Raw genomic sequence first — 117,078 nt, 5'->3', positions numbered from 1 at the left:
CGTCTGGTGCCTCAGCTGGATCACGCTCAGCTGGTGACACACAACAGTACAACCTATCACACCTGCCACTGCCCAAATGCACGAGAAAATGTACCAGTTTTTACAATATGCTAGATCTAAGGCTCAAATACAAAGTAAATAATATAAATTAGCAATATCAGCCCTTTTTTTTTTTTTTTTTTTTTTTTTTAGTGGCCCTAACTTACGTTACCGGCCTCGCGAGGAGGGCGGCGACCTAACTACGCCGCGCAAAACAAACCGGCCGTCCTAACTAAGACCGGTGGCCACTTTTACAGCAAGACAACATGGGAAAACCCATATCCATGTACTATGCCATGAATATGGGAAAAAACCCATGAATTTACGTTAAGACACATAAATGACAGTGAAACTTACCGGTAAATTGATGTTTGTGAAGGGAGGGAAGGAGGAAGTTTGTGAATGGTAAGGTTACGAGAGTTTGATGACAGGAATGGTTTGAAGAGTGGGGGATATGTCGCTGGGAGGGATGGGGTTTGTGAATGTTTAAGCGTCACGATGAAAGGAATGGTTTGGAGGATGGGGAATCTGTCGCTGCTGCAGTTGGCGGCCGACGGTTGTCTGTGGTCGTTCAACCCGGCCGCCGCCGCTGTTCAGCGGCCGGGGTCCGCTGGTGTAGCTCGCTGGGCCGCTGAGCCTCTAAGCCTGCTCCAGCGGCAGGAGAAAACCCGTCTGCCACCGAAGCTCTGTGTTTCGGCACCAGCGAAAAACCCGACCCATCCCGTATCACAAGTCAGCCTGGTGGTAGCGAAACGGGCGCCTGCTAACAGTCAAGGCCGTTAAAGTAGCTCTGAGTAGGGTGATGTTAGGACGAAATCAAGTACCAGGTTTGTCAATGTTGTGTCGTCCCCGAGAAGCGTCGGGAGGTCGTTTTTAAGGTGTTGTACCGCAAGATAGTTAGTGATGTGTCTTCGTTCGTGATGCAATGCCGTGCATGCGATCAAAATGTGCTCTACGGAGATGCGTGTGTCGCAGGTGTGGCAAATCGGAGGGCCCGTCCTATCAAAAAGGTGGCCATGGGTGAGGCGAGTATGACCACACCTCAATCTGGCCAGGGTCACCTCGCGTATCCTGTCTGGTTGGTTACATGTGACCCATGTTCTAAGTTCTCGTTTGATCGCATACATATGTGCAGCATGATGTTGGTCCCATTTGCGTTGAAGGTACTCGGCGAATTTGATTTTTATCATATGAATAGCGTCCCCTTGGGCCATAGGTTCCACAACTGGATCAGGTCGCATTGCAGCCTCCTTTGCGAGGACATCCGCACGTTCATTTCCTGCAATACCGTAATGACCTGGAACCCAAAGAAGGGTCACATGCTGGCCCTCATTGAGATCTGATGTGATCCTGAGAATATTGTAGATACCGTGGTGGGTAACATTATCGGTCCTTTCCAGTGCTTGAAGAGCGGATTTCGAATCAGTACAGATGGTTGCCCGATCAATCTTTTCTGCCTTGATGTGCTCCATAACTTTTTCGATTGCGTGAACTTCGGCACTAAAGACTGTCGTAAATTCTTGAAGCCGGGTCCCAAACCTAAGCCCAGGGCCGACGGCTGCTGAACCTATCTGATTTTCGTGACATGAGCCATCTGTGAAGAAAAAAGCAGAGTCGCAGTTGAGCTCTACATACTCCTGGAAGAGCATTTGAGCTTCCACCGGAGGTATACTGGTCTTCTTATAATCAAAAAGAAATTCAATGGATAGGTCTTTGAGGAGCCAAAATGGAATCATAGGAGGATTTAGAGTAACTTCAGTGCGCCTAATGTTTAGCAGTTGATGAGCTTGCTCAAGGCACCCGGGTAGAAAGCACGATCTACGCAGTGGGCGTCGGGTTCTTGGTTTCCTCGCCTCCATTGCTGGTACCGCAATGTGATTTCGAACACTTTTTGCTCTGTAGTAATAGCGGAGGAAAAGAAAGACGCGTCGGTCATCAAGTGCTGGAATGCCGGTATCTGCACGAAGCGCAAGAACTGGCGATGTGCGAAAAGCCCCAGTTAGAAGTCTCAAGCACGTTGATTGAACGGCTTCTAGACGTTTGCATAAACTGGGCGACAGTGTGCTAAACAGATAACAATTGTACTCAATCGTAGATCTGATTAGCCCAATATACAACATTTGCAATGTTTTCCTGTCCGCACCCCAAGAAAACCCACATATGCATCTTAGGACATTGATTCGTTTAATACAACGTGCTCTTAGGTGCTCAACGTGTTGACGGAAGGTTAGATTAGTATCCAAAATGATCCCTAGAAATTTGTGTGACGTGGAAAAAGGTATTTTAATCCCATCGATGTGTGGGGATCTTTCAAGCGATGGACGGGGTCCACGTTTGAAGACCATCATGACTGATTTTGGTGCTGACAAAAAGAATCCCCATTTTGTGCACCATTTAACGCAGTGATCAACCACTGTTTGCAATATAGAATAAGCCTGTTTGTAGTTTTTGTGGGATACCCATATTGCTATATCATCAGCAAAAAGCGAATAGCGGACAGAAAATGTTAGAACACGTGGCAGGAGTAGGAGCATATCGTTCAGGGCAATCAAGAACAGCGTAGGTGACAGCACGCTGCCTTGAGGGACGCCATGTTCCATTACAAAGTCGTCAGAAAGTGTCGCTTGGCAACGAACTTTGAAAGTTCGGGGTTTTAGGAAATTTTGAAGAAACGCAGCCAAATGGCCTCTGATTCCGATTGAGTGCAGCTTATAAATTATCGTCGAACTGTGTACCTTGTTGAAGGCTGACATTAGATCTAGGAAAATAGCAACAGTCGGTCGCCTATGTTCCCAGTTTACCTGGATGTCCGAGATAAGGCGAATGATATTGTCTGCCGTACTACGATTTTTCTGAAAACCGCTTTGACATATATCAATGCAATGGTTGCTCTCAAGGTAAAATCGCAGGCGCCTGTTTACCATTCTTTCGAAAATCTTGGAGACACAATTGGTTAGTGAGATTGGGCGATACGAATTTGCGTCGTGCTGGTCTTTGCCGGGTTTGAGGATAGGTATGATTATACTTTTAAGCCATTCATCCGGGAAGTTGTCCTCAGTCCATAGTTTGTTGAATGCTATCAGTAGTGTGGAAAGGTTAAGTTCGTTCAATTTTGTGAAAAAAGAATATGGAATGGAGTCTGGTCCTACCGAAGTTTTAGTGCTTGCCTTTGCTAGGGATAGTTTAAGTTCTCTTAGGGTAAAAGGAGCATTGTATGGTTCAGAGTTTGCAGAAGAAAAATCAAGATTTACTGTTCTATTAACGAGAGCTCGATGCACGCTCAAGGAGTAAATATCTGTAGACGATGTGTTGGCAAAGTGTTGGGCAAATATATTTGTGACGGTAACTGGGTCAGTTACGAATATATTGTTTGAAAGCAATTGCGGAAAGGCACCTAAATTAGTTCGTCGTGAGGCGAAAGCACGAACATGACTCCAGAGTTCGCTGAGCGGGGTAAAACGATTACATTTAGCGGCATAGTTTTGCCATGCCGCCTTCTTTTCTTTGTATATAGTTTCCGCACATTCTTTACGGGCAGCGGTATACAGTTGGGCATGTCTGGGACATATGCATCTCTGGAAGTTTCTGAAGGCTCTTTTTCTTATTGCTTTGGCTCTTTGGCATTTCCAGTTCCACCAGACAAGATTTTTAGATTCATTTGCAGTTCCAATCTTAATAGTTTTTTCTTTTAGCGTTTCACTGGCCGATTTCTTCATAGCCCCCATAAAATTGGAAATGGTCTGAGACAGGCCGTAGGGAGCATGTCTGTTGACCTTTGCGTTAAAGCCCGACCAATCCGCGTTATTTGTTTGCCATACCTTCAGTGTCGGTGCTGGTGACAGCGTGGTTGCACTGGTAAGCATGATGTGAATTGGATAATGGTCTGAAAACAGCGGATCCGATGTTACGGTCCATCTAAAGAGCGGTGCGATCCTCGGGGAAGAAATTGACAAGTCAATTGCAGAGGTTGTGTGGTAGCTACTACTGACAAACGTTGGGTTGCCGTCGTTCATAGCTACAAGGGACTGGCGGTTTAGTGCAGCTTCAATTATCCTGCCTCTCGGCGATAAGTGTCGGCTGCCCCATAGTGGACTATGACCATTGAAATCGCCGAAATATCAGCCCCAATGGCACGTGGAACTCGCGCCACTATTGCCGCAACGAACATAATGTCTACGATATATCAGTTTTCTAGCCACAGTTTATCAGTTTAATATGCACGGCCAACTGCTCATCATTGTCAGTGGCACAATTATCAAAAATACTGACCTTTCACCTTCCATTTCACACAAATAGATCAGTGCCGGCTCATTCTCGGCAACTCCCTCGTGGCAAAATGTCGCTGATACAATCACCGCATCGGGGTTCGCCGCAAACGCCTATTTTTGTGAGATACTCGTCCGATCGCCGCAACTAAATCAACAAGTCACAACAGGTAGTTTTCTGAGAAGAGCTGTGCAATTGTAATGACTAACAGCTCTACCTAGATTCTAGGTAAATCACAAAAAATATTTTGAATCCTCACTCCAGCAGTGGCCTGTTATAACCTAAAAGCACCATCTTTTGGCCCTAATAAACTGATCCTATAGTCTTTTCATTTATACTCTGCATTTTGTCTTGTTGTTACTGGAATTTTGAATTTAGAAGTTGCAGCAAACAAAGGGCCTGTTCCAGCGCCTCCAGAAACCTCCAGAAAGCTCCAGAAAGCTCTAGAATCCTCCAGAGAGCGTTCCAGCGCCTCCAGAAAGCTCCAGAAAGCTCTCGCCAAAGCTCCAGAAACCTCCAGTAGCCTCCAGAAAGTTGGGAGGTCAAAATTTCTCTGGAGGCTCTGGTCTGGTCTTCAATTATAATAGCGCACATGTGACAATCACGAATGTAAACAAAGGACTTTTGACTTATTATTTTATAACTTGAATGTAAAGAAAATTACATTGCTTTAATTTTGTTAATCTTTCTTGATAAAATTGAAAACAAATTTTGCGTTTCAAGAGAGAGCAATCATCATTCTTTTGGTATCTGTGATGCCAATCTCCAGAAATCTCCAGATTGCGTTCGAGCGCCTCCAGTAAAACCTCTGGTAGAGCCTCCAGTCAAGAATTTCTACTGGAGGCGCTGGAATAGGCCCAAAATCCACATCAAAATATGTTTTTATCACCATCATGTAACCTGAAATGATACCTCAATTCACTGATTACTGTTTTAGATGTTAAGGCTAAATGGCTAAATGGGTGGCTACTGGCCAGTAACGTTCCAGGTGGGCTGAAGTTTTCTGTGGAGCACCACACTGATCACAGGCCCACCAGCCAACCACACCGCATGCTCCTGATTCTCCGATGGGTGGGCACACCTGACGTCTTTCAGTTCATAACCTGGTGTCAGTCTCACTTGAAAGTTGAACCCAATGCAAGATTGAAATCCCTCCTTCCAGTAGCAGCAGAACACCTTCAATTAAGGGGCAGCACTGCTGACTTTTGGTCCCATTCTTTCCATGCAATGCCAACCATAGGGGCGGGTTAATGTTAATATGGCAAAATCAAGGGGGTATGGTGCCCCCCATTCCGCCGCCCATACCTCCTTCTTAAGATAATCAGAATCGCTGTGGAACGCACATATGCACGACTACAGGGGGTTGTAGCTTGTACTAAAACCCACAAATTGAAATCAGAGACAAAACCGTTGGGCAAACTAGACCTTTGGAATCAAAATATGGAGGCATCAAAAGATTGATTCCTTATGACCATATTTGGGCATAAATGCAGACCATTTCTAACTTACCAATCACATAAAAATAAGAGAGTGTTTCAAGAAGGAGCATGCCTGATCTGGAACAGAAATGCTGGAACTATCTCCTAAGCAAAATAATATTGCTCCTATCATATCAATTTGAATTCTATAGGTAGTGAAAGGCAATCAAGGAATTGATTCACTTTAAACAGATAATCATAATATTGATTCCCCATCAGCTGGCTAATCATTATTTTGATTCACAGGTAATGTTAAGAGATAGGCAACAATGACTTGCAGGAATACATCATTTATCTTGCTACTATTCTCATTTAGTGGTATCCTCAGCACCACAACAGATACCTATAGCATTGTTGTAGTTAACCTTCACTACATTTGATAACAATTCACAATTTTTAAATGTCAAGAATACAAAAACTGAAGCAACAGGTAAAAACCATATCATAAATATAAAAGCACTACAACAATGTTAATAAGGGGTTTGAAAAATTCATTTTGCCATTTTACACAAATACTGATTGTTTAGTATGCGATTCATGATACAAAAATAACATACAGTGTGATTTCCTCAAAACAGCTTTTACGTGATGGACAGTGGCTCTGTCTTTCTCTCATTCACAAGGCCAAAGGGACAATTTCTTAGTTTTGAGGTAACACTTTTTGGAAAGCTACCACATTTTTCTGCCTTTTTAAAGAAAAAACTCACCGTCATGGGCCTTTTTTCAACCGTAACGATACATTTGAAGTGAAAAGTGTACCCAAATGAATCAAAAAATTGATTCCATGCCCATATTTGGTCATGGCTCCTCCCACCAGAATCAAATTATTGATGCCTCCATATTTTGATTTCAAAAGTCTAGTTTGCCCAACTGATCGACAACAGTCAACAGAATGAACAGACAACCGCTGAAGTGGAAAATATGACAATTTAGAATAACATCCAACACCAACAGCTGAGTGTAAAAAAATAAACAAAATATTCCACGGATCCATTTACCGAAAAATACCGAAATAGCAAAACCAACCCACCTACACACGCCACGACACAGCGCCAAGGCTATATAAACCCACAGCGCGCTCGCTGACGTTCGGTGCGATGTTATTTACCGAAAATACCCGTATTGGTAAAAACATATTCAAAGAGCAGCCGAGTAAGCGATTGTAATGAAAATCAGCCAATTGGCTACGTGCGCGTGAAAAAAACAACGAATCATTTGCGAATCATGGAACCAGTTCTTCAAGGACTCACTAATTGCATACATGAAATGAACAAGAAATTGTTTGCTTCAGAATCTTTTACGAATAATGCGCATCGGTTACATTTACCAACCGGAAGGATATTATTTTTTGAATGACGTTTTAATAATCTTTTTTAGCTATTTTGTTCACGTGTTGTCCTGTTTCAAATAACTAGTTCCAGGGAAAACAACGAAAAGCTGATTGAACTACTGCGGCATCACAATGTCGTGAAGAATAGAAATGTCCTGATAATGGGAGATTTTAATTTTCCGAATATATATTGGGAGGACGGGGTGGTGGATGGCCCTGAGGATTGTGAGGCTGCTCGATTCTTCGATGCCACTCAAAACGCTTTCCTCTACCAACATGTCAATACGGATACCCGATACAGGGAAGGACACACCCCGTCAAGATTAGATTTGGTATTTGCTAGCAGAGAGTACTTGGTTAATGAGCTGGAGCCCTTTCAACCACTAGGAAAAAGTGACCACATTGTGTTGAAGTGGAAGTGCGAGTACAAACAGACAATAGACCACACACATATGAAAGAAAAGGTGGACACCCCATTCAACTACAGGAGGGGCAGGTACAACAAAATGAAAGAAGAATTGCTGAAAATAAACTGGGACTGCTTAGAAGGCATGGCTGTGCAAGAAGCATGGGACTTCATTTTGGAAAAGTTGCAAACAGCTATCCAAAAGTTTGTACCCAAATATAGACAGAAACGAAAATGCAACAAATCACTCTGGTGGAGCAATGAATTGAAGCGTGAAGTGAAAAAGAAACATGAAACCTGGAAAGAGTACTCCAGAACAAAAGGTGAAGAGCAGCATAAAGCATATGTGAAACAACGAAACCGCACAACACGCATGATAAGAAGCGCAAGAAGAAGGTATGAAGCCACGCTATTGGGAAAAATAAAAATTGAACCGAAGACATTGTTCAGATACATAAGGTCTCAGACCAAGGTAAAAGCAATGGTGGGACCACTGGACAAGGGCGCAGGACAATTGACAAAAACGGATGAAGAAACAGCAACGACACTTAACTCATTTTTTCAAACAGTATTTGTGGAAGAGGATCCCAATTTAGAGGTTCCCACCATCCCAGTGGACATAGACACTACGATTCTGACTAATATGATGGTATCCAGACAGGAAGTATTGGAAGAGCTGAGGAGGATGGATGGGGACAAGGCTTCTGGGCCTGATGGGATCCCTTCAATAGTGCTGAAGTCCTGTGCTGAGGCCCTGGCCCAGCCTCTTTCCTCACTGTTTAATAAGTCACTGGAAGCAGGCATGATACCAAAAGTATGGAAGGAAGCCACAGTGATTCCAATATTTAAAGGTGGAAGTAAGAAGAAACCAGGAAACTATAGACCCGTCAGTCTAACAAGCCAAGTATGTAAACTACTAGAGAGATTGATCAGAAGGAATATTACAGAGCACATGGAATCCAACCACATCATATCTGATCACCAACATGGATTTGTCAGAAAAAGGTCCTGTCAATCAAACTTAATGGAGACATTTGAAGACTGGACAAGTTTGATTGATGAAGGAAACGGTGTTGATGTGATCTACTTAGATTATCGCAAGGCCTTTGACACAGTACCGCATGAGAGACTGAAGGCAAAACTACATGGATATGGAATCAGGGGAAACATACTAAAGTGGATCTCTGAGTTCTTGAGAAACAGAACACAACGGGTGTCAGTAAACGGGAAGCTGTCGGACAGCATCAATGTCAGCAGTGGAGTGCCACAGGGATCGGTTTTAGGCCCAGTATTGTTTATACTGTTCGTCAATGAACTGCCAAGCCTTGTCCGCAGCACAATGAAACTATATGCTGATGACACAAAGCTGTATCGACTGGTGTCAAGCAAGAAAGATGCAGAAGTGCTCCAATCTGACCTGGACACACTGGCCTGCTGGTCCGAGAAGTGGCTCTTACAGTTCAATGCGATGAAATGTAAAGTAATGCATTTTGGCACCAGAAATCCCAGAGAAAGGTATCATCTGAAACAACCAAATGGAGATGCATTGGAGCTTATTGAAACAGATGTGGAGAAAGACCTGGGAGTTTGGGTGTCTAGCTCGCTGAAGCCTACCTACCACTGCCTGAAGGCCAGTAACAAAGCCATGTCAGCACTGAAACTTCTTAAAATGACCTTTGACACCCTGACTACAACAAACTTCAAAACCTTGTACACTATATATATACGTCCTCACCTAGAACACTGTATTCAGGCAGTCGGTCCGCATATGGTACAAGACTTCAGGGCATTGGAGAAGGTACAGCGAAGAGCTACCAAGCTAGTACAGGGACTGAAGAACTTGACCTACAAGGAGAGACTGAGAAGACTGGATTTGCCAAGTGTCGAAGATAGAGTGAGGCGAGGAGACTTTATAGAGACATTCAAGCTGCTTTCAGGACACATCAATGTAAACCCAATGCAATTCTTCACCATGAACAATGACTGCCAAACAAGAGGCCACAGCAAGAAGCTGAAAGTCAAAAGATCGAAAACTGTTACAAGAGCAAAGTTCTTCTCAAATCGTATAATCCATGACTGGAACAAACTACCAGAAGATGTTGTACTGGCAAACAGCACTAACACTTTCAAGAACCGGCTTGACCAATTCATGGCGCAAACGGCTATACCCTAGATCCAATCAGTCCAGTATATCTACCTTATACCTGACGTGGGCACCGAATAGACACCCAGTCTACATCAGCCCATCCGATTAAACCTAAACCTAAACCTAAACTATATCACAATTACATATATGATGTATAATTAAATAGTGTTTATGGAAATTGAATTAAATTAGAGCAATTTAAAACATTTTTTTTATCTATGACGTCATAACCCTATAAGTTTCACAATTCACATGCACAGGGTGCACAAGATTCGATACTCCGTAAATGGGCCTTGAATCATTTGCTTATTTTTTATGCATGTAGGCTTGGCGGGAGGTGCAAAAATTAAAGGTCAGTGCTGCAAATGTACGAATTATTTCTCCTTATTTTTTTGCTAAATTGTTTTTGTATATTGTTGTTGATCACTGCCGTGGGCGACCCTGTATCAGTATGTTTTAAGATAGGATTGTGTAAATTGGTGCGGTGTTGTGAAAATCTTTAATTTCATGAATAATTCGCCAGGTATGTTGCACGCATAGGTTGAGTTAGATATGAAGGCATTATACTCCCAGCTGTTGTCTTCAGATATGTCTGTCTGTACCAGCAGATCTGTGAGCAGGAATGGATCGTCAGGAGTACAACGCCATTGTGCGCTGGATCTCGCGGCTCAGCTTCCCAGTGAACAATGAAGAGCTTGTGTTCCGCAACGTGGACCGCAACACCTTGGGGAGCATTGCTTGCCATGAGTATGTCAGGCACACCAAGCGCACCATTTACCAGCACAACAAGCCACACATCATCGCCAAATATTATAAACAGTAAGTCTTAGGCATTAGAGCTGTGAAGAAGTCACATTTTTTTTGTTAACCCTATCCCTGGCGGGGGGCCTCAGGAGCCCCCCCCCCTGAGGTTTTTTGGTTATTTCTCCCAAACGCGTTGAGCTAGGAAGCTCAAATTTTCTGACTTTTCCTAAAAGGCTTCTACGCAACATGTCTGAAAATTTTGAGTTGATCTGACCTCAGGTCAGGTCACCAGAGGCGGTTTGGTGACCCTACCTCAGAAAAGTTTGCAATCACGCCAGAGCTAGAGTTTTTGACCGATCAATTTCTTCTCTTCAGGCTTTAGTTAGGGTACCAGTATGTGCAATTTGTATATCTCGGAATTTTGATATCGGTGACCTAAGGTCAGGTCAGTTTCGCGACCTCCCCATTATAAGTCATGAGATGATGTTTTTCGTACTCCAGCGTAGATGGGTAGCCATACGGCTTCCACGGTTGACAGTGATGACTACAGTCATCTTTTGCAAGCTCGTTAAAGATGGCGGGGGATTAAACAACACCTAACCATTATAAGTCAATGGGGGAAAAATCAACTCCCTGTTTTTACCACTAAAACGGGTCGGAATGGCCCCATATACCATACATGACTTCATATACGATCAACCTTCACTACCTTGAGGTCTGTTTTGCTGTTGGGCAGCTGTGAGGTCATGTGACGTCATCAAAGGTCACCAAAGGTTTTTGGCCAATAACTCCGTACAGGAACAAGATACAGACGCGTGGATGGTCTCATTGTGTTCAGCTCGTCAAGACGCATCGAATGATATACATGATGACCTCGAGGTCACGTGACCTGAGGTCAACCTTTGACCTTGACCTTTCGAGGTCATATATATCATTCGATGCGGATTGACGAGAGGATCACGATGATGCCCTTAGTTTGTTCCTATCTTGACTAATTCGAAAGTTATTCGAGAAAAACTCTCCATATCTAGCGCCGCCATTTTGACTTTTTCGACCCCTGTGACGTCATCTTTGACCTGACCTGAAAATGACCTTAATAAAAATTGTAGATCTTGACCGTGCGTATCCGATGCCGTTTACCGTTTGTCGCTGCGATGTGTAGTTTTTGAGATCTGAAGGGGGGGGGCCGAATCGGCCCCCCCCCCCCGCCAGTTTCTTGTCCCGGCGGAGCCCGCCAGGAATAGGGTTAAGAGTTTTGTGCATCCTTTTTTGTTGTTTGTCTTTATTTTCTGAACAATCTTTTAAAGGTACTGAACTAATATATTTCTGCACATTTTTGCGTAACCGAATTCAGTAGTTTATCTTCATGTTTCCTGTTATATAGTTTTAATATCTATAGGCAAGACTTCCATTCAAGAGTGCTCACACTGTGAATGAATTAAGCCCATTTCAGCTGTGGAGGCTGAACAGTGGCCTGTCTCAGACCAACACCATCTTATTTTTTTTTTTTTACCTTTTAATGGACAGGCATCCCCAATCCATGACCAAAGTTACAGAGGTTATCTTGGCGCCGAGTCAAAATGAAAGATAATAGTAAAGTGGGTAAAATGTGATGTCATGAAATGAAAGTTTGAATTAGCATCCCACCGGCCAGGTTCATGGACAGCCTGTCCGCCGGCGAGCCGGCGGGCGTGCTGCTGCGGATGGCCAGCCGGCTGCAGGTGGCGCCCGCGCTGCTCGCCAAGTTCGTCCTCAACTGCTACGCCAACGACACGGACGGCGAGTACCGAGAGCTGGCCGACCGCGGCAAGCGGCAGCGCCTGGCGCAGCTGGTGCGCGAGCCGGACGGCCTGCGCGACCCGCGCGTCTCGGCCGAGGTGCGGCTCTGCGTGCTCAGTGACAACGGCTACGGACCCATGGCCGAGATGATCAAACTGTGAGTGAGGGGTTGGGGAAATTGATTTGTACTCTCGGCACCGGGGCCAGTGAACCTACTTAATTAAAGACGGTAACGGTACTTGCGGAAGAGATGTCAAGTATAAAATGAAGTCAGTGCTTCACATTTCCCAATGCTCACTTCTGGTAATGTAATCGGTTATTTACCGCTTTTTACCGTGAGGTCGCCGCTTCGTCCGTTCAAAGTCCGCCCGGTCGCGGTACGTGACGCCGCCCTTCCGCCCTCTGTACGCAGCACGGTGGGTCTCGAGTACGAGCTGCGTCTGAAGAAGCAGCTCACTCTGATGGGGGTGCCGTTCCTGGACGAGGAGGATCTGCGGCGGCGCGGCCAGGACAAGACGCCCGACGTGCTGCTTGACGTCCCCATCGGTGAGCTAAGAGGTGGTAGAGAGGAGAAACTGTGTGGAAAGGCAACTGGAGAGTGGAGGGGATGTCAGCTTGGCCAGCTGCTCCAACTAAGGTGCACAAAGTGGATAATTGTAAGATGCGTAAAATGTAAATCAGTCAGAGGTAAGGTTTTGCGTATATTACCGTCACACAAACGACCTTTTAGAAATCAAAGCTATTTCTTAGCAAATAAGAGTGTTGGTGTCAAATGTATATGTGACAATTTGAGTATCTAATTTATCGGTACTCGGGAACTACAACCAAGACAATAAGCTTTGTAACGATGCATATTCGTTGAATATTGCCCGTCTAACCCGTACTGCACGTTACAGCGGTGTCCGGCTGTGTGGTGAACTGGATAGAGAGCAAGGCGTCGTTCGGAGATGACGAGACCCACGAGGGGTACATGCGCGACCAGTACGAGAAGTACTGGAACAGGTGAGTTATAGTTCCTTTGACGACACGTCTGCCGAGTGGCGAGTCACTACCGAAGGCGCTACCGGACGGTGACTACCGTAGTACTAGTGACTGCCGTTTGGTGGGACACAGCGACTACAATGCAGAGCATATCTGCATGCGTTGCAGTGTGAACCCTGTTCTGACAAGTTGTGAATTTGTCAACGCATGGTCGATATTGGAGATGGCAACTGTTAGATCCAACCCTTTAATGTCACATTTCGTTCGGTGTTGCGAATTTCTCCGAGCGCCGCTGACAGACCCGCTCGCGATCCGCCGCAGGTTCGGGCCGGGCATGGTGATCTACTGGTTCGGCTTCATCGAGGACCTGCTGCCGGCGGCGTCGGCGCGGCACGTGCTGCTGCAGGACCACCTGCCCGAGGAGCTGGTCGAGTTCATGGAGCCAGAGCTGGGCGTCACGCCCGTGGACGCGGCCGGAGCCGACTCGGACCTCCAGATGGGGCCTCTGTTCGACTCGGACGATAGCGACTAGTGAAAGTGGGAGAAACTGTGGAAATGTGCCCTCGACCGGGACGCGAGAGCGATGTGAAAGGTGCGTGTGGCTTACCTTAGGGGGAGCGATGAGATGCGATGGGAAATACTTGTCGGCGAGGAGACGCTTGGGTGCCTCACAGTTGCCTCCGGGCCGTCTTTCGGGAGCTGAGCTATCGCGGGCCGATATTCCGAACTCCAAGGCGCCAGAATAAGAAGTGCGGCAAAATGAGCTCATTGTTCACATACATCTTCATCGTTGTTGATTTGTGTCCGTGTTTTGCGCATTGCTATAAGTTATGCCAAATGTCATCTCATGATCATCGAGCCTGTATATGTAGCGTATCTTTTGCAAATGAAGAAGTGTCCATGATTTGTGTGCTTTCTGCCTGTTGTGACGACCTGCGCCCGCAGTGGCTGTATGCAACGGTCAACGATGTCAATGCCAGTGGATTCGGATGAAAATGGTAAACAACCGTCTAGTTCATGTCTAGCTCGATGCCGATGAACGTCAAACTTCCAATGAAGTGATCTGCTTTAGTCCGCGATGAGGCCATTTCACTCTTCAGTGAGATCGAGCCAAGCCAAGCTAAGCCTAGCGGGCACCTTTCGCACCCCAATCGTTCTCACTGAGCTCGGAGACAAAAGACGCTCACAAAAAAAACTGCGTAGAATGAGATCAAGGTAGACGTTCAGTGTTATGACAAAGGCCATTTTGACTGCACTTAGCACAGAAAACCAACATGTTCGTCAACCTAGCAGCAGATTCGCGATCATCAAGCCCAAAGCCCTGAAATTGAAAAGCATCGTTGGATCGAGCAGAGTACCCGGAGCAGAGAGCTGCTGGATGCGCAGAAATTCCATTTGGACGATACTACTAAAAGAATACACATTTGACGCGACAGCGACAAAGGGGTTCTCTTGTTTTTGTTCGATTACACATGTCTCGAGTGCACATCGGCGCTAGTTGCGTAGCAACCAATTCCAACAATCGCAGATAACAGCGCGTTGCTTAGCAAATTGTAAGGTTCTGCGGATGGAAATAGAAGCACTGAACAGACTGAAATGTATTGGGGCAAAGAAATAGGGCTTCTGTGTTGTGGGTTGTGTGTGGAAACTGGAAATGTTTTATTTATTCTCTATTTCTCACCTATCTGACTCGTCGTCATCAGTAGTTTAGGACGATTTTTACCATTTGTCCTATAAGAAGGAGACTTCTAACGGTAAGGGGGCTGCTGTATGAGCAGCATTGGCATGGAGGTATAATTGCCAGTCTGCAAAACGTGGCAGCCAGCATAATTGATGGCCAAGCTGCTGATCAGGGGCATTTTAGCCAGGTAGGTAGGTAATGAATCGATTTTACTAATAATTTAGGAGTAATAAATGCTATGACAATCAATATCTCAGAGTGAATGACCTTTTCAATATTCGAGAAAAAGGTCATTCATTCTGAGATATTATAACAATATGTTCCTTGCGAGAGCACTCAACAAGTCAACACCATATCTATAAAGACAATAATTTCACTTAAAACACAATTTTTTGGACATGTCACTTTAATACACCCAACTGAATTGGTTGTTTCGCTTCCACATTTTTTAGAACTGATAATGGAGTGAGAGTTTACAGTTTACACTTTACATAGCTTAGCTTTCTGAATTGTGGTCATGTGCACCATGGCTTGGAAGATACCTTACTTATCATAGTCTCATATATGCCTTTGTGAAAAATTTTAATACTTAATGGTATGACAGAAGATTTATGATTATCAGCCCTAGCTGGTACTACCTACTGAAAATCAGAGCATTATTTTGGTAAGGAGCTTCTATTGCTTACCACTGCCAATGCTTCCTGTTATCTTGAATTCATCTGCACCCCTGCTATAGAACTAATAACTAGCACCGCTCACCGCTCACTGCCCGGCAACCCCAGCGAAGACGGCGGCGGGACTGGCAGTCAATCTGACGGCAGACCGCTCGGTCTCACCGGTCTCAGGAACACGGGCAACACCTGCTTCCTGAACACAGTCGTCCAGTGCCTGAGCAACACACGCGCTCTCCACGATTACATCCTGCGCGATGGACGCTCCTCAGATGCCAGCATGCCTGCCGCCGCTACGAAAGGGTCCCTCATGAACACATTCTGCGCTCTGATACGCGACATGTGGACATCCTCGGACGAAACGGAGCGGGTGCTCACCACCGCACCACTCAAGTCGATGATCCAACGGCTCGCGCCGCGCTTCATGGGCTCCCAGCAGCAGGACGCGCAGGAATTCCTCAGATATCTGCTGGAGGGACTTCACGAGGACGTGAACCGGGTGACGAGCCGGCCAAAGCCGATCACGACCGACATCGACGACTCAATGAGCGCCAGTCAAAAGTCAATGGAGGCCTGGAAACGTTTCTTGCGCCTGGAAAACTCCAAGTTTGTTGACCTGTTCGTGGGCCAGCTCAAGGCTACCCTGCGGTGCACGGTATGTGGCCACGAATCGGTTACCTTCGACCCGTTCTGGGATCTGAGTCTGCCAATCCCGTCACGAAGTGGCCAGGTGCACCTACAGGCCTGTTTTGACCTGTTCACCAAAGAGGAGGTGCTCGATGGCGACGAAAAACCGACCTGCTCAAAGTGCCAGAAGCACCAAAAGTGCACCAGGAGCCTCTCGATCCAGAAGTTCCCGCGCATCCTCGTGGTGCACCTGAAGCGGTTCTCTACTCAGGAGAGGTTCGGCGGAAAGCTGAACACCACTGTCGACTTTTCGATGAACGGTCTGGACCTGTCGCCCTACTCGGCCGGACAGACGCCCTGCCGGTACAGCCTATACGGCGTGGCGAACCACTCTGGCACGCTGCTCTCAGGACATTACACCGCTTACTGCCGACACCCGTACACGGCAGAGTGGTACGAGTACAACGACTCGCGGGTCCACGTGATGGATCAGAGAAACGTCAACAGTGGAAAGGCATACGTGCTGTTCTTTGAGCTGGCCGGCTCGAAACACCGCTCCGGCTCGACCCACGTCTAGTCATCCAGTCACGGGAGAGGAGCCTGCGATCGTCACCCGCTCGGGCCCTGTGTAGTCGCACCGGCCGGCGCACATTCTGCACGGACAACTCTAGCCAGCGGCCTATCGTGATTTGTGATATTGGGTGTAAGGTGTTGTTAAAAACCAGAACGGTCTTTTTTTATCGTGAACTGTAAACTGTCTCGGACTGCCCGGCTGAGGACTGCTGCCAATCACCGGGCGGTTCGGAGTCCGACGACCGCAGCTGCTGTCCGTTGTTCGGGCTGCACCGTGCAACGTCTAAAAACGTCTGCAACGTCTGCCGTTCACTGTTCACTTCGCACTGTGCACAGTCCATTGTCACCAATAACTAGCATAAGACACAAAGTCTCTATGAATGCATCAGAATGTTTGAACTTTGAGTATCAACCCTAAAGCCATAGAATTCCTTCTGCCACTCCCTGACCTCCTCTGCCCTCTCCCTCAGCCGTGATGGCGTCGTCGCGCGGCCTGCCCACCTGGCAGCGGTCGTGCGCCGGCGGCCGCCGCCAGCGCTGGCCGGCGCGGCACTACTTTGCGCTGGCAGCGCTGACGCTGATCGCGCTGGCGGTGCTGGAGCTGGCGCTGCTGGTGCGGGGGCTGCTGCAGCCGGCCGCGCCGGCCGCCCTGCAGCTGACCGCAGACACCCTGAGCGCGGCCCCCCTGGTGCGTCTCACCGCCTCCGACCCGCCGCCGGCGGCCGGCCAGGCCAACTGCTCCCACTTCACCTGTCTGAACGTGTACCGCTGCGGCGGGCCGCACCGGCGCCGCGTGGCCGTGTACGTGTACCCGTACGCCCGGTACGCCGGGGAGACCCGCCACAGCGAGCTGGCGCCCCTCTCCCGCGAGTACTACGACATGCTGCGCGCGGTGCGGGAGAGCGAGTTCTTCACAGAGGACCCGGAGGAGGCGTGCCTGCTGCTGCCGGCCGTCGACACGCTCTCCAACAGGATCAGTGAGGAGCTGACGGTCAGAGCGCTGGCCTCGCTGCCGCAGTGAGTCTGAACCGGGAGACACGCCCGACCAGCGAGGGGTACGCAACTCCGAGCTCTGTCTCCGGTTTTTCTCGTAACATAACAGTTTCAAAGAGCTAGCAAGCATTGTTATTGTTAGTCGTTAGTCTAAATCAGCCAGTCGATAAATGTATCGTCGAATTCTGTTGAGGCATCCAGTGTCTAAAGTGTCACTATTTGGGCCTTTGAGTCTAATTTCCGACAATTACTTTGGTGGCCTCACACCAATCATACCAACCAACTTCTCACAGTTGACCACCGATATTTTGAAACTACCCTAGCACCTAACACCCTAACCTCAACGTCTCACCCAGCGTGTTTCACTCTCCCCCGCAGCTGGAATGACGGCGAGAATCACCTGGTATTTAGCGTATGGCCGGCCTCTGGCCAGGAGAGGCTGGGACGGGCTCTGCTGGCCGGCGCCGGGCTCTCCAGTCTGGTCCACCGACACAAGTATGACGTATCGCTACCGACACCCAGCGAGCGAGAGGATGAGCCGGACGACGCGCGCACACCGGCTCCGGAGAGACCGCGGTCAGTCGGGGAGGGGAGGGGAGCGCGGGTGGAAGAGAGGGAAGGCACGGGGGAGGGGGGGCAAAGCCGCAAATTAATTGTGCCTGGGAATGTTTGTAACTTTCTTACTTCTGGCTTGGAATCATGCTTCAATTATTTCTGAATCTGATACACTGCAATTTTTACAATTTGCTAGCCCACGCTTGGTTATCATTTTACCTGTTAATTTTTCGTCCGTCCCGTTGGTGCATGTTGTTGTCACTGATGTGCGAGTACCGCCGCTCGCTGTGTATGACCCTGGTACAACCTTCCCCCAGGCGGTACCTACTGGTATCAGCCCAGCCGGATTTGCACCCCGGAGTACCGCTGCTTGCTGTGCCTGACTCTAGTACCTCCTCCCCCAGCCGGTAGCTGCTGGTATCAGCCCAGACGGGCCTGCACCCCAAGTACTGCCGCTCGCGGCACCTGACCCCCCCCCCCCAGCCGGACCTGCACCCCGAGTATCGCCGCTCGCCGTGTATGACCCTGGTACACTCCTCCCCCAGCCGGTACCTGCTGGTATCAGCCCAGCCAGATCTGCACGCCGAGTACCGTCGATCGCTGCGCTCCCTGGCCGCAGCGGACGTCTCCGGGCGAACCCTGGTACTGGAGAGGTGTGCGGAGGAGACGGACCAACTGTGTGACGGAGAGGGACGGCAGCACCAATACTGGGAGACGATGCAGGTATGATTTATGAACGACTACTGCGAGATACCCCAGTACGGGGTGGGGCGACTACTGGGAAATACTTACTGCGGGTACGGGACGGGAAAGTACGGCTACTGGGAGACGATGCAGGTATGAACGACTACTGGATATACTTAAGCTAAAAGACAGGGCAGTATGAGTTGGAATGGTAAGGGATCTGCAGTTTCTTTTGGTTATGTGCGGCGAAACCAAGGTATGTACAGATGGAATGATTCATCGGACGTTTTATAAGCATCCATTCCTTTCCTCTCAGTGTGTCATTTAATGTGGTGTTGCGGTATACGTCGATAATTTTGACAACTCACATCTCTCTTCTCTATCCCCCTCTCTCCCAGTCCGCAGAGTTCTGTATCCTGCTCCGCCGCGCGCAGCTGGGCCCGCCGGAGCTGTTGGACGCGCTGCGGGTCGGCTGTGTGCCCGTGGTGGCGGCCGATCTGTACGTACTCCCCTTCTCCGAGGTCATAGACTGGACCCGGGTCGGGCTGCACGTCTACGAACAGGACCTGACCGAGCTGGCCGGCATTATCAAAGGTGAGACCACCGAAGGATCGGGAAATGGGGAACCGAGCGCGAGCGGAATTTGTTAGGGGAAACTTACTACTTCTGAAGAATAGAAGGAATTGATCTTAAAAAAGATCAATTCCTTCTATAAAAAGCACGAGTGTAAGATTTACATTCATACTTGTTCGTTTTCGCTTGTTTCGTCACTGAGACATTGTCAAAATGGACAGACGCAGGGGGGGGGGACGAATGTTGACAATTTAAAAGTCTTTCGTACATCAAGAACTTTGTCGACATCCCTAACTCTCCTGGCATCAGACGATTGCTTTTTGTTGCCACTTGATCCTTCCCTATTTGGCTGCATGCATGCCTCTGCAAATCTGACGATGACACTCTCACATTGGCTCTTTGCTCCGCTTACTCGTCCCGTCTCTCCCGCAGAGATCTCACCGCAGCGGCGTGCGGAGATGCGCGCCCAGGCCCGCTGGGTGTACGAACAGTACTTCAGCTCCTTCGGACAGATGGCGCTCACTACACTGCAGATCGTCAACGACCGGATCCTGGCGCACGCGGCGCGGTCCTACGAGCAGTGGAACGACCCGCCACACCTGGTGGGTTGGGCGGGTGGGATGATGGGACGGAGGGGCGCGGGTGGGTGGATGTCTTACGGGGGATGATGGGAGAGGGCGTAATGGGTCTGTGAGCTGAGAACTATGCTCGTGTAAAGCGAAAATAATAAAACAGTTTTTGGGCATGGCATCTTGTAGTGTAGATAATGCCACGTCGCCGAATTTTACAGTCGACTGCACTGCCGTGGCGTGTATCCTGTACCTGGTGTAGCGGGTCTGTTATAACAGTTTGTTTTTCCGCCGACAGGTGTCGCCAGGGTACCCGCTGACGGTTCCGTACACCTCGCCACGAATGCAGGGATTCACAGCGGTGATTTTAACGTATGACCGACTGGACAGCCTGTACCAGATCATAGAGAAGGTGGCGCTGGCGCCCTCTCTCACCAAGGTTCTGGTCGTGTGGAACAACCAGAAAAAGGAACCGCCGCCGGGTACGTGCCCAAAACAACTTTCCTATTTCTTTTAATTGAAAACCAGCAACGCATTCATTTCGTTAGATGGTGTGTCAGGATGGCGTCGATCTGTTGCATTTTCCATGGGCCAAAATCACCTTGTTTTGGTGAAGTGAATCTTCGTACTTATCAAATGCTGCACTTGCGTCAAAAAGCATAGCTGGTCATTCATGGTTGGCAAGTGGGAACACCAGCTATCTGGGACTCTGATTAATGATGGTTGATGAATCACATTTATTTGCACTTGCTGATTAAATTATGTTTCGGCTGTCACAGCGTCTCTATGGCCGACCATCACCAAGCCTCTGAAGGTGATCCGGACGGCGGCCAACCGGCTCAGTAACCGCTTCTACCCGTACGCCGAGATCGAGACCGAGTGCGTGCTGGCGCTGGACGACGACATCACTATGCTGACCGTGGACGAGCTCGAGTTCGGCTACCAGGTGAGCCGGCACCCCATGAGCTCTCTGGTCTCCTCCACTCATACTCCCTTGGATACCCTTGGGACACGAACACGTCCCCATTTGGGTAAAATGTGTTATTTCAAACAGAACTGCATCACTGAATGCCTATTGCGTTCTTCGAGCGATTTATTTCTAATGTTTGGTTTGCGACTTGCAGTAGTACCTATGCAGGGCAAATGTGATAACATTGTGCCCATGTATTCCTTTTCACCGTGCAAACAGTGGCTTTTTACGTGTTAGACCGCGCTTCACGCTCAGTTTTGTGCCTTTGTGGCAGGTGTGGCGCGAGTACCCGGACCGGATCGTGGGCTTTCCGTCCCGGAACCACGTGTGGAACAACGTCACCGGCCGTTGGGGGTACGACTCCGAGTGGACCAGCGAGCTCTCCATGGTGCTCACCGGCGCAGCGTTCTACCACAAGGTAGGGGAATCTACCATAAGGAAGGATATTCCACAAGGCTGGGTAAATATCTACCACAAAATACGGTATTCTATCGCTATGTAGGCAAAGTTGGATCACTTCGTTTATCATGCCCCTCCACTGCTGGTTCATTGGTAATAAAATTCAGTTGCGTTGTGTCCTCAGTACTGGAACTACCGGTACACGAGTTCGCTGCCGGTGGGTGTCAAAGACTGGGTGGACGACAACATGAACTGTGAGGACATCGCCATGAACTTCCTGGTGGCCAACATCACCGGAAAGGCGCCCATCAAGGTAACGATGATAGAACGGGGGTCGGGTATCTAAGGCATTAGGCGACTTTATCGGGGATTACCTTCAGGGACTGGCATTAGTTTACTGTTGATTGGGTGGAGCTGCAGTGGAACGTCGGCTGTACTGATCATCGAATTACAAAAGCAAAAGACGTTGAAAACTTTTTGTGCGTCTTTTCAACTTGTCTTCGCCTGTGATCAATAGTTATGTAGGTACCTAAGGATTTGTATACTATTCGTCTTTCTTTCCTCTTTTGCTCACACAGCCTGGCCTGATCAGCCGTCTGACCCCTTCCCCGTCGCGCAGGTGGCTGCCCGTAAGAAGTTCAAGTGCACCTCTGCCGACTGCAGCGGCGGCGACCTGTCGGCCAACCAGAGCCACTTCATCGAGCGCTCCGTCTGCATCCAGCAGTTTGTGTCCGCGTTCGGCGGAATGCCGCTCCGTTCCGCGCAGTTCCGCGCGGACCCCGTACTCTACAGGGATGACTTCCCGGCCAAACTCAAACGCTACAACGACGTGGGAAGTCTGTGAGCCGTGAGCGTGCTACAGGGAATGCTGGAGATTAGCGCATAGTCCGCAGCGAAGCCCGGAGAAGTAAGGCACTAGCGCGGCACCAGGCTGGGTTGAGAGTTGGATAGGTAGGGCTGTACTGTTATCACATGACCGTTTTATGAGATGTTACTTGTGTGTGTTAATAGTTCTGAAGTGGGTGTGACGATCTTTGAAAACGTGTGTGCTAAGTTAATTGAGTGATATTTTGACGACCGGCTTCCAGCGGAAAAAGCGTCTGCTTCTTTGCCCTGTATATACCCAGTAGGATCCCTGTGATCGCTGTGATCGTGGGAGCCTAGTGGCAGATCTCGACGACAGTTGCTGTTTGTATGGAATCACTGCAGTCCGGACGCAATTAAAACCACCTATGTGTGTGGGCTAAGCCAGATTCGCAATCGTGGTCGTGCTTTTGGATGGGCGTTGTATCAACGTATCTGATAACTGGAGATCGCGACTCAAAGGTTGGAGTTTGTAGAAGAGTTTTGCTAACAACTGACCTGTTGCGTGCGTCGACTAGAGTCAACATGAGCTTATGATTGTTTTATATCGCCTATTGATGTTTTATAATTGGTCGGCGTTTTATCAGCACCGTGCGCCATTCTCTGTTGATGTGGCGCCATAACCCTCTGTGATGTAAACTTGACATTGAAATATAATGAGTAATATTATATTCGTTTGTCACATAAGACAATACGGTGTTGAGAAACCGACCAACGTAAACGGCGACAAGGTAACAAAGAGATAGAAAAGAAAAAATGAAACGCGAGGATGCTTCACGTTCTCTAAACACTGATTTTAGCGCATATCGGACGGAGTGGAGACTCTGACTCCAGGACGACAGGCATTTGGTGAAATGGACACCACTCAACATAGAAAACGAACGTCATTCACGGCCAGTATCATGTCACGCTGCATGCTACATGCATAAATGGTCGTCACGGCATCGTAGTTGGTGCTGTCCTCTAGTCTCGGTTCCAGTCATAACATAACTAGCAAAGCTGTCCTCCAGGTGGCGGTAGCAGCACTGCAATATGCAATATATGGCAATATGCATGTCCACAAAGTCGAACCATGGTGGCGGCATCAACGAATGAGAGCGTCGCAAAAACTGATATACTATGCAAAGTTTCTAGCGTAAGGCAATGCCGAAAATCAAGAGCTCATGGAAGTGATTATAAAGTGCCGATGTTTCGATGCCGCTGTGTCTTGCTCCTTAAATGTTTCGAGCGAGTGTCGTTCGGCTCTGAAAAGACTTGATTAGAAGGACGTTGTTTGATTCCTCCAAAGCAGATAAAACAAGCTCGACGGTTTGATAGCTTACCTACTCTGTCCGCCCTCTCCACCCTCGGGACCTACACGTGGCTGGGTGGCGCGTCCCATTAGAACAATCCCGTCCAAATGGTACAAGCTCAGCCACTGCGGCGCAACAACGCCAAACGGTGGTCGACAACTCCCAATCTCGCATCCCATGGTCCTGAAACTGTTAGATTACTGACTACCTGAAATCGATTTAGCATGCATATTCCCATATTACTTCTATGAGAAACAGCATCGTAGTAAAAGTGAAAGCGCAGACGAGCATGCCGAGTCTCGAACCGGATTACTTGTATCGAACCAGCAGCATAGGGCTTCAGGGGACTTTCGGTGGATAACATGTAAATAACTTTTCTTGGTTGAGCTTTGCGGCTTAAAAGTTTTCCAGATAGGGCGTCGCATCCTTACGAGCATTTTGTCTCCAATAGTGTTACGACTGCATCCTCACTAATACGTTGCTGCCTTTGTAAATTCCCGGAGAAGTTTTTTGCCGGGAAAATTTTCGTGCGGCTCTTTTTATTAGTTTGTGCCTAAGTCAATAGTTTTAAGAAGCTAAATTGACAATTTAAACTTATCTGGATACGGCCTTCTGTGACCTGTCAGCCGAGTTACTGATGCTTACATGATGTTATTTATCCGACAATCGAGTTGGTGGCATAGAGGGCTAGGATACCTCATGTGTAATTCGGTTCCTAGGTGCATGAGTGTCACGTAACGTTCAAAAACTACGGGCAGGTTTTTCCATCAGTTTGTAGCGATGGGGTCATACGAATGGTTTTTGTGGCTTGTATTCTGGCTTATTTATTGTCGTGTTTAAGTGTCATCGGTTACAGTAATTGACGTAGAAAAACTGGCTGCTTTGCGTTTGTAATAATGAAACAAGCACGGCAAATGACTTTTCATTAGTGGCGGCGGCACTTAGTCCGATAAGACATGAGTCTAAAAAACTTGCACGATTTATCAAAAATTATTAGGCACTGTATTATTAAGGTTATTTCCAAACTTTAAAAATCAAACAAAGCAGTTTGGAAGTGCTGTAACGTTTGTCATCTCGTGCAAAGAAATCGGTGCTAACTTTAAAAAAGGTGCTCTTAAAAGTGATTGCCGAAGAGGCGGAAGAACCATGTTTCGCAACAGTATCGACTGAACATGACGTCACTCTGACATCATTTACGGCTGACCTACTATATGTATTTAGCTACGACATTCCGTCATAGGCACAAGTTGGGCACAAGGTGTCAAATTGGTGCAGCCGAAATTCCTGAAAGTCCGTGCTGATACGGTCAGAGTTTTAGAAGATATTGAAGAAAATGGGAGGAAGCTTCGCACAGCCGTCTCCCTCAGTTATGCGCGCGTTAGAGCTGATGGCAGAGGAAGGGGTCACTCGAAAAAATATCAAACGTATGGCGTTTTGGATGTAAACTATTATCAAGAGCGTTTCATACTAACGGGGTTAGTCGGGGTTGGCGTGGACTGCTACATTTCCGTGGACTGGAACTGCTTATTTTTATCATGATAAAAGTCTTTTCCTTTTTTCCCTCGATTGACAAATATCAGATTCTAGAAGAGACATGCTTTCATAAAATGGCACGTTATTTATGGTATAAAATGAGGGTATCTACAACGAAAATTGTTTTTTTTAATCATGTTTTACTGACGCTCAACTGACAATCGCAGGCACGTATCGCAAACAAAATTACGGTCATATATTGTCTTCACGATAACTCTTCACACCAGAGCTTAGTGTTTTGGGTGGATTCGCGAGCACGCTTCACGGCTCCGGGCTGTGTTTGGACACATTCAAACCGTGTTCCGGCCCACGCTTCCCGCGCTGCGGTCCCTCAGAGAGGCCTGCGTCCTCCGAGAGGCCATTAGTTGGAGCGTGCGCCGCTCCTGTCCCGGCGAGGACGCCTCTCAGCCGACAGCCAACCGGCCGGACCGGCGCGGCGCCGACATGGACCGGCCCCCGGCCGCCTCCAGTTGCCATGTTTGGTAATTTATCGGCCCTAAACTAAACAAAACGCCTCTCTATCGCGCCACCAGGCAAACATCCGCCATAAAACACAAAACTCACCTGGATTGCCGTCCAATAGGCCGACCGGCCGCGACTCGTTTTACGGTTGGCATTTAGCCGGCGCTGAGGGCGCGGCGCGGTGACTGGTGCGCCAGATTGGTACCGACCGCGCCGTGTGTCGCCGCGCGGACGGACAACACCGGCGCGCCGCAGCCCCGAGTGTCATCAAGTCGTTTGCGGTGGCCACGGGACGCGCCTGCACGTGCCTCGACCCGCGGCGGGACGCAGCCTGGCGGGGCGGCGGATTTGAGCCCAATAGAGACGTGACTGGGATTGGAGGGGCCGACAGGGGATCTAGGGTAACGTGCGAGGAAATGTGGGCTGGTATTGTTATTGTTTTGAACTTGTTTTTGCTGCTTTAATCAAAATAGAGGAAATGTTTTATGCAAAAAAAGCGTTTCAAGTGGAAGAGTATAAAGGGAAAAGAAAGTAGAGATGCTAATTTTATTGTTCTACCTATGAGTACTTGTTCAAACCATTGGGGTAAAATCACCACTTATTGAAGAAGTGTGCTCTAGTGGTGGTCTCGAAATAAGTAGCCCTTTCATCAATTAGGTCTATAGTTAACTAACGCATAGAGTGCGGCAATGCATATACCGTGCACAATATCACTTCACAAAGCGACGTCGAAACCTCATGGACATTGGACAATGGGTGGTGATACCCTGCTGTGAGGCCATGCAGTCTCGTCGTTTTATTACTTTTACGCATACTGTGCCGCAGAACATATCAATCATGCGGCACAGTATACCCATTCAGGCGCGATAAAACAAGGGTTCCCATAACGCACGGAGACTGCATTCTTACATAAGAGCGTAGCACCAATTCGAGCGGAGACTCCATTTACGCACAAAAAAGGAGCACCAGTGACCGTGACAGCGAGTGATGTGTTCTTGTGAGCAGCTGCGGTCTCCAGATCTCGCGGAAACACGGGCGGCGCGGCGGAACTGAGAGTTGCGGCGCCATTCTTTTGATATATCGTATTTGATGATATGCCAGTGTCTCACAGCGACAAGGGCGATGTCGTTGATAGTAACACAATGTTATCACATTGAAAAAGGTTCTGATCAGTGTTCCTCACAGTTGAAGTAGGTATTGGATACAGGGATGGATATTGGATACGGGTGCCATACTTCCCTGCAGTCCTTTACATCGCCCATAGATCGCGATAACGAGGGGCTCCCCTCTGCGATACCAGTATAACGCCTTATGGGGCGACTAACGGAGCGAGCGAGAGGGTGGGCCTTGCACGTGCGAAATTTCGAGAGGGTACCTCCAACTGACTTGTGCACGGCATCCTACTAACCGGTCTCTAGCGATGTGCCAAATTTGAGCACAATCGGCCCAGCCGTTCTCGAGATCTGTAAGCGGCACCCTGCACGTGCGCACGTGCAAAATGGGTCCCAACTGACTTGTGCACGGCACCCTACTAACTGGTCCCTAACCGTGTACCAAATTTGAGCGCCATCGGTCCAGCCGTTCTCGAGATCTGGAAACGACCCCTGCACGTGCGCACGTGCAGCAGCACCCCAACCTTAACACATGCAGATGAATTATCTGATGGAGACCTAACTGTGTACCGAGTTTCAATTCAATCGGCCCAGCCGTTGTGCCGTTATTGAGGTTGCAATTTTGGGGGTTCTTAAAAAATGTCCAACTTTACCACGCGCCACGTGCGGTGGTTGGCAAGAACGCATGGTGGCCATCACACCACAGAACTTTTACGTCCAAGTGACATTCAGTAAAGAAGACCGCTTGTCAATCGGATGTCCCGTTCCTAAGATATTAGCTTTTGAAGAGCGTCCCCACGGCCGGCCGGCCGGCCGGCCGGCCGCTCATACTCAGGATTTTCCCTTAATTCAGTATGAGACTCCGCTCGCTTCGCTCGCTCCGTAATAATTTAGCGGCACTTACCACCGCTCAATGAGCCGGGCAGAACACGCCATCCTCAGATGACGCGATAAGACTGCAGGACTCTGTGCAGCTCGTTTGGAAGTGTTTCAACCGCCATCGAGCTCGTGTCAGCGATATTTGTTTCGGAGTTTGGTTACTGGGGGCAAAAAGAAGATGGCTTTTGATATGGTTGCTGGACATCAGATGTTTCCTACAAATAGCATCCCCATGCTTTGTTAAAATGCGATTTTATATGCTTACACTGCAACTGCATTGATGAAGTAGTTCGGACAGGTCAAAATCGGGCGTGATTACTTAACCCATATCGGTACAGAACGCGATGAAGCAGCATAGAACTTCAAGACTCTTCTCTTTGATAATTTCTCGCATCAATGGCTTGCACCTTAGCATGTCGTCAATACAAAATGATGTGGTAGCTTACTTCAATGATGAAGTTATTCACAGCTAATTGCAGCAGTTATCAGCTAATCGGGAAATCGCAGCAATTTATTTGAATGGAGGTATGAATTGCCGCACAAGTCGCAATACAGTGAACAGAGCGTAGGTCGCGGAAATTCAATGGAAATGATAGGGGCTTCAGTCAGCCTCAGATACCTCAGCAACTTGTCCTTTTTGTACTGAATCCTGATCCTCTCCTCCTTTCCTTCAGATCCTTGTTCAAACTGCCGTGGACAAAATGGCGTCGTTCCTATACGGAAGTCCATGGCGTCTCTTATACCACGTTCTGTGACCTCGGCCGGGCCCGCGCCGTTGTTCATCCGTCGGTCGACGATCGCGTGTCGGTTACACGATATACGACCACCGGTCTGTATAGCGTGGATCTGGTATCGTGTATCCCACTTATCCCGTCCCCGACCGGTCCAACACCTGAGCGGGGTCGGACAATCACAGTCTCTCCGTCGAACGGTCCAACATCGGACCACGGAGTCGGACCAATCAGGGTCTCTCCGTCGAACGGTCCAACATCGGACCGGGGTCGGACCAATCACGGTCTCTCCACCGTCCGGTCCACCGAGCGGCGTGATCCTCAGCCGGCTCTACCTGGGTCTCCATCTGTCCTCCATCGGCTCTTCATCGGTCCCAGTCCGGTGGATCAGGCTCTACCTGTCTTGCCACCGGTTCTCCACCGGCGCTACACAGGTCCAGGGCTCGACTCGTCCCCGGAGTAGGGCCCGCAACCATCCCGCCGCCAGGCTGAACCACGTTTGAAACCCACCGTCATCCCACCGACCCGCACCCATCACCTCCCTTCACCCACCAACCCGGAGTCGACCCCACGTGTCAGCGGTGGACCCGACCCGACCCACCTCGGCCCAATCAACCAGCTATCACATCCTCCCGTATTGGTAAACGAACCAGGCCGCTGTCTCGATCTGCCTTCATCTGGCGTTTATAGTGCTCCTATCCCAGCTCTAAATCTGTCCACGGTGCCCACCCGGTACCAGGGCGGCTGTCCAGACCTCTCCCCGTGTCAGCCAGCCGGCCAGGCGGTCAGTATGCAAAGGAGGCTCGGCCCGTTCGCGGATGTAATGACTGCCCGCCTAATGATGCCGCGTAATCGCACGGTGGACGGAGGGATGGGAAGGTTTTGAAACGTTAACGAACCGGTCTGATCGGGTTGCTATTTGAGAAAGCCCATGGCTTACCGATTTCCCAGGAATGGTATCGCTTTGAATGAGATATTATGTGCTCTGCTTTGAATAATCGTATAGGTTTTCAGAAAAGATTCTAGCAATGTCCTTCATCAATAGGGAGGCTAAATCGCTAGGTGAGAGGCGCAGGTAAGCATTACGCCGTCCAATTCTTTTAAACGCTCTATTTTTACGAAACTATTAGTACGCTTTGAAATATTTATGCTGCGTCGATATCTACGTGGACGCATTCAGAAAGATGTTCACAAAATTGCCAATTTTAATATTGTGATCACTTTAAATCGCACGCCATGCTTACATCTTATTTTGAAACGTTATCGTAAGACTATATATTACACCTTTCATTCTGATCAGCAGTACGTATTCAAACAAGTTCTGCAGTGTTCCCAGATCGCGTGGATCCCTATTTTCCGTTCAATCTTATCAGCAGCTTCCTCTATTTATCTCCGAAGACGCGCTGCCTGACGACAGGTTCAAGGCTCCTGACTATTCAGGCAGGTATTAGCTCTCTATAACTCCAATCACCTCTCCAAGTGTGACTAATCGTCGCCAAGCCGATTATAGAATGAAACAAAGCTGATAAGATTAGCATGCCGGCACGCCACCGGCGACAGAGAGCCGCGATGGCGGTCCTCGGGCCGCGTCCTCGCGATCGCCGCTCGTTGTTGGCGCACAAAGCGCGGCGGACGAGAAGTGCCCGATCATGCCAGCACTTTGTCTCGGTGCGGTACAGCGCCGGCCGGCCGCCGACCGTCGCCGACCGGCGAGCGGCCCTCACTCGCAGTCCCGCCCTCCGCCGCCGCGCCGGCCGGCCGGCCGCCGAGCAGCGCGCTCATTGGTCGACCGCCCGCTCCCGGTCGGCTCCCATTGGCCGGCGGCTGGCGTGCCTTACACCTGATTAGCCACAGAGCACGGTGATTTATCAAAGACGGCCTTCCGGCGGCGGAGATGTCTCCGCGGGCAACAAGAGCACATCTTACTACCCACCAGCTCCACTCCTAGGCCCTTGTTGTCCGCCGGCGCCGAGATAGCGCGCTGCCCTGATTGCTCCCGTTTGCCCGTAAGCTATTGGCTCTCGGTGACTTCTGTATGCTACCCGCCTTGCCAGTGGTCACGCTCGCCGCGAGGAGGCTGCTGCGTCGCGCCGTCGCTCCGCACGGGACTCGCTGAAGGTTTTCGGAGCGCGCGCGGCGGTCACCGCGATGGAGACGTGTGTGCTGCTGCCCCAGGAGTTCTCCCTGGTGGTAACCGGTCCGTCGGACGGCGACTCCAAGGCGCTGGACTCTCAGGTGCAGGTCTGGAGTAACGCGCGGATACCGCAGGGGGTACGCGTGTACCCGTTCCAGGGGACGGTGAGACTGGACACGCTGGATGTACTCGGCTACCTCAGCCCGACTGATGTGAGTACCCGGGAGAGGGGAAAGATGGGGTGAACTGAGTTGTGGTTGTATGTTGGAGTTTTTGGAGCTTTATCTCATGTAGACTACCAAGCGCTCAATGGTTTGCGGTCAGGGGAGTGTTTGATGAGAAGACGTGGTGATTCTGTGGCCTGAAATAAGACATCAGAGGTGCTGTGATACTGACATATGATGTGTATGAAGTCTGAGTTGCTTGGGAGGACGGCTGGTTGCGGTCCCCTCGTGCAGCTATTCGCGTCTGTCAAAAATTCTGACCCCATGCACGTCTGTCTGGCTTGTAACAGAGTCTGTAAGTGTGATACAGATGTAATGGCAAAGCTGAGTAGTCTGAATATGTGCCACCCTTGTGATTTTATGGGTAGCAGTTCTATTGTGATTTATGAATATGCAGAGCATGTGACCAAGAGGATCGCTCGATTGTTGAGGCAGTGTCACTCACGCCAGCTCAAGATACACTGTTTTTTTTTTCAGAATCGTTCGAAAATTATGTACGTACCTATCACAACAAATAACATGCAGGGTGAAAATATCATAAAGGAAAGATGACTGCCCTGGATGTCACTCGTCCAAAGTTGAATATCTCACGATATGACGATACAATATAAAAATGCTGCTAAGTAATTATTTTAGTTGGTTACATGCAATGTATGAAAGTCCCATATTATGGATATGTACCTATCAAATCAATTTCTTCAAAAACTTGAGCAGCTGAAAGCTAGAACTGATTACATCTTAAGCAATGCGATCTCAGCGTTGTCTTAGCAATGTCTTCGCGTTCACCCAGTCTGTCGATTTTCAGAGGTCAATGGGCAGCTTGCTAAGGTACTGATTGAAATCCAACACCAATATTTGATAGGAAACTAAGCTCATCGATTTGTCATCGAACGTACGTCACTCTGAGCATAGGTCCACATCAAACACTGCGCGTCAATAGTATCTGATGAAGCTTGAAGCAGAAGTGAGACGTTAACAAATGAACTTTCCCTATACTGTATCAGATAATCAAGCCAATCTGTCGTTACAAAAGGTAAAAGTTGGGACACTCCAATATTGCAATACTCATTTGTCTCTCTTGTTGTCTCAATTTGTGTCCAGGTCCGATAGTAAGTTTGCCAATATTTTCTTCGATGACGCTCTTCTCCAGCTATTCTATGGTGTTATCATAATAGATAATAGTTGCGGAAACGGGGGCGCGAGGCCGAATGTCCAGCATGGACAAGCGAACACTGTTGCATGGGTTGCTGTGAGTAATCGACCAAATAAAGAGATGACATAAATCGACACCTTTTTTTTAAAACCCCACATCTGTTCTCCGGTGAATTTCCGGGAAGCACGAAAGATCTCTTTTTAGAAGTGTCCAATCGTCCGATCCTGATCAAATTTGTGTGTTCGTAAGCTTGCTCTGGCATTGCTTGATCCGCCAAGACACACAAACTTGAGAAAAATCGAGTGACTGTACCTTTTTTGAAGGTTTCTAAACAGCTTGTCTGAACTTCACGGGAGAACAAATGTGGGGTTTAAAAAAAGGTGTCGATTAATGTGGTAGGTACATAAGTGCTTCTGCAACTTTGAATAAATATGAAATGTATCAAAATATTACACTTCTTCTTCCAGCAGCCGTATTCATAATCACGGGTTAAGGGTAGGGGTAGGAGTAACGGGTAACGGGTTATTTTTGTGGCCGTATTCACAATCGAAGTTTACGCCTGATGGTCGCCCGGCGCCACGCAAACTGTGGCGACTGCACCTGGCCTGCGTGGTGCAGTTTGCGTGGCGTCGGGCGACCATCAGGGGTAAACTTCGATTGTGAATACGATCACAAAAATAATCCGTTACCCGCTACTCCTACCCCTACCCTTAGCCCGTGATTGTGAATACGGCCACAGGAGTGAAAGGTCAAAATTAAAGCGACAACTGGATATAGAAATGTAAAATCAATCAGGTGCTCTCCAAAGATGATACCTAAGCTTGTTCTGCGCTGCTGCAGCGAAGATAAAATTGAAAATGCGACAATATAGAAGCTTTAGCCTTTGTGAGGAGATCTAAAAATGATGACACAAGTCATAGATTTTCAATATGTCTCTTCATATACCCCTACCCTTTGGGGTATCTGTCACTCCCGCAGCTTCCAAAATAAGCAAAAGTTTTGTCACAGTCCTTGCAAAGAAAGAAACCTCAACAACATCAGCTTTAAAAGCATTAATTCATGCAGCAAAAATAAGCGAAATCCAGAGTTTTTGAATATGGGACTTTTGGGGGAGTACGAGTACCCATTTTATGCCCCAATCAGCGTCGAAAACCATCTTTCTGCTTCCGCTTCCATGTAAATTCGCAAATGATCGACATCACAGCTGAACATATGCACGCATCTCGGTATGTCACATAACATATCGATACAATTACACTAAGGGATGGTAAACACAAGCTCATTGCAAGCTCCTTGTTGGCTGTGTAACTGGAAGCTTTGGGCAAAATTACAGAAAAGAAGACCATACATCTATTCATATTTTATGTGCCTAAGGTTACTTTATCCAGGACCATATCATATTCAGATGTTTTGTATCTATCTACGAGATAACGATAACATAATTTGTGAGGTTTACTCCTCCATCATTCGGTGCAGGCGTCAGGTTCATTGACACTCACCATGGAAGACAAAATATTGTTCTGGCTTGAATTAGCGAAGACTAGAAAAAGAACAAAAAGGGGACTTATTTCACCCATTGACTCTTCAATGCACATGGGCAACGACATCAGGAATCATTTCTTCAGAGTCTCATATAAAGTATTGTCTTCAGACATTTCTCCGACAGCTGACAAGGAAATACTACTATATAGTTTTTAGTTTGCTGTGCATCTGTCGGCCACTCACTTCTATTCTAAAGCAAAAAATCCAGCAACTGAAAGGAGCTCAGTGAGCACTGACAAAGTGACAATGACCAGCTACTCTGTCTCAGTCTCTCAGTAGCCTTACCATAACCATCGCACGTGTAGCTTGTGCTCGGGTAGCAGCGGGATGAATACTTTACTTCCAACTGGTTAGTTACTCTCTGTTTCTCAGAAGCCTTACCACACCTAAGGAACAAGGAACCAGCTCGCGCTCGTGCTCGTCTAACCGTGGGGGCGGGCGTTGGGCGTCTCCGATCGAACCAGCGACGATCGGACGGGCGTCCTCGGGAAAACCGGAGATGGCCGGTCGATTAACGCTCTCCTCTGGCGCGGTGATTAACCGGGTGTGTGACTGATTCCGCGCTGGGCTGCCCCATACTGCTCAGTGTGGGTAGCTGGGCGAAACCCCGCCACGGAACTGCGAACGTTACTCAGTGCTGAGACTGAGAAAAACACGGGAAAGACTCCAAAGAGAGACGCCAAAGTGGACAATTGAAGAGCGTTATCTCTGGTACAGAGCTCACGCAGTGGCTTGGTGAGACTCAGCTCGTCAGTCACATTCGATATGGCGTGATTTCCAATGACAGAGCCGACAACCGGTGGGGTGCCCTTCGCGTGTCACCGCGGCCCTCGCCTCTGGACAGAGCACAGGGCCGACCCCGGCCGGGGGCGGAGGGAGGGATACCCACGCACCGCACCGTCTCACACGGGGGAGGCCCGGGCCGCGCGGCGGACAGAATAGCGTGCGAGGCCAGGGCGGGGCTGCCAGCGCGGCTGTGGGTGACGACAGTCACACCCACCGTGGAGATGGACGGCCGAAAATAAATAGGGCTTTGTTGACGGCGCTCCGGGTGTCAGATTGAGTTATTATACGATGGGAAGTTCGTGAGTTTAGTCAGGTGGCCATGCGAAGGCTGGCTTGGTATAGACTACAGGCGCAGTAGGTATCAAGTAAGGCGGAATATGAGCTCATCGAATAACCCGAAACGTGCAGAATCTGCTCTCAATATCAGTAAACAGTTGAAATTCTTGGCCGCGAAGGGCTGTTCAGGACGCCCACAGCCGATGCGTTGATAGTGTCGCGGTTTCACGGATGATTGGATTGTAGCACATTTGGCTATAATCCGTTGCATGCCTATCGTTCGGGCGATACCTTCCGTGCAGGTTCTGCACTGGATCTGTACCCCATGCGGCTCCTCTGAGCGCTCAGATAGAGTGTTTGTCCGCCGCCACCTGTTTGATAATGGCGGATCAATGAGAGCTGATCTGGTGCTCCGGTCATCTGTCAGGCACAGACGCTCCGGTCACTGACAAACGGGGGCGACCGCCGTCATCCGACCTTCGGCAAAACAAATATTCCACTCGATCGGCTGATGACCTCTATGAGCGATAAGCCCTCAGTCCAGCGTTATTAATCGAACGCTACATATCACCAATCACAATCACAGCGGAAAGATCATTTCGATTTCAAACAAGACGCGCCGCCGACAGTCGCTGATACCGTTAGCGATTAACTAACGAACTTGGAGAGCAATTTTCTACCGACAGATACGGGCCACAAACAGCATTCAGCCGGCATTAACAACCTTCACGCGTCGGGCGCGCCTAGCACTCCAGAGGCAGTGGCCTCTTTACACCTGGTGCGGCGGTCACCACTCACGAGGCGGACGCCCACGCAGCAGGGCTGTCGCCGCCGACCGGTGACGTCACGGTGCGACCTTGCGGCCGCGCGCCGGGCCGGGGCGGCGCCCGCGCCGGCCGGTCAGCAAAACACACCGCTAATAGAGCCCGATTTCACGGCAGATGCCCGGGCCAGATGGATCGGAGCGGCCGGACGGCATCGGGCGCCGATCGCCGGCCCCGCCCTGACGCCCCGGCGCCCCGGGATGACGCCCCGGGATGACGCCCCGGGATGACGCCCCGGGATGACGCCCTAACGCCCCGGTACTGGGGCGCCCTCGAGCTGACGCCCCAAAACACTAGAGATACCGTGCTCTAAACTGACGCTCGAAGCTAGCATCTTGGAGGGATAACGCCTCACCAAGTGACTTTACGCCATGGTTCCACTAAAATGTCATCTCAGTGTCTTCACTGCGACTTCTCGGTTTGTCTTGTTCCTTCCGGTCACTCCGCGGCTCCACCTTCAGGCACCCGTTTCCACTGCATCGTCCTGTTCCGTCCACCAGCTCCAACCCCACCACCCACCTGCCATCACTAGGGCAACTCGTGCGGAACCCCAAATTGCCACGCATCAAACGCCTCTCCGTCGCGATTTGATCGGATCGCGCCCGCAGGTGGACATTGAGCCGGGCTGCCGGCGCACGCGCGATCCCCACCGCGGCCACACACGGCGCCAGGACGGCCGACCGGGGCGGCACGCCGCGGTGCCACCATTGATCTCCCAGCGCATGATCTAATTGGCTCTAATTCTCCCGGGCCGCCGGTGCATTATCGAGCCCGGCCGCGGCGCTCGGCTTTATCGGACCATCCGTTAGCAGTGGGCGGGGAAGTAAACAAACGGAATGAAGCTGTTAATGGCGTGCCGTCAGTGCCACACCTTCACTAATGGCCATTACCGTAAACAATAGCTTATCTCAAACACATTCAAGTGCGTTTACAAACACCTGGGGCTCAATGTTGATATAATACAAATTGTGTAACTCACTTGCTATGCACGATGGAAGTTTCAACACCGCGCACCGATCAGCGTTTCTTAACGCATAAAATCAGTTGCACATCAAATATGATATCACAAATGTCAATGTTAAAACATACAGTGCCATTCCATATTTCAGCGCCACTTTCATGTCTTTTATTTATGACGGCGGGAGCAACAGGTAGAACAGCGAGCAATGAACATAAACCATACTATCTTCCTTTGTATATCATCACAGGCCGATCTTTTCTTCGCTACAGCGAGATGCTTTGAGCGTGTTCCCTCGGCCGCTCGGCATTTCCATCTTCCCCACAAGAAACTATCTCATTTTCCGGGCGCACAAAAGGCACGCTTCCATGTTGTACGCGTCCCGCCCCCATTCCAGGTTCCCACGGTAGCGCAGACCGGCACTCTTTGAACTCCTCACTTGATTCATTCCCCCGAAGCGGGCTAGCCCTTTAAGCGCCGGTGCTATCCAATTACCATGGTCAGTTGAGAGGAGCGTGCGGCCGAGCCGGGGGTCAGGTCGTGGCAGACTGGCTGCCCTTAGCGGGGCTGGGATAATCTCCACAGAGCTCACAGGTCACCAGGAGGATTGGTCGCCATCCTCTGGTCCCAGCGTCGGCAGCCCGAGAGGCACTGCGGCACAGCCTATCCCTCCCGGCGTCGCCACCGCTGCGAGCCGCCCGAGACGCGAGATGGTAGCCGGTTTTTACGATAATCGACACTGGGAATCTATTATGGCGCGCTGTTACAATAAAGGGCCGGCGTCGGCAGCGGCCGGCGCTGTCGGCTTTTTCAGGCCCGGCATTGAGCGGGGGCGCGGCGGCAGCGGCCGACTTCAGACGCGCCGCACCCGATACCATCTGTGCATTATTACGGCCGGCACCGGGACAGTATGGGGCCGAAACGGCCGCGTCACTCGATTAAATCACAGACGGCCGCCGGTTGCAGTGGCGCGGCGGCCGGCGATCGGCCGCCGCCGGCCTCTCCGCTCGGTGGGTGCCATTGTGACCTGCCGGTGGGAAGGTGGCTCCACTGAGGAGCCGTCAAAGGGTGGCGGTGCGGCTGCATTCACGGCACCGGTTATTGTACCGAGATGATTTCATTGGAGTGGTGTGGGAATCGTGTGAGTACCTGGTTGCAAGCTAGCAGCTATAGTGGGGTGTTCATGAATTGAAACAGCCCAATGATCAGATCCCTTGACTAGGCAGCCGCCATTGACAGCTCCAAGCGTGACACACGGTCTCCTTTTCCCACCCCCGCTCAGTCGTGATATTATCGCCCGGTCAAGATTCCTATCCACCATGGACTCACCTTTTCTGAATAAAAGAGGCTATATAATCTACCACGCCACTCCAAGACAACAGCCTATGTCTCACAGCTTCTCACCGTGCCCTCTCAGGCTCTCACATCCAATCATGACCGACGCGTCCCACCACGTCCCAAAGTTTCTCGGTCTCGCATCCAAAGTCCAGTCCTACCCTCAGCCCTACCCCATATCGCCGTCCAGTGGGTATATGCCTGCACAGTGTAGGTATATGGCGGTCAGTGGCTATATGGCACCACTCCCGCTAACCGTCTCCGTCCCATTCACTGTGTAACCGGAGTCGGCCGGCCGGCTATCGGCCCTTCATCGGTCAGCTAATGGCCCTCACTGCCCACCGCTCAGGTCGGCTTACAGAGGTGCTGGTCCGAGCCATCCGTCGCGGAGCTTAGCAGGGCGGTGAGTCTGATCGGCCGCTTTAGGGTGTGATGTATGAGACTGAGCAGTTCAGATACCGCGGTCTATGCCTGGTATGTGAACACGAACATGTTCAGTTGCTGCGCTCTCATGCAACACTAGATCAGTAAGGTCCTACAGTGACCATTGTGCAGAATACCTCAGATCAGCTGAGGTGCCGTGGACTAAAGAACATTTCTGAATCAACTAGATATTTCAATCTGTAATATGTTGCTACTCACACAACCATTCACAATCGCTATGCAGGTTATCAGTCTGTTCGACATCTACATATGCAGTTTGTATCACGCTAAATTAGCATACGTTCGGCCTCCCACCGGCCCAACTGTGCTGTGTTTGCTTTATACACCCACCCCTCTGCTAACATAGCCTGTCAGCTGTGCGATCTGCGGGGACATTATTCAGTCCTAAATCCACTCAGTGTTCCAGTTGGTTTTCCGGGTTCCCAGCGGGCAGCTGAGTTAGGACGACACCCATCACGCGGCGGGTGTCCCCTCTATTAGCGGTGAGGAGGTGAGGGTACCGGTTACGGCACCGCACTGGCTCAATGGGCTCAGGGCTCACTGGCTCAATGGGCTCAGTGGCTCAGTGGCTGTGGCTCAATGGGTTCAGTGGCTCAGTGGCTGTGGCTCAATGGGGTCAGGGTTCAGTAGGGCTCATGGTGATTGGAAACAAGGAGACTCGTAGTGGACCTGGCGATAAGTTTGGCTTGCTTTTCGTAGCCGTCAAACGCGACAGTTTGACTGTCGTAGGGCGACTGCTCCCTGGAAGCCGATCAGTCGCTATCAATGTTTGTATCGACGCGATATTGCGCTGTTCATTCCTGGACTGGACCGAATCGCAACGCTACCTTTCCACTCAGAGCTAGGCTGCGCCACGCCCACGTCCTCTCCTGTCGGACCTAAACCGGCTCACGGCACTACCTCTCCAGTCAAGAGTCTGAACCTGGCCGCGTGGCGATACTGCGCTGCCTCTGACCAGCGCCAGTCGCTGTGTCTCGGCGCCACCTCTGACCAGCGCACCACCGACCGCCGTTGTGTCTCAGCCGCTACCTCTGACCAGGGCAGGGCCGGCCGGCCGGCCGGCCGCCGTGGCACTGCTTGGTATGCCCGACCTGGAGCCGACAGCAATTATCATCGCGCGGCCGTGCGCTAATTGGATGCTATCTGAGCGGTCCGGCCCGGCTCGTGCACGGTACTCGGTCGGGACGCGCCGGGCAGCCGACGGGACGGCGCCGCCCGGCTGCTGCCGCCGGAGGAACTGGCGTCAAAGACAGGAAGCTGGGGTCGGAAACGAAACCACAGTCGAGGCGACATAAGCGCATGCAGCAATCAGAAGGTGTCAATGATCGGTACATAAACTACGCGATAGTCGATACTAATCAGACAGGCGGTTTTTCTTTGACCACCAGTGCCTGAGCAGTGACAACCCTGGCCGGCCCCTGGTCTTTATGGTCCGATACGGTCCACTGTGGTCCGACACGGTCCCATTGTGGTCCGGCGTGGTCCCACCCTCCCCCACCAGCGCGCGCAGCTGTCAGCCCCTCACCTCCGCACTCCGATAGCGAGTTACGAGCGCCGTCCGACTTATGTGGCAGGTATGTCACCGAATAACGGACGCGGCCGCAGCGCCGACCGTAACACCGCTGGTGTTCGACATATATAACAGCGCCGCCGCGATAGTGTTGACATTGATAGCCGAAACGTGCCCGGACGCGGCCGTACATAACGCCCCGGGAGCAGAGCCGATACTGATGTCGCCGGCATGCGGCCGACCGGCGATCAACCACTGACGGCTACTTCAAGGCTGCCGACGACCCGTTACTCGCGGCGAGTTGGCAGAGATCACCTTGATCAACATGTTGGGGCGGCCATCCGGAGTGCGCGGCCGCGCCCCGCCCGTTGACAGCGCGCACAGCCAGGTGGTTGCCGCGCTGGGCTGGGCTGGGCGCAGCTGATTCGGATGTGATGTCTGGGGACTGGTGTGGCTCGTGGTTTGTTGATGTGTGATGTAAGCTGGTTTGTGATTATGTGTGATTACTGGTGATCTTATAGGCGCGGATTGCGGAGGATGTTTGGTAAACCACAGCGTGACCAGTCACAAACGTTGGCATGATGTGTCACCCACATCCAAACAATCTCGTCATACCCCAGTCCATCTCAATCACTCCGAGTGAAGCTATGTCCAATACCTGTCGATCAGTCTTGTGACGCCTTCTGAATCGTTCTGTTTCAGATTCGCCACCGGTTCGGCTGCTATGACGAGATCGCCGAGGTGCAGGGCCGCCGCGTGCGCCACTGCAACTGGGTGCGCTTCATCCGACACACGAGCGTGTGCACGCCCGACGTCAACCTGGTCGGGTCCAGGTTCAGAGGTGAGGACGACAGGGGGTGTGGAGTGAAATTATGCATGTCTTCCTAATCTTGTTTCGTTTTTGTAAACTAGCTCCTATGGCAAGGAAGGAAGTGGGTGGGCTAGCACGGAGATCCTAGCAGAAATGCGCTGTGGCTCAAAGGCTTCAGGGAAATTGAAACGGTTAAAAATATGCAGAAGGGTAGCAGTTAGAAACTAAACACAAGTGAGAGGTGTACTCACTTCTGAATGAAAAACAGAAGAAGACACTATTTAGCATAATGAAAACGGAAACTGCTGTTGCCGAACACTTACAAACAGGAATAAGGAAAATACGATCGCGTTGTGCTGCTACTCAAGATGATATGTTTGATAATGAGAATGATGGGAGCCATAAATTAAACGCGTGCTCACTGTTCAACCACGACGTGGCTGACTGTTCATCACAATTGTGCGCTCCAGTTATCTACCATCTCAATATATCATTCGTCTCGGCGTTCTTCCAACTGTAACAAGTGGAGCATTATTCCTCTAACCAGCTCTTCCAGCCCTGACAGCGCCTTTGACAGCCAATAGCGGCTGCTCGGACAATGCCGACTCGCTGTCGGGCGCGGACAGCCGGGTCTGTCGGGTGCAGTCTTGTCTTCTCGCTGTCACACCGGCCGTTTACGCTGCACCGGTCTCTCTCCGGCCGCCGCGGTTCCGCGTACCGGCCGCTCCGAGGTGCGCAGCAAAAAGGCGCACCGCTCCCGGCCGGCCGTCGGGCGCGGTCCCAGCGTCTTGCCGTCGTATCGGACAGCCTTTGTCGCCGCCGGCCGATCCGACGATAATATTGTCTGGACGCGCCGCTTTTGTTCGCCGCGAGCAGAGTGACCGCGACCGGTAGCCGACTGAGAACTGTACAGAGCTGCAGCCGCGCAACCGATCGCCAATCAAACCATTGAGTCTCGACGGCTGTCAGCGAGCTCCGAGCCTCTGCAAAAATAGCGGCCACAATGGCGGCGATAGGTATCGGAAGCAGAGCCACGCTCGGTGCTCGCGCACAGCTCGAGCAACTCTGGGCACGTGCGCCGAATTGGGCGATCAGTGCACACGCGAATTGATGACGCACTGGGCACGCGTCATCGGTGATTTTTCCTGGTGGAGTCATCGCAGGTGGCGGAAGGCCGCGATAGGCTATCAGGGGTCATCAGGGGTCATCAGGGGTCATCAGGGGTCATCGATGACCAACAGGAGTTCCCAGTGGGAGTCAGTGTTCACCTAAGGTAACATCGGTTCACAGCTGTTACCATTGGCCACCAGTGATCACCAGCACGACTGCCAGCCCTCTAAAAGTCCAGCAGCTTTGTGCAAAGGTCGCGAGTAGAGATTGCAATCCCGGAACGTGTTGCCAATCCTGGGATCCCGAAAGTTTTTATTTCGGGATCCCGGGATCCCGGGATCCCGGTCTAGTGACTAAAGGTCGTAAGAATAATTTCCTACTGTCATATTTTGCGTCTTTTAGCTTACCACAAACAAAGAGGCAACCAAAAGCCATCCTTAGACCATGTCATTTGCATTAAAAACGATTGAATTTGCGAAGGAAACGTTTCGATTTGATTAGCATTTATTCCCAATTGGCCTTTATAAAACTGTGCGTCGACCAGTGCGTTTAGTACCTCATCTCGTCATTATAAGACGGCCGTTCCAGCACATCCACGCCTCACTCACTCTTCGTCTACGCTACTCGTATTTAGGGCGACAGTTTTATGCCATTGCTGGCAGGTCTGTCTATTTTAAAACTCGCGACCAGTGAACGCCAAATTTGGCAGCTCTCTCTTTCACAATGTTTTCAAGACGTCGCTTGGTCACTTCACCTCCTTCCGGTTCTACTTCATCACTAATGTCTCTCAGACTTTGCTCCAAAGTCGCTTTGAGGGCAGAGTCACACTGACTGGGAGAGCTCCACTCTACCGTCTTCAACGTTTAAATCAGTGAGCTCTGCCGTCACCTGCGTAACATATGTGACATCTTTCTGCGACACGAGCTCAAAGACTGTCTTGATGACCTCTTTTGTTCCGGCCGCGCACGGACAAGTCAGAGTCGCTGAACGATTCGTGATCCTGATAAAGATGTTGCAGCACTGATGCTGCAATTTTTTGTTGGCGCTCGGGACCCTTTTTCGTACACATTTGAGCGGCTTAACCGCTGTGGGTGATACCCGGGAGCTACCAACACGGTCGATTGTGGACGGCCGATACGGGGTGCCAGCTACATTGTTTCTCTGCTTTATGTCACGCAGCACCATGAACTGTGTAAACAAGACTCGTGCAGCGGCTACATTATTTTTATGGTGAAAAACTGATTTTTTCGGGATCCCGGGATTGGCGGAATTTCGGGATCGGGATCGGGATTAAAATCCCGCCGGGATCCCGGGTTCCCGATCCCGGGATTGCAATCTCTAGTCGCGAGTGTTGCCCGTCTCGCCAATCATCAGCGGCAAACTGCCCCGCCACCACACCGGTCAGGACCTCACACGCCGGCCGGCTCGGTACCGTCTGCCGTGACTCAGTCGGTCCGGTAATGGTTTCCGCGGCGGAGATTCCTGCGGCGGCGCTGCAGCGGGGCCGTACCGGACCGGAGGCCGACCAAGGCCGTTAGCGGTGTGCCGAGGAGTCACTGCCGCCGCCGCCTCTCTGTGATCGATGGGTGCACGAGAACGTACCGAGAACGGCCGCCGCCGCGGCCCGGTTCGGAGTAGACTGGAGTTATGATGGCTGTGTGGGACGGTTGGTGGTTTGAGAGCAAGCGTTGCTCATTAACACATTCTCAGAAACGACGCCGCTAGGGGAGGGAATCACTCAGTTTAGTAGATAACATGAGCATTGAACAATGGGCGTTCGGGTTATCTATGACTTATAAAAAAAACCGTTCCCAGTGTGCACCCCGCGTCCGGCCCCTCTAGCAGCGGTCACATGGGGAGCTCATTAGTCATATCACCCCGCCCTCTCCCGCTCCGATCACCGATATGACTTTGATCATTTTTAATGACACGGCTAGTCATTGATCCATAGCTAACACGTGCATACATCATGCATGCATAGATAAAGCATATATCTCACCCCGGTTGATGGCCGTTTCAATGAGCCGCACGTTTGTGATTGCCGCGGCGGGCGCCGGCGGAACCGAACGACCGCTGGGCCGCCCGCCCCGGTCCCGGGGGTGCCTCTCGCTGCCTCTGACCGGGGTCCCTCGCGCTGCCTCTGACCGCCCGCGGGGGTCCCTTGCGCTGCCTCTGACGCTCCCCGCCGCCCCGCAGGAGAGCCCATTTACGAGGTGATTCGACCGATCGCCGCGCACTCGGAGATCGTGGTGTTCTACCTTCCGGAGCCGCCACAAGAGGAGTTTGTCCTGCCAGCCGTCGCCTACCTGAGACACTCACTCTACAAGAAGACCATGTATGCCATCCTGGAAGGTAAGTTACTGGGGCAATGGATGGCTGTTTTCGGGGATGTGGATCTTTCAATATGGTCTTATGTCTGAAGTGGCCGGAATCTCACTAACTTTTAAATCGTAACTTTAACCTTTTCTTCCTTTTCCTCTCCACTTGTCTGACACACACAAGCACAACTGTCCCTTCAGTTTCCTAACGCAGTGTTTCCGAATATATAGCTCCAGCTCTGCTCAGAGTCCCTATGTCCCGCGCCCCTTCCAGCGTTTGATCGGTCGGCCGGTCACTCGAACCGTTCTCTCGTTCGTTCAGCCCGGGTACCACCGTCCGCTGAACAGCCTGAGGAGCGGGCGGTACCGTCGCCGGTCGCTCTGACCGATCAGTCTGACCTCTCTGACCGATCTCGGTGACTCGGTGTTGCCACCCTGCCCGGTTACCTCTAGTGAACAGCCCGAGGAACCTGAACAGCCCCTGCGGAGCGGGCGGTACCGTCACTCTGCCCTCCGTGCACCGACCGATCCCGCTGAGTGCCGGCCGCCGCCAGAGCTCGGACAATGGAGCCAATTTGTACCGTTTTGGGCGTGACCCCACGGCGGGTGATGGATGGTCGCTACCAGAGCAGAGCTCATGTTCCAGCGCAGGGCGTCATAAAACACACACACTGGCCGAGTGGGCGGGCCGCCGCGCCATCATCGACTGTGTGATCGGGAGCGGTAGGTGATTTGTTAGACCGAGAAGTTGATGGCTAAGAGATGATACACCAGTCATTCATTGTAATGGAGGAAATATACCGGCGCGAGGCTGATTAATTGCCATCGATATGGACTGTGCAAAGCGTTCGGCGGCGCTCCGATTTTACTTGGGCGAGTTGGGTGGAGAGGACTCGCAATGTTATGCTCGCCTCCTCCTCACTCTTGAGTGGAGAGGACCATAATAACGCGACAAAACATTATGTAAGCTGCATCTGTTTGGCTCATCCAGACACTGAGACTGTTCGACCGTTAGACCCAATTACATATGAGTAATAACACAAGCGCCCACGCAGCACCAGCCGAGTCTCGCCATCATAACTCAGCGGCGAAAACTGCGACCGAGCTCGGCCATCGCATCGTATCCTCCTCTCCATACCGTCCGGCGGTCTCTCTACTGACAGGCAGGCTGCAATGCGAGCTGACGCCGGCCGCTCCTCCGGGCGATACACCCGGGCTCTATGGTACGGCACGGGTCGTAAACTCGAGTGCGCGGTATGCTGGGTGCACTGAGCGGACTGACCAAAGCAATGACCCGAACAGTGATCTGAGTGCGGCAAATCAGAGCACTGTCATTCAGAACACTCTCGAGTACTGGAGGGTAGTTCTAAGAGAAAGAAGGAATGTCGGATTAGAGTCAGCAGAATATGAGTCGCATGGATTTCAATGGAAAATAATAAAATTGGCGAGTCACCGATAGGATCATTTAAGGATGGTTCAGGCCGGCCTCAGATGAGACCCAGACGCCGCGGTTTGCCGTCTACGGATCAAATCCAGCAGTCGAGCAGCGAGAGCTCACCGAGAGTTCGCCGAGAGCACCAACCGTCAGTGAGCGAGCAGCAGCGAGTCCGCGCCGCTTACGCCGCGATTTATCGGTGACGCGAGTTTAATGCGGCGCGATCGGTGACGATAGCGGCGCGGTCCCCGGCGCGCGGCTATAAACCGGCGGGGAGAGAGGTGACGGGCGCTGGGCCGGTGTCCGCCTGCACCGGCGCCCGGCCCACTGCAGCCGTATCGCTGCTCCGATTAATGCGCCGCCGTGACACATGAGCCCCAGGACGAGGTGGTAACACATTCCATTTTGAAATTCATTCATTTATAATCGTGGTTTATGTTCGAGTGGGCTCATTCGTTGGTGAGTGTCGTATAATCACATCGAGAGGTGACATCAATAAGGGCGAGCATGTCACGGACTGCAGGCTGTTTGGAGCCTCGGTCTCGGTCAGTAAACATTTCAACATTATATCAATGCATTATGCATGCATCTTTTATTACACCATCCACAACTTTCAGTGGTCAGCGCCATCAAGTCCCGCTCTCAGAACCTCTTTCATTGGGTGCGCCACTCCCCACCCCTCCTACCAATATTTACATTCCCCCGGTCCCGGCACGGCCGGTGCCCCTCGCGCCGCGGTCCCTCCGTCATTTTTCTGGCCCGTGTGTGGGCGCCCGCGTGCGATACCCGCGCCGCCCGTCGCGCCGCGTCCGCCGCCCTGTCGACGGCCCAGTGTGGAGCGGTCGGCGGCCGACGCTGGCCGTCGGTTTTCTGCCGACTGCCGACGCACCCGTCCGGCACACGGCGCAAAAACACGCTCAGATTCACAGTCGGGTTCAAAGTCGGCACAGAATTAATTGACAATGAGTAAAAAGGTAGATTAATCACGGGTAAAAAGCGGCCCGGTCGGCGCGCTGGCAGTGGCGGTGGCGGCGCCGGCGGCGGCCTGCTGAGGGACCGACTGCCGCCGCCACCGGCTGCTCGCCGGTACCCTCGCACCCAGAGGTCACGGTCGGGTCACCATCGGCGGGCGTCGTCGGCGCAAATCGGCACCAACAGCCGTCCGGAATGCAGGTAACGAGCGACCGGCGCCACTCACAGCCGCCACACAGGAAGCCAGCCACGGAACCCCGAGAGTTATTAGAATTCCACGTCTGCAATACGGCCCCGCAGTGCCAAATGTCAAGGTGGGGGCAGGGGTCGGCGGGCGGACCTGGGCTCAGATGGTTTATCATCGCTTCTCCACTGATACCAGTTATATCCCGGACATCCGAGCTGCATTAGCAGTAGGAAAAGTATACGGTATCCCAACTAACCACCGTTTGTTGTGCAATATGTTTAATTGATAAAAAGGCTCGCTATTCGGCGGGTAGTGCCGTTTCGTTGCCGATGTAATGAGCCCGACCGGAGGTATGCCACGGAGGACTAATCCGCGGCCCGCTTCCCACGTGCTCCCCGGCCGATATCGGCGACCAGTGAACCTAACCGACCCCGAGCTACGACCGGAATATCCCTGTCTTTGACGTACTGACCGATTGGATGTCGTAAGGTAACAATACGCTAGGCAAATGACATTGGATTTTTGTTCATCAGTGACATACCTAAGCGCTTCTTCCTTGAGGTAGCACATCGCAATGCTATTGAATTTGGTGCCTAATCGGAAAACATGTGCTGTAGATATGATTGCACTCGAGATGACTCAGATTCTAGCTTACGTTTTTTGGTAAGGACGGATAAGACCATTATTTGCGTCAGCAAAGGACCTATTGAAGCGAACAGCAACGATAAGTTATCCACACAAGTGCGCAACTTCCGGGAAGTTGCGACAGAGTTTTCTGGCATTTAGTTCTACACAAACCTAAATGTTGGCCTAATTTCCGAAGAAAAATCGAACAGCTTGTCTCTACGTTAATCTCAGGCCACTGGTCAATACCACATCACACATCTCCCAATACATCATTTTTATTTCTCACACCTCACCAAAGTACAGGAAGGGTATTGACATGTTTAGCTTGAATCTTCCGCCGACTTTCTGCCAGCCCGCTGAAGCTGTCACATCTCTCCAAAGCTGTGCAGTTGACTCCCTGTCACTTTAACGTGCCACACCTCCCCTCCAGACAGCCCGATGGACATTGACATCCCCCTCCCCCTCCAGACAGCCCGATGGACACTGGCATCCTCCCTCCCCCTCCAGACAGCCCGTTGCACGTTGACACTCCGACCTCCCCTCCACAGACAGCCCGCTGGACCTGTCCGTCTCTCTGCTCTCCCGGCACCGGCAGCGGGCCGCCAGTCCGCGCCGACCCCCGCCGCCACCTCCCGTCATCGCCGCGCCCGAGGAGCGCAAGTCGGTCGCGTCGCCGACGTCGACGGCATCGACGCTGTCTCTATGCGAGTCGGAGCCGACGCGGCTGGTGGCGGCGCCCCGGCGGCCGCGTGAGCGCACCATGCTGCCGTGCAGCGTGTGCGGCAAGACGTTCGACCGGCCGTCGCTGCTCAAGAGGCACATGAGGACGCACACAGGTGAACCGGGCACCGCAGAGGGGCTGGGGAGAGTTAGCTATCGGACTTCGAAGAAATCCGTAAGATGACTAGATAAACGGGAGCCATGCATGGCTCCCGTTCATCTCTAGGAGAACGAATCTAGGAGAACGAATCTCTAGTAAATGCAAGCCAGCAGTCTCCGCGAGCTCAGCAATGTCCGCAGACCATGACAGTCACCACTGACGCTTATCCCCCGTCTCCGCCCAACAGGCGAGAAGCCGCACGTGTGTGACGTTTGCGGCAAGGGCTTCAGCACCAGCTCCAGCCTCAACACGCACCGGCGCATCCACAGCGGCGAGAAGCCGCACCAGTGCGGCGTCTGCGGCAAGCGCTTCACCGCCTCCAGTAACCTCTACTACCACAAGATGACCCACATCAAGGTGAGGAGACCGGCGCCGCCCGGTCAGCCGGCGCAGCCCGCGGCGGCGCGGGGTTCGCGGAACGCCGTCAGAAAATAACAGCTAACCGGCCCAGTAATGGGGCTCAACTGGCCGGCAATTTCGGCCGGTAAGCCCATCGGGCCGCGGCCCGCGTCGTAAGTGTTGATGGGCTAATGGGTTTTGGCTTCCGATTAGTTGGCGCTGCAGCAGGGAAATATGGTGCGGCGCAGAGCCTCTGGGCGCCGGTGATGCTCGAAGCGGGCGAGACGGAAGGGTTAGAGGACGCGGCCAGCAGGAAAACACAAAATATCGCACGATAGAGGTCACCTTGCTATGTGACACGAAAACAATACTGTGGAAACTGAAGGCGCTTTTAAAACTGAGTTTCCCTTGTAGAAGACCAGTCATCTTAGCAGTATGGAAGCAACGAGTTCGATGGCTGAGCTAATAAATCCGCACTTTTCCCACGTCCCCTATTTGTCCTGTCAATCCAACATTCCCAGCACAACCAACCAGCTCACTTCGCTCCTTCCAACCCACTTCGCTCCATCTGACCTCCCCACTCCTCAACCCGATCAGCCCTCCCCAATCACCCTATGACCGAGTCATGGGTGACTGATGTGCTCCCGGTACTGCACAAGCGCCACCGGCGACCCCACCGGCGCGGCGGCCCGCTCCCAGGAAGCTCCTACACCGCATTCCTGCACCCGGTGCAATATTGCACGTGCAGCGGCGGCGGCGGAGGGTTCACCGGTCGTGAGAGCCGACGACGAGGGCTGAGCCGTGGGAGGAATGGGGTGACGACTCTCAGCAGGGAGCAGGGGCTGTCAGAAGGGGTCTGAATTAACCAGTGGGGACCTCCTCAGCAACAGAAGGGATGCGGTCACTGGGGAGGTGGTTTATCGCGCATGACTGATTTTATTTTATGTCATAAATGTTTATTTATGACTGAGCTAGCCGGGAGGCACAAACTTTCTGGGAGGTGAAATGGTAAAGTCATGAGTAGCAGTTTATCAGGCTGTGTCCAAATAAGCCGCAGCTCCGTGGAGTTCGCCACCGAATTCGCCACTGAATTCGCCACCCGTCAGCCGGCCTGGAGAGCCTGTCTCCAGGCTCTCTCTCGTTTCGTCCGCCACCGCCGGCCGGTCTGTAATTACAGTCGCATGGTGCACGCGCGCACCGATTGCACGTTCGTTTCTCCGTCAGCGCGGCGCATTGTGTCGCCGGGAGACAGCGGACACGTCTCGGCCGTCTGTTGTTGGCCTGTCGGTTTTCTCCGGTGGACGCGCGGCCACGGATGGCTGGAGATAGCCGGTCGCCGGTGTGCAGCGGACCGGCCGGGCGGCACTGACCGGGGGCCGCCGTGCGTGGCGGAGCGAGGGAGCGAAGGGAGGGGCTGAGATGGCAGCGCGACTGGTCGTCACACTAGGATGGTTACGGGTAAACCGGGATGGTGGTGGAGAGATGACTGCGGCAACCGGGCTGACAGAAGGTAAACTGTTGTTGAGAAAGCAGCGAAAATTTGTCAAGCAATCAAGTCAGTCAAGAATTACAGCGAGTCAGCATGCTAGTCATCTAGTGCAATATCCAAAGCACTGCACAAAGAAGCAAACAATGTAATCGGTTTGCAAGCCTCGTAGCAAGTTTTAGGGACAGCAATCAAGGAAGTATATGACGACGCTATTCAGAATTGACCAACAGCCGCCGACTTCAAACAAGCGGACAATTCTGAACTTCGTTTCAGTCCGCTCTTTCCAGCCTGTCTGTGACCGATCCGACAGCACTTTGTTCTCGGGTATGATTGACAGTATCAGACGCGTGGCGAAATCAATCGGGTCGCGTTATCAGATATAGCGCGGTTTATTCACAGCCGGAATGTACGCGGCGATTTTTTTGCACCTTTGTTGTGGCTTTCAGCTTCTGAGAGTAGGTAGCGCTAAGAAGTAGTTTTCGAGGAAGTTCTTTCCCTTGCAGAATTCTTACAGCTCTTACCTATGATAAATGAACTGTGACAATTGTCATAACAGGTCTATGGAGCTTACACAAGTTGCAAAATATTGCTACATTTGTCGAATTTCCTGATTAGACATCGGAGAATCTTTATTTTTCAACCAAACTCAGCCGATGAAATCTTGAAATCCAGTCACCACTAACCACACAGTGACACCGAACAATATTTTTCCACTCAAAGCATGCAATTACAATGTACAATCTGTATAGTTTTCGTGTAACCATTATCGGTCACTTCCCCGTACTGTAATTCCACTAATCACTAAATATCACCTCCGATTCCCCTCACCACTCCCAATATGAACTGCCCAAACCCACGCAATACGTTAACCAGAAGCTGCACAACTGACTTGCAAATGCCACACTGGGCGGCCGGCCGGTCCCATTGCAGCGGAACCGATTGGCGACCAGATGTTACCGTTTGGATGCGGGGCTATTATCGCCTGTCTTGCTGTGGCCGAGTCTGCGCGGTGATTGGGAGCACCTGCGCCGGAACTGACGCGGCCCGATGGACGCAGTGATGCTGCAGTATGTCCACGCTCCGCTGGGTCGGGCCTGCAGAGATAGAAGGATGGCGAGCGCTGCAGACCGGCTGATCGGCCGCTGTCATGAAGTAACGGAGCGGATATACCTCGACGGATATCGTGAGCCGGTGATCTTCGAGTCCGCTGCTGCTCTGCGTCGATGCTCTGGTGATTTACGTAGCTGTGCTGGCGCTGCGATGAGGAGACGCTGCTCCCGTGCAATGCTCCGGTGTTCTGATGAACGGTATTGTGCTCCGGTGCTCTGGGGCCGGTGCTCTGAGCCACGTCTGTGCTCTGTGCTCCGCCGGTCAGCAGCGGGCGGTTCCGCGCGGCGCCGGCCGCCGCTGCAGGCCGTCCGATAGTCGCCTGCCCTCGACTGCTCGCCCTCGACCGCCGCCCTCGGCTGCTCCAGATGTGGCCAATCATTCCCGCTGCTCTCCCGGCGCGGCGGTTTGGCAGCCGCGGGCGGCGACGACAGCACCGCGGAGAGGAGGCCGCAGCCGGCAGTCGGCTGCAGCGCCCTGATGATGCCTGTCGTTCTGTTCCTCATTCTTTCCTACCTCTGTCTGTCTGTCTGTCTGTCTGACTATCCGTCGGTCCTCTGACGGCACCACCACAATGGTGGTGATGATGCCAGCCGTGCCTTTTGCTTCTCATCTCTCTGTCAGTCTGTCATCTATGCATCTGTCTATGTACTTCTCCTCACCTCTCACTCTCCCTCTCTCTCTCTCTCTCTCTCTCTCTCTCTCTCTCTCTCTCTCTCTCTCTCTCTCTCTCTCTCTCCCTCTCTCATCTACCCCCGCGGTAGCTGCAGAGTCAGAATCACTGCCTCCACCCCATCTGCACCACCACCGCTACCCACAGTAGGCCGAACGGCAGCCGGAGGCACGGCACGGCCGACCACCGCATGCCAGACCAGTCACCGCCAATAGAACCTGAAGCGGACCGCGACGGGACGGGACGGGACGGGCCCGGGGCGAGGTGGACACTGGACAGCGCCCGCAGAGCAGGGACGCTTTGTCCGCGACACAACCAATGTTGCGTGTCCGCTCTGCATGCAAGGGGAGGAGAAGAAGAGGACAAAGTGAGCGAGGAGATGAGAAGAGAGAGAGAGAGAAAGACTGAGGATGAGAGAGCGGAGATGTGAAGAAGGGGAAAGTGTAGCTGGGAGATGAGAATGTCATGGAAAAGAGAAGAGAAAGAAAAGACATCAATATAATGTGACTGAAACGTTGCATCACAGTATCATCATCCAACGCCATCTTTTTTTACAATCAGTCTCATTCCCCATGTTTCCTTCAAGGATTTCAGTTCGAATATCTGAGAGATACGAAAAGAAGAGCGAAGACGGGGGAGAGAATAATAGAAAGAGAGGGAAAGAGAGGGAGAGAGAGAGAGGGGACGAGAGAGAGAGAGAGAGAGAGAGAGAGAGAGAGAGAGAGAGAGAGAGAGAGAGAGAACGAGCGATCAGAACAAAAGAAGAAAAGGAGGGTGAGTGAGCACGTGCTATCGAGGAGGAAGACAAAGCGATGAAAACAAGACCCTTGGCCGGAATTCAGTATTACGGTGATAGCACGGTGCTTATGGGACGCCACCCTGTTGTCTCCGGGCTGCGAGAGACACGCCGAGAAATTATTGTCTGGAATTTATTATGGCCTATGGGATCGGGCCAACAGTAGCCGGAATAGGCCCATTGTTTGGCTCTATGATAAATCACGTCCATTTAGGCGTGTTGGGCCGGAGGGCAGTGGGCTGAGCACTGCCGGCGGCGGCTCGCTGAGCCGGTAATGTCAGGACGAGCGGCGGTGCCGGAGCCGGGTCACGACAGAGGGCCGGCCGCAGGGCACGGCTGATGGTTACGGGAGATGACCAGCGACCGGCTACCGGCTCTGCTCGGTGGCAGAGCTCGGCAGCACAGCTTGGCTAGGTATGAAGGGTATCCACTGCACAGTGGCAGCGCCAGATGGCGCGGGAGGTAACTTTGTCAGCGAACTCGTATACCTATCGGTGGATAAAGTTGACGTGGGCGAGGACTCCACTCGCTGATCAAACGTCGCACGCGCGTACAGTTAAAGCTCGTGTCTGAACAATGCCGAAAACGCTCGCAGTTAGTGGCGAGCGCAACAAAGGCCAGATCTACAGATGACGCGCTGCCCTGAGTGATTTCGGAAACAATAGAACCCCTTTCGGCAATTAGTCGCAGTGGAGATCTGCAGATCGCCCGGCGGACAGATCACCGCCTGCCAATATTCTGCCGCTATCGGCTGGTCGTCACCCCTTCTGTTCTGTCCGACGTTTCCATTCCAGTGCAGCAATAAAACGACAATAAAACGTTCAGCGCTGAAAACCGGGGTCGGCTATTGGGGTGGAGGCTATTGATGTGGTCCAGACCAGCGAGCACCATCTGACGCAGCCGAATAATAACCCTTGAACGGACCAGAAAACGAGCAACTTCAAAGGTCGAGATCTAAAGCGGTACTGTTCTTGTTCACGAGTGATGTGTTTAAAACTATACCAAGTACTTGATTGTTGACACTGCATTGCACATCAGATATCATTATCTGATTTATTTGAACGATACATCATCATTTGTTCATAAGGACATCGTCATTCATCATCAGTTTCCGCTCAGGATCTCGCTCCAGTCTCGCCACCCGATCGACATTTCGTAACCGTATCACACACCCAGCTGTAAGCCGCCGCTCCGGCAGCCGCTCCGTATGCGCGCCGGGCACGTATAGCGGCGCACCACAATGGCCTCTCTCGATCTTGTCACCGCGCTGCACGGCTAATCACAGGCGCGCCACTGCCGCCGCGCCGCGCCGCATCTCGGCGCAGCCTCCCGACGCAATCAAACGGTCATTGCGAGCATGACTGGCGTCCGCGCGGCCGCACTGGCCAGCCGCCATATGTCCGAGCGAAAGTGCACGAGCGACGACGGCAAACAGTGGCGTGCGCGCGGCGAAAACGGCGCGGTGGCGACGAGCAGAGACCGCTGCGGTCGGCGTCGGCACCAGCTGTGGTTTAGGTTAGTCACGGTCGACCCCGGACAAACCAGAGGACGGGTCACGGATGTCGGCACAATGCACAGGTTAGGGGCGGTTAGTGGTGCAGAACCAGCAGCCCCGGTAATTTACTGTGAAATGTCCAGCCGAAGTGGCCTATCTGACTTAACCACTACCTGTGGGATTACCTGCATCCGTCATCTCAGCCGACAATCAACAAAATTCAGACACACAAAATATCATAATTCGTCGACAAGCCGTCGACCTCTAATAAACAAACATTAGTTAAGCATTCGTTGTGGAAGAGATGTGTCTACCAGCCATCTCTTAGGGGCTCTACTTCAGCTGTCGTTGGAGAAGCTTGACCAGTGACCACTGCCATACATCCCGAGGAATTTTAGCCACCCGTTATTTAGAGGAGCGCTGGCTCATCGGAGGAGCTCAGTCAGCCTCCTCCAGAGGAGCTCAGTCAGCCTCCCTAGAGGAGCTTTGTCGGCTATCCGTCGATCGGCGGCGGGCGGCCAGCGCCTCGCGGTCTGGCCAGGGCGCTCCGTGAACGGTCGATTGGGATCGGGTGTCGTGCTATCAGCGGTGCGCCCCGCCCGCATATCGCGCCCATGCAGGCGCCCCGGGCCGTCCGGAGCCGACACACACCTGGGTATCGGTACATCACGGTGGCAGCTGCCCCCCCCCCCCTCGCGAGGGAGGCGACAACAGAGCCGGTACGACGTAACGCGCCCGCATCGCCGGCGCCAGGACAGGTGAGGGCGGCGGCGGGTGGCGAAACAATATTAATACCGAGCGGGCACCTTTGTTTTTGTCGGACAGAGTTAGAACGGTGGTGAATCACGCGGGTTTGATACTGGTGACGCAATAAATGCGCTGAAAATGATACACAGCTTCGTAGCTTTGCTGCAAGATAACGGGCTTCAATCTCGCACAGAAATATGGATAATGTCTAATTACTTTTGACAGACGCTGGGATAAATCACATCACCATTTTATCCTGCGCCCCGGCCAGCAGAGGCCGGTGGAAGCCCGTCCGGTGTCGGTGCGTGCGCGGCTCCACTCCGCCGTCGGGTACGGGCCGGGCGGTGGCGCGGCCACTGCCAAAGAGCCTGCAGCCTCCGCCACAATCCATATTCATCGGCCGCTCGGCCGCAGAAAAACTAATGATATCCTATCGGAAGAAGTCTCAATTTGTTCTGGTGCGCGGCCGGGCGGCGCGTGATGCCGCTGCCGATAGGGCCGGCCGTGGTGCGGCTCCGCCCGGCCCATTAATGACCCATATGCTACAGCGGCGCCGCAGTAAAAACCGCAGCGCGCCGATAAACGCCGCACCGCGCCGCACCACGCCGCTCGGTGTCACGCGGCGCAGAGCGGAGGGCAGTGCGGAGCGGCGCGGCAGGGTAGGGCCGGCCGGCGCCGATCAGCCGACCACACTGAGGTCTCAGAACAGGGGCACGCCCTGCAAAACGAGACCAGACGAGCTGTGAGCCAGATTACAAATCCCTACATCATAAATCCCCTTGAATAAGTCAAGAACTATCCAGGCTTATTTCAAACATCGGACCCATAGAGATCCAGCCTTGCAACACGTCCCTCCCCTGCCCTTCCTGTTGTCCTGAATAGTTGCGCAAGACCGGCGGCGGCTGCATAACGGCCGGCTGATTCTTGTTACACATCACCGCCAGTGTAATTACTAGTGTTGTCAGTTTCAGAAAATATATGTCCAATGTCCGTCCAATTTCCAATGCTTACGTCGATTGTCCGTCCAAAAATGTCCAAGCCAGCCATTTGTCCAAAGATGTCCGAAACCTACGCAATAGTTTACACTCAACACTGTTATTTAATTTGTTTTAAATGCACTATTACCAGCTTTAATGTGTTAATCATCTCAAAAGCTGAGCTTTCTATTCGCCAATCAGTGTTCAACACGATTGCTTTATAAAAATGCTGAGGTGTAGCAAGTGATTGTCCAAAGTTGTCCAACGCCTGCCGTCATTGTCCAACCGAATTCCGAATTGGACATTGGACAAAATCGGAATTCCAAAGATTCAAGTTCCGATTGACACCACTAGTAATTACTGCGTGTACCGGGTCCCTCGGGACTGACCGCAGGCAGACGGCGCCGAATGAATGGTAGATCCGGCCCGCCGAGCGCCGCACCCCAGAGCAAGTCATCTCCGGTAAACGGAATACACGCGCGCTACACTCGGTGCTCTATTATCAGAGGAAGAACACTGCAATGACATCGTGTTCGACACTGCGTAAATCATCGGCCGCACCGACAGCTCCTCTCACATGAGCCGCGCGGCGGGGCGATCGTCTCCGATTACCGGTGCCGCTCTCCACTGCACCTGCGTTCGTGCGCTGTCGGCGTTAGGTGGTCTAATGAGTGACCGTCTGACCGCAGTGTCCTGCCGTTCGGTGGAGGCAGCGGCCACCCAGCGGCAGTCTGCCCGCGCCCCCTCCCCTCGGCGGACGGCAGCTAAAGACCAGGTGGCGGGGCCGCCGGCGACAGCGAGCGCCGGTCAATATATCAGCTGACCGGGCTCTGCCTGCCATACTGCACACCTGATGGCCCCACTGCACGCCGCGATGGAATTAGACGGGAGAGGGACGGATAGGATGGGACGGGAAGGAATGGTACGAGGTAAAGCATGAAGGGATGGGACAATATTGGAAATGAACCTCGCACAACCAAAGCACAGGCTTATACACAAGGACAGGCAAAATGCGCAAAATGCGATCATCCGCAGCAGCTGTGGCTACAACATTGTTAGAGATAGCGTACTGGGATGGGCCATCTGACTGCTAGTCGTCTGTCGAATGGACGGCTGAGTCGTACGCTGACCACCGACCGCACTATAACAGCGTGGCAGGTCTCCGGCGGTGACACCGCCTGTCCTCGGCTGAATCACGGACGGGTGGTCGCTGCAGTTCAGCTCAGTCGGCACCGCGACACGCCGCGTTATTCACGGGCCAACCCGCCGAGCCAGTGTCAGCGGCTGCACCGGCGCGCGCAGACTTACACCACACAGCCTGAAATACGATACTGATCTGATTATTGAGAGCACCACGCCGCCTTTTCTGGTTTGGGGCCGTGCTCGTAATGTCTGTAGTGCATTCAGAGCGTGGTTTATATGCTGAATCTGGTGACGTTTGTGTTACAGGAGAAGCCGCACAAGTGCCAGCTGTGCTCCAAGTCCTTCCCGACTCCGGGTGACCTGAAGAGCCACATGTATGTCCATAACGGCTCCTGGCCCTTCAAATGCCACGTCTGCAGCCGCGGCTTCTCCAAGCAGACCAACCTCAAGAACCACCTATTTCTGCACACAGGTGAGCGGGACTTGTCAGAATACTGGCCATAGGGTTATACTGCATGATATTTTCCACAAAATTAATTATTGTGTCCCTATGATCTGTCCATTATGCGTTATAACGACGGGCCATTGTCCATCACTAACTATGAGAAGCTCTGTAGAATGAATGCCAAGCCACCGGCAACATACCACCGCCTAAGCCGACATTTGCCACGAAAACGTCTTAATGTCGCCATCTGCGCTCATAATTGGTGGGACAGCTAAATTAGAGGCCACTTTAGCTTAGTTCTTCTGAGCGTTTAGAACAACTGGAATTGCATGTTTGGCTGGGGGCGGGGCGGTGGACGGCCGCAGTATCTGCCGCCATCGCCACTCCAGTGGCAGTGGCGCGCTGACGATATCATCGCCGGCATAGCTGCACCCGGCCACCGTTTGGGCGGATCAGACCCGCCGTCTGGAGTGTTACGTCAGGGGGCACCTCACTCCGGGTCCCCGCCCCCTCGAACGGCTGGTGGCGTATCGGCGATCGTTGCGGGACACGAAGTTACTCTGAAATTTATTTATAGACAGAACAAGCATGTGAGACGATAAAGATGGCAAGAAATGAAGAATACAATGAAAAATCTAGTTATTACATAACTGTTTTTGTGTGCTGCATTCCAGTGCGCATTGGAAACAACAATCGCTTTTTATATTTACTCAACTGCTGTCTGGCTAACTCAAATTTTTCTATCAATGTATTCACCGTCAAAAAAAAAAAAAAAAACAGAATCGTCTTCCAAAGATCTTTAGAAAGCCGGTCCTTCAGCGACTGTGGCCGATCCGTCCTAATCCCCATCCTTCCACTCAAGCAAGAAGGTCGTCTCATCACCCTTCCCGGCCTCCTCCCCGGCGGCCTCCTAGGATCCTCCCCGGCTGTCCCCCCGGCGGTGGGCCCGGCGGGGGTCGTGTCGGCCTCCTTGGGACCCTCCCCGGCGGTCTCCCCGACCGCCTCCCCGGCGGGTGTCGTGTCGGCCGGCTCCATTAGGCTGGTACGACACGGCCCAGGCGGTGGCGGCGGTCACTACCATTAGGTGACGGGGCGGCCCGGCGGCGGGGCGGCAGTCTTTTTGTACCGTACCGGAGACGGCGGGGGGCGACTGATGAGGGTAGGGTCCGGGAGACGGCTGTCACTACCACGTCATGAGCCGTGGGGTGTGAAGGGATTACTGAGATCTGGTGCGATAGGTGTAATGAATTCAATTAAGGAAAACTAGGAGATAATTGATTCGTAAGCCTTAGAAGAGGAGTTCTCCAAATTGGGAATTATGTCAAGAGAGTCGAACAATGAATATGGATATGATGGCGTGAGAGAGAAAGGAAAACTGGATGATTCCATTCCAGGGCAACTTCTTGAAATCGTATTGTATATTTGAAACGACGCTGCTTGGGATATTTTCGTCTCATCGTATCAGACGACTATGTAAACTTTCCGGCACTAATTATTTCCCAGGCTCGGATGGTGTCGCGAGAGACAATGTTATTACAGGCGTTAGGCATTTGATTCATGAGGCCCACAATGAACAATGGTGCGTATATATCACAAAAAGCGCTCTAAAAACGTGATTGAGAAAAGACCTCGCCGAGTACAATATCAATTTTCTGGCGCCGAAAACAAAAGCGTCGCGGCTGCCGACGGTTCGCTGGAGAACACAATGCTCCAAACTGCGCACTCACCGGGCCGTTTTGTTCTCTCCAATATCACGCGGTGAATATAGATTACTTAGTCACACTCACAGGCAAACAGATGCCGTCGGCAGCCGTGATTAATCGGAGCTGGATATGAGAGAAATGACGGCCCGGTGGCGGCGAGCAAGAGCGGCGTCCGGACGGCAGGGGCCCGCCGAGACGGTCCCGGAGCGCAGCCTCCCGGCCCGCGGCGCTCGAATTGATTCAGCACTCTGTGATGTGGTGGAAAATTGATGTACGGCCCGGCTGAATCGAGACTGGGTGGCGCTCGCCGGCACGGTCAGGGGTAAGACCATAAAACGATTTCGGTACCGTTCAGGGGGCCGGGCGGCGTCATTGAAGAAGATGGGGTGCTTGGGAGACAGTCATTGATCCTTAATCAGTGGATCTGTCGGAGGTGCGAGATGGAATTTCCGCACCGGTAGGTGAAATGAAGCTTTCTTAAGTGGGAAAGAGGTAGGAACGCGATAGACAGAAGAAGATAAGTGCACTTTGCGGAAATGAGGAATCAGTTGCGCCTACAAAGCACTTTTTAGGGATTTGGCTCCAGTGAACGGTGACATCATATAGCTGATAAAGACACATACCTACATCGGTGGCACAGCAACCTATTCGCTGATGATGTGACCTGAGCGACACCCGGTGGTCAGTCCCATCCCCATCAGCTCCCGTCCGATCTCCCGTGACCGATCTCTGACCGCGACATTAACCCGTCTCCCCGGGAGCACCCGCCACCCGCCACCGACAATTATCACACCATCGCCTCCATACATCACCCCACGACAGTCGCCGGCGAAACATGGGATCGCGCCGCCTTCCCGTTACAATGCGGCCAAAAACTAATTACCCTGGTCGGTTCCCACGCTCGGGGGACTGATTTTGTTTGTGCACACGCCCCTATCGCGCCCTGCGCTGTGATAGATGAGCGACTTCTCTCGTGGGAGAGGGCTGCTGAGGGCGCCCGTGGACCATCTCTCGCGGTCGGTCGGTCCGCTGATGGGATGTGACAGGCTGACCGGGGTGATAATGGACGCGGGCACGGGACGGGTGCGGGTCACAGGAGGCGGTGGTGGGGCTCTGAGGGTCAACAGAGGACAGCAGTGGGACTCGGTGGGAAGACTGGTGGGCTGGTGGCGGCCTGCGCCTAAGCCGCTACGGTTTTGAAGAATCATAAATAAATTATTTTCTATTGAGGCCACTAGAAGCAACTGTAATCAGAAATATAATAGAAATCTAGGTGTTTTTAGACCCATATCCAACATCCATTCAACGTCGATATGGCGCGGGCCCTGGGCAGTGGACAGCCACTATTCAGCCGGAGACTGCATTTCAGCACATATAAGTAACTGGAGACTGCGTTTCAGCACATAAGGGTAAATGGAGACTGCAAAACAGCACAGGAACGTAGCACTTGATGTCCAAACCGCCTAGAGCAGGCGCCGCACCGACTAAACCATCCGCACACAATAATTTAAAGCGCTTAGTTCTTCGGATACACTCAAACCACAGCAGTGTAAGAACCACGGAGTTTTCAGCACATAGCCATCCCCTTCAGCACTGGATGAAGTGCAGAGCGCAGCAATCTCCCGCGACCCCATTGATCTCTCCTCTCCATTGATAGCGGCAAGACAGAGTGTGTGAGTGAGGAGAGAGAGCCTCCGTCACCCCCGCGGGGCCGGCCCGCGGCACCGTCCTTCTGAAGTAGGCGTCTGTTTATGAGGACACAGCATGATGCACACTTACGTCGGGAAAACGGGGCGCCCTCCAATTGGCCGGCCAATTACAATCAATCGGAACAAAGCAAATGGGATCGCCGCTGGAGATGATGCATTTGTTTATGCGTCGGCGGCGTGCTGACGGCGGCTCGGGGGCCGAACAGGGCTCCCGTGGTGGTGGACGGTCCGCAGCGGCCGCCGGCGGGGCGGCACATCGGTGAAACGCCCGGCCCCGCGGCGGACTGCGGAACTCCGGAGAGGCCGAACCAGTCAGCAGCAGCACCGCACGGCTGTGCAGTGTGTAAGGACGGAGCCAGGAAAATGATGAGATATATTAGTTCAGTGAATTTGGAATACGCCGAGAAGTGCGTTTCATAGAACCCACCCACGCCAATGCAAGTCAATATACCCATTACGCAGCTGACCATCGAAATGAATGAGCGAATGAATGAATGAAATGCAATGATTTATGGTATGAAAAGGAGCTGAAACATGGCCTCTGGCCACCTCTGCAGGATGTATCAGGAGCATGAGGTCACTTGCCTGTAATTATAGCAGCAAGAAGAGCAGCCTTGCAGCTAATGTTGATTTATGAATGAAAATTCCACAGCAGCGGGCAAACATCCGTCTAATACAAGTGTTTGCACGTTTTAATGAATGACAACACAGCAAGAAAAGTCTATTTGGCTTCAATATTGTACGTGACGATGCGGCAAACACCACAGTTGTTCACTAAAATGTTCCTTGCATCAAATGAAAACCATCAGCGCTTGCTTGAGGCCTGCGCAGCAGCAAGGATCATTACCCGTCTCAATAGCGTATTACCGGCAGCAACATCACTAACAATGGCCAGGATACCTTTAATAGCAGTAGCCTCTACTTGCAGCCTGTGCATTGCTGCCAGCCGCAGCCTCCGCAGAAGCAGCAGTCGCAAAAGCAGCAGCGGGAGCCTCAGCAGCAGCAGCAGCAGCAGCAGCAGCAGCAGCAGCAGCAGCAGCAGCCTCAGCATTTCCGCCGCCATCAGCCGCCGCTCTGCTCGGCTCGGCTCGTCCGCGCAGCACGCGTGGTGCCGCCGGCGGCCGGTCGCTGCCGCCGGCGGCCCTTCCGAGTGTCGTATTCGGCTGCAGTGCGGCCATTCATCAGTGGCCGGCGGGCCGCCGCGCCGGCACGGCAGCCGGCGGCGGCGCCGGCCGCAATCAGAGGCCAGACGGCCCGGACGGGACGGCAGAGCGGGACGGCAGAGCGGGCCGGGGCAGGCCAGGGCAGCCACCGAGCGGACATCGGGCGGGCCCAGCTACTCAGCGGCGTCCATAGCAGAGTCGGACACTGACAGAAAGGCTGGTCAACTGGTCTGTGCATAGCTGCTAAGAGGGCTGAATGAGTTGACACTCAGCCAAGTGTCGTCAACTGTCTTCCCACAGACAGTGAGCTGATGGTTGGACTCCAAGACCCGGTGCCAGTCGAACCCCGGCGGTTCGGACCCACCGCTGATAGCCCCTCTCCGGTCGAACGGTCGAGGGCCGCCCCCAGGGCAGAGGAGACAGAGACGGCCCATAAAGCAGGCAGTTTAATGAATGGACACGTGCAGAAGCGCCGCAGGGTTTCCGCCGACCTGGAGATAAGGCGGTCGGTCGGTCGTATGGGTAGTTTGGTGTCAAGGATGCAAAACAAAAGGTGAAATCACCTGTCGAGGCCATTAACAATGTCCGTTGTCGCCTTTAATTTTCATTCGGTCACGCCAGCCGCAGGTAAATTTCGTTTGCTTTGGGGGACGATTCTGGTTGCAGGTAAATGATGACGCACACAGGCACGCACTATCTCCATTCAGAGAATCACTTGATTAGGTACGTGACTGCCATTCACGAAACATTTCGGTTAAACAAACTGCTCATATCTGTCGGGGCAGACGAGAGAACTTCTCGTTATGTTTCGGTAATTGGGATCACTCCATGACCTCAAATTAGCATCTCTAAGGATGTATGTTTCCGAGAGTAGCGCCAATGCGCGGCCCGCTCGTAAATAGTTTATAATCAAGACAGCTATCCGGCATGCTGTGTGCAGCACGATTTACAGAGTTCATCAGGCCGTGCTCTGAGCCGTATCTGCCCGGCAAATCCCCGCAACTAATAACACCGCCGGCGCAGAGCCAATTAATGAGACCAGTTACCGAGATGTATGGTAATGAATGCGCCGACTCTGTGCCAAATAAGTGCGGATTCTAGCCGCCAATTACGGCCGAGATGCAGACGAGTCGGCACTTTTTAGACGCCGAGTGGTGGCTGACCGGAAACTGCCTCCCACAAATTCCGGGGAGCAAAAACAGAAGCGCACGCGTGCACATACAAACAACAACAGCGCGTTGTTTTCAAACATCATGAAATAACAGCGTTAAGTGTCAAAATAAGACGAATCGACTACCCCGGAGAGTTTGCCAAAATCAGAAACCTAAGTCGGCCAGCCGGCTCTGGTCGCGTCCATGACTTCTGAACATGTTCACCGTCATTACATGTGGCACCACGTCCCCGACAGCGGCCTAATGGAGGACAAAAATGCACGCGCGCCCGACTGCGGTGCTCTCCATAATGAAGGGGTTACACGGCCGGGCGACAGCACAGCGGCACGGCCGGCCGACGGCGAAATAGCCACCGAGGCCGGCCGAATCCCGATCATAGGGGCGGCCCGGCTATCAGAGGGGCGGGCTGGCCCCGCGCGCGGACCGCAGCCGACGCCCGTCCACCAGCCGCGCACCCGCCACTAAACAAACAGCGGCGTTAGCGGATCGTAATCGTATCGTAATCGTATCGTAATCGCACGTGTAGCCCGGGAGGTCCGAGAGCGAGCCAGATCATTACCGAACTATTATCGTTGTCGTTGTTTCCAGCTCTGTGGGGGTAAACAACACTTAGTGCGATTTTACGAGTGCGCCCCAGTCGTTGAGCTATCTCCGATGTTTGGAGAGGAAGGAGAGGAGGAGCTTACACCGCGTAGTGCACCGGTCAGAAGCTAGTGGCACTCATTTATTTGCTCATGAGCCTCTAAAAAAGTTGGATGTTTGCTCTGAGCCATCATTACTGGGAGGAATATTGCTGCTAATCACCACCTAGCCTGAAATGGGCTGGAACCATTCATCAGGAGGCGTTAGCCGACGTAAAAATATCGGCCGGCGCCTCGGACCGGCCGCTTTGGTGCTGTCGGCTTCCATTGCTGCTCTGGGCACTCAATGAGCGTGGCGTGTGAGAGCGCGGAACCTCGCCGGACCGGGCGGCGCCGCTGATAGCCCTCAGTGGAGTGGGCCGCTCAGACCGGAGCGGCGGTCACAGCGGACCGCTGCAGCTGCGCACAACATTGCACTGAGACGAGCGGGGGAACCGGGTGGGCCGTCAACGGCAGAGGGGACAACACGATCATTTCTTAACTGTAACGGAGATACGAAGATGATCCGCGATCTGCAGTAAGAACAGGGATTCAGCTTTACCTGCCTCGGCAGCCGCGGGCCTCCGGCGGACACGGGCAGGGGCGGCGGCCCACCTCCCTCCCCTCCCCGCTCATTGATATGTGCGGGTGCGTGGCGCCCCGCGCCGGCCGACGCCGCAGATAAGCCCTGATTTATCTGACGCAGACGACCGGCGCGAGACGAACGCGCCGCGATCGCCTCACGGCGGTTAATGCGCCGCTTTTGTAGCGGGCGGCACGTTGCTGACTACTGGCTCTCATGTTGGGCGACCATATATCACGGCTGAGAGCTACCAGCCGGCGCGGGGCCGGACCGGTCCGGCAGCTCGAGCGTGCAGATCCAGAGAGAAGTGGCTCGTAATGACCGACGGAGCGGCGGCCGGGCCAGGCCGAGCCATATGGTGGTAATACCGCTTGATAAATCGACCGGCAAATACCAATCATAACAGATGCCGGTGTGGGCGTTCGCGGCAGGGCGGGGCACGGGCGGCGCCACCGAGCTGCATTAGAACTCAGCAGCTGGCGGTTAATTGATTGACCGAGGCCTGCCACCGGCCGGCGCCACTCCCCGCTCAGTGGATATTGGGGGCGACGGGAGGATATGGGCGGACCACGCAGAGCTGATGAGGGCTGCACGGAGCCGACAGCTCAGGTTGCTAGATAGAGCTAGGCAGGAAGCAGCGGCATGTGTGGTTTATGTGTGGTTAGTCGCAGCTGCCTACAATATTTTCAGCATTAAAAGACACACTCAGGCAACAATCTTTTTGCAAACATTTCTTCGGTCCTGCGTTTTCTTAATGACCCAGCCTAAACCGACCCGAGCTGACCTGATATGACCTCAGTCAGTCCTAGCGTTCGCCACTGGGCACTGACCATCTCCGCCGCCGGTGCGCCGAAACGAGGTCTCGTTATGCGGCCATCTCGGCGCGTCGGTGGCGATCGGCGCGGCGCGTCACGTCGCGTCTAATGGCCGGCCGGCCGACTGCGGCCGCCGCTCATAATGGCTGACAAATGAACCGGTAAATTACCACCGTCCCCTCGCTTAATCAGTCGCGCGGCGGCCGGTTAATTGAGCTCGGCCACCGCCCGGCGCGGTGCCGTGGTCTGTGTGCGCGGAGGCCTCGACTAATGGTGACGATTAGCTCGAACACGCGGCAATTTCTATCGCCCGTCAAAGGGCGTCCGACGGCCAAAGTGTCACGGTCACACTCCGCGAGCCAAGGCCGTAATGCAAGTTTATCTAATCCAGGACCGCTGCCAGAGCCTAGTCGGTAAAAATTATGGACGAAATACGATCAGTAAAATGCAGGGTTGAGTAATTGGAAGCAAGCACAAACTGTGATCACGACTCGTTCATTTCCATTCCCCAGACGCTAGATTCATGAGCGTTTGCTAGAGTTAACAGGAAGGGCTAATTGAACACGTTTCGGTTATTTCGATTATGCTGCTTGCAACACTTTGGCGAAATCCTTTGGCCGGACGTCGGTTGCAGATAGATAGTTCATTAATACACCTTCATGCTTCCCGATGATGGCACGACATCAAAGATAATGAACACATGCATCTTGGATATAGTGCTGTTATTCTCAGCCGCTCCGAAGCAGTTCCCTCATTTGCCGCGTGTTGTGCAGCGAAACATGCAGACTATGCATCACTGCAGGCGAATCAATGTCATCGCGTCAATTAACAATAACCCTGCCGTAAATAAACCGCTCCGAGCTGGAACAATGTACCGCGGCGTGGCTGACGGGCTCCAACAGCCAACACGTACTTCAATGCCTCTGGGTGTAGCAAAGTTTTATTAAATTACACACACTTCAGAGGCACCAATGGTGAAATTACTACATACTTCTTCTTAAAACCACTGAACTTCTCTCAATCGCTTGCAATAACGCAGCGTTCTTGGATGCCCGCAATAAGAAATTCTCCTAAAAGACACTAAACAGAGAGGAGGTCAGGTCCTGTGCCGTGCGTTTAGTATCCTGCTTTCAGCAGTCACCCTGTTGTCTCCGACCCGTCTCCCGATTCCAGTACCCACCCTCACCCACCCTGTCCCGTCTCCGTCCTGCCGCTCTGTCCCGTTTCCTAGTACCCTGTCCCACCCCAGTCCCGTCTCTCGGTATCGTCACGTCTCCTCACGTGTCGGTGGCCTATCCGCCGGCCGATCTCCGCTCCGTCCCTGCCCTGATCACCCAGCTAATTGACAAGTGTGTTTTTCTTCTGTTTTGGGCATTCCTGGTCGCCAATTAACGATAGTGGCTCGGCCATAAATCTCGACCGGCCGCTCGAACATGACTGCGGAAGGAGCTCCTGCCGACCGCGTGACGCCACGGACCGTGTGACGTGGCCGGGTGACGCCGTGACGCAGCGACGAATGGTGACGGTCAGTGACGTGTCGTTCGGTCACCACAGAGGCCGGTCGGTGTGACCGACGGTCAACAACTCCTCCCGCATAGCTTGGTAATGGGTCAACATGACCGTCATCAGTGACCATCGGGACTCTGCGGCAGACGGCGGCGGGCACACGGTGAAACTGGAGCAATGCTTCAAACGCCAAACAACTAGAGCACCGATTCAAATGCTACAAGAAACATGGCCGATACATGGCTTCAAACGCCGCAAGAAAACTAATCATGACCTTTCTTTCTTGATGCCACACATTCTAAATAAAAAGCTCAAAAATTCAATTCAAGCGCCACCTTAACAAACCCCTGTGCTTGGTTTATGACGTTTGAAGACATGCGTAACACTCAAAGTCGCGCGCACAAATCGGCATGCCTAGCTAGTACATACATAGCAATAACCGGCTATGACCAAAGCCAATAATAATACCTGAGTCACCATGCGGTATATGAGCGGTCATTACATGCTGAGATTACACAAAAACTGGGGCTGTTTGGGGGGTCAGTGCCGCGCCATCGCAGCCGTTTTGAGACGCACCGTCCGGCGTCCGGCTAGGAGTGTAAGATCTTGCAGATTGAAGACGACATTCATTTACGATGCATGGACCCCGAAACAAAAAAGCATAATCATTAACCAATGCGTCACCAAACCTGTAGTTAAAAGCCGTAAACCCTAAATAGAGCAATATCGTTGTGGGATGATAAGAGCAAAAGAATTTGCTGCACTCAAAGCTAGATTCAATCACTTTAAATATTCATCAGATTAGATAAATTAAACAGACATAATCATTAATCAATCATGCGATTGTGTAACCATATCCTATGTATCTGACGGCGGTTTTCGGAGGGTCTCGGTCTGCCCCCTTTAATGACAGCCGATAGGGGCCGGTCGCCGGTCCTCCGTCCCGCTCCCCAGAGTGACCCGTCTCCCGGTAAGTGCCAGCCGGTGACCGGGCCATCAGATCCCGACCGGGACGCCGGTGGTCGAGACGTCTCATGACCTCCAATCAGGGAGCCCCAGCGACCGATAGCACCCCAATCGTCCAATTTATCACTGCTTCTGCTCCCAATTATAAAGCCCGAACAAACCCTGGAATGTCTTATCAGTCTAGCTGCCACCGAAATACATCAGAAATCCATAACATTCGGCCCAGATAATTATATTCTCGTGTTTTGAGAGTGTGCCGATAAGGTGGTCGGATAGTGGCGTATGGCGGGTCGCCTGACGAGCAGTCTGGGAGCGTCGCACGCAGCTCGCCGGGACCGTTCGGGCACCTCAGTACGCCGAGCACGCACCTCCGCGCCGCTAAATGCACGCGCTGGCGGCGACCGTAGAAGGCCGGCGGATGCACTAATGAATCCGGGGGCAGACGACGGTGGAGCGCTCGGCATCGCGCATCACGGAACTTTAATGAACTGACGGAGCGACCATTAGGGCATGGTAGTTCACAGGCGGCGCGGCCGCTTTGGAATAGTCCGAGGGACAACAACGGCCGACTCGTGGAGCCAGGTCATAGGACAGACAGACTGAAAATGGCGCCACGTACGACATATTCATGATGGGCGGTGGTGATAAGATGCATGGACTTCGAAATGAATGCGAGCTGTCCAAGGTTCATGCACCAAAAGGGTGCAGAATTGTCACGAACAGGCCGTGAGGGAGCGAGAGGCGATTGCACCAATTTTTTGCAAACTGTTTCACTTAATAATTTTCATGAAACCTTCCTACCGTCATATCTTCAGCATTTGTCCGCTGCTCTCGCATCTAACTATCTCACATCCTTGGCTACTGCATCTGGTCCTGTTTCCATATCAGTCCTCTGTCCGAATCTGTCTGGCGTCCGCATCCATCCCGTATCAGTCCGTCGTTGTCCGTCCGTATCTGGCCGTCCGTCCGAAGTGAGCACAGCTTCTCCATTAGATCAGCTGCGGATAATTACCGCGCTACGCACCCGGCCGACTTTTTGTCTCTGTCCACCGACCAGATTCAGAGCCGTCTGTGTCATACTTTAATTGGGAGCCTGGTAGCGCCGAGCGAGCCACCGAGATAAAAAGGCGATCCTCAGGGCAGCGCCCAGTCCGCGCGCTCAGTTCCCATGAGGATTCCAGCTGCTCGAAAATAATTAGGCGAATTCTGGTTGGTGGGACGGGCGCGGTATTTGCTCCATGCGATGGAGATATCTCAATGGGCCGATGGTTCGTTAGGTGTTCAAATCTGCTCGGAGGTATTAGATACGGCCGGCGCATCTGACCCGGGCGCTCCTCCGGCCGTCAGGAGAGAGGCTGGTCATTGGGCCCAACAATAGCTAACAGACTGTTCCCAGCAAGGGTGGCGCAATATGCATCGATTGCTGTAATCGCTATCCTAAGTTCGAGTGGAAATTTATGCATTTGGATATGCCTAAACTTATCACCCATTGATAAAAAATAAGGTCACAGTGAGTGAAATTCCGCCTACTGAACAACCTTTCAACAAAAAGGCGTGTGGTCCAATTATTTTAGAATGATACTTTCCAATTGATTTCTTTCCATTCAAAATCTCACTTGAATGTAGCAGCAACTATAAACCCCAAGCAGCCCACTTTCTAAGTTTGCAGGGATGGCCCACCTCCGTTGAGATACGAGGTTTGAGTTAATGGTCACGCACTTGAGGTTGAGGTTCGTCTTATCGTTGGCAGCTCCATAAAGCCTGCGCCCCCACCTTTACAGACCATAAACAGCGCCGTTAAAGGCCGCTATCGCCGTAACGCGTGAAATAATTCAATAGGGCGTGCAGTAATTGTGATGGGAGTCGCAGTGAACGAGCGTCAACACGCTCCCGAACGGCTTAGGTCGGCTAGTGAGAGGCAGGGACGAATTGAATTAGCCATGTTGTGGTAAGGGTGGATCCCGGATTGAGCAAAACCTGAATCAGAGACGGTGGGTCCCGGCAGCCCTGCAGCTTAGTGCAGACAGGCGCCACTCGTAGACCGCACATCAAAATCGGTAGAAAGTGGCAACTGGCCAGTACAAGTTATAAGAGATGATTCCGTGTTGCGGAAACGGTTATTCTGAGATGCAACAGACATTGTCACTATGCAGTCAAAACAACTTGTAGCATCGACTATCAATACTGACCCAACTTTCCTCTCTTCACAGGAGACAAGCCGCACAGCTGCAACCTCTGCAACAAAAAGTTCGCGCTCGCCTGCAATCTGCGTGCTCATCTGAAAACACACGATGGTAAGTCCTATAAACGACAACTCGGCAGCTATACGCTACTAAGAAAGCCACCCTCGGTATCCCTTGGAAACAGTCGAGCGGGTGGCAGCGTTCATTGCAGACTGTTTAAAATGTTCTGCCGTTCACCACCGGTGGTCGCCCGTGTCGTGAGACGCCGCTCGTGCCATCGTCGACACCTGGGTCGCTGTCGGCCTCCTGACGCCTCCAGCCGGGTGCGTGACGATGGCAGCTCCACCCAGCAGAGGGCGGCAGACGAGGTCCGCTCCCGACTGCTCCCGCTGCTGGCGTGCCCGGCGTTATCGGTCACACGTCCCAGACGGCTGGTCATATTCCGCTAAGCCATTATCAGGCCATCGGCTCTCAGAGTATACGGAACTTTGGGGCGCATTCGGAAGGTCGTGAGACAAACCTAACCATACGAATTAAAACGGGGATGGAAAAACAAGCAATTGTTTTTTTTTTGTCTTCTGAATGTTGCTAGCGGTACCTAACGAAATTTGACTTTAGCTTGGGACAACATTTTCTCTCAAACGTCAAACAAGCTCACAAACGTAGATGATCACCTCACCCAGCGACTCACAACGCAACACCGCGTTTCTCTAACTGATAGACCGTTATGTCTGTTGTTGACCAGAAACATACGTTCCATTGCACAGAGCACATACGACACTATCATGTTCTGCAGCGAGTACCGACCGCTGCCTCTCCGATCTCCATCTTATCGGCAAGGTCACAAGCCGGTGCTCCGAGAGCCACAATAATCACAGACGGGCAGTAAAAGACCCGGCGCCGGCCGGCCGCGGCGGGGCGGGGCGGGTGGCCGGGGGGTAGTACAGTGCAGTGGCACTCTGTCCAACCCCCGGGCGTCGCTACCGATGAGCTGACCGGCGGCGCTCAGCTGATCGACGGCGGCGCGCCGGAACCGCCGCCGGCGGCCAGCGCGGCGCGCCGTGGCGTGGCCGCCGGTCGTTACGGGAGCGCTCGGCAGCGGCCGGCACGGCGCCGGCCAGCCAGTAATTACCCCGAGCACGGCCCGGGCGGCCGGCCGGGCGCCGCTTCACCGACCGCCGATACACCACTGACGGCCATTGGATCTTTAATGATTTAAGTGAATGAATGAAACCGTATTTGAGCGTAATTATGCAACTGGGCTCCGTGAGAAAGCGCCCTGGGCCGGGATCTGGGATCGGTTAAAATCTCAATAAATCAGTGAAGCCAGCAGCGGGAGCGCCGGCGGCGGCGCTGCTGCTGCTGCCGTCGAATATTAAACAGGTCGGCTGATGGCCTGGTAAAATCAGCGCCGGCTCGTGTGCAGCGGCGCTCAATTGGACACGTACCGGGCCGGCCGAGCGGCCTTGGATGACCGCCTGGAATTACCGGGCCGAGCGGGCGGCGCTGCTGAGGAGGCGGCCGGGAGGCGGGCCCTGCCTCTGATGGAGAGGGGAGAGGGAGGGAGGGGGAGAGAGCGGGTAATGAGAGGACGCGGCGGTGCTCTGCGGTCGGCCGGTGTCGCTCGTATGTGGTCGGAAGGGTGCAAGATCACCGGGTGAGGATGATCGTGGTGCAGACTGCAGGGTATGGGGACGGGGCGAAACACGGCTACCGGAGCCGCCGCGGAGAGGGCGGATACAGAATGGTAGCGGTCAACGCAGGGAGCACTTAACAAACTGGGGCATTTACCAAGCCAATCTAAATAGATTTGTTGGTGTCGCGAAGGGAAGCACCTCCCCACAAACTAACAAGCCCAATCGCGTCTCAATTACCTTGCTACTCGCTCTGTTGACCATCACGCGACTGGCGATGGTCGCTCTATGTGTAACCTGCGTTTGTGATCCATGTTTGCCCTGTATTTGACCACGTCTGACTCGTATGTGACCTCGTATGACCTGCGTCTGACCATGTCGTGTTCTCTCTCCGCAGGTGAGACCACCGGCGAGGAATGTCTCCAGTGCGGCGCCGCCTGCGGCCCTCTGACCGGCGGCGGCGTCTGTTCCGGCTGTCTCCAGAGCCCCGCCGGGCCCGCCTCCGCGCCCACCCCCGAACCGGCGCCCTGCGACGACATCAGCGTCGTCTGAGACACCGGGAGACCGCCCCGGGCAGGGACTGACCTCCGTCCGGTCAGACTGGTCGCCAGACTGACACCATTCACACGCCAATAGTGTGCCAAACGCCACTCAAAAGCGACTCTGAACCGCGGAATCTCAAAAGGCCCACAAAAGCTCACTTTGCACGAGGGGTGACAAATGAGCGGGACTCAAGTGGCACGGCGTAGAGCGTCGGGCTGGACTCATATTTGTCCGACGCCAGCGCGGTTCGGCGTTATTTTGTGACGCGTCTTCCACTAGCGTTCCGTCCCGTGACATTCCCGAGATGTTGTGCAATAACAGTTGGCCAAGTTTGGACACCATCCGGGGCGTCACAGTGCTGAAGCTGCTGTAGCTGCTAAAGCTGCTCTGGCTGCTGAAGCTGCTGAAGCTGTTGTACAATTCCACGGCGGCCATAACAGTGATGACATGTTGTTAGTTTGAGGTTCTATTGCGCTGTTGTGTAATTGTAGCGATATTGATGTGCGTGATACTGACATAGTCACTGTTTTAAATCGGATAGCGAGGATAGTTCAATCACTGCGCTGGTTGAAGTTGTGGGAGTAATAATGTGTTTGCCCTGTCTAGTCAATAGGTCGCTTCACGCATGTGTCCGTGTAAATAAATATAAGACAAAGAACAGAGTTTGTCAATAAGTCGGTAGGTCGGTCGAGCTCTTGCAAGAAAAGCACACTCAATATGAGAGAGGCCAGCTGCATTGCGTATGAATGAAAGCGTAATCGAACTAAACAGCTCTTTCACTCCAGCACGCACGTATAAGCCATAATCCCCCATCAGATTTATTACATAGGATCAGCTGATCATTAGCACGTTCCAGTTTCACGTGAGGCTCATTTCGTGTTTCCAATGCTGAATTCGTTGGGCCCGTCATGAACATTTGGCAACCACATCAATCGTCCGTTTACGGTCAAACCGTGAGCCTTCAAACAGGTCGATAGGATAATAAAGAAATCGACAGCAGAACAGGCAGGCGAAAACATGTCGGTAAAATCCATTGCCTAAGTCGAAAGCTCTTGTGTTGTAGGAGCTAAGAAACTCTCGTGTTAGCAGCTGTAGGTACTTACAGTTTACACTGTACTTTGCACACTACGGCAAAAAATAAAAACAAAATGGTAAAAACGTCTGCACTAACGTAGCACAACGAGCTGGGTGAAGTTAGTGATATTTATTGTTTATATTTGGGTTTATTACTGGTGACCGCACATGAAACGCATATTTAAGGGACTCATGGTCTAGTAAGAAAAAAAAACAACGATGTCAATATCATTGTATAGATGACATTGACGTCACTTTTCCATGGTCATCGCGATGTGATCTGTTGCTGGAACCAGGGAACTTCGTGTGATCTTATTTCATGGCTTTTCCAGAATTCTTACAAATACAATGTCGTATTAATTTTACCACCTTTGAGAAGACTATTCCACTTCACTGTATCCATGGCGCTACTCGGAAGCATCTCCTAACCACGACTATCCATTCCGAGTCGCACACCGACTCGACATGCTAATGAGCCCGCCCATAAAGATGCAGGCCGGGGGCTGGTCTGCAGATAGTCCGGCGCTCTATTACAATATGGCAGCAGAGCCACAGCCGGCTGCAGTTGAAGGGCACAGCTCACATAGGAAGTGGGCGGAGCGTGGAGCTGACTCCGCCCCCGCCTCCGTCTGACCCCGCCCACCGGGCAGGCCCGGCGGGGAGCACTCTGTGCGGGTCACAGGTCACCGGACAGGGTCAGGCGATGGGTCAGGGGTCACCACAGAGGAGTCAGGCGACGGACACGGCGCCGAACGCCGCTCATTGTTCACACGGGCATGTTCGGAGACAGACATGTCAGAGGTGTCATGTCATCCGCCCATGGTCATCATACCCATAGCAAACTCATGGGTAAGGTATCAACCGCACTTAATGGATGCATCGAACGAGTGGTGACGTTGAAAGTCGAGGCTATCGCTAATGTTCGCCTCAAAGACATTATTTTCATAAATATATTGAAAGGAGCGCCAGACCAGGCTGCCATGAACATTTGACTGACACTCTGCTAGAGATCGAGGCTTAAGTCAATGATTACGTGCGAGTGTAAAGCGAATTCTGTCATAGATACATAAACGAAAAATTTCAAGTTGGCAAAGATAGTAACATAATGAAGGCACACAGAACTGTCGCTTCGGGTTGTTGCCACCCGATGCAGTTCACCTGTGATCGCCGCGCCACGTGTGGATTGTCCATGATGGTAACACATACATGCATACATTCATACATATACCTTGTTTTCATAGTTATGTACCTATGAAATGAGTGAAGGGCTGAGTGAGGAATGAGTGAAATAAGTTTCGTCATGTTTGAATGAACTGATTGACAGAGCCGGAGCCTTCGCTAAGCACAGCTTGTTGCACAGACCCCGACCTCTACCGTTCGATCGTGCAATTCCAGGTAACGGGAGAATTTAGATGCCAAAGTCTGACATGCCTATCAAAGCCGGACCCGGCCCATCCCAACCAACTGACTTCAACTGCTGCAGCTGCTCTCAACAATCGCAGATCATCCCCACTCCCCATCCTCATATCGAGCGCCGTATAGCTGTTACAGACCGTATGAAAACCCAGTCCGTTTGCAAACGGCCTGGCCCAGTCAGGCCGTTTGAAAACGGCCTGAAAAAGCCGGCCGTTTGCAAACCGCCTGAAATATCAGGCCGTATGAAAACGGCCTAGGCAGTTTGAAACGGCCTAGACAGTTTGAAAACGGCCTAGTCAGTTTTCAAACGGTCTGGCGAAGTACAACAGCCTCTGAAGATTGAACTTAATGGATCCAGGTTGGTCGATGATCAGGTTGCATCCATTTGAATGCTTGCGCATTCCATGCCGAATGACTCGTCTACATACTTTTCTTACTGTGCTGGTGCTCGGCCCGGCCGTTTTTCGACAATATTACTACTGATACAAATTACAAGTCTACGGTCCGCCTGTGTACGGCCATCCAGTTGATGGAGCCTGGTGAAGCCATTACTGGTGAAGTCTGGTGAAACGTATCACTACAAGACTCACCGATTATTTTGCGGTGTAAAACGCAGGAGCGCGCAATGGACATCTGAGTTCACATCAGTGGCGCGGGAACCGGGGGGGGGGGGCTAGCGGGGGATGAGCCCCTTCAACTTTTTCGGCTGGGGGGCTCGTAATGTATTTGAGCCCCCTCAGCTGGAGGAATCGAAATCGGAAATCCACCAACATAATATCATAGATTCATACATAGGCGCGGGAACCGGGGGAGGGGGCAGTGGGGGAAGCTTGCCCCCACAGCTCTGGGGCCGTGGCGGCGGTGCCCCACAACTTTTCATGAGGTCAGGAACCGTCGGGGCAGCTTGTCCTGCCCAAATAAGGAGTTGTGGGTCATTAAGGAAGAAAGCATGTAAGTGAAAAATCGACCTCTTTCACTGGCTCGGCAACTCATTTGGCAGATTAAGACCTTTATTCCAGGTTGTCAAAGTGGTAGTTTCTTCACTCAACTGAGACGGAATACCTGACTTTCTTGCAAATATTTTCGTTTTTTTTTTTGTTGAAAAGGCCAAGGTCTGAAAAATAAGTGGCCTAAAACCGGTGAGAAAACTGGATTTGGAGGTACCCTAGGTTGATCTCTATTATGGTTCAGCCCCCCCCCCCCCCCCCCCAGTCTGGAAGAAGTTCCCCGCGCCACTGGTTCACATTAAGTCCTCACCGCGCCCGGTCGGCCGCCGGCGTACGCCGGCAATACTTGACCATTGCGGTGGAAGGCGAAATTTTGAAGTCCGGGGGAAGCCCGGGTCGACCGGGCGCTATACGGGCCGGGTCTCAGTTCTGCTAATCTCTTCCTGACCAGGCCTGAATTCGTCATCGGGAAAATCAGGGAGAATTTTCAGGAACTAGCGAGAATCATCGGGGATCACGAACGGTATCGCGATAACGAGACATGCTGAAGATAGGCGCTCAACAATAATTTTCCGCCGGCGAATATCCGTGTGACAATATTTTTCCGGATGCCGAATGCACCTCAGGACTTCATGGTGCCATGTAATGTCATGAAACGGTCGTGCTTCAACGAACTCAACATTGTCCAGCTGTAACTTCATGCAGACCAGATTGTTTTCAAAATGCCTAGACCGTTTGCAAACGGCCTGGTGTCTGGAAAGTTGTCATACGGCCTAGACGGTTTGCAAACGGCCTAAAATTCCAGGCGGTTTGCATACAGCCTGGAATTTCAGCCCGTATTCAAACGGCCTGACTTTTCAGTCCGTTTGCATACTGACTGGGCTGTCCAGGCCTGAATCGGGCCAGGCCGTTTGCAAACGGACTGAGTTTTCATACGGCCTGTAACATAGCGACTCAGGCTCGGTCTCTCGTCACCCAGGAAGTCCAATTATCATACGCGCTACGGGACGGGAAAACTTATAAACGCAGACAGTGGCGTAGATGCATTGCTATTCAGTATAAAAGTTTAAATAAGTGGGAGAAAATGTACCAAAGGACCAATTCAAATCCATCGTGAATTGAATGCACTGTGAAAGCAAAAAGCGGTTGCATTAGGTGACACACACTTTTGTTAGAAGCAATGTCCAATTTCCATTCACTTCGAACACATAAATTTCGCACAATTTAATCACATCAGAGATCCATGCATGACCTGAGTTTCGTCAGCGAGGTCCACGCGATGGCTTAAAGTTTTAAGCACGTTCTTGTTTCTTCGTTGCGAGCCGCATTGCTAGATAGGTAGGTACTGATGCCTGATGCTGGGATAAGTGACCAGTGCCTACCGATGATACCGGCGTGACCAACGGCACCGGGACGAGATCGCACTAGAAACATGGATGAAGGAAATATACATATAGCAACGGCACCGAACGCTTAATTATAATGTGCAGTCCTGCTGTTATTCCATCACACAAAGAAGAAAAACGTTCAAACATCTCCGACCTAATTCCAGCTGCCGTTTTTCTGTGCATCCCCAGTGTATCCACCTCGACCCTTCCCAGTCTCCACCGATTGTCGAGTAAACAGAGTGCGTGCCTAGCTTCCGCCGCCGGCCGGCCGCCGCTCGCAGAGGTTAATTCGGGTCGCGCTCGCCCCGGGCGCCGACAGGCCCGCTGGCGTGTGACCTCTGACCCGACCCTAACTGGCGGCGCACGTGACCCGTGACCGGGGGAGGTGACGACAGCGCGGCGCCGCGCCGCACACTGGTCGGAAACGCTCCAGCGAGAGGCCAGCGGCCTTTCCGCAAAAGTTTTTTGCTTGTTATTCCACAACTAGTGAAGCAAACTTCATAAAACTTTGCATACCTTCTCTGTCATATGTAAGCTATCATTTGGATGTCAAGCACTAAATATATGACATGAATCTGTTAAGTTATGACGTCATAATTGAGTATAATACAGGATCTAGCACCACTTTAAGTCAACAAGGGAAATTGGGAGCTGCTATTCGGGCACCGGGAATGGTTTCATGCACTCTTTGCAAGGTCCAGTGCTTGACTTTAGCATTGTTGACTTTGCGTGACGTCATTTATGACGTCACTAAGGCCATGTAAGTTTTTCGTCAATAACTCCTGATCAGATGGAGCTAGAGAGTCGGGAAAGCCACCATTGGACTCAGGAAGACCTGCCGAATCGAATGATATGCGATATAACCTCCTTCAACCATTTTCGTGACCTGAGGAGCTCCGACCTGACCTTGACCCGAGGTTAACACCTTAACCCTCGCCGGCACAGGGGGGTTGATGCAACCCCCCTAAGGTTTTTCGCGAATAACTCGCGTAAAAAGCGGCCGATCGCGACGAAACTTTCAGTACCCTCGCATTGATCAATTTTACACGTTCCCTGAAAATTTCATGACCCTGACCCCAATGACCTTTGATATGTGACCTCTTTTCCGTGACCATGTTTGGCCGAAATCGCGATTCGGCGTATGTCGGCTCGCATTAGCCGCGCGTTTGCAAGCTTTTCGTGGTTTCAAACGTTCGAACATGTGATTTGATGTTGCTCCCATACATTAGGGTGGGTGTCAAGGTCACCTGAAGGTCAGGTCAGGTCATTGACCTTTGGTGACCTCGGGTGACCTCGGTTCACTTTTTCGAGTTTTACATGTTTCTAGGCTAGTTTTTGGAGCCGAATTCGAATTTAGCAACCATTTCAACATTTACGAAGTAGTTTTGGTGCCTTCGTAACATGTTACGAAGTTGTCAGAGGCGGTTGACACGTATTACGAATACCCGTCACAACCCCTACCGGTTGACCTGACCTGGGTTTTCGGGTCATTGACCTGACCTGGAAGGTCAACCGATGACCTAGGACCTTAAAATTGGGTATCATCGGCTTTGTCTCGTGACGGGCAACACGCTCGTTTTTTCCGCGAAGCTCTAGCTCGATCAGGGGCCAAACGCGAGGGGGAGGGGTCGTACCAACCGAGCCCCCCTTTGTGCCGTCGAAGGACGCAAAATGGCCTGTGCCGACGAGGGTTAAGTTGACTTCACCCGAACACCAAGTATAGCATTCAACGCGCCTGAGCCAGACAAACACGATTATGCCAAAATCGCGGCAGTGCGACCATTTTTGGCAAAGTAATTAACCTAAAACCGAGCCCGTGCCTTGTGGCACTTACCTGACCTAAGAGGTCACTGGCTGACCTAAGACCTTAAAATCGGGTAGTACCTAATTTTTGCGTCTTATAACGGCACACAAGCTTGTTTTTTTTTTTCGCGAGGCTCTAGCTCAATTAGAGGCGAAACGGCGAGGGAGTTGTACCAAGTACCAACCCTCCCCGGTCAATGTAGAAAACCAATCGGTCCGGCCAGGGTTAAATACCGGAATTGTGATCTAATGTAAAAAGACGGCCCAAGGTAACCCGACGTCAGTGACAGGTGTCCTATATTTGCAGCGTCTTATATTCACGAAGGTTTCAATTTCCACTTTCTTCAGCCGAGTGATGGTTGTCAATAGCAAGGCTCTCTAAATGCAAGCCGTAATCGCCACGCAATATGTGGAAGGCTTTTGATGTCAATACATACATAAGTGCATACATAAAACGCGCTTTTCACAAAATTCATAAACTCAAGCGCATCTGTTTTTAATGACCAGTCAACTACGCATGAATGCGTGCAGGCCACACAGGTCAGCGACAGCGTAAGCCGGGCGCGGCGGCCGAGCCGAAACTGGGGCGGGGCGGGCGGTAGTTGGGTAGGAAGAGCGGCTCCTGCAAATTTTGCGCAAATATGCGCAATTAGCTTTTATGTTGCCCTGGTGTAAATTTAAATCCTACTTCATCTCACAAAAAATCAGAGTGGAACTAGATGGGACTACCTGTTGTTTCCTTACCTAAACTTTGCAGTTATATTCCAGAATCACTGTAGGAGAGCCTTCATAAAAAAGCTATAGTACATCTTAGTTAGGGAAAAAGTATGCCAAAAATTTTGCACTGACCAGTCGGCAACTTCATAACGAACATTTTTATGCATAATATGTGGGATTTCAATTTGGTGTCTATCAGCAATAAGACTCTGAATATCCGGCTCAAGAAACCTCTTGCTCCGCGTCAGTTTCCGAGTTCTGGGATACCCCATCTTCGGGGGCTGATTGCAGCTATTTTTGGTCACCCGGATTAGTTTTTTTGGCCTAAGTATAATAATTTGATCAATTTCAAATCGATCTATATAAAAAATAATCCGAAACTCCGGAATCGCCCGTGGCCTCTCGTGAGGGCGTTTCCGACCAGTGTGCGCCGGCGCGCTGACCCGGGAACGCGACAGGGCCCGGCGCGCTGACCCGAGATGGACACGTGATGACAGCCACGCCGTTAGAGGGACACGCATACCGCCGGTGGATAATGACGGTAAACACCGGACCGGGAGCGGCGGTCACCGGTGGACAGGAGCGAAAATGACGGGACCGTGACCCGGTGGGTGCATTTGGGGAGCATAGTGCAGCGACTGCGCAGGAACACCGGTAATGGTATGATGATATTAATCAGGGTGATTAAAAGCCAGGACGTCTCTAGTTAAATCATGCAAGTGTAACCACCTTTGAATTTGTTCTCATCGTTAAAAATGATTAATTACAATTTGCAAATCATTCCAAGGATCGAAATTGAGTAGGAAGATAACAAATATGTCAATCTCATTCAACATCCAGCTCGGTTCGATCGAGACCTTTCGAACAAATTGGCTTTTGAAAATCCAGTGCGTGGTAAGGCAGGTCGAACTTCTGGCTTATTCATACACGTGATGCATACAATGGCATTCAAACTGAGAGCGCAACTCAGACCCATCGCGTTATTCTATCAAAATGAAGAGTCGTCACGCTTCAACTTACGAGTATTATCAATGATGATCAGCATTACATAATTGGTTATTTTTAAACTGTACAGTGTACGCCCACTGCCGTTTGTGCGGCGCGTTTTCGCTGCAGCATTATTTGCGGACGCCACTCGGGCTAGTCCCCATTCACTAACTGGTCAAAATCCTCTCTAGCTCCCGCCCCTCTAACTATCCCTCTAACTGGTCCGAGGTCTAAACACCGCCCCTCTCTATCGGTCGCTCCCGTGGAGTCCGTTTTTGGCCCCCGCTGCCGCCGCAGAGCAGCGGGCCGGGCCGGGCCGCGGTCGCACGGGTCCGTCCCGCCTCCCCAGACGAAGCTGCCAGCATCCGGCGCCAGTCTCGGCCGCTCTCCCCCCGGCTGATTATACACATTTGAGTGCGATTATTAACTATTGGCCATTGAGGGCGCGGCGATTACCCCGGGATCGGCGGCGCCTGGCTGTCATACGGTTCACGCTACCCTTTCATTAGGGTCGCTTCTTTACTGTCCGGGTGTTTATAAATTCCCGGCTCCATTACGGAACGGACACAAGTTGGCCGGCTATCGTGTAATGATTGCAGTTGCCATAGAATTTAGGGTGGAAGGAAATCCTGGGAAAAAACTCCGACTGGAATGCTTCTGGTCAGGTAGTAATAAGAATGTCAGAATCTACCACCTTTATGTACCCCCGTCTCTTCGGGATATTAGCACGGCCTGTGTTTATTTGCCAAAATGGACAGGAAGGGTGTATTATTATCGCAACGGTTTCACCCATTCATTCGATCATTATCGGAACAAAAAGGTATTTCTGTGGTTTGTCTAGGACAAGGTTACATTCAGCATTTATAAAACACAATCGACTACTAATCGGCGAAAATACTGAACACCCGTATGTATTATGTATGTACAAATTATGCTTTTCAGACGAAAGATGACAGCGGCGTTTCTTTGAAACGCAATCGGGCATTTATTCCGCAATTGAGCTAAAACTTGTATTATTCCAAGCAAAAACTAAAAAAAAAGCGTGGTGAAGGAGCGCATTAAGCTATAAGTGAGCACGAGTTGTCAAATGGTCTGCTTGGTCCGAGCAGTTCATTTAGTACACAAACTGTTTCATGTGTCCAAACCATAATTCGCATGAAGCCGTCATAATCTTCGTCAATCTATATTTATTATTCACGCAAGGCTGTTTTTTGTAAATTAATTCATCAAATCACATTCAATTGACGACGATGAATGAAATACGACTCATTTTCAGTTCTTGAATTAAATTTGTTGCATAGTTGTGATTTGTATGGCATAAGCTAGGCGCAACGTTCCGGCCTGAAACCCGCGGTCACCATGTCGGGACCTCGGTATAGACAGACGCACCCACCCCAAAAAGTAATATACATAGATGTGGCTTATATTGGCAAACGTTAATTAAAATTAGAATTTTAAAGTAGACTCCGACTAAAAATGTTAATCATAGAAAAAATGTAACCAGTCGAGTGAGTCGGAGGGTTTGTTAACTTAACCATCGCCCGTATTGGTGTTTTTCCAGCCGCGAACGTATGGGGGGGGGGTCCGTTGGACCCCCCTTGCCGTTTCGCCCCTGATCGAGCTAGAGCTTCGCGGAAAAAACGAGCGTGCTGCCCGTGACGAGAGGAAGCCGATGATACCCAATTTTAAGGTCCTAGGTCATCGGTTGACCTTCCAGGTCAGGTCAATGACCCAAAAGTCGGGTAAATCGGGACCTGTTAGAAAGTCGTAAAGCGTGGCTGCTAACGGTTTTTTTTTTTCGGGGTGCTGATCACGAATGTCGAATATCCTGTTAGTTTTGATCACAGATGATGTCTTCATGCATTTAGGCCAGGTTGAGTCAGGTCAGGACAGGTCAACCAGTAAGGGTATTCGTAGTGGGTGGCAATCGCCTCTGACAGCTTCGTAACATGTTACGAAGGCACCAAAACTACAGGGATGTTCACAAAAAAACTGACACATTTTATTTCCGAATAACGAGAGAACACTTGCAATCAAGACGGTGATCATGGTATGGGCAAATAGAGTGGACTTCTAAGTTTGTATTGAGGTATTTTTGGGACTTATCATTTTCGTTTCTAAGAAGTTACAGCGCATTTTGCGGATGACGAGTTTTTGGAACAGTGCACGACTCAGCCCGAAATAGGAAATTATCCCCCGTTTACAGGCACGCGCCTGGAGAATTGCGACACCTCCCACCACACTTGTCAGGAGAGTTTTGAAGTCCTTTGGGTCGCTGATACAGACCATGTCACTCACGTGACCTCACAGGAAAAGACCACGGTGTTGAGGTAGAGAGAAATGGCCGGCTATGGGTGGGAGGTGATGCGCTAGATAATGCCCCCTTCCCCCGTTCTCGAATGAGACCGATGATCGCGGTTACTGAACGTGGGGTGGCCGCGACGTGCCAGAACCACCGAATGGTGTGACCAGTGCTGCCAAATCCTATTTACGGCATTGGTAAGATTGGGCCTAGCATCGGTGCTTAGAAAACAGCACAACATAGTGTTATGATGATACGATTGCTGTCTAAGTCGATATGATAACATTTCGGTGCCTATTCAACGACGATTAAAGTGACCATCCCACCTCAACATTAGTTTTGAGTTTAGATAGCTAAATTTGCTGGTAGTTACCTACCGTTTGCAAATACCTGGCTTGCAATTGCCGTTTTGGGCACTCAAAATTTCGAGAAATGCTTTAACTCGGAGATATTTAATTTCAAAGTCTGCAGTTTTCGGATTCTAAGGGGTTACTACATTTGAATGCCCCATTAGACTTTCTGACGTCAGCGCAGATCAAGCGACTTTTAAATCTTACACTTAAAACTTGGTAAAAGACAATGTTGCTGCAGTGGCGTATACAGCCTGGCGCGCAACATCTGCCGCACTTTTAAAATACAAATATGTAATTGCTTCCAAATGACGCCATAGGAACAGCGGACGCTCCAAAACATTAGCAAAAGAAGTCTAATATCTTAAAAACAGGTGAATATTTTTTTGATAAATTTGGTAGATATTCATTTTCGCTCTTTCTGAACCACGGTAAGTACATGACTTTTAGGCCAATTCATTCCCTTTTGTTAAGGTGCGAGTGTCCCTCTAAAGTAAACATTGCAATATATTTATATGGAAAGTTGCCAGACAGGTTGTTCGACTTTGAAAAAGCAACAAACCACCCACTGATGCAAGTTATGCCATTTTTCGCTCATCTTACCGTATTGAACAGACGTGTGAGAAGGAACCGTAAGATAATGGGTCGCGGATAATTCCTACGCACTATGATGGAAACCCAAAAACTCAAGTGTCTTGCAAGGCAGGCCGACTAAGTTTCCCCCATTCATCCGCATGGCACACTGGTTTGGTTTGTATCGAGCTCGGCGAATACGGCCAATACGGGCCTGTGTTCCGCTAATACGAGTGGCACGTCGGTACCTCGTTCTGGAAGTTTTGTCCACGTCTACAGAGTCCACCTCAGCAGTATGCCTCGAATGATTGTCGTGGATTTTTTCGTTTCGTTTTTACGGTTATCATGCGTTCTCCAAATAGACAGTGGGGTGGGAAGAATACAAGAGCCGAACTTCACCTTCCGTGATAAAACCAACTACAAATGACGGGCAGAACAAAGAACCAACATGTCGCTTCATTATTACTTAGACGACGCCAAGCTATCATCATTTTTCAGGGTGCAAGATTTCATTGCACATTACATACGAATTTGTTACCGCAAGCGCTAAGTGCATTTGCACCAGCATATGTAAGGAGTCACCATACTTCTAGCAAGCTTCACACGACAGAACATAAAATAACTCACTTGAAACCTCCACTACCCACTAGCCAATCCACGTGTCGCAGTCTACTGACCATCACTCTGTACGTGAGAAAAGCATCTACTGTCCCTTCTTGCGCTGTACTTTCCGGCATCCATTCCTGTCTTTCTCTTCACCCTGTCGCCTTCGTACCATCCCTGTCACCATCTCCATCCTCTTACTGTCGCCGTCTCCGTCCACCTCGCCTCCAGCCCTCCTCCCATCTCGCGGTATGCCGAGGTCGGTCAGAGGCCGCTGTTTTTCGGCAGCGCCTCGGTAGCCGGTGCGTGCAGAGGCCGCATTTAACGCCGTTCTCTGCTGGCACACCCTCTGGCAGTGCCGGCGCCCGAGGCCCGGCGACAATCATTCTGCCGGCGGCCCACTCGTAACGGGGATCCCGGCTCCATTCATGCGGCTCTGCAGCGGGCGGAGAGGCGGGCGGACGGCCCGGGAGGTGCGCAGGGGCGGACGGTGGAGGCTGGTGGTGCGGAGGGCGCCACCTGCCACCGGCAAGGACGGGCCACCGGCGACGGAGACGCCGCGGGAGAGACGAGGGAAGGAGAGCGGAAGGAATGGGAAGACGAATGGGAAGACAGAGTGTGAGGGAGAGCGAGGAAAAGGGAGGGAAGAAGCATAGCTGGCAAAACGTAGGAGAGCTGGACAAAGTGAAAAATTAATTACCAAAAGGCATACAAAATTCCAACCAATGCGAAACGCATACAGCGAGCCTCCCGCTGTTTGCCAATAGAAAGTAACTCAGCTGTGACTACTGACTAGTCGGATTTCATCCATAACACTCGTTTGCTATTGCTGCCTTTGACGCTGAGAAACAGATGAGGGTGAACCATTCTATTAACACGATAAGCGTGAGATAAGAACTCTGGTGACACGTAGTTTAAAAGTGAGGGCCGAGGCGCCTCGAAAAGTGGATATGTAGAAGTGAGATGAGTCGACTAACCAACTCAGTTATTAAATAAATAAAAAACTTTCAAATACCATACGACAGGTCTATTTCCTCCCGAAAAAATAATAAATTAGGCATTGTGGACCGGAAAGTGAATCACCTCAAATTTGATGGATGCTTTCAGCTCAGCCTGTCTTCATCAAAGGACTGAAACAGCACAAACATCAAGACAGACTACCGCTGTGCTCATAAATATGGATATTAATAATTCCTGGCTTGACAAGTCTCTTAAATAACACGGCGCAGGTACGTACTTCATCGCTTCTGATATCTCTTACGTTATCTCACCCATTACTCTACAATTATGCTGTTATAAATTACTGTGAACAAGCCGACAATAATGGATAGGGGACAGAAACTTCAGAGGTGTGACACTACATGAATGATTTGACAATAACTTGCTTTCCCGCCTAACCCACGACGCTAAGGTCATATTACATTATATTAGCGGATAGATTTATGGCTGGGCAATCATAAATTACCAGCAGCGGTGGAGTAAATGAAAGAATAAACACATATTCATATTCATATTCATACTTGTATTGAGGTCATCCATGGCAAATTATGGCTATTACAACCTCTTGTCAGATCTTGTAAACTTGTAAAAGGGAATGTCACACATATACACGTATACACTTAGAGTGAGCACACACACAAGCACGCACACACCTGCACACATCACACACATGCCTGGATACTCTGTTCGTCAGTGTGGAGGTAAATAGACGAGATGACGTTTCAGGTGTCGACCGAACGGCGGCACGGGCAGCCGGACTAGGTCGCGCGGCAGATCATTGTAAAGTTTTGGCCCTCGGCAGGTAAAACGGCGGCGGCACATCTCGGTCCTGGACCGGGGCACTGACAGTAACACACACCCAAGGATACACACTATGCAGATGTCATATGTAGTTATTGGAACCGGTGCGAAAACGTATAAAACATTAAAGCAAACCGACATATCTCTTTGATGGTAATCATACGCTTAAAAGCAGCACGGGTATGGAGAATCCATTCACTCATTTATTCATCCAACCCATTCATTTATTAGCTAGTCCCGCGACGGCGGTCAGCACTGACCAAAAAGTGCGATGGGTCCGGTTCCACACCAATCTATTTTCTGTCTGTGTTGGGTCGCAGTAAGATATATTTGGCGATCAGAATTTTGGAAAAAGAAAAAACAACACTTGAGTGGCACTTATTTCTTCATGAAACGTTATTCTGAAGAATAATAATCAGTGAAATACATAGCGATTATAAAGCATGTGTGCTGTCGTGGGTCAAACTCAATTGGAATAAGCAATTTCACCGCAAGAAGCAAGCCGATCAATAACAGCATAAACGTGAATTACTCACAGACAAATTCAAAACATCCATGTTTCACATTTTGATTCTGTTTTAAAGTTCTGCTTTTGTGTTTTGATTTTAATAAAAATGTCGAGCCATAGACCTCTGTATATAAAGGTCTAAGGTTGCGTTATAGAACTTGATTGTCAAAAAAAAAAAACGCGGTTCAATATCAGCACAGCCAGCCGCCAAAACAAAGGGTATTGTAATCGTCTATCGGTCGATTCGTCTTTTTAGGTAAGCTCATCTACACAATTTTATAGCTGAGACGCGTCCCATCCGAAAGACGTTTGCTATGCATTACATAAGACATCATCAACGAAGCGCACAAGTGACCTGAATCAAGAACTCCCGCATGTCAGCAACATCAGAAAATCTGGCTTCAGCAAAGATGAGCGTATATTTCATGCGTATCCATATCATCTCAGCATCATGTCAGGAAGTGGGACGCAGGAGACACCCATCATCGCCTCGAATGAGCCATCAAACCTGCCAAATGAGCTATCGGTCGCGGCCAAATGGGCGTCTCGGCGCTGACGGTGGACTGACCGGCCGGGAGCGATGGACAGCGGCCGGGGGCGGCGGGCAGCGGCCAGGGGCGGCGGACAGCGGCCGGGGGCGGCGGGCAGCGGACGGGAGCGGTGGGCAGCGGCCGGGGGCGGCACCCAACTGTGACCGATCGGAGGCTGCGCTGACCCCGCTGACCCCAGCACGGTCCGCTGACCGCTGACGGACCCGCCGACCGGTCACCGCCGGCCAGTCGAGCGGCACAACCGGCCGTCATCGGACAGGCACCTTCCCACGGGTCGGGCGCGGGCGTCGGTTATCGAAACGTGAGAGTTCGGGATGGCAATCCTTTTAATGGGTTAAACCAATTCGATTCAGTGCCAACTCCGATTTCATATCAAGGTTTCTGCAATGGCTTATTACATTTTCGGCCATCTAAACAAGACAATTACTGAAATGATAGCAATAATTACTTTAGAAAAGAAAACACTCTGACAACACCACATTGAAACAGTGTTCCGCAGCGTTGTTATTCGATGGAAGAAACATGACACCAATCAACAACACCCCGCTACTGAATAAGCTCTGGGAATCACGCACCATTCGGTGGCCGCCCAGTTACGCATTTCCACGGCGCCGGAAACTATCAACACGATAACATCTGTAGTGAGCTGTGTAACATCTCAGTCGGTAGCGCTGCCACCCCGCTGGGTATCGAAACCAATCCCGGCGCGGAGATGTAATCGCGCATCGAACAGCCCGGGGATGGTGTGAGCCGCAGCTGAGGGTGCCCGATGCTGAGAACGGACCGGGCTAGTTTTGACGCCACGTGCAGGGCAGAGTGAATGGAGGGCCCATAGCCACAGCAACCGGTCGTCCATCCGAGGACGCTAGGCTCTATTCCCCAGACTTCAGCTTCATCGAAAAACGAGGCCTTCCTCAAGCGTGTGAGTGGATGGATGTTTTTACCGAATGTCTCATTTCGAGCCAGGTTTTCCCTGTTTCTGTATCACTATTGACTTGATTGCCACACCCACTGTTCATCTGTTACACTCACAGCTCGATGCATTTATGTCTAATGATGCAAGACATTATTAAAATTTTCAAGCACTCGTCAGGCTCAAGATAATTGACAAGATTATTTGACGTATTTCAAAATATATTAATTTCAGGGAACATCATACAAAGATCTAGGAAAATAGAGAGTATGACGAGCCGTACCCGTACACGTTTGACTAGGGAACCTTGAAGCAGCACGTGTCTACACCGGATACTCAATTTACACAATGTTCAAGCAACAAGCAATAGATGTTGATTCGTGACACTTTTATATTAGTTTATTGCCTAAATGTTGAACAAAATTAGCCGTCAGTACACGTATACTTGCTTTGCATATAATTAGATAGCAGTTTGTCTGATATCTCATTTTGTTATACAAACTTGAGGTCAATTAATCCCACTTAAAATGCGGGGGCCAATTTCATCCAGGAAGTCATCGCAATCCATCACAGGGGGCGCCCCAACTCACTCAATAACCGATTCACTTTCGCACCTAAATCTCCTGCGCATAGTTTGATATCACGAAACATGTCTGACCAAAATTGGACCAATTTGGTCTAGCAGCCCCATAAATCCACGAATTAGCCGTGCGTTAGAGGCGGCTGCGCGTTGGACCGTCCGGCGCGTGCTGACCAGCTGTCGGCGCCCCCTCACCCCCTCCGCGGGGGGGGCGTACGTGACCCCTCGTCGGCTGTCTGTCGCCTAACGAGTGTTTCCGACAGCTCTGCAGCGGCGGCCCATGAGGTCGGCGCCGGCGGCCGCGCCTAATTCGCCGGCTGCTGGATCAATCGGTGACCCCGGTGACCCGGCGGGGGCTGTTACCGGCGCGGCAGCAGCAGCCGGCCGGCCCGCTACCGTGGGAGAGGGCCCGGCGACGCTGCAGCGCCGGAATCCGGCGGCGCCTCTCTGCAGCGCCGCGCGGAGAGGTGCCGGCCGCCGCCGCTATCATTCACTATTAGCGCGCCCAATTACGGCGCCGGCCGGCCGCTGAGGCTGGACGCTCGGACCGGGCAGCGCCGACCGACCCGGCGACCCCGCTCCTCAGACCGGCGCGGCGTGCCGCGCAGCAGCGAATGAATGGAGCCCGGGAGCCACTCCCGAACAGGCCGGCGGCGGGCCGCAGGCACCGCGCCTAGATCACCACCGGGCGCGGACATTACACTGATCTCACCACCAGCAGCACCAGCATCACCAACGGCACCACCGGTACCGGCACCGGCACCGGCACCGGCACCGGCCCGGAGCGGCGCCAGCGGCCGGCCCCGGGCTGCCCTGCTCTCGGCCACCGTAATGGGCACGGCGGCGACACCGGCGGGCCGCACATTAGGTGACACGGCCGGTGATTTGTCGCGGGATGTAATGACCACCGGCCGAGAGAGGAGCGTGACCGGGCCGCCGGCGCCGTGACCCGGCGAGGTGGCTGAGCGGTGACGGAGAGACGGACACTTTAGCAGGGCAGGAGACTGGGGACGCAATGGGATGAGGTGAACACTGGACAGTCGGAGATAGTCTGCCGAGTCCACGCAACTCAGTGCTAAAACTACATGCATCGGTGTTACTGGGTTAGTTATTTACAGATTCATGTCCCTATTTTTAGGAACGGAACGTTTACAGTTTATAATTTGGGAGCGTTGTTTGAGAATGCATTTGATTGACAGAGTCATCCATCAGCCTTTTGTCACTCAGAGTTTTCCATGAGTCATGACCAGCCTTTCAGACCCCACGCACGTCCGATCAGCTCAGCATTGCAGCGTTCTGTTCGGATCAATGGCCGCCACCCATGAACCATGACCCCGTATCACCAGCAACGTGGGTGTGCCGCTGCTGAAAAATCCACCTGTCCCGGGCTCAGTGGAGCGTCCCGTGGCCGAATCACGGCGGCAGCGCGCCGCTCCATGCAGAACCGGGCCGCGTTCCGGCCCATTTCCCGGCGCCATTACCGCTGAGCCGCCGCGCCGACCGCCACCAGCGGTCACATTCGCGCGCCTCCCGCGTGAAAGGGTCGGTCCACAGGCTGATTGGCCGTGCCGGCAGAGTGGCCCGACCACCCGGCCGGGGGCGGCGCGCACAAAGCCGCGCTCGTCGCCGCCGCGCCGGGGGGCGGCGCTCTCAATGAAGCTCATGTCGTCGGGAGGCGCGGTCGGACGCGCGCCGTCGCCCGCCCGCGACCGGCAGACGACCGTCATCGGCGCGGCGGCACGTTTCCATTAGACAGGGACCGCCGGCGGTGGTGATACCGTGGCTGCCCAGCAACCGCCGGAGGTGGTGTTACTGGGGTCAGCACGGCGGCGGACGGCACTGGAGGACCCCGGGATGAGACGACGGCTGGACGGAAGGGATGCGGAGCGCTGCAGAGAGCGTAGATCGACCGGATGAAAGGGTTAGAGAGACGGCTAAATAACTATTACTTGCTTCGGATTTTTTAGGAGGAGAATGCACAGAAACTACGCGAAAGCATGCAAACTTCATTGCCAGTTTCAATTGAAACACCCGATAGAGGTTTGTCTGTGATAAAGTGCAGAAACGGACTCCATCCATCTACCTGGATAAGCCATCAATATGATATCATCAAATTCTGATGTTTTTCAAATGCTGATCAAAATTTGAAATATCAGGAAACAGGTCACAGGATGCAAGGACTGCAGAAATAGAAAAACATGGCAGGTAAAAACTATGTTCAGCATGCCATTATCCAGACAAGACCAAATGATAAATGATGTGACTTTAATGCTTCAACAAGAAAAAAGGAACATGAACTTTTTACACGCAAAGGTGTCAGCAAAAACACCGTAACAGCTGACCTCTGCGTTTCTAGTTAAAATGGAATGCGGCATCCAGCTCCATGGCCTCTCGGTCAGACATTCGCAATGTTGAATATCATCAGAAGAAACGGCTTTGTTTAGACTAGGTAGGCACACTCGAAACCACCACCCGTGAAAGTATGGGCTCGCCCCTAACATGTCAAGCATGCCTAACTGCCGAAAAGTGTGCAGTCAAAACTTAATGAAAATGTCCACTGACCTGACCTGTTCATGCACCATATAATCCAATGACCCTACGCATCACTAATTCCTCTCACCAATATGTGCCCAATTTTCCCCACAGTTAGTTCCACTTATCCGGGTTTTCTCTTGTGTGTTGTAACGCTCGCGCACCCGTGAAACCAACCATGAACGGAGCGACCGGCGGACCCGAGCACATCAATTACAGAAACGGCCATTGAGAGCGGCTCGTTGTGAGTTCGGCACTCTGCAATCAGCTGCGGAGAAGGCTCACCCGGGGGCCCGTGCCGGGTACGGCCGACCTGACCCGCCGTGCACCGGAGGAGACGCGGCCGCGGGCGCCCCTCCCCTCCGAGCACGGCTCACTCGTTAATTGGACGGGGATTGGTTCCAATTTCCGAGCACGATTATTCGGCTGCGCCTTTAATGCCAGCTAATTGTGAATAATTGTTTGTGTGGAAGGTATATCGGTTTTCTTGGTGTGCAGAGCTGCGTTGGCGAGGCTCTGAGGTTCGCGGAAGTCCGATGGGCCGGCCGATGGATGTGGGATCGTGACCTTAGAGCCAGCGGTAGCCGAGATGGCCGCCTCATGGTGAGAAGAACGGCGCCCGACCACGAACGGAAACGTCCTGAGATGAATCCTGAATGAAGATGGACGGGTGGGCCGATCGCAGAAATACAGCCTTAGGACTGAGAGGCATCTTTATCTGCATCTTTAGTAATCAGAATTCAAAAAACTTTTTAAAGCCAGTGTTGGTAATATTCAGTAGCGGCGGAACACCTTCAATTAAGGGGGGGGGGGGCACTGCCGACTTTTGGTCCCATTCTTTCCATGCAACGCCCACAGGGCTAATTTTAAAATGCCAAAATCAAAGGGGGCACGGTGCCCCGGTCATTCAGTAAATTCGTTGTCGACGAGCACTAATGTAACTATAAGGAGAGCGACCAGCCATGAAAGTGTGAGGTTGTGTGTCGATTCAAGTCACAATATTCTTGATCCTTTTTCGAATTCGAAAATTGGAAGGCATTGTTAAGCCAGGCTGACACTTGCATGATTTTGTGACACGCGACTCGAGTCGTGACAATGGGCAATGCGTGCCACAAAGTCGTGCAAGTGTCAGGCTGGCTTTACGGCACGCACCCCTGATTACGTCATAAGGCCGATCGGCCGATACCCCCGGTGACGTCATCCAATCGATGCATGCGGCGCCGGACGATTCATGGCGATTGGTTAACAATTGCCTGGTGATGGGTTAATGGCTGCTTTCACTTACCTACGGGCAATGGTTCAATGCGCGCCACCACAAAATAGGGCTGCCGCTTGTTCCTGACAATGTTCCCACCGCGTCAATCTCGAGGGCAGTTTAGAATGGTCTGGGTGTTACCTGTGCATATGGTTATCAGAGAGAACAATACCTCTTGAAAAGGGGTTTTGTTTTACGAGAAAACCGGTGGAGCTGTACTTACTACCGATAAATTATAGTCTATCTTGCAATGATGTGCATGTGAAAAGAATGTAACTTACGATGCTGTAAAACTGGAATAACAAAACCGCAACTCAGCAAGCCGTTCACGTATGCTCATAGTAGGCATATTTAGTTGAATAGATCCCGAAAGAACACGCTTAAAATGCAAATTAGAAGGTGTTGTATCAAACAAATATCAATTGCTTTATTTGTAGCGCATCCATACAAAGGAGAAGCTTGGCTTGCAAAGATGAGCGATCATTTCAAAACAGTGAGCAACATTCGCAATCAACGCTTACCACTATTCAAGATCAAAATAACTCAAACAATTACACTATTAAAATGAGCACTACGCAACTTTTTTTTTAATCTGGCGATTACCGTAACCGTTGGCTTTCAGCTCGTTTGAGAAGGCCAATGAATCTGGATTCTAAACCATCTGTAAGGATCTGAACCATTACAGGTTGAAGCAAGCAAAGTTGCAGGAATCCAGCAATGTCTGTCTGTTCTGTTGTTCGCTAGCACTATTGTTGCTGACTATTGTTTAATGGGAAAATAAACAACCGTTGCGGACGTGTAGCGATTCATTCATTAAGTACCTATAACACAAACAGTTTAAATGCAATTGCTGAGTGTACACGACTTTGCAATCGGGTCCCAGCGCTGTTGCTTTTACACCCCATTAACGGCTGTCCTCGAGGTGTTTTCACACCAGAAGGTATCACCAATAGAACAATGTCCTTAATGCCACGGGGACCGCCCGCAGTCGATGGGCCAGACCCCGTCCGCCTGTCATTCCCGGGTGGGAGAGAATTAAAATCAAACAAAGAAACTCGCTGAACAGCTCTGGAAAATGTGCGTGAATACCATGGCAGTCATGTTCAGCTCTTCTAGCGAATTTCAAATATGTGATTCGAAAAATTACAAACTTTCAGCATCATTCGACGCAGTCTTTTGAGCACAGGAAATGCAGTTTCGTGACCGGATTCATGTGACCCCCTCTCAGGTTGTTGTCGATTTTTTCTCGTATCGAGTGCCGGCCGCGACCGCCGCCTGTTTTGCCGCCTCGCTCCTCTGCATGCTTGAAGAGGGCCACAGCGAGTGTTTGCTCTAATTCGGGCTCATTATAAAACAAGTCACATTACGGGCGGCGGCGCAAAAACAGTGCGTACACGCCGACAACACGCGACTCCACCCGGCCGCGGAGGTCGCCAGACGCCACGCTCGGACGCACGTGAACGAGGGGAGGGAGGTCGGCACCGGTGGAGAGCGGAGAGCTAGGCTGAAACGGAGAGGTCCGGAGGAGAGAAATGGAATGTTAGAATGGCTGGACGGAAAGGACTGTGTGAAGAAAACGACCCGCTTAGCAGGCGGAAATGCAATGCAAAAAATCACCAAAATGCGTTTGCGTAGATTTAGCGTAACACTCAGAAAATCAATACCATCCGTGACACACTGCGGCTGACTGATCACTATAATTCGCTCACAAATAGCCAACGGCTGATAACACAGTGACACCGATATTCGATAGCCAACACACGCGTGAATCTGTAACACCAACGTCGCCACACTCTCAGCTCACCACCACTTTCATCAGGTCCTGCACTGCTGCCTGGTCGACGCCTGAAGTCAGCCAATTACCGCGGGTTTGTCGATAAAAACAGCACGCGCACTACCTGAGAGGAGCCGCCGGAGGGCAAAAACCGACCGACCACCGAGTGGACGGGGTGGGGGGGGGGGAGGGGACGATCGGCGCCTGGCGGGTCGGCGAGACTGTGCGAAATACAAGGCACATGTGAGACAGGACTGGACTGGGAGTGTGAGAAGGGGCTGACTGTAGGAAGTGTTGGCGAATAAAGTATTGGTAAAGATGCAAGGATTTTGGAAAGATAATTCACAGTGCTTTGATGAGAGGAATACAGCGACCTTGTGATGTATGGGTCAAACATGATGAGTTAATTTCTCGCGTTGCATGTTGGCATTAAAGTTAAAACATCTACTTTAATTTTGAGTTTTTAGCGTGGAAGTTACTAAATCTTCATTGTTTTAAATGTTAGGATTAGGTTCTTACAACTTTATGAGCAAACTTCAATCAAATTTCGTTTCGTGAACCGAGAGGGAAACATCGAATTCTTTCTTATTCGAATGTGACACTAGTTGTTTTAAACGGAACAGTGCAGTAGGGGAGGACATTTTTAGCCACACCTCCCAGTTTTTTTTTTCGTTTGTAAAAAACACTGCGGCGCGCAACGCCGCAAAACTTGGTCAAGCTTATGATACATTACCTTCGCATCGTGTAAATTTTTGACCCCTGGTCACATAAGGTCAGGTCACCAGGTCAAGTTAAACGGAAGTGCGATTTGGGACACTGTCATCGGAGTGTTTCTACCTATCCGGATCTCCTCTAAAAATGCCGTGGTAGGGAAGACTTTAATACAGAGCAGCCTGAGCTTTAAACGGTATATGTATATTGCCTTGGGTCAAACTACCAGCGTCTCTCTCTGGCTGTAGCGATATATCTGCTTTTATCTCAGCCCTGGATAAGTACTCGGCCTAGGTTTTATTTGCTTTCACCATCAATACCATTTCCGTGTTATATCCTCGTCAGGCAATTCGTATATTGGGTGTGAAGTTTTTATATGAATCAAACATAAACCCACTTAAGAGGGATGACTAAAAATACACTTGCATCTGAATTTGATGCCACCACTCTGCTCATTGGATTTGGGATCCTAAGAGAGGCTCCAGCTTCGTCGAGAAAAGGGCTTCGCATAATATCTCGAGATGAGTGAGAAAAAAAGGTGAGAAAAAGAGAGCGAGAGAAAGATAGAGAGAGAGAGAGAGAGAGAGAGAGAGAGAGAGAGAGAGAGAGAGAGAGAGAGAGAGAGAGAGAGAGAGAGAGAGAGAGAGAGAGAGAGAGAGCGAGAGCGAGGGGGAGAGAAAGAGAGAGAGAAAGAGAGAGGAGGGGGGCTTTGCGCGAACTCCTCTCTCTCTAATTCGTACATTGTGCACACCGATGCGTGCTCAAATCGCCGTGAACTATGCGTGAACTATGCAAGGATTATGCGTGAACTATGCGTGAGCTTTGCTTGAACGATGCGTGAACTACGCGTAAAATATGTGTGAGCTCTGTGTGAACTATGTGAGGATAAGCGTGAACTAGTCGTGAACGGTGCGGAAGCCTTCCAGTTCGTGCCCCAAAATGGCACGACTCACAGAGACAAAATCGTAGTCAATGATGTTGCAAGTTTCAGGCCGCCATGGATGAGATAACACTATTATCTCATCCATGAGGCTAAACATCGCCCAGGCGCACCGCCCATTTCTTAAAATAAAAACATAAAATATTTACAAATATTGCAGACGGTTTTTGCCACCCTGACCGACCGCTAATGCCGGCACTGGATCTGGACGTGACGCCAATCTGCTCATTTCTGGTTCCAGAAACATCAAGTCGCTTCCAATGAGCCCACGTAGTGCGAATCTGCCGAGAGTTATCGAAACTCTGTATGCGCGCCCGGGGCGGCCCTGGCCCACCATTTCCCGGCAACCCATTCAGGTTTATGTGGGTACGATCGGTCACGCCAGCCGTTCATTCACAACCGGGCCTCATTAAACCAGCTCGGCAGCCATCAGCGAGCGGCGGATGAGTGTAAATGAAATGAGCCAGTAGGATGCATGTGTATGCTTGTGCTGGGAGAGGAACGCTAATGTTCCCAAAGACGGCCTTGAATGTGAGTCCAAAATGGCGGGCGGCTATAGACTTGGAGAAGATTCGCTGACGATAACAATGGCTGATATGATAGTGCATAAGCCAGGACTCGAAAAGACCAAGACTGTAGGTACTTAGACAGTGTCATTCGAAAAGTTTTGCTGAATCGCGTCCTCATTGGATTCTAAAAATAACACATTGGACACGATCCTTTACATAAAGTATAAACATCGATTATGTGGCGAATGTGTCCCGTTCACTGAACGATTTTTTTCCTGTTTTCCGGTTTTAATTCCAGTATGAGCAGCCCAATGTAATTCAACCACGCTGTCGGAAAATGAATTGAGCACGAGCACGTTGGCCACTGTGACTATCGTACAATCGTAGACACCGACCTGTGACAGTGCCTTTGGGCAGCAGTACCTATTGCTTTCTATTAGGCACTGACATTTAGTTGGGTGTTTTTCTTTTCATGTCGCTGTTGATTGAAGAAGATATAATTCCTTTGAGTATAACTTTTAAACCACAAAATGCTAAGAACATCATTGTTTGACAGATAATATGCCCATTTCTTCCTGCATACACAATTCCACTCGTGTTGTACGAATTCCTAATAATGAGCAACAGAGGCATTTGTTTTAACAAAGGTGCAGCCAACCGCACACAAATCTATAGCAAAACGAATAAATAACAGTCGAAGTCAAATCCAGAGTCCCGAACCAGCCGACGCAGGCAACATTCATTCGTCAATTGCCAAGCTATTCTCAGACCATCTCATTAAAACAAAAAACCAACCAGACGGCAACTCTAGAAAGCACTTTGTGATCGCCGTGCCTCCTTTAGTCACCACTTACAGCCACTTAGGTCTTGTCCTCGCCAATGCAGAGACACTGCTGCCATACAACAATAATCGCTTTATCGGAGTGTTATCGCACGGAGCAGCCAATTCAAAGCGCTGTTATCCCGACTGATGCCGTCTTAGACGGCGGACCGCCCACAAAGGCGGTGTACGAACAGGGCTTGGTAGACTACCTACTGAGGTATCCGCGCACTTCTGTTGTGCCCACCGCGCGCCGATGCTGGTCAAACCACCGGCGGAAAAGCTGGAATCGGTCGAACTACCGGGGTGAACTATTGTTCGAGATACTGCCTGCAATGCAGTCTAAATTGCTGGTCAAAATGTCCCCGAAACTATACTGATGGAGCTGCCGGTCGAACTAAGCAGGAGAAGAGCGATGGTGGCCGAGCGAACTGACCTATCTGTTCGACCGGCTAGAGAACATCTCTCCCCGGCCGGAAAGCAGCACGCCCGGCCCGTAAGGCGTTCCGCTGCTGGAGCGGTGGGAGGACGTCTCCACGAGTTACGCCGCTCCCATGCATATTGTGGGCGGTGCCCTCTGATGGGAGCACAGCGCCGACCGCGCGGTCACCGGTGGTATTTCACGCGGGTCTGTAAACAGCGCACCGGCAGCGGCGGGGGCTGCGGGAGCGGCCCCGGAGGAACCCGCCCCCTCCCCGCCCACCGGCCGCCACCCATAATCAGCCGGCAGTTTATCGCGCTCACCCCGGCCCGTCTTTGAGACGCTACCAGCACGCTGATGGGTGTATTATTGGATCAATGATTTATGCTGAATTGGCCGGCCGACAACAGAGAAGGGGTGGTCCGACGGACGTCGCGCCGCGCTCGGCTCGTGATTGGACGCCGGGGGTCGGTGAGGCGGTGGAGCGGCCGGCTGCGGAGGGGCCAAATGGGCAGATCGTGCCGACTCTGTGTGCCGGATGCAAGGTAAGGTCGGCGGCTGCCAGTGGAGGCAATGAACAACAATGGTGACTTCATAGTCGGCCGGAGATGACTGCCGCCGGCCACGGCAGAGGCGACGGAGGGGGCGGGGCGACGGCAGAGAGGGGGAGGGGGTCGCAGAGGCGACCGCGGGAGACGACAGAGACGAAGGAAAGGGAGATCGGATGATGGCGACAGATAAGGCGGAGAACGGCAAAGACTGGGATACCAGCGAGACGAAACGAGAAAGGAGACTCCAGTTCAGATATGGCAGCCTATTCCGCTGCCCTTTCAGTTCCATTGCGGCTGAAGCGATTCCGACATCACCTATTCCAGACTCAGCTGGACGGAAATTCAGAAATGATTCGATCTTATCGCTGGCGTCAGTGTACTGTTAACGGCTCAGCACACTGTTCTCTTTTCTTCCTCAGAAGAGTTTCACATTGCTTTTCTTGTATCACAGACCATGAGACTGTGATGGTTTCCCATCCCAGACATAAAATCAACTCTTGTGTATAGTCGACTACAGAATGATGTTCCACTCCTCAGAAGCTATCAGTTGACCGGAGCGCTAAGTTGTGCCGTTAATCACGCAATTAAGCGTATCGATTGTGAGCATTGGGACAAAGCTATAATTTGTGAACTCAGTCCGTGTGATGCGGCACAGCCTACCACTCCAGGCAAATAATTGCCTGTGAAAAGTGGAACATCATTCTGTAGTCGACTATACTGTGTTTCGAAGTAGATCCATCGAGTGTCCTGCGCAGCTCCAGCTGGTAACTATCTCCCCACTTTTAACGTATGTAACGGGAAATCATAGCTGCGCATATCCGAATGATCACAAAAAGAGAAACTGGTACTTTTCGGCGCGCCCAGTCTCGGTCGAATCCTTCAATGAAGTAGAAAATAAATTCCACTCGCTCACTGATGGGGGATGGCGTCACTACTATTTTAAGCGGGTACGTAAAGACAGGCTATAATTGAACAAATTACCTATAATGATATACTGTCAAACCCAATTACCAGCGCTGTGCTGCTAATTTTCGGCCACAAATACCGCCATGAATTGGGTTAGTTGCAGTCGCCAGAACGTTAACAAGCCGACCGTTTCAGTTGCTCTGCAGTCGGTACATTGCGTATCTACACACCTTAGTATCGTCAGCATATTTGTGGATTATTAAGTAGAGTTATGCGTAAAAGGAAAACAGCAACTCATCATCCGAATTCAGATGAAAGCCTTATACACGCAGTTTTTTGGCGGTAAACAAGCCACACAGGACGTGCTACGGAAAATGGCGATAGGCGCAAATAGTCACTCACATGCGCGTAGATTAGTATACCGTAGACGGTTCCCGGTCGTATCTAAGTACATTTTGGAAATGAGAACGGGCCGACGGCCGTAGCCCCAATACGGTTCGTATCACTGGGAGACGAGTACATATAAACGGTAATATAGGCCGGGAAATGGATGCGATTCGCATGCGACAAGAAATGCACCAGGCACAGGCAACCTGACAATATTCGTATCAAGGTTGTCACATGCAGGTTCCATTCGTCCCGGGGCTTCAATGGCGCCCAAACTTACCTTAGAAGGATCCAGAAGCCGCCACATGGAGGCATCAAGGTGCAGGAGGGGGAGGATCCAACGGTCTGGATATTCACAATTGAGGAAGGAGGAACCCGTCTGGAAGCAAAAAGGGTCTCGATGTTAGTACCTATTCAGGGAACATAATTCATGCAGATATTCACATGAAATGTACATGAGAAGACAAAACTAGGCAATGTATCAATTGAATCATGCAGCAGGCAACATGCGAAAATGCAGTGCCAACACCAAACAAAGCCAACTCGACACGCAAAATTCCTTTGTTTTGTTTCGTCGCGCCCTTTCGGTCTACCGACATTATTTCGGGGCGATGGGATGAGAGGATAAGGGAAGAAATTGAACCTAATTGTCTGGGTCAATCGACGCCTGAAGTGTCACCCCGGCTAACCCAGTCCAGTACGTGGAACGGACACGCAGGCTGTAACTATGTAGAGCTGCTCACACCATTTGTCTGGATGGGGTGAGGATGGATGAGGATGACTGATGCTGGATGAGGATGACTGATCAAGGATGAGGATGACTGATGCTGAGGATAAAAGGACAAATGAACACACAAGACAGGCAACGGCATGCTGGCACTCATCAACAGAACATCACCATTCACCAAACCTTGCACCAACTCACATTAAGGCACGATAAAAAAAAGACAGTACGGTAACAAACGTCGCAGAATCGACACCCAAAGCTCAAAGCAAGCAGTTCTTAAATTAAAGTACACCCATAGCAGAGAATGAAAGATGTCATGCATAGTGAGAGAGCCGAGAGAATAGGCATCTGATTCGTACTCACAGTGTCACCTAGCGGCCGACAACGTAACTGAAGGCTTATGAGGGCGATCACCGCAGATATAACTGAGATGACATGACTGCCAATGATGGTCGAAAACGTGTTCTTTCGCTCAGGAAGGCAGGATACACCAGAAGCATAATGTTGCTGGTATTTACCATTATTGACTTAGTAGATCTGCTTCTTAAATGTACGATGCTATATCGTGTTTCATCTGCTTGTTAAGCACTTCATCTTAACAATGAACTTAGTGTAGTCGATTCGCTGGCACCTGTCATTGTATTTGCCTGTATAATACACATACACGATGGGACATTTCGCATTTGTTACCAACTATACAAAAATGTCGGAACCTTTCGTTTAGTGCTTTCACATACTCTACTGGCCTGAAATGTTCGAACTCTAAAAAATATCTACATAAAGTTTCGTTAACCTATCACAACCCACATCTCAAGACTACACACCATCTCATCAACACAGCCCAACTATTCAGAAACATTGACATCACCATCACCTAAAAATTCACTCGAAACTCCATCAGATACATCACATCACACTACATCACTGAGCCATCACACTCACATGTTGCCATGACAACTATTGCACAATTCGGTAGCCCTGCGCGAGTCACCGTCTGTTCACAGTCTCGCTCACAATATCCGCGGGCACCTCTCGTTCGGCTGGCCCGTTACTAAGTGACGAGGAACGCTGAGATTGCTGTCGGCAGTCAGTCCCGAGGCTTACTTACGGTCGCTGGTGACTGGATAGTGCTTGCCGTACTCCTTCATGTGATCCCGCATGGACTTCATTTGGGCCCTGCAGGAAGCGGGATTTCGGTCAAATACACAAAACGGACGCACTTAATATGTAGATGGTCACATGGGCTTCATCTGGGTCCTGTATAAGGAACGTGTTATCAGTCACATACAGACGCGTACAGAGCGTTCTCGACAATGGTTACATGGACTTTACCTGAGACCTGCACGAAATAAACATAGATAATAGGGAAGGTCCAGAATCATCACACAAAAAGAGTGACGCGTTTAGCATCAGCCTAACACCAGTATGATGCTTCGAAAAACCAGGGTGAGATTTAGCATGTCTGAACTGTCTCAACCGTTTACTCCCGTAAGTCCTGGTAAGCCCGACACAGCCTCGGCGCGGCGGCCCACTCACTCTAGGTGTGGCGGCATCTCGTGGTAGACGTCGGTAAAGACGTTCTCCCAGCTGGCTAGGGGGCGCTTCTCGGCCCGCTGAAACGCCTCCATCACCTGGTGACAGGGGCGGGGGAGGGGGGTCAGAGGGGGCGCTTTTCGGCCCGCTGAAACGCCTCCATCACCTGGTGACCGGGGGTAGGGGAGAGGAGGGTCAGAGGGTTCAGCAGGGGCGGCCTGGAGGTGGTGTCATGGAGATGACGTTAGCAGGACAGACGAATATAACGTTATCGAGGGACTGTAAATTGGCGGTTGGTAGCGTCTCACGACGACGGCACATTTCAATTACTCCATACGTCTATTCATGATCAAGAGTTGGAATGAAGTAAGTCGGTAAAAAAAAAACAAAAAAAAAACATAGAAGACGAATAATGTCACTGCAACAAGACGCAAAAAGCAATAACTACTTGTCCCTATATGAGACAAATATACCGATAACCAAATGTCCTCCATACCGCAGGTATGATAAAATATTTCCGAACGAGCCAAGAACAAGATCGTACTAAGCTTCCATACCACAGCTGCATACCGGACTGCTCCGTTCCCGCACCTGTTTTTTGGCCGAGTTTTTCCACTCCTTCTCCTTCTGTTCGTTCCAGAGTCCCTTGTGTGAGAGGTAGAGCCTCATCCGGGCGATGGGATGGTCCGTGGAGTCCCAGTAGCGGACCTCATCCACCGAGCGGTAGGCCGAGCTGTCGTCCGAGGTACTGTGGTGGCCGATACTGGGGGAACAGAGACGTTACTGGTTAGAAGGTACGCCGAACCGTCGTCAGGTACTGTGGTGGCCGATACTGAGGAATAGAGACGTTACTGGTTAGAAGGTAGGCAGAGCAGAGCTGTCGTCAGACGTACTGTGGTGGCCGATACTGGGGAAATAGAGACGGGACATGGTTAGAAGGTAAGCAGAGCAGAGCTGTCGTCAGACGTACTGTGGTGGCCGATACTGGAGGAATAGAGACGGGATATGGTTAGAAGGTAGGCAGAGCAGAGCTGTCGTCTGAGGTACTGTGGTGGCCGATACTGAGGGACCGAGACGGGGAGGGGAAAGGTTAGATTGTGTGGCGGTCGGCAGCCATCCGTCCGGCGTCAGTGGAGGAGGGAAGGAACGATAAGATAATCAATGGATTATGCCAAGTGAATTGCGACCAGTGCGATGACGCAAAGCAGGGCTGCGGAGTCGGAGTCGGGAGTTGGAGTCGGTCGGAGTCGACAATTCTGCCCGGAGTCGGAGTCGGAGTCGGAGCTGGTTTTTGAAAGCCGGAGTCGGAGTCGGAGTCGGAGTCGCCGAAAATCCGTCGACTCCGCAGCCCTGGCGCAAAGTATCTTATATAAACGGATTGGGTGTCTACAAACATGGTCTTTCATTCGATGGGCCACCCTGTCCCAGAGGCTGTAGCAAGTGAAAAGCTGCAGCTCTAACAACAATACATATCTCTATTGCTGTCCCTCCAAACAAAAGCGTCCTTTCCGCAACATTACCAGTACCGTAATCAGCCGTTCTCTCAGAGAGCGAAAGACAGCTGAGGACTGACTTGTAAGCTTTCAGCACCACTTTCACTAATCTTCAGGAGTCATTCCCCCATTCCCCCCGGCCATTCCCCCCCCCCCCACTCTCAATCAATCCCCTCCCCTCTTCCTCCTGACCCACCGGTATGTCATGGCCTCGATGAGGACGGGCTTGTTCTCGTTGATGGCCATGTTCCTCGCCGCCACCGTGGCGTTGTACACGGCCAACGTGTCGTTACCGTCCACGCGGATGGAGGCGATGCCGTACGCCGGTCCCCGGCCAGCGATACCATCCCCGCGGTACTGCTCGCGCGTCGGAGTCGAGATGGCGTAACCGTTGTTACGGCTGGCGGAGAGATGAAAAGGAGAGGGTGAGAAGGGAAGAGACACGTTTCATTGCCTCATTTTATCAAAGAGAACACAAAGGTGAATAGAGAGCGTCCGCACGAGTTAAGTGCAAGAGGCATCCTAATTCGTCTTCCGGTATGTAAAAACACACATATTTGGTACTCACGAACAGCTTTTGAAAAAAGCAAACGCATGCTAAAATAATATATATCACAGTAACATATCACTGTGATAAATATCACAGTTTTCGATCTAGGCAATATTCTCTCGCTCTCGATTACGAGAAACCCCCCGGCCGCTGCGGCGCGTCTCACCAGAAGAATATGATGGGTGCGTCGAGCACGGCGGCGAAGTTGAAGGCGGCGTGGGCGTCTCCCTCGCTGGAGCTGCCCTCGCCAAAGTAGCAGATGACGCAGCGCTTCTCCGGGCTGCGCTTGAAGGCGTACGCCGTGCCCACCGCTGGTGAGGGGGGGGGAGAGGGTCAGGGGGCCATGGCCATGAGTAAACTGGGAATGAAAAGTATAAAGTGTCCCAATCATGCTTAAACAAAATCATAGGTTTGCAAAAAACGAATCCCCCCCCCCCAAAAAAAAACAGTCGCAAACCTATCTAGCAGCACGTCCCCCACAACGGACGCTTGAGCCCGAAAGGCTATGCACCCTACTCCGAGACAAGACAAGTCCCCCCACGGCCCGCTCCCCGCGGTCCCAATTGTCCCACCTTGCGGCATCTGGGTGGCCAGCGGTGATGAGATGGTACAGAAGTTGTGGGCCGGCGATCCGTAGTGGATGGGCATCTGGCGGCCCTTCCCGGCGTCCATCTCATTGCCGTAGCACTGGTTCATGAACTGGTCCAGCGTGTAACCGCGGTACATCAGCACTCCTGGGGGGGGGGGGCATCAACACTGGTTCATGAACTGGTCCAGCGTGTAGCCGCGGTACATCAGCACTCCTGGGGGGGGGGGGGGCATCAACACTGGTTCATGAACTGGTCCAGCGTGTAGCCGCGGTACATCAGCACTCCTGGGGGGGGGGGGGGCATCAACACTGGTTCATGAACTGGTCCAGCGTGTAGCCGCGGTACATCAGCACTCCTGGGGGGGGGGGGGGGGCATCAACACTGGTTCATGAACTGGTCCAGCGTGTAGCCGCGGTACATCAGCACTCCTGAAGACAGCGAAGATTTAGGAGAAGAGCCAGGGACAGCCTAGTTCCAACATAGGACGAGACGCTAACATACAAAACAGGAGATGCCACTGGTATTGAATGCAATGTGTCAGCAAGCTCACGATATAATAATCCACTCGCTTCAAATATTAACCTTACTGCGTTTCGATCGGTGTGAATGTTACCCGACTGGTGATATTATGAGTCTAAACGACACCTAACCCGAGATAGTTAAGTCCAAGGCCCTAAATACAAAACCTATCTAGTCAAAACCTAGGTTAAGTCGAAACGTTACCTGACTCCCGGTACTGGCCGTAAATGAAGTCCTTGGGGTCCAGCGCCGCCGCCGAGCCCATATGGGTTCCCTCCTCGCCGTAATTGGTCATGTAGAACGATATCCTGTCGATGAAGAACAACACCACGGTAAGCGAGACTCGCGGCAACAAAATAAAAGTACTTTGTCGGATAAGCTAATTCACGGCATGTATAGTCAAAATGTTGAAATGACAGAACTTCCCAACGCATTTTTTTATTCTTAGCTAAGTAACCATCAGTTTCTTGGTGAGCGATGGTTGAAAATGGGACCTTTTACACAGACGTAGTCCTTAAACGCGCCCAAATATCAGTCATCCACATACTGATCGAGTCGCATTACGGCGTGCCTCAGCCGGTCGCAAGATTTACCCACCTGCCCTGTCGCTGCGACTCGTACAGGATCTTGTCCATAGTGTTGAGCAGCGTCATCTTCTGGTACATGTCGATCAGCGTGTCGTCAGGAATCTGCGGAACAGAGAGGGGCGGGGAGGATAAATAAGACGGCATGGTTCCGTCGAGGCACCGCATTATTGCATATTATGATAATTTTGTCGAAGTAGGTACTCATATTTTCGCGATGTGCAAGAACAAAAAGAAGAGGAAAATCCAGACTCTTATGCTATGATCCAAAACTTCGATAAGCACTCACCCATCAATAAATTTTTCATCGATACATATACCGATAACGATCTATCGACAAACATTACATTTTATCAATCCATAAGTAACATCGATAAAAACGTATCCATATATATTCCCACCGGATTACCTGTCAAAATAGGGTATCCATAACAGACCAATTTCGAACAGAGCGGAGCACAACAAACTGTCTAATCACCCGTCAACAGCCATATTTCCGGTATCCGGTGTCGAACCGCTAACTTCCCCACCTCTCCCCTCCAACTTCCCACCTATTGGACGCACCTTGGGCTCGTCCTTGGCCTGGATGACGCGCCCGCTGCGGTCCATCACCCGGTACACGGGGATGCCGTTGTAGCGGTCCGCGTTGACGAACTCCAGGTCGTGTGTCCAGCTGGCCGTGGCGCCCGGAAACTGCGGGCGCACCTCCGAGCCATCGCTGCCGACTGCGTCTGTCGGGGTGTAGCCGCCGACACCCTCACCGTACCACCGTCGCTGTGGGAGGGAGGGGCGAGGTCAGGGGCTGTAGCCGCCGACACCTTCACCGTACCACCGCCGCTGTGGGAGGGAGGGGGAGGTCAGGGGCTGCTGAGATCCTCACTGTATCACTGTCACTGAAAGGAGGGGAGGGATGGGGTCAGGGGTGTACTCGCCAACACCCTCACCATACCGTCCTCCCTGCTAGGAGATGGGGGAGGGTGAATAGGGGGCATAGCTGACAATGACCTCACCATAAACACTACAAGGAGGGGAAGGAGGGCAGAAAGGGGTCAGGTAAGGGTAGTGACATTGTAGTGACATGCTGAACTATAGTGCTAGCACTACTAGCATGACAATGCTCAAAATAAATGTGTGTCTGAGACCTGAGTCAAAAACTCAGCTGGGACACCAATGGGCACTGTGCAGTTGACCATTTCCATCTTCTGAAGCATGGAATTATGTGGTACCTACAACTTTCAGTCTTGTTCAGTGGGTGCTGTTAAAAAGCACCTGACCTTCTGCAACTAAGCACTGATTTTATTATAATTTAATATTTTCATGAAGCATCTGAATCTGTAGAAAATGGATAGGTACCATTGTGCAAGATCCGACATTTACGCTCGGGCCTCGGATCATACTAAAATTGCAGCAGGGGCAAACTTCAAAGGCTTTCTGAGTTCCCCATTTTAGCGGTAACTATCTCAAACTTAAAAGGTCAGGATACCGCACCCACTAAAGTAAAAAATATATGAACTTCCCCAAGTTTCCCCTTAACTCACATTTGAGCTGGCAGGACCATAAATACATTTTGGAGCAAATGAAGCACGAGCCAAGGGACACAGTTTGCTGAAGCCAGTCTTCAACATCTTAATCAAGCGTCTGACAGAATTTATGTGAAACAAATCAGGGAAAATAGCAATAATAACAACTAAAGTGCTGAACTGAAAAATTGTGTGGCGGATCGCGTAAAGGGCAGATTTGATGTAAAGTGCAAAGCAAGCTACCAAATGCTGAGTTCTACAAGCGATGGCTTGGCTCTGGGCTTGGCTTGTCCTAGGTGGTTCGCGTTAAAAAACGCCTAAGACTTGGCTGATTTATTTTCTTATTTTCAATGTTGAAATTAAGTTGGTAGCTAATTTGCTACAAAATTTAAAAATTTTGTTTCAAAAGTGTAAATTACTTTTTCTTTTGTTTGTTCTTTCAATGGATAAATGCAGTTTGATGATTTGGGCTATGAAACTCATCTCAATTCGGAGATCAAAAGAAAGGCCAAGTCAATGTGCTTTGAAAGTTCAACATGCAAAAAGTTTAGTGTAAACAAGTCTTTGAATTTATTTGTCACATCTGCGCAGAAAATGTCAATAGTTCACATTGAAGAAGAGAGAAGAGGAAGAGGTTGGGATCAAGGCCCTAAATACAGTTGGGATGGGATATTGGAAGTAAACTTAATTAGGTCAAAATTAGGCAAGTAAAATATTTATTAAGTGTCTGACCGTGCCCCATGCTTCCTTACTCTTTCCTTTTTTGTATAGAATGGTCGCTGACCATATTTGTAAAATACTGAGCTAGATATATTGTAATTTGATCCAGCCGGTTTTGCATCCTATTCTTGCTGCAATTTTTATATGGTAATAAAATACCAAATGAAATATATTGTGGAGTACCAATATTTAGCATATTAATGATTAAACTTAAGAACCAGTGTCAGCCATTTTGATTGTTTAGTTGTTCTACCATTGCATTTTGACTTAGCCATGCCGAGTACGGAACGGCACAAGACTGAGCTGCCCATCTGAGTCAAGTTGTTAGCTAACTTTCTGCTCCCACCCCTTTCCAGTTTTCCACCCTCTTGTACTCTGTTAGGTACCTACGTAATCTGACCTTGTGTCAACGGTCTGAGAGGTCTAGGATTTGGATTATTATGTTTATTTTTGTGCCATGATAATTTATTTGCATGTTCTTTCAGCTTTGATGTATTTACACTTTGGTGTACCTACTTGATTCAGACAAGATGGCAGAAGCAACTGGAACGATCACTGCAAATACAAAGTATGAGACTGCCTTAAAGTATAAACAAGATGGCAATGAGGCATTCAAGGCAAAGAACTTTAAGCTTGCTATCCGTAATTATCACAAGTGAGTGGTTGTTTTCATGTTGTTAATCTTTGTGATTCCTCACTGTTATCACTTTGCTGTTTTTTTTGCATGTTTCCAAGGAATACAAATACATGTTGCTGTCATTTGCTGAGTATTCACAGCATGCTTTAGAAAAATGTGTATCAGGTGATGAAATTTGTGACTGTTGTCTATCAATCTGTACCTACCATCGTAATGGCCGGCTACCAATTCCAACTAATTGGCATTTCTTGCATAGCTGTACTTCCTTGATGCACTATAAAAGTAATGCCTCTCTTTACCCCCCTATTTCATCCTCTCTCCCCTCTCTCCCTCCCCCGCCCCCAGAGCGCTACTGTATATCCGCGGGATCGACCAGCACGCAGTGAAGCTGCCCGCCATGCTCGGTAACGCTCGCCAGCAGCGCGACAGGGAACAGAGGCAGAGCGAGCTCACCGAGGAGCTCACGGGGAGCGTGGACGCCCTCAAAGTCGACACGTACAATAATCTCACAGGTGAGCGGGGAGAATCTCACCGGGGAAGGTGAGCTATCTGTCGCCGCAGGCGGTAATGGATTTCGAGTTTTACGGTGTTATCGGACAGTGGGAGACATTTCCGTGACGATCTCGCTTTGGGTCAGTACAATTCAGAGTGGTCTCAAATTGGGTAGTTGACAATTATGCTTAACAGGCAAAAAAGCGGACTACAGTCGACGTTATATGGAATGGCCTCCGGTGGTGGATGTAGGGATCGCGAGATTCTGAGAACCTTACCGAAGAACGGTCGATTTTTCGGGCGCTCGTTCGTGTATCGTGTCCTCCTTAGCTGAGATATTTCGCGCCATTTCCAGCCGCCCTGCTGCAGTGTGAGGACCGGTTCGACCTGCAGAAGATCCTCGAGTACTGCGACGAGGTGGCCGAGCTCAGCCCCAACAACCAAAAGTGTCTGTTCCGGCGCGGCCAGGCGTACGCGCGCGCCGGCGACTACGAGGAGGCCGAGCGGTGCCTGCTCAAGGCGCGCGAGCTGCTCAAAGAGAAAGGTGGGTGGGCTGATTGGGGACGGGATGGGGTCGATACAGGGTCACTACGGGTCAGCATGAGGTCACAATTGGTCAGCTGGATGCTGGAGTCCCAGGGAGATGCTTCTTTGCTTGTGGGAGCGGGGAGGTGCACCTTTGATCGACGCTTGTTTGGAAACGACTCACTGGGAAGTGAGGAATGCTCAGTGATGGTCGTGCCTGAGAAAGTGTGGTGTGCTTTGGATCAGCCCTATATGACGCTTACTGGAATATTGTGGCTATTGGTGCTTCCCTGAACTGTACGTCGCACGACCCTGCATGGGACTTGTTCGGACAGCCAGCATGTGGCTTAGAGGGTGCTGTTTGTTGGAGGAACGCCTTGTGACAATCCCCACTTCGTTCGTTTCTTGCTACCGTTTCCTTTTGCACCCGTGTTTTATTGTTGGCGCGCTAACCGCGGCACTCGGTGATGGGATTTTTGTGCTTGCTTCGGGCTAGGTGAGTTTCCTGCTTTTGCTGCGCTTCCTCACTCCTTATGATGATGACTATTATTGTTTTTTTTTTTTTAGCCAGCATTTTTACCGTAACTGCTCTCGTCGTAACTTGTTTACGGTAAATTTAATACTTGATAAGTTTGCTGTGCACAACCAAGTTTTATTTCACATGCAAAACATACAAGAACTGTATTTAAGTGTTTATATTAGAGCAACATTTTATGCTTCTTTTGTATCTATGTGATTTAGTTCGGGCGAATGCCGATCGTTCAGAGGAGAGTTTAGGTGTAGAACCTTATAACCCAACACAATGCACTGCGTATTGCATGCGGAAGTGCATCGTTAGTTATGTGTCTTGGTAATCCTTTATGTTTATTCGTTTTAACGTAAAATGAGCGTTGGTCAGTTTGACTTTTCACAATCTGTCATTTATCCGGTTGACAAGTTTCATTTATTTGTAGCTTGGTACTGGACTGATTAGAAACATTGTTTGATAACAGTCCTCCATCTCCCCATTTCAGACCCTGCGATTGAGAAGCTGCTCGTCACGTGTCGGCAGAACCTCAAGGTGCAGCACGAGAAGCAGAGGTCCATGTGCCGAAACATGTTCGGATCGTGACCGGGTGGCCCCAAAGGCTGACGGTCACGTGCTCGATCACGTGACAACCGGTACGGGTCATGTGACTGATATATAGAGTCACGTGACAGCCGCTCCGGGTCACGTGACGAAAGGGGTTGGATCTCAGCAGTGAGTGATGCGTCTTCCAGGCCGGTGTCAGGCGAAGTGCCCCGATATTGGCAGATATTTGTGATGCTCAGAGGCTGAGAGGGCGGATGTTTGCCATGTTCAGAGACTGAGATGTGAGTTCTGAAGTTACCGGCTGTCGTACTTATGTGACTGTGCGTGCTGTGTTCCAGAGAGATTGAAAATGTTACATTGTCCAGTGGACGTATACCGCTGGTCCCATGAGGAGTTGTGAGTTAACGCGGAGTTTCCCATTGTGTTGCCATCATTGCAGTTCACTGTTGATAACCGCAACTAACCGCTGGTTCGGTGCGCAAATGCACGCTGCAAAACCGTCGCTAAAATGGCTGTGTGTTGTAGATAAGCATAGCTTGACAATTGACATCGTCCACGGTTTGTTCCAGTTTATTTCGAGCATTTGTCTGGCTGTCTGTAACTCAGAGCTGGGTCGACAGGTGGGGACTCGACTGTCGCGTTCGGAGAGGACTGGCTTAGCAACTGTGACGTTGCTAGGGGGGGGGGATACATGCTCGTTGCAAAAACGGAATGTGAGAATGGCATTGTTCTGCACGATCTGTTTGTTATCGCATCAATATATTTTTGATGTTTTTGGATCAATATGGTGCATATGAAACCATGTTCTGTTCGTTGTTTTCATCTCTACTGGACATATGATTTAGGGATCTTGTTAATTCTTGATATATGGACAAAAGAAATGCAGTCATCGGAAAGCTACTCTCCAAGCATCAATGCGAATCATTCAGAATTCAGTTCCTATACTCGCTCAGGACTTTTCTGACCAAATAAGGTTCGTGACGGCATATTTGAGTCGACCCTTACCGACCCACCGTCGTGAGGGGCCGAGGCGTGGACTCCGGCGCGGGCTCGTCCGCAGCAGCCGTACGCTCGGCACGTCCTCTATCGACTCTGTGGCTACCCGTAGTTTTCGTTTCGTCGCTCAGATGCTGCTGGTGCTGCCACCTGTGCAGTGGACCTGCAAATTCATTTCAGTGGCTAGTCCAGCGAACAAAGCGACAAAAGCAGTTGTGATTAATTTATGATGGCGTTAGTGCTTTTATTCTAGTGTAGGCTATGTGGAGAAATAGTTCGATTTCACTGGACCTTGGTAGTGGCAAAATCATCCACCCTATCGGTGTGGAGCGTTGGCGACTGTAGGGGAGGGGCGGTTGCTCGCTGCGCCGAAGGAGGGGCATAAACTTCGCCCTTCGACCCGGGTTATATGATTTGTGTATGCTGCTTTCTGGCACCAGTTTCCATCCAGCTGATGGTCTCTATTTTTGTTTGACTCTCCATCTCGCACTGTGAGGTCAGTTTGAGGTTCAAGCTATTTAAACTAACAAGTGAACCATCGAGCCCTTCTGCACGGACCTAAGTGTTGTTCAAAATCCAGACATGCTGTTGAACACAGACCCTATCCGTTTTACAGTACCAACATCGACGCTCAGAGGTTTATATGTTTGTCTTTCAACCGGTCCCGGCTCCTTTTACCTCCCCTCACGCTGGACCATGTTTTCTCTCCCTCCCTCCCCCTCACTCCCTCCCCTCCCTCTCCTGTGACATTTGGTGAACGACTGAGAGCCGCTCCAATTATCCTCCGTTTCCCCCGTCTCGGTGGCTGTGAGCGGCGCGCAGCTGACCGCGTCCAAGGGCAGCAGAGTGTCCGGCGCCTCCGGCCAGGGTCCCGTGTCCAGTGAGTCAGTAGCGACTCCCGCCGGCCGCCGGCAGCCAGTTCCCACGCTCCCGCCCCTCATTGTTTCCGTCCGTCCGACCGACCGTCCGACCGTCCGTCCGACCGACCGTCCGTCTAGCCGACCGTCCGTCCGTCCGTCCAGCCGCCCCCGTCGGCCGGCCGGGCCAGACTAGTCCGGCGCGGTGGCGACGGACGCGGTGCACCGAGAGGACAGATAGATTACGGTGGCCGTCAGTTGATTTGCCAATATATTCCGATTCCCATGGAAAATGTGCGCCGTCCTTTCCTTGTGTGAACGCAGCCAGGACAATTAGGCTCTGAATGGGGCCTTATTTTCCATTTCCAAAAATCGCATTTGCCTTTACCCGCGCTGTCCGCCCTAAATCAAGGCAATATCGCAAAACGTTATGTTTTCATTCTGTCCGTGTCCTCCTCCTGGCGCCTCTCCGCGGTACCAATTGCCTTGATGATTCATCCCTTGGTATGGATCGCCGGTACCTATAATCGGAACACACGATCTTGGGTCAATAAGCCGGTTGGGGAATGTGTGTTATGCTCTTTTCTCCTCATGCAGCCACCTCCTTACACCTGGTATTTTAGTTTTTTTACGGATTGTAATTTGTATAACGGCATAACGGAGGGGAATATCCGCAACCGTAAAATGAAATTCATGTGTCCGCTATTTGCGGATCCGCCTCATACTATTAAATATTAGTGCCTCGAAGTGGGCTCTAAAGCGCGAGCTTGTTCATGACCGACTCAGTAATTGGTGGTGTTTATCCAGTTCGTGAGTTACTGCTCAGCAGTTTGATAATGTGTTTTCCAAGCCTCTCTGGAAGATGGGATAAAACAGATGACTATTTGGCTTGATGTGCTAATGTGACATAAATCTGATCTGGTAAGAAGTGTCCCAGCTGCCGGGAAAACTATAAGGCACATGTTACACTGATATTGTGGTCAGAGACTTGGCCAAGGTCGGAAACTGACGTTAAGTAATTCCTGTTGAGCAGCTCCTTTTGAAACGAGATGGAAAAATCCAGATGTGCAAAAGTAAAGAGAATGCATGAAACGCCGTGGCCGGTAAAAAGCCAGTGCAAGGACCAAACTTAACACCGTTCAGTCGTTTTAATCCGGCTATCCGGACTCACCGGACCCCATATCTTACGTAACCTTCTTTCAATCAGTTTTTGTTTGACTCTCCTTCAATCAGCCATCGTTACTCCGGAGTCCGTGTGATCTCACATGAACTCCCTGCAGCTCTATCCCTGTTTGTGGGACCGCTCCCCCCCCCCCACCCCCACCCGCTGCCCGCCTTACCTCCCTCCGTAGCCCGCCGACCGACTAAACCCCTTCTTTACCTCTTGTGATGGGACCTGCCTGCCCCACACCCCTCACCGGGTGACCAGTAGTCGTGTGAACCGCCGCCGGCCGACCACCGACACCCCACCTCAGCCGCTCCCCAATTAGGCCAGTCGGAGCGGTCAGATACCATCAGAGAACCCACCGGAGCCGGGCGCGGCTCCCGGTCACCGAGGGGTGTGTGGGAGCTGTTCTAGGTGGGCGCTGTTCCAGATAGGTGCGTGGGAAGGGTGAGGGAGATGATTTGACTCCTGCCCTGACTGGGTGCGGGGGTGGTGTTCGGTGGTAGGAGCACAGCAGAGAGAAGGGAATGGGAGGGTTTTATAGTGCTCGTGAATAGTCATTAGTCAATGAGGGTTTCTCCCCGACTGGCAGGCATGATGTCTCACTTGTACCCAGAGTATATGGACTGGTCAGTGCTAGTGATGGGGCCCCGGAATTGGAGTGTCCTGGGTCCCAGAAAGGTGTGCCCGTCGCCCGAGCTCTCGACCGGTGACCACTGTCCAGTCGGCTTACTTGTGACCACTGCTCGGGCTGTGAATTTGTGACCACTGACATGGCTCTGAGCTGGTGACCACTGTCCCGAGCTCTAAACCAGTGACCACTGTCCAGCCTCTGGACCGGTGGCCAATGCCCAGTCGGCTCCGGACTGGTCACGGCAAGTCATTAGCGACCGGAAACTGGGGAAGGGGAGGGGAGGGCTGGAGAGGCGCGTCCCACGCCCCCGATAGGAGGTCCGGGCCAACCAGCCCGTCTGTGAATCATCGTCACCCTTGCACCTTGCCAGAGAGCTGAATTAGTGTTTAACAGCAATGCAGCGGCTTCTGAGGCATGGTAACTGTCGGCGAAGAGATGGTGAATGTGGATGATTCATGTTTATTCCCACGGATATATGGTGGACAAATTAGGCGTAAGGAGCTACGCCTACGACTGTCGAATTGTGCATAGTTACCCACCAGTTAGGGGATGTATTGACGAATCATGTATAGTAACTACACAATCACACACTTTACTCATCACTGGCTTCAAAATATTGTTACATGAAGTCTGGTGACAAATTGGTAAAATAAAACAATTAGTTTCCACGCTGCTGACAAGGTCACCAAAGTGATCATTTCTCTGTCGAGAACCTACCCATCATATCGCGCGCTATTTTGTCGAGGATCTAATTTTGTTCGGACGCGAACAAAACTGATGACATTGTCCCGGGGACGGCGATTGAGCACCGAATCAAGGTCGCCGCTAACAGCCCCCGGCCTGGCGCTGACAGGTGTCCTCGACGGGGCCGAACAAGCGCCCCAGGACCTCATAGACGCCCCGGGCGCTGCGGCCGGTATCGCCCCAATTGACCGTGTTCCAATCATTATTCGCCCTGTGAGATGCTATTTACCAGCGGGAAATGGTCGCGTCTGTCGGCGGTTAGCCACAATTAGCTTCGGCTACTACCGGAAAACCGTCCTTCCTCAAGTAGCCGCTCCGCCTCCGGCGCCCGCCCGGCCGAATCGATGAATGAACTGAATGAATGGGCGGCCGGGCGTAGTTGCCGGCCGGGCCGACAGATGGCAGTGAGGTCGCCGCCGCGCCGGCCGACCAGTGAAGCCGTCTCGGGCGGCTGCTCGGGCCGCGCTGTCCTCCGCCTCCTCACGGGTGAGTGCGCCCGGGCCGAGAGGGGAGGAGGGGAGGGAGGGGGCTTCCGCCGGCCAGGAGGGTCTATTGTCCTGTCTATGATGAGGATTACCGGGCCTTGTCTGTCGCCGGGCTAACTCCACGGAGACACTGAGGCTGCAGGTACCGGGAACGCCCAGGGCCGGGGGCGCAGGAAATCGTTCGTCTTTACTGACTCATTAGGACATAACCCAGCGACGAGTATGGGTATTGTGAATATGCTAAGAGACACTCCTTTCGAAAAAAGTCAGCCTGAAACGTGATAATCGAAACCCGACTCCATTGCGACCTTATATGAGCGCGCATATCATATTTTTTTCCTACCTTTATTCAAACAATTAACAGAAACTTTCTACTTGCATTGGCTTGCTCCCGGAAGTAAACCTGCGACTTGTACGGCATTTTAGCGTCACCTCGGTTGGTGACATTCAACATTGAAATGATGTCATGTCGCAGAGCTACGAACGTAACCGGCATGACTTGCATATATGTCGTAAGTCAGCGTCTCGATTCAGTTTTTAGTGTATTTAGCTCAACTCGAGCTTTGAACAATCGAGGCCAGAGGTAATCGTGCGCAGCCTGAAACGATGTTATATCCGGTTGCCGCTAATTTACTGTTTAGAAGTACGTCATTTGTCACGAAACATTTTTGCGAGGTCGTCACGAAACGTTTTGGTGGGTTCATATATTATCTACCTATTCGTACGCTTGAGAGCAGCCAGCGCCTGCGAAGCTACCAATGTTCTGTCCAGTGACTGCCCATTGAGGTCTGCTACAGCTCTTTAAAATGAATTCATGTAGTCTGAATGATTGAATGGGGGTCTTTATCAGCTTTTAGAGCTGGGACACTCATTCGTGTTATCATGTGAATCCACCGATGGATTGACGTCGGCTTGTTTAGACGTGCTGCCGATTGCACATTGCCGCGGTTTGGGTATAGAGCCCTGCGTATCCGGGTTTTCAGCTCACTGTGAAGGTCATGGGAGGCGTGCCCGCTGTGACGGCTGCAGTTACGCCCCATGCACCGAGTCGGGGCCGCAGAGCATAGCTTCCCAACGGGAGTGGCATAGTAACACCGTGAGTGTCACGCACTTGATGAATTATCAGTCTAAGGAAAAAAGATCATACCCGTTGTCAAAGAAAGAATTGAGCCATGATTCAAGCGAGAAGCTTTCCGATATTCGCTGCTGTTACTCAAGGGTTCAAGTTTAAACTTCCAGTGAAATTCAGCATCGGACATGTGTGGTAACTTTTGCACAATTTTCCAAGTTCAGATGTCCTGTGGAACATGTCCATAAATGTCGAAGGGAGCTTAAGTGGTTTTGAATTATTCGCGAAACTTTCAGACTTCAGCCGTATGTGAAACACGAAACTCATATCGTTTCTTAGTCGCTGGAAACATCGACTTCTTTATTTTGTTTACTTTATTATCGAACACTTTCCGGGTGTATCGGTGCACGCATACCATCCAGTCGCGTCGTCAACATCCTGTCACCGTGCCCCGTCCCTCGTTCTGCGCGACCCATCCAGTCCACGACGCGCCGCTATAGTGGCGTCCAGTAACGGTGAGCCCGTGTGCACACGTATCCGGCCGTCATCACGACTGAGCCGTCAATGTCGGCGACCCGGTCCCGGTGACACGGCGCCGTCACCCGGGTCCGGTGTGACCTTTGACCTGACCTCGGGTGACACCAATTATGATATTTTGGTCACTGAAAAGCTGTACTTCTACCCTCTTCAGGCTTTGCGCAGCCGAATGTGAGGGAGCGTTCACTTTACTTAACATTAGCTTAGAAACTTAATCAGCTTAATCGCAATATGGCCCAGAAGCCGAGCCAATGCTATTCGAGAGTTTAGCGTAGTGAGGAAAATCATATTGATGATTATGAGCATATTTTTAATTGACCGAATCCTCAATGTAATCTGAATAAAATGACAAATAGCAAAAATTCGGGTATATTCGATCACAGATCTTTGTCAACCGATACCAGCAGGCGCCACAATTGTAGATGTCAAAATACTTTTTGTTCAGTACACATGCACAACAGTAGATATGTCCTCAGGGAAAAGATTTATGGTTGGTACTTCTAAAAGTCGCAGCAGTCAAACATAATATGTACAGGGAAAGCAGTCAAACATAATATGTACAGGGAAAAACCTATACACAAGATTAAAGTGCGTTTGTGCCTAAGCATATACGAATTTAAGATGAAACAATACTTGCGGA

The 117,078-nt window shown here is 51.3% G+C and overlaps 6 protein-coding genes across 18 annotated transcripts; 5 read left to right on the top strand and 1 right to left on the bottom strand.

Annotated features, from left to right (window-relative positions):
- The first annotated feature begins 6,857 nt into the window (after positions 1 to 6,857).
- On the top strand, positions 6,858 to 14,073 carry LOC122382568 (CDAN1-interacting nuclease 1-like). 8 transcript variants are annotated; one of them, XM_043368075.1, is made up of 7 exons: positions 6,858 to 6,875; positions 9,926 to 10,017; positions 10,274 to 10,484; positions 12,064 to 12,345; positions 12,601 to 12,734; positions 13,085 to 13,190; positions 13,491 to 14,073. In XM_043368075.1, exons 3-7 carry the CDS (start codon positions 10,288 to 10,290, stop codon positions 13,699 to 13,701), a joined length of 930 nt encoding a protein of 309 aa, XP_043224010.1. In that variant the 5' UTR covers positions 6,858 to 6,875; positions 9,926 to 10,017; positions 10,274 to 10,287; the 3' UTR covers positions 13,702 to 14,073. The 8 variants fall into 8 exon arrangements, with proteins under 8 accessions (XP_043224010.1, XP_043224013.1, XP_043224008.1 ...); XM_043368073.1 differs by lacking the exon at positions 6,858 to 6,875 and adding an exon at positions 7,322 to 7,338 and having other exon boundaries at positions 9,858 to 10,017; XM_043368074.1 differs by lacking the exon at positions 6,858 to 6,875 and adding an exon at positions 7,397 to 7,415.
- Positions 14,074 to 14,757: 684 nt separating this feature from the next.
- Positions 14,758 to 22,997, top strand: LOC122382567 (exostosin-2-like). 2 transcript variants are annotated; one of them, XM_043368070.1, is made up of 11 exons: positions 14,758 to 14,923; positions 17,192 to 17,738; positions 18,093 to 18,290; positions 18,815 to 18,992; positions 19,352 to 19,547; positions 19,959 to 20,128; positions 20,394 to 20,577; positions 20,875 to 21,041; positions 21,340 to 21,483; positions 21,649 to 21,777; positions 22,084 to 22,997. In XM_043368070.1, the coding sequence occupies exons 2-11, from the start codon at positions 17,197 to 17,199 to the stop codon at positions 22,306 to 22,308; spliced, it is 2,133 nt and encodes a 710-aa protein (XP_043224005.1). In that variant the 5' UTR covers positions 14,758 to 14,923; positions 17,192 to 17,196; the 3' UTR covers positions 22,309 to 22,997. The 2 variants fall into 2 exon arrangements, with proteins under 2 accessions (XP_043224005.1, XP_043224007.1); XM_043368072.1 differs by having other exon boundaries at positions 14,771 to 15,037.
- Positions 15,499 to 17,022, top strand: LOC122382570 (ubiquitin carboxyl-terminal hydrolase 2-like; the record flags this gene model as incomplete). Its single annotated transcript, XM_043368081.1, has 1 exon — positions 15,499 to 17,022. A coding segment is annotated over one exon (1,227 nt), but the record flags the coding sequence as incomplete, so codon positions are not given.
- A 7,202-nt stretch (positions 22,998 to 30,199) lies between the features above and the next one.
- LOC122382565 (zinc finger protein 287-like) lies at positions 30,200 to 72,329 on the top strand. The gene is made up of 8 exons (XM_043368069.1): positions 30,200 to 30,683; positions 40,226 to 40,364; positions 43,641 to 43,796; positions 47,532 to 47,819; positions 48,051 to 48,220; positions 56,936 to 57,101; positions 69,522 to 69,605; positions 71,526 to 72,329. Exons 1-8 carry the CDS (start codon positions 30,486 to 30,488, stop codon positions 71,678 to 71,680), a joined length of 1,356 nt encoding a protein of 451 aa, XP_043224004.1. The 5' UTR covers positions 30,200 to 30,485; the 3' UTR covers positions 71,681 to 72,329.
- A 28,010-nt stretch (positions 72,330 to 100,339) lies between these two features.
- On the bottom strand, positions 100,340 to 106,781 carry LOC122382564 (2-oxoisovalerate dehydrogenase subunit alpha, mitochondrial-like). The gene is made up of 10 exons (XM_043368068.1): positions 106,524 to 106,781; positions 105,550 to 105,759; positions 104,999 to 105,090; positions 104,606 to 104,709; positions 103,865 to 104,026; positions 103,459 to 103,603; positions 102,939 to 103,142; positions 101,841 to 102,012; positions 101,253 to 101,347; positions 100,340 to 100,892 (listed from the first exon to the last, which is right to left on the bottom strand). Exons 1-10 carry the CDS (start codon positions 106,608 to 106,610, stop codon positions 100,817 to 100,819), a joined length of 1,347 nt encoding a protein of 448 aa, XP_043224003.1. The 5' UTR covers positions 106,611 to 106,781; the 3' UTR covers positions 100,340 to 100,816.
- A 308-nt stretch (positions 106,782 to 107,089) lies between these two features.
- LOC122382563 (tetratricopeptide repeat protein 9C-like) lies at positions 107,090 to 110,734 on the top strand. Of its 5 annotated transcripts, none has more exons than XM_043368065.1 (5): positions 107,090 to 107,208; positions 107,711 to 107,880; positions 108,208 to 108,374; positions 108,710 to 108,898; positions 109,893 to 110,734. In XM_043368065.1, exons 2-5 carry the CDS (start codon positions 107,756 to 107,758, stop codon positions 109,988 to 109,990), a joined length of 579 nt encoding a protein of 192 aa, XP_043224000.1. In that variant the 5' UTR covers positions 107,090 to 107,208; positions 107,711 to 107,755; the 3' UTR covers positions 109,991 to 110,734. The 5 variants fall into 5 exon arrangements, with proteins under 5 accessions (XP_043224000.1, XP_043224001.1, XP_043224002.1 ...); XM_043368066.1 differs by having other exon boundaries at positions 107,111 to 107,139; XM_043368067.1 differs by having other exon boundaries at positions 107,113 to 107,208; positions 107,711 to 107,793.
- Positions 110,735 to 117,078: the final 6,344 nt, after the last annotated feature.

This window comes from Amphibalanus amphitrite, unplaced genomic scaffold (assembly GCF_019059575.1).
Source record: "Amphibalanus amphitrite isolate SeventyFive unplaced genomic scaffold, NRLGWU_Aamphi_draft 000142F_arrow, whole genome shotgun sequence".
In the NCBI taxonomy this organism is placed as follows: domain Eukaryota; kingdom Metazoa; phylum Arthropoda; class Thecostraca; order Balanomorpha; family Balanidae; genus Amphibalanus; species Amphibalanus amphitrite.
The sequence above is the reverse complement of the archived record's forward strand: the minus strand, read 5'-3'. Positions and strand labels throughout refer to the sequence as shown.

Bases quoted from the DNA above. Each gene is read 5' to 3' on its own strand.
- LOC122382568 (XM_043368075.1), top strand. From the start codon at position 10,288: ATGGATCGTCAGGAGTACAACGCCATTGTGCGCTGGATCTCGCGGCTC. The intron at 10,485-12,063 runs GTAAGTCTTAGG...CCCACCGGCCAG, and splicing joins ATCGCCAAATATTATAAACA to GTTCATGGACAGCCTGTCCG. The intron at 12,346-12,600 runs GTGAGTGAGGGG...CTCTGTACGCAG, and splicing joins ATGGCCGAGATGATCAAACT to CACGGTGGGTCTCGAGTACG.
- LOC122382567 (XM_043368070.1), top strand. From the start codon at position 17,197: ATGGCGTCGTCGCGCGGCCTGCCCACCTGGCAGCGGTCGTGCGCCGGC. The intron at 21,484-21,648 runs GTAGGGGAATCT...TTGTGTCCTCAG, and splicing joins GCGCAGCGTTCTACCACAAG to TACTGGAACTACCGGTACAC. The intron at 21,778-22,083 runs GTAACGATGATA...CCCGTCGCGCAG, and splicing joins CCGGAAAGGCGCCCATCAAG to GTGGCTGCCCGTAAGAAGTT.
- LOC122382565 (XM_043368069.1), top strand. From the start codon at position 30,486: ATGGAGACGTGTGTGCTGCTGCCCCAGGAGTTCTCCCTGGTGGTAACC. The intron at 30,684-40,225 runs GTGAGTACCCGG...GTTCTGTTTCAG, and splicing joins GCTACCTCAGCCCGACTGAT to ATTCGCCACCGGTTCGGCTG. The intron at 69,606-71,525 runs GTAAGTCCTATA...CTCTCTCCGCAG, and splicing joins TCATCTGAAAACACACGATG to GTGAGACCACCGGCGAGGAA.
- LOC122382564 (XM_043368068.1), bottom strand. From the start codon at position 106,610: ATGTTGAAGACTGGCTTCAGCAAACTGTGTCCCTTGGCTCGTGCTTCA. The intron at 105,091-105,549 runs GTGCGTCCAATA...TCTGTTCCGCAG, and splicing joins AGGCCAAGGACGAGCCCAAG to ATTCCTGACGACACGCTGAT. The intron at 103,604-103,864 runs GTGGGACAATTG...CCCCCTCACCAG, and splicing joins GGCCACCCAGATGCCGCAAG to CGGTGGGCACGGCGTACGCC.
- LOC122382563 (XM_043368065.1), top strand. From the start codon at position 107,756: ATGGCAGAAGCAACTGGAACGATCACTGCAAATACAAAGTATGAGACT. The intron at 108,375-108,709 runs GTGAGCGGGGAG...CGCCATTTCCAG, and splicing joins CACGTACAATAATCTCACAG to CCGCCCTGCTGCAGTGTGAG. The intron at 108,899-109,892 runs GTGGGTGGGCTG...TCCCCATTTCAG, and splicing joins CGAGCTGCTCAAAGAGAAAG to ACCCTGCGATTGAGAAGCTG.